This window comes from Platichthys flesus, chromosome 11 (assembly GCF_949316205.1).
Source record: "Platichthys flesus chromosome 11, fPlaFle2.1, whole genome shotgun sequence".
NCBI classification, from domain to species: domain Eukaryota; kingdom Metazoa; phylum Chordata; class Actinopteri; order Pleuronectiformes; family Pleuronectidae; genus Platichthys; species Platichthys flesus.
In genome coordinates, this window is record NC_084955.1 from 17,597,471 (window position 1) to 17,709,186 (window position 111,716).

At 44.0% G+C, this 111,716-nt stretch overlaps 15 protein-coding genes across 19 annotated transcripts in view; 6 read left to right on the top strand and 9 right to left on the bottom strand.

Annotated features, from left to right (window-relative positions):
• LOC133965498 (transmembrane protein 238-like) overlaps nucleotides 1-160 on the top strand; it is a 1,068-nt gene extending 908 nt beyond the window's left edge. The window contains exon 2 of the mRNA XM_062400087.1: nucleotides 1-160. This exon is cut by the window's left edge and continues 402 nt beyond it. The gene's annotated coding sequence lies outside the window, so the exon portion shown is untranslated.
• A 71-nt stretch (nucleotides 161-231) lies between these two features.
• On the bottom strand, nucleotides 232-9,921 carry si:dkey-17m8.1 (C-Jun-amino-terminal kinase-interacting protein 3). Its single transcript, XM_062399908.1, has 28 exons — nucleotides 9,767-9,921; nucleotides 8,650-8,919; nucleotides 8,339-8,533; nucleotides 8,112-8,232; nucleotides 7,776-7,846; nucleotides 7,584-7,648; nucleotides 7,047-7,119; nucleotides 6,777-6,946; nucleotides 6,359-6,612; nucleotides 5,904-5,961; nucleotides 5,535-5,687; nucleotides 5,362-5,404; nucleotides 5,135-5,250; nucleotides 4,937-4,984; nucleotides 4,277-4,417; nucleotides 4,054-4,186; nucleotides 3,757-3,843; nucleotides 3,617-3,664; nucleotides 3,320-3,461; nucleotides 3,126-3,168; nucleotides 2,929-3,009; nucleotides 2,733-2,800; nucleotides 2,412-2,560; nucleotides 2,154-2,325; nucleotides 1,843-1,956; nucleotides 1,651-1,749; nucleotides 1,455-1,544; nucleotides 232-1,332 (listed from the first exon to the last, which is right to left on the bottom strand). The coding sequence occupies exons 2-28, from the start codon at nucleotides 8,746-8,748 to the stop codon at nucleotides 1,214-1,216; spliced, it is 2,952 nt and encodes a 983-aa protein (XP_062255892.1). The 5' UTR covers nucleotides 8,749-8,919; nucleotides 9,767-9,921; the 3' UTR covers nucleotides 232-1,213.
• A 6,601-nt stretch (nucleotides 9,922-16,522) lies between these two features.
• Nucleotides 16,523-20,285, top strand: rcvrn2 (recoverin 2). Its single transcript, XM_062400071.1, has 4 exons — nucleotides 16,523-16,598; nucleotides 16,725-17,272; nucleotides 19,098-19,209; nucleotides 19,731-20,285. The coding sequence occupies exons 2-4, from the start codon at nucleotides 16,892-16,894 to the stop codon at nucleotides 19,817-19,819; spliced, it is 582 nt and encodes a 193-aa protein (XP_062256055.1). The 5' UTR covers nucleotides 16,523-16,598; nucleotides 16,725-16,891; the 3' UTR covers nucleotides 19,820-20,285.
• A 407-nt stretch (nucleotides 20,286-20,692) lies between these two features.
• si:ch211-149k23.9 (germ cell-specific gene 1-like protein) lies at nucleotides 20,693-26,277 on the bottom strand. Its single transcript, XM_062400024.1, has 6 exons — nucleotides 25,144-26,277; nucleotides 22,710-22,892; nucleotides 22,529-22,576; nucleotides 22,109-22,261; nucleotides 21,844-21,955; nucleotides 20,693-21,743 (listed from the first exon to the last, which is right to left on the bottom strand). The coding sequence occupies exons 1-6, from the start codon at nucleotides 25,337-25,339 to the stop codon at nucleotides 21,371-21,373; spliced, it is 1,065 nt and encodes a 354-aa protein (XP_062256008.1). The 5' UTR covers nucleotides 25,340-26,277; the 3' UTR covers nucleotides 20,693-21,370.
• Nucleotides 26,278-28,350: 2,073 nt separating this feature from the next.
• Nucleotides 28,351-30,946, bottom strand: atg12 (ATG12 autophagy related 12 homolog (S. cerevisiae)). The gene is made up of 4 exons (XM_062400079.1): nucleotides 30,805-30,946; nucleotides 29,192-29,328; nucleotides 29,035-29,097; nucleotides 28,351-28,563 (listed from the first exon to the last, which is right to left on the bottom strand). The coding sequence occupies exons 1-4, from the start codon at nucleotides 30,911-30,913 to the stop codon at nucleotides 28,504-28,506; spliced, it is 369 nt and encodes a 122-aa protein (XP_062256063.1). The 5' UTR covers nucleotides 30,914-30,946; the 3' UTR covers nucleotides 28,351-28,503.
• isoc2 (isochorismatase domain containing 2) lies at nucleotides 30,931-33,701 on the top strand. Of its 2 annotated transcripts, XM_062400069.1 has the most exons (7): nucleotides 30,931-31,063; nucleotides 31,211-31,293; nucleotides 31,719-31,843; nucleotides 31,930-32,142; nucleotides 32,878-32,948; nucleotides 33,056-33,173; nucleotides 33,527-33,701. In XM_062400069.1, coding segments are annotated over exons 2-7 (594 nt in total). In that variant the 5' UTR covers nucleotides 30,931-31,063; nucleotides 31,211-31,292; the 3' UTR covers nucleotides 33,593-33,701. The 2 variants fall into 2 exon arrangements, with proteins under 2 accessions (XP_062256053.1, XP_062256054.1); XM_062400070.1 differs by lacking the exons at nucleotides 30,931-31,063; nucleotides 31,211-31,293 and adding an exon at nucleotides 31,091-31,210.
• Nucleotides 33,702-33,952: 251 nt separating this feature from the next.
• Nucleotides 33,953-38,607, top strand: foxj2 (forkhead box J2). 2 transcript variants are annotated; one of them, XM_062399949.1, is made up of 10 exons: nucleotides 33,953-34,174; nucleotides 34,487-34,832; nucleotides 34,969-35,043; nucleotides 35,154-35,249; nucleotides 35,540-35,698; nucleotides 35,798-36,251; nucleotides 36,348-36,497; nucleotides 36,568-36,693; nucleotides 37,201-37,536; nucleotides 37,894-38,607. In XM_062399949.1, exons 2-10 carry the CDS (start codon nucleotides 34,506-34,508, stop codon nucleotides 38,004-38,006), a joined length of 1,836 nt encoding a protein of 611 aa, XP_062255933.1. In that variant the 5' UTR covers nucleotides 33,953-34,174; nucleotides 34,487-34,505; the 3' UTR covers nucleotides 38,007-38,607. The 2 variants fall into 2 exon arrangements, with proteins under 2 accessions (XP_062255933.1, XP_062255934.1); XM_062399950.1 differs by having other exon boundaries at nucleotides 36,592-36,693.
• On the bottom strand, nucleotides 38,434-49,676 carry epn1a (epsin 1a). 3 transcript variants are annotated; one of them, XM_062399938.1, is made up of 13 exons: nucleotides 49,606-49,676; nucleotides 47,151-47,310; nucleotides 46,571-46,673; nucleotides 46,087-46,245; nucleotides 45,256-45,384; nucleotides 44,782-44,902; nucleotides 44,500-44,657; nucleotides 44,281-44,352; nucleotides 42,998-43,081; nucleotides 42,522-42,819; nucleotides 41,721-41,885; nucleotides 41,245-41,487; nucleotides 38,434-40,369 (listed from the first exon to the last, which is right to left on the bottom strand). In XM_062399938.1, the coding sequence occupies exons 3-13, from the start codon at nucleotides 46,637-46,639 to the stop codon at nucleotides 39,903-39,905; spliced, it is 1,965 nt and encodes a 654-aa protein (XP_062255922.1). In that variant the 5' UTR covers nucleotides 46,640-46,673; nucleotides 47,151-47,310; nucleotides 49,606-49,676; the 3' UTR covers nucleotides 38,434-39,902. The 3 variants fall into 3 exon arrangements, with proteins under 3 accessions (XP_062255922.1, XP_062255921.1, XP_062255923.1); XM_062399937.1 differs by lacking the exon at nucleotides 49,606-49,676 and adding an exon at nucleotides 49,357-49,599; XM_062399939.1 differs by lacking the exons at nucleotides 44,281-44,352; nucleotides 49,606-49,676 and adding an exon at nucleotides 49,357-49,599.
• Nucleotides 49,677-56,163: 6,487 nt separating this feature from the next.
• Nucleotides 56,164-61,562, top strand: sbk3 (SH3 domain binding kinase family, member 3). Its single transcript, XM_062400011.1, has 4 exons — nucleotides 56,164-56,440; nucleotides 58,508-58,655; nucleotides 59,162-59,364; nucleotides 60,446-61,562. Exons 1-4 carry the CDS (start codon nucleotides 56,381-56,383, stop codon nucleotides 61,226-61,228), a joined length of 1,194 nt encoding a protein of 397 aa, XP_062255995.1. The 5' UTR covers nucleotides 56,164-56,380; the 3' UTR covers nucleotides 61,229-61,562.
• A 4,607-nt stretch (nucleotides 61,563-66,169) lies between these two features.
• mfap5 (microfibril associated protein 5) lies at nucleotides 66,170-69,335 on the top strand. Its single transcript, XM_062400078.1, has 7 exons — nucleotides 66,170-66,227; nucleotides 67,203-67,292; nucleotides 67,407-67,439; nucleotides 67,584-67,619; nucleotides 67,749-67,836; nucleotides 68,625-68,698; nucleotides 68,792-69,335. Exons 2-7 carry the CDS (start codon nucleotides 67,250-67,252, stop codon nucleotides 68,902-68,904), a joined length of 387 nt encoding a protein of 128 aa, XP_062256062.1. The 5' UTR covers nucleotides 66,170-66,227; nucleotides 67,203-67,249; the 3' UTR covers nucleotides 68,905-69,335.
• A 662-nt stretch (nucleotides 69,336-69,997) lies between these two features.
• LOC133965470 (adaptin ear-binding coat-associated protein 1-like) lies at nucleotides 69,998-75,455 on the bottom strand. Its single transcript, XM_062400046.1, has 7 exons — nucleotides 75,290-75,455; nucleotides 74,137-74,237; nucleotides 73,624-73,728; nucleotides 73,301-73,382; nucleotides 73,069-73,177; nucleotides 72,673-72,817; nucleotides 69,998-71,599 (listed from the first exon to the last, which is right to left on the bottom strand). Exons 1-7 carry the CDS (start codon nucleotides 75,388-75,390, stop codon nucleotides 71,487-71,489), a joined length of 756 nt encoding a protein of 251 aa, XP_062256030.1. The 5' UTR covers nucleotides 75,391-75,455; the 3' UTR covers nucleotides 69,998-71,486.
• Nucleotides 75,456-76,186: 731 nt separating this feature from the next.
• On the bottom strand, nucleotides 76,187-78,206 carry aicda (activation-induced cytidine deaminase). Its single transcript, XM_062400067.1, has 5 exons — nucleotides 78,024-78,206; nucleotides 77,185-77,350; nucleotides 76,771-77,053; nucleotides 76,542-76,657; nucleotides 76,187-76,454 (listed from the first exon to the last, which is right to left on the bottom strand). Exons 1-5 carry the CDS (start codon nucleotides 78,041-78,043, stop codon nucleotides 76,404-76,406), a joined length of 636 nt encoding a protein of 211 aa, XP_062256051.1. The 5' UTR covers nucleotides 78,044-78,206; the 3' UTR covers nucleotides 76,187-76,403.
• A 2,296-nt stretch (nucleotides 78,207-80,502) lies between these two features.
• nat14 (N-acetyltransferase 14 (GCN5-related, putative)) lies at nucleotides 80,503-83,391 on the bottom strand. The gene is made up of 4 exons (XM_062400037.1): nucleotides 83,222-83,391; nucleotides 82,593-82,747; nucleotides 81,984-82,289; nucleotides 80,503-81,879 (listed from the first exon to the last, which is right to left on the bottom strand). The coding sequence occupies exons 2-4, from the start codon at nucleotides 82,671-82,673 to the stop codon at nucleotides 81,418-81,420; spliced, it is 849 nt and encodes a 282-aa protein (XP_062256021.1). The 5' UTR covers nucleotides 82,674-82,747; nucleotides 83,222-83,391; the 3' UTR covers nucleotides 80,503-81,417.
• Nucleotides 83,392-84,397: 1,006 nt separating this feature from the next.
• On the bottom strand, nucleotides 84,398-92,525 carry znf628 (zinc finger protein 628). The gene is made up of 9 exons (XM_062399883.1): nucleotides 92,369-92,525; nucleotides 91,397-91,945; nucleotides 90,354-90,426; nucleotides 89,338-90,264; nucleotides 88,491-88,661; nucleotides 88,057-88,390; nucleotides 87,651-87,805; nucleotides 86,919-87,161; nucleotides 84,398-86,806 (listed from the first exon to the last, which is right to left on the bottom strand). The coding sequence occupies exons 2-9, from the start codon at nucleotides 91,780-91,782 to the stop codon at nucleotides 84,779-84,781; spliced, it is 4,317 nt and encodes a 1,438-aa protein (XP_062255867.1). The 5' UTR covers nucleotides 91,783-91,945; nucleotides 92,369-92,525; the 3' UTR covers nucleotides 84,398-84,778.
• Nucleotides 92,526-93,838: 1,313 nt separating this feature from the next.
• Nucleotides 93,839-99,711, bottom strand: il11a (interleukin 11a). Its single transcript, XM_062400073.1, has 5 exons — nucleotides 99,705-99,711; nucleotides 98,778-98,935; nucleotides 95,912-96,007; nucleotides 95,593-95,754; nucleotides 93,839-95,436 (listed from the first exon to the last, which is right to left on the bottom strand). The coding sequence occupies exons 1-5, from the start codon at nucleotides 99,709-99,711 to the stop codon at nucleotides 95,257-95,259; spliced, it is 603 nt and encodes a 200-aa protein (XP_062256057.1). The 3' UTR covers nucleotides 93,839-95,256.
• Between the last annotated feature and the right edge of the window lie 12,005 nt (nucleotides 99,712-111,716).

The following is a 111,716-nucleotide window of genomic DNA, read 5'->3' on the forward strand; positions in this document are numbered from 1 at the left end:
GTTACTCATCTCATGGAGTTGACGAAGACCCAGAGTGAATCATTGTGTTTTTGTATAGAAAATGTATGTCTTCTTATATACTGTGTGTGGACAAGACTGATATGAATATAACATGCACCACTATAGATTCCAGTGTTTTAAGATTAAAAAGATAAATCAGCACTATGTTTTGTCAATTTCCTATTTGACTAGTTGTGTTGCTGAACCAGATTATGACAACACCACTCAGAATAAAAGTTACACTGACACTGAAGACATTTTAATGATGAAAATAACGTTGCGGCACAACTGAGTCAACTCAAATCTTAATCTCTGTACAAGGAGCTGTCATGAAGACATGTGTGCATAAACCTTTAACTTCACATAAATACCTCAAAGGACACTTGAAATAATTCCCCCTCCCTTATTTTAGAAAAGATAAATGAAATCAAATGAGAATATGAAATAAATTAAGACATCCAAAGCATTTCATGCCATTCAAATAAAATACACAAAGGAAAGAAGTAAAATAGAAAATAAATACATTTTAAGGACAGAAAGTAACACTTTCCATTTAGGGGATGAGATATCAACACATTTATAATGTGCACTTATTTGTAATTACACCACTTGCAATGTGGAAGGGCACAATTTTAGTTCATACATGGATATTGTAAAAAAGTATCACAGATCTCATTGCAGCGTCAACAGATTTAAAAACTGACTGATTGTCTTTAAGGTGAGAGTTGAGAGACACAGACGGTCAGATCACAGTTAAGAACAAACACCTACACAGCAGCTTGAAAAGCAGCCACATGATGAAGTTTAACATAATGATCCACAGACCCTGTGTCACATGGTGGAATAAGGACAAATCTGCAGGTTCTTGGACCAGCAGTACATTTATAAGAGCTGTTTGTCAGTGAGATTGAGTGCAGTGTTAGTACAAAGTTAAAAACGATCTATTGAGAATCAAGCAGCTGAATTACTAATCTATTATACAACACTGATATAAAATCAGATGAAGGCACCATCCATTCATAATCCAGTCACAACATATACACAAAATGAATGAGGTAAACAAAAAGGAAACAGTGTAAATCCTGTATTTTCTTTCTCTTTTTCTGCCACACTGAGATGTTTTTTTCCATTTAGTTCATGAAAGCACCCTTTTCACTGTTGTCTGCTGGTGATTCTATATCTACGTCATATTCATCTTTCCCCTCAATCAATGTCAGAGGGCCGGGCTGGGCACAGAGGGGGTGGTGTTCTGCCAGATGATCATGTGACTGCGGTCCGACCGTTGAGGCGTAGTTTGGGTCGACTCATCCGATGTGTCGCTCGCGTCGTCTCCTGGGGGAGTAGAGGGCTCCGTTAGGACTTTTATGAACTAAGCACTGACTAAAATGGTGGATGAATTACACACATGTAAATAAGTTGAAGCAACAATAGCAATTTCCAGTTCTTCAACTCACCTATTCTGAAGTTGATGTAGCCCTCTCCTCCACTGAGGACAAACTGAGAGGTAGTTACAGTGCTGCTGCCAGGAGAGGTCATCAAACAACCTTTGGGACACAGACACAAGCTGCATTAGTCTCTTAAGGATCTCTCTTAATTAACAGGTCACTGAAGATGTTCACCGTGTTTGAGTAACAGGTATCAACATCTTACCGGGTGCAGCAATGATGAATCTGACAGCTTGTCTGTGTCCATGGTAACACAGCTGGGCCGATGCAATGGAGCAATATGGAATGGAAACAGCTGCCGATGCTGTGAACAGTCATTGAAGCAGGTTATGCTTAAAAGGAGCACCTTCTGACAATACTCAATTCAAGCAACAAATTCAGTCTAAATAGAACTTACTGATGGATAATGGGATGGAGAAAATGGCTCCGCCTCCGGTGCCCACCCACAGACGACCAGAGATGACAGAGAGAGAGGCGATTTGCAGAGGCGAAAGTGTGAGGAAGTGTTGGCCTGCAGAGGGAGACAGAGAGAGTTCAGTTCAGTTTGAGCAACAACTGCTTTGACCTTTTCTAAGTTTGATTACAGATTAATATTATTGACATTCCCATATCATGAGACGGTACAATTTTGAGACATGAGACTATATAGATTCCAAAAGTGAAAGTGAAAATTGCGTATTTTCTAAGTGAAAAAAAATGTATTAGCACCTAATGTTTTAATGGCCAAAGCTGAAAAATCCACTTCCTGCAGCGGCCGTCCAGTGAACCAGTCAAACAGCCTGAGGATTGGATCAAGTCGACATGAGGTCCAAACACCACTCCCACCGGCACACAGGAAACGAACCTGCTGCTCACTGCGCTCAGACACTGAGAATGTTTGCTGTAAAGTGAGATGATGATAGTGTCGGTGAGATCAGAAAACATGAGACAGATACAATGAAGGTACTTCCTCTGTCTGTTTCTTACCTCAACCTTCTTTTGGTCAATGTCAACCACATGGACTCTGTTCCAGTATCCCGCCCACAAGCGGCCATCTTTTGCAAGACAGCAGCGAATAGGCTGCATAGGGTTTGATCCAAGCGGCACCACTGAGTGCGACTGCAGATTCCAGCCACCTGTCAATCACAGTAATCATTATTTCAGAGTAGCAAAGATATTTGGAGTAGCAGAATGTTTTCTAAATTAAATTAAAAGTTTAATGTCATCTTAGAGTTAATCACTTTGGCCTGAATGATGCTATAAGAATAAACATGTTTTGCCTCTAAAGAGAAAACAGGAAACCATTACCTGAGCCATGTGAGAAAAACGCCAAGGACCCGTCAGCTAAACCAGCTACAACTTGACCCTGGGAATAGCTGTGAGAGTGGGTCAAGTATATCTTTATTACTATGACACAAACGTATAACATATAGACAGGAAATAATTAAAAGCTGATCAATAAATACTAATACATTTATAGTTCAATAGAGTGTAAACAACTCACGTAAGTGAATAAACACCCTCTGACAGGAAAACAGACTGCAGACAGTCCCTCCTGCTAACAGAAGCCGAATGAACCAGTATACTGTGAGAGAGAGGGACAATGGGAGAAAGAAGAGGAGGTGAGACAGTTGGTCAAAATGCTTTGCCAACAAGAATTTTTCTTTTTTTGAAGTGAGCTGCTTATTCAGCAGGCGCTACCTTCCTTCCTGAGTTCCAATCCACACAGTTCCTGCGGTGCCACCTGACAAAACAAGACCAGAAAGATAATGTTAAAGAAAAAGTGAAACCAGTAGTGTTGACCAGTAAAATGTGAGCAGGGTATGAGGAGATAATACAAGTACAGAATACATGAGATATGCTGTCTGCAGGCAGCCCATTGTACCAGCACTGACCTATGGGAGGCACGGCACAGATGCAGAGTGCGGGTGCAGTGGGAGGGAGGCTGAACCTATCCAGTACTGTGTTGGAGCGTGCTGGATCAATCACTGTAATATCACTGCTGGAGGCAGGACCAGAAACTACCCATACAGAACACTGGCAGAGAGGGACGCATATGGAGGTTGGAAGGATAAGATGCATGAAATTTGTATCTAGTCAGCGTTAGTTATGGTTTGGATGGTACTGTTCAAGTACATGGTGATTACAGTGTGGCTACAGCTGACGTTTCACCAGGATAATGACAGACTTACCGTGGCCTCGCCGGAGACTTCAGGTGTGACTGAAACAGCACAGTTCAACTGAAAAGAAGAAAGAAGAAGAAGTCAGGAACCATGTTTAATTGTGACGTAAAGTCTCGGGTCAGAATGAATATTGCAAAGGCAAGATTTACCTTAGCAGTGGAGTCTCTCTGGTCCAACAACCTGAGCTGCACTAGAACCGGCACATCTTTAGGCTCTGGGGCAGGTTCATGGGGATCCTAAAATAATGATAGATAATCACAGGATATTGATAGGACTGTGCACATCAACATATGTCTGGGTAAGTTGATTTCTGTGTAGTGTTTGGTGTAGCTTGTTCAATGGAGAACAAGCTTTGGTTAAAAGATGTCAAGTCATAATCAAAACCCTGACAGTTTTTAGCCCCGCCCAGATAGTCACCTTCCTGTAAAGCCACTTGTTTCTATTACCTGATTGTTTGCCAGCGCGGTGCTCCAGCCATGTATCTGCCGTCTTCCCAGAGTTCCCCAAATGTGCGTGCGGATTTCTCTGTAGAGCTCCTTCCTCCTGGCGCGAGGTGAGAGAGCAGCTGGAGAGGCTGACCTAGAGAGAGAGAGAGCTCCGGTTGTTAACCAGCTTTCCTGAGCCGTCCGATATGATTCAAGAGTGACATGGCAAGATATAGTTGCTTACTCAGCCTGAGTGTGAGTGACAGGCGGGAGCTGCAGGGACCTCACAGGAGAGCGAGCGACTGATGGGGAAGCTGGTGAGAGGATTACGGACGCAGGAGGTGGGATTAAGGTTTCCTTTGACAGGCCGAACAAGCGGTTGAACCTATAGTAAAGACACAATTATTGATAGTTTTTATAGATCATAAAACCACTGTCTGACTGCAACATGTTCCCACACTTATTACTTTGTACATTTTTGCTTATCTCAGTCTTTCTGTGTTGCCATTGACAGAGTTTGAATCCGAACTCACTCCCAACCCTCACGTTACCTTGTCCCTGCTTCCACAATTTTTTTTCAGTTATTACTTTGGAGACTGTGCAGACGAACACTCCCTCAGCTTGTGTGAGTGTCTCTTGACTTCAGGTTGCCATTATCAACAAGAGATCACAACAACCTGGTTGATGTCATATCTCTTAATTAGGGTTATTTAATGTTGCACTATCCAAATCACTATATTTCAGTATGTCAGTGCAGCTTTACTGCTGATTTTATCCCCTGACAAAGAGCAGCCCGGCCCAGGATCAGGCCACCGATGTTGTTTTAGGCTGCACTTGCTTTTGTGCATAACAAGGACATGACTCATTAGAATGAAGTGAGATGAGAGATAAAACAAACACTTACCTTCTCCAAACACTTCTGTCCTCTGTTAACCGCTCTCCCTTTGTTGCTCTATTTAAAAAAAAAAAAGAACACACACTAAATGAGATTGGAGTCACAGCTGTGTTGGACTGAGCATCAAACTCTATAGACCTTAAAATGAATAAATTAACAACCGGTCCAAAGATATACGTTTAGATTTTGATTAAGGAGAAAGGCTACCTGATTGTCTGACTATGTCTCACTGCCTCCTGCAGCTCAAACAGACGCTGCTTATACTGGTTCTTCTCCATCACAACACGAGCCATTTCCGAACGAGAGAAGTAACGCGAAGAGGCCTGAGGAGGAAGGTTGATGTTATTTAATGGGGAACATGCATTGGTTGAAACTTCCAAAATGCATTGTTACTGTAAATAAAAGTTTGACAATAACAATGTCTCCTCTCTTACTTCAGGATCCTCAGGTTGACACGATTCCAGTTCTTTACGAAGTCTATAAAAAACAGGGGATATACAGCAAAAAGTCATAGTATTATGACAAGAAAAATATATGCAACCATTTTTTACAAAAAGTCAAAAGAATTAATGAACAATCAGAAGATACCACAAATACATGTCTGCACCTTTTAGTTTCGTCATCCTTCTCCTTCACCCGCCCCTCTAATCGAGAGACTGTTTCCTGCAGAGAGGTGAGTTCCAGTTTCAGAGCTGAACGGTCATCAGTCAGCTCAACTACCCGAGATATCAGAGCTCTGCGGGCAGCGTCTACCAACTCGCTGAAAATATAAGAATCAGATGTTAATATTTTTATGTTATGAAGATAATGACAATCACTTTGGTTATCATTGTAACAGCTAGTCACTGTAACATTTTCTCCATTGGTTGACATGTTTCTACAAGAAGAAGCAGTTTTAAGATTTTGGAAAATCCCCAGAACACCCAGAAGCCACACTGGTTTAAACAGGGTCAGACATATTGAATACAAGACTCACTAAGTGACTTTCAGTTCCTCATACTGAGAAAGAATCTCCTCAAACTGGTCCGCACTGCCTGTATGGAAATAAAAAACATTAGACACAAAGTTAAACACCCTTTACAACACTGAGAGCAATCAACACCAGATCTAAACGTCTTTATTTACTTGGCACTACATGGGATGGTGTAAAACTGTTAAAACAGAAGTCAACTTTTACGAAACATCGACAAAGAAACTTTTTCACGGATGAACTACGGCATTTGACGTTGGCAGAGTATAAATAGTTTTGCATAGTTGCCAAATTATTTTTAGAAACCCATGTCTGTCAACTCCAATGTCTGAAATCACTCACTTTGTGTCTGTGATCTTTTAGTTTGTGCTTCAGTGAATGGGCCTTGATGCTGAGATTTATTTTTGTACCTGCAGCCACACATGGGTTCAGAATATGGAGTCACCCCTTTATGAACTTACCTCTGACACTGGCCCCGCGGTCCACACTCTCCACATAATCCCGACTCAGCTCTGACAGTTCAGAAAACACAGAGTCGTTGTTGCGAAGCTCCCACTCCATACTATCTTCTTCTTCCACCTCCTCCTTATCTTTTCCATGCATGTTCCCCTCTTCTTCTATGTGTTCCTTGTTTCCCTTATCCTCCTCCTCCACCTTCATCTCTTCCTCCAAGCTTGCTTCTGACTCATCTCTTGGTGTCTCCTCATCTTTATGTCTAAATGTGGAACGGTGAATGAATAAAAGAAAAAGAAATGTGAGAAATGAACAGAAAGTTTGCTGAGTGAACTTATTAATCACCTACAACACAGGTTTAGTTAATGTTTACTCCATTGACGTACTTTCCACTTAGAGATTTAATGACACAAATCACTTTATTACCTTGCATCCACAGGGCCGTGAAACTGGGCCAGCTCAGGAGTGGAGCTTATGATGTCATTGATAAACTGATCCGTGGGGGACTTCACTGCAATGTCAATCGCCTTGTCCTCCTTGGCCACGAGGTCCTCCAGACGGGGGGGACCAGAGTGTGAATGTGGTCTTTGAATCATCTGCTCAGGAAAAACAGAACAGCATTTACTACTGATCTGCCAAAATCTTGTTATTTTATTAAAATGGCTTTAAGGTATGGAAAAGTGAGAATCTGTTCACCTTCTCATTAACACTGGATTCTGACAAAACTTGATGGGATGGAGATTCAGCATTCTTGGAACGCAGGTGATTCCTACATGTAACATGGAGGGTTTGACAGAGAAGTCAAGTGAATAAATAGTTTAACTATGTTTTTCTTACATTTTGCACCACTGCTGAATTATACCCTTTTAGCTATCATCATCAACATCTACTAAAAAACAGATATTTTTGTGGACATTTTTTTCAGAAACATTTTTCAAACTAAAGCTGTAAAAGGTAAAATACCTTCCTGGCTAATAAACTAATAATTTCCATAAACGTCTCAAACAAAGCAATATACCTAATAAACTAGCATTTACAAAATGGTCTTAAAGTACCATTTTCAAGTTTTATATGGTACATAGTTTACTAAGAATACCCTGCACACTGTATATGTATCACAATAAAGCTGCAGTCCTGCTGTCATACCTATAACTTACTGCGATGACATTTGCATAGTATTCCTGTGAGAGACATTATGTTCGGTATACAATAAAATAAGTTGGTATGAAAAACCTGAGAGGAGAATCCCGTTCAGAATCCTTTCTCTTTTCCAGAAGTTCCCGACACTGGAGAGCCAACTGAAAAGAGATAACATCAGTGATATGTGAGAAATAGAATAATGGAAAACCAACAGTTGAATACTGTGCAACACCGTGTGAGGATACAAAAGAACACAATGCTGTGGACTTAACAGCAGTGTCTGACCTTGTTATGAGAATGTCTCAGTGAGCTCAGCTCTCTACTTAGATTTCCTTTCTGCTCCTCCAAGGCCACCACTGGAAAAGCACAAAACAAATGTAGCTTTGCATCATTCTCCAGCGATAGCACAGGACACAGTCCACATGTCGGACAAAGTATAATTAAAAACTCTTTGGCTTTTTTTCAGTAAGATTTAAGCTTTATCTAGTCATGATGTTCATATAGGGGGATGAATGAAATTGGTAGGAGAAAAAGACAAAAGGTGAAAAAAAATGATTACCTGTTTGAAATAATGCATATGGATCATAAGTCATTTGTCATAGTTGCTATTCAAATACTCACACTGATCCGCTTGCTGTCTTGCTTTCTTCTCTAGCTCCCTCTCTCGTCGTTCTCTCCCCTTCTCCCTCCCCTTCATGGCTCTCCTCTCCTGCTCGATTTGGTCATCCAGCTCCAGATACCTCTAAAAAAAAAACACAAATAAGTTAACAACCATTTTAAAGTTCAAAAACATGGTGCGAAATCGACTATAAACCAACAACACTTCTAAAATGTCATCTATCCCCCACCTCTTGACTTCCTTTCCTTAGTGCTTTCTCTGCTTGGTATCTCTCTAGCAGCTCCTCTCGCTCAGCTTTCTCCCTCTCCGCCTCCTCCTCCCGGTCTCTCAGCTGGGCTTTACAGCTGGCCAGCCCCTCCAGCACCCACACAAAAATGGGCACCAGCGTCGCCACCACACCTTCGCCATGGGTCTCGATAACCGTCTACGATTGTGCAAAGCAGACAAGTGAGAAAGCAGCTGTGCACTAACACATTTAAACACTGATTTCATTCAGAAAGACATTTTGATGGATAGATCAATGAAGTAGAAAACTCATACCTGTAGTTCTGAATACAGTTTTCCAGCCTCTTCACTGACAATGTCGGGGTCTAGCTCCACCTCCCCTGTCCCACACAGCACTCTGTCAGTGTACTCCATCAGTTTAGTGTATCAAGGCCAAAAGGTATACGATCCTACAACACTTTCACACCGACTAACACAACTGGTTTATCTATATTTCTAACATCATTGCAAACACTCTATGTTCCATTTGGACTTGACAAGGACAGCCTCCTCTTTGACTGTCGCTGTACCGGGACTCGGTTCATCCTGAAAGAGAAAACAAGAACATTCAAAGACGTATAATGATGGAATATTATCTACATTCGTCACAAAATGTCAAGAAACAGTTATTTGCTTTGTCCGATAATCTAATTATTTGTTTATCAACAATTTTCCACAAGATAATCATTAGTTAAACGTGGCTGTGTGGTTTTCTGCTCTTACTGTCTGTGACTAACCTGGTTTGTTTACCAGCAAACACAAATCAAAGCCTCTGCACAGTGAGGATGACATTTCAATGCCACTGGTTGATTTTATGAACAAAGCAGACATTCATGAAATATCAATAACCTGTTGGTGTTGGCTTAGCAACGTTAACATACTGGACAGCTTAGATTAAACCCAGTCACACATTCATGCCTGGATTTATTTCCCTTTAAATCCAACATGTTAAGCCACAGGAAACTTTTTTCCCTCTCGAAATGAAAAGCAGCACAAGAGCCCGGTCACCGGAGGACGTGAATAATCAATCAGCTTTTCATAGACAGAAAACTCTTCGGTATTTAACCTGTAATGACACAGCTGATATTTACGGTGGATATTCTTGCACCTCTGATCGTTGGTTATTATTCAATGCAGATGTGTGCTTGTACATGTGTGCACGCGCGTGTGTGAGTATGTGGATCAGCAGCACAAATAGCACACTCAGAGCCAAACGGTGCAAACACACACAAACACAACAGGCTAATTAGCTTAGCTCGCCTCCTGATAGTGCCACACGGTATGAATAAGTCAGGAGTGACAGCGGACACCTTGACAGACGTCTGGCTCTAACTTCACAAAGTCCAGTCAAGCGGAGGCGTCGCTTCGTTCAGCCGCCGCTTCACGAACTCACCTGAACGACTCTCCAGTGGATACACGTCACTTCTCCTCCTCCAGATGCACAAACTCCGATTATTTTTCCTTCAGGCTCGATTTTCAATTACTCTCAAACGAGTTTTGAAGAAGGAGGCGACGTTTGATTCCGACCAGCGGACACCCCGTCCAGGCAGCTGGCCAATCAGGGAGCCGCTGCCGTCCGCTGTGGCCAATGAGCGACGCGCAGAGGCGGGACCGTGCGAGTTTTTGTTTTCGGAAGGAGAAGAAATTAAGTTTCCTGAAACTTGAACGTTGGCACGTGACGGAGCAGGTCATGTGATCCGAGTCCAGAGATACCTGGGCACATACTCCACATACCTGTCGATCAGCTGGACTCCGGTGCTGTGGGGCCAGTGGTTCACACGGTGTGGAAGTCAACACTTCATGTTTTATACCTGGACTATATTTAGTATTTAATTTAATTTAATTTAATTGTTTATTTTAAAATGAATTATTAGATTATTAACAAAAAAAGTATAATGACAAAAAGCCAATTCAATTGCCTGAATAAATAAATAATAATAACCAGTATTGCTCAACCCTTGAAAGTAACAACTATAAAATACAATTTCTAGGACTGCAAAGTAGCACTGAGTGGGCCCGAGCACAAGCATTTTTAAGAATTTTGCATGCGTTTTGCCTTTTGCAAAATAAATAATGACTGAGGAAATATTGACACATAGAGCTGTTCAGGCTTGGACTCTGATCATGTTCCGGGGGTCTCTCTGGAGCCATTTTGCTACGCCCATTGAAAATTCCTCCAGAATAAGTACATTTTCATTGGGCAAGAATTTGAGCATGTTAAAGCCCTCAAAAAGCCAATAATTTGCCTGAAATAAAAAATCCTTACTATTGCAACAAGGCCTCCCTGTCTGTCAGAACCTGTCAGTGCTCGGGCCCAAATTTTTGTAACTTGTTTTGAAGTCTAGTGATGGTACAGCATCCTCAAACACCTTGGATTGTTTATGTTTCTGTTTTCATACTTCTGCCTACTACTTTCTACTTTATAAATTAAAATATAAATCATTTTTTAAAAACACGTTATTATATTCTAAATGAAAAATTAACACGTTGCTAAAGTTGCAAATATTTGTAATCTAGTGGTATCTTCTGTAAAATGGCAGGAAGAGCAAGTTACAAGTTCTTCAAATTGGTAGCTGTAGGTCTTCAGCACGAGGGTGCACTGGACTCAATGTGCTGTACTTCTGTTCACCTCTGATGAACCGTGTCAGATGAAGATACTGAGGTTTCAAGTGGATTGAAAGGTTAAAGGCAGCAGAGCCAATTGCTTTTCAGAGGCATCTGTTCAGAAGTCATTGTATAAAACTGATTGAGATAAACTCTGTTGAAACAGCTTAGACAGGAGAAGTTACACAGAACGTTAACTGTAAATCACAAGGAGAATGTCACTGGATGAAGTAGTTTGTTTTTCTCCCAGCAGATGGAGATACTCTCACATCTCCAACTCCTGTTTTATTTCTCCCTTTAGGTTGATGTTGATCTAGTCAGTAGCCATTTAACATTCCACCCTGCTCTTCTTCCTTCTTTTCTTACATCATGTGACATGTCCTGCATATTATATTTCATTTCTGAGACAAACAAAGTCACCCCTTAATTACATTTATTGTTATATTGAGTCAGTTTCATGTGCAAAATATGTGGCCCAGTGTTACAATTTTGTCTGATCTTCAATTAATAACCATCAGATGGATGTATATTTACTATCTTTTCATATTGCCTCTGTTTTTAAGATGTTTTTCTCAAGTTACATTAGCAACCTTTGGCTAATGTTTTGCTTATACAACATTTTAGGAAACTATTCATTTACTGTTACTTTTTTACTTTACTATTGTTATACCTTTGTAAACAGTTTTAGAATGCTGACTGAATTCCATTTAGCATTTCACTTTGACACATAACTTACAAGGTCACTTAAATAGAACTAAGGCAAAGTTAATGTTAATAATACGTTAAAAGTTCTGCTGTTAACATGATCACTTTTGTGAATCCTAAGTTATTGCAATTAGAGTAGGACCCCTTTGCCCTAACTTTATTGTTGTTTTAGCTATATTCTTCACAGCTTCAGTAAAAACTTGTATTAAAAAATACCTACACCAGCTTCCCAATAAATGAGAGGGTATGTTTTGCGTCATTTGAGTGAACAAACCGTGTTGCACACTTCTGTATTCTGTCATAGCGTGCAGCATTATAATCTGCATCCTCTTCCCTTTAGTCGAGAATTTCCATCTCTTGTTTCTTTCTCACTCACACAGACTTTTGGACACCACTGTGCATACACAAGTTCCAAAAGTGAAAGTATTTCCACCAAATCCCTGCGTAAAGCAAGAATACATAAAAATAAAAAATCTTGGACAATTTACAGGATTCACAATTTTCCCAAAGTAGAAGAACACAAATATTACTAGCAAGATATAAAGTAAAGTTACTTATCATCTTATCAGAGTGTTACATAATAAAATGTGATTATTATCACTGATGTATTAATTTGTAAGATGTAAAAGCCGGATGATGATGGATATACTGTTAAGTCGTTTATTCCATAACGTGCAACAAATCATACACAACAAATCATTTTTCATAAGATACTCTATATTTTGTGTGTATATTGATCACCAATACGGTCATTGACATATACTTTAGTCAAGAGTACAAACGTTCCCTTAAAATGAAGCAGGAAGTAACATAGATTTGAGGGAATATGTTGTACTTCTTTGTATATAATCTAGATTAAAAGAGTATAGAGCAGGAAATAGAGAGGTATTGATTGTACTGAACACACAGGAATGTTTTTTTCTGTGCAGTAAAACTGTGTGTTATCTGCAGAAAAGTCATTCTCTCAGGAATGTCACTTTATTATACTGTGACTTTTTTAATAACCCTGTCGCTCTCGACAAGCACTTCCTTCCCGTCCTCTCTGTGCGCTCGTGTCATCGCTCGCTCCTTCTTTGTCAGGAGGTCGTACGCCACGATGCTTCCCACCACCACGAAGCTGAAGGCCAGAATCACAAACCCCATTCCCAGCAAGTGAGACGTTCCTTTCCTGGAGTTGCTCAGCTGGTCATACAGGCCCACGGCTACGCAACTGAATCCGATGAGAATTTTCCAAAAACAAAAAGCCAGCATGCAGGAGGCACAGGACAGCTCAGCCCCCCCGGTCACCACTGTGATGCCCGCCACAGACGTGACCCCTCCTGGTAGTGTCAGGGTCTGGGATTGATGGTTGTAGGTCACAGCAGAGTTGATGTCTGATAGAGTTGAGGGATCAAGTGTTTCCATCTTTGTTGTCATGGTTGGTGTTTATTCTTCGGTCCAATACACTACGGCTTCTTCCTCTTTGTGACTCCTACGATGTCACAAGGAGTTGCTTAATGAAATACAGACTCATAATGATGAAAAGTAGATGAAATTGCACTAAGAATTTCTATAATGTATAAAATGGTGGTACAAAACCACTAAATGAACTCTACATACAAAGGCAGGGGAAAGGTTCTTTCTGTAGTCGTTCCTATTGGAAACAGCCAGGGTTGGAGACTAAAGTGTATTCATGACGCTTCATAGAGCTAAATAAATCAAGATCACAAGTTATCAAACATAACTTGTATTTTTGGGCAATACATCTAATGAGTTTGGATGGCATACAAAAGAATAGGACTTGCTCTGTTTACATTAGAAAGTCTGGCTGATAGCTAATTAACTGAAGACAAATCATTTTTAACCCTAGATAAACTAAAATTCTAATTTGACATTAAAACCTTAGGATTTCTTACCTCAGTGTTGAACCAGGAGATGAGGTGTCAGTGGATACTGGGACAAATTGTGGTCGAATGGGATTTTTCTTCTCTGTGGGTGAAAACCTGAAGGTGCTGCTGACGTCCTCTCCAGACAATGGGTGCAGAAGTGAGAGCAGGGCGCCCGACAGTTGCCCCTGTAGTGAATGCGTCACAACTTGAGGCCCTGCAAGATGGTGGACCGAAGTTGTCCAGAGAGTTTTCATTTGTTTGTTCCTTTCTTTCCTTGTGCTCGGTAGGAAGTTCTCGTCTGTCATTAAGTGTCATTATAACCCATTACCAGATATTTATCTTGGAACAACTCCCTTCCTCTTTTCCTCTCTCTTTCAGTCTCAAGATCTGGGTGTTGCTCCACCAGGGCGTTGTTTAGGCTGTGGACGTGCTTTTGTTGGTAAAAACTTTAGCCTGTTAACTGTTCCCATTTTTTATGCCATTGACAGCGAGGTGCGTACAACTGCATCAGTGGTTTAACTTTAAAAACTTCGGGACCTGAGTATAATGAACGTTTTGAAACAAGTGGGAAAGTGAGAGGGCAATTGAACAGATGTGTCACAACCTAGTCAGGGTCGTCACCGCTGGTCCGATGTCCGCTGCATGGCTCCTCCACGACCCGTGTATGTTGAGCTGTATTAATAATGGATGGATGTGTGACTGTGAATGAACGGGTTTAACCTGGTGGGTTGACAGCGTGTGAGGGAGATTTGCAGTATATATGTTGTTGCTTACATTGCACAGGTCAGTGCTGTGGCTCAGGTGGTTAATAGGTGATAACGTTAGGCAGCCAACTGGGATGTTGCCAGCAGGGTGTCACTGGCCTAATTGCAGATATTTATAGACATGTGACTTCTACTATATTGATAAACAAGTAACTGCACAATTTGTAATGTGTATTATATCTAACTGCCTGCTAAATGTATGTATATGAATCCTATTTATTGTCGCAAAGCAGTGACACAGATATCAGAGACATTATTGATATTGCTTGATTAAATCTATGTCGCTTTCAATATGTCACCATTGTGCAACATCCACATTACACAAGCCCTCACCTTCTCAACAAGTAGAAAAACATTTCAAATCCTTGTACTTTCCAGCTCCAGCACTTAGTCCAGCCGAGGGTACAGGTCAGATGTCAGGGATTGTTTTGTGGAGAGCCGGGGGGGTAATTCTATTGGCCGGGGCACTCACAGGATGAAGATGATGATAATTGGCTAAGGGTTGGATTGGGTGGGAGTGGGCGGAGCAAGGGTAATCCAATAGATGGACTCAGCGAGCATATTTATGGAGCCAAGAAAATCCTGCTGCAAAATAAGGCAGAAATGATAATCATAGCAAAGCAATGCTTCTGTCTTTTCTGTTGCTTGATAAACACTCTTTTGTGGAAATAGGTATCACATGAGCTCATCAATTCCCCACTGCCCTCCTCGGTTAGTCTGAAACAACAGTCTGCAGGGACGATCAAGATACTTTCATGCTAATTAATGCACAGACAAAGAAAACAGACTGATGAGGTAAACTGTTTAATCAGAGAATCATGAGGTGAGTCTGATGTGCTGAAAACAGTTATCTCTGATGTAGGGGGATGGCAGCTGACAATAAAATATAATGTCTAAAGGAGTGGGACTGAGGTAGAAGAGTCCTGGTGCACAAGTTTGTACCAGTGAAAATGACAGTGAAATAATCAGTGTGCATGTTTGTGTTGGACACCTGTAGTACATGAGACACAATGTCGTGTAGAGGAGTTAAGTTTAGGAGAGAAAAAAAGAGAAGAGATGAGAAGAGTCTACTGGGACTGGGCTCTAAAACAATATCAATCTCAATGTCAATGTTATTTTATATAACACATTTAAAAAAACACTTGGTTGACCAAAGTGCTTTAAAGGTCGATTGGTACAACCAAAGGACAGTGAAAACGTAATACACTATAGTGCAAGTAATACAAATAGAATACAATTATGAAAGTAAAATAAAAAATTATTAAAATAAAATAAAATATAAGAAATACGATAAGATCAAATCAGTATAATATTTCATCCATAACAATATCAGAAAAATCCAATATATATTTCTATATTGTTCTGTGTGCATTGTGCAATCATCAAGTCTTTCAACTTATAAGACTAATAATTTATCATAATTATCAATGTCGACTGATATGAAAATGTTTATAGCCCCACCCTCTACAGTCAACAATATAACTCAGTGATGATGGAAAAATCCAGACGGTTGACAGAGGGGTCAGTCAAAGGAGGACAAGCTCACGTGGGACAGGAAGGAGGTCATAAACAGAGCAGGCTGCCGGCAATGATGATGATGATGTGAGGGGCATAGGTGGGATTGCAGGTAGAAGTGGGCGGGAGAGGGAGTTAAACAGCCTGGGCAGATGGTAGCCTGGAATTAGATGTCAGTGGTCAACTAAACCCTTTGAAAGGCCACCACTGAAATAGCAGACACACTGCCGAAGTAGCCTAAAGCTAGATTTGAAAAATCCACTTGAGGTTGTGTCCGTAGATTCTTCCTGAGCAAAGTCTGCTAATCTGCTGGTAACTCATTAAACCATCGTGTAAATGTTTCACCATGTGTGCAAATCAAATACTTTCGATTTCACAAAGGTGTGATGAGAAAAGACACAGAAGAGCCTTGAACTGCTTTTAATGATTCACATTGTATATTGAGAAAAGATTATTAAATTCCTGGGGGAAAAAATTCCCAAAAAGTGCAGAAAACTGTGTTTATTTTTAATAAATTACATTAACGATTATATATCTATAAATTACCACAAGCACATCCATATACTGTAGATCATTCCAGGCTTTCAGACCTGCAAAATAAATTAGGATCTTGAGGTTCATTTCAGTCAAATGCTCAGCCACCTTAAATCCGGCATTAACAGAATTAACCCAGTCGTCCACAGTAGGAGTGCGCTGCCCCTGCCCTCCTTATCTCTCACCGTCTTACTGTCAAGTCAGACACTCAGGTCTCCTGCCATCGTCCACACAGGTACCATTTCTTTAGGTTTTGGATCTTCCTGTCCATGTTGCTTGTCCACATACTGAGCAGTTTGAACTATTTCCTGTTTTCTTCAGTTGATTGTTTCCCATTTCTAAATCTTATTTTCTTTCTCAGTTGTTTGCCGACTGCTGTTTGGGCTCAGAAGCAGAAGTCAAGTCAAGGAGAATCTGCTCGGACCGAGGAGACAGTCAGGTGGCACCAGACAGGAAACCTCCTGAAGAGCTTGAGTGGCAAATACTTGCCAGGGAGTTTCACAGAACTGATTTACAAGATCAACTACAATGGGGAATAGCATCAGTAGCGCATTATCAAAGGAGATCCTGGAGGACCTCAAGCTCACCACCAAATTCACCGAACATGAGATCTCCCAGTGGTACGAGAACTTTCAGAAGCAGTGCCCGACCGGCCGCATCACACCGGAGGAGTTCGAGCAGATCTACATCCGCTTCTTCCCCGACAGCGACTCCAAGAGCTACGCCCGGCATGTGTTCCGCTCCTTCGACACCAACGATGACGGCACCTTGGATTTCAAGGAGTACATCATCGCCCTGCACATGACCTCCACTGGGAAGACCACCCGAAAGCTGGAGTGGGCCTTCTCGCTGTTCGACGTGGACAAGAACGGATACATCAACAAGACGGAGGTGACAGAGATCTGCCAGGTGAGAGGGATTCTGCACGAGGTGGTGTTTCAAAAAGAAGTGGCTTGGTTTTTGTTTGACACAAAGCAGTTTACTCATCCACTGTTTCTACATCGTGATTTTTGTATTGTTCATTTTCCCTTTTCTGACAGATCAGCATATCCCATTGTGGATTTTCATTATTCTCTCGGTTTCTATCCGAGACAGCTGCGGATTCACTTGAAAGTGCTCGAAACTGAAAATATATTTTGTTCCGTAATAGTGATTTCGTCATTAAAACAAACTCCATCCAAAGTCTAAGCCAAAGTCGCCAGGGAAGGGTTTAAATTCTAAATCGTCAAATCTCCAGTGGAAGTTAAATCTGATATAGCACAAAAACCTAATGCCATATTTTAAAGCTGCACGGTTCCACTACTGTCTTTATCAGTGTGGATTTGGTTTAACTCTGCGTTTCATCAACTCTGCGTTTTGTCGTGCTTTTGTTGATCGTGCATTATATTCCAAGGTTTTCCTGTTATTTTTCCACGTCCCTTGGAGACCCAGTCCTGATTGCCTGTTCAATTATCCAGTCTATTTGAGCCTCCTGTTAATCTCTGTGATTACAGGTTTAGCACTCAGACAATATAGGCAGTCCCACCCTTAAGCAAGGCTACTGTTAAACTTCAGAGAGTCTCATCATCCCTGAGTCTAATCCATTAGTCTTTTATTCACCAGGCTCTCACTTGTGACCTGTGGAATAATTGCTGGCTATTACTGTTTATACAAACACAATTCAGTTGGAGGGAGGTTTCCTTATTTACTGTTTTAAGACGAATGATATTGAATTGTAAGAGGTTTAGAGGGATCAGTTAAGAATCCAGCTGGCATTGTAATGGGATTTCATTCCTGGCCAACTGGCACCATCTTTACAACCACCGCGCAAAATAGCTGCTTTGCAAAGCCCTGCGAGAAGTTTACAAACTTAGATTGATTTTAACCTGCAAAACACTCCAGAGGCAGAACACACACATCAGCCACATGAAGAGGAACTCGCACATGCACTACAGCACACTTTAGAAATCTGTTAAATAGATGGAAAATTAGGAAATATAAGTGAGAAAGGCAGAAATAGCCACATTTATTACAGTTTTTATATTATACTACATTAGTAGGCCAGACAAGGGTACAAACAGGGTGAGGTGCACTTCATTTGAGGGTCAGCAGCCGTTTCACACTTTGTTCTATTTTCATTACTACCACCTCACAGCCTGGTTGTTTATGCGCTCACAGTTCGCGCTGAACCGCGTGATCCGAGGGCCAAGATGGAGGGAGAGCCCAGAGAGAAAAGAGATGACATCTTGGCCTGTGGCCTGAGTCTTGGCACTAATCCATGTTAATCTAGGTGTCTTAAATGTTGGAGCTAAATTCTTCCTCTCTAAGTGGGACACACACTTAAAGGCCTGAACCTAAAGTGCACAGTCATTTACAATCTGCTGGATTCTAAGTGGCCCACGGCATATTAACCATCTCTGAACAGATGAAACACGGGCCGTGATGCTTCCTGCTGTCGGCTGATTGTAGTGACGCAGACTCAATCGGAGACTACTTGGTCGTATGCAGCCAAATTTCACAGAATATCACAGTTTAGTCGTAAGGAAAGAAATTCTGACTTGTAGCTTTTTCCTGTAAATTGTCACATAGATCAATAAACACAAGGCACTTATCAACTTAATGGAAGCGCCTGGCTTTCTCCCTTGTTCTGCTGGACACGTTTGTTTGATGTGGCCTGTTGGGCTTCCATACATTATTTGTGCGAGAGAAATAATGCAACCTTATGACCCATCTTATCCCTAACCCCCCCTCCCAGGCTATATTTAAGCTGATCCCCAAGGAGGAGCAGAGCCAGCTACCGGAGGATGAGAACACACCCGAGAAGAGAGCCGACAAGCTGTGGGCTTATTTTGAAAAGAAAGACAACGGTACGGGGGGATGGCGGAGGGAGGGGGGGGACCCACACATGGAAACATCATGCACTGCATATACATTATGCCACCACAGTGTGTGACAGGGCCACCGTGTGCTCACCACTTATATTAGAGAGATAAAATCTGTGTAAGCTCCCACTACCTTTCCTCAGCAGCTGTCCCCCTGCAGCGAAGATTACATTTTACAATCTGCTGTTTGGCTTAACAGTAATACAAGTAATAAATCCACCTGCGGGCACATCCCCAGTTACAGCATCACTTGTGTAATGCAAGATTTATAATGTACGTATACCGGCCGTGGACCATGAAACCTTAAGCGACTCCACTGCATTGCATGCTACTGTCTCACACACACACACATACACACACACGCACACAAGCACACACAAGATAAGACCAGATTTCTTAGCTTAGATAAACAGTCGTTATTCAACCTCATGTTTACCCCTCACTCTTTTGCTGTAGATCTACTTCCGACGATAACATCTTCCTGTTCTTTCTTTTGTTCTCCGCAGAGCGACTGGCTGAGGGGGAGTTCATAAAAGGAGTGATTGAAAACGAGAATGCGATGCGTCTCATCCACTATGAACCGCTCAAACAGTAAAAGTCCAAATCCTTCTCCGTCCCCTCGTCTTATTTCTCTTCGTAGGCTCTTTTCCATAATTTTGAAACATTCCTCAAACGAAAAAGCCTCATACATTTCCATCCTCTTCAACCCACTCAACTCCTCTGTGTAAATACTCCCTTCTGCAGTGTTTTGGTTGCAACAAACTTTCCCCGTGCATGATGTGAAACTGTTTTATTAATGTTTGTCAATGTATTTATATTAAATAGAGGCCTATAGAGGAAGAATGATGCCGTAGGGTTTTCGCAAAGTGTACAGACAAGAAAGAGGAATAACTCTGGTGACTATATTAATGCAGACTATATATCTGGGGAAACCAATTGTTAACGAGATATAAGATTGTTAGCTTGTTTCAGCTTTTTTTACAGCGTGTCTCAGTGCAGGTGGTAGCTCACAAGTGTTCTACTCTATTCACTATTCAATAAATTAAAGGTTTTCTCATACATCTGTGGTTGGAAAATCAATTTATTTATCGCTCCCAGAAAACAATGAATTCTTCTTTGACCTAGAAACATGGAATACAAATCGTGATGGTCGACAAAAAAGTCTTAATTTTGCTGTTGTCATCATCCCGAATGTGCAGACCTAGAGACATTCAAAGTCTATGGAGGTACATTTATTTGATTAAAAAAAGAAAAAAGTGTCTCCTGTATCATTTAAAGAGAAACATGCAAAGTAATGTGCACTTGTTTCCCTGAGAGCAGGATGTTCCGGTGGATTGCCGGCGGCGGGCGAGCTGGCCTGCGTTTCTCTCCAACTTCCTTTCTGACCCCCCCGCAACCTGCTCCCCTCCCCCTCCACCCCCCTCCATCCCTTCACATGCCTCCCATCTCCCTTCACTCTGTTCCTCCTCCTCCTCCTCCTCCTCCTCCTCCTCTCCATCCAACTCGGGATTACTGCTCTACACATAATCTTCTGTTCAACATCAGAGAGCAGACTTTTCAAAATCTCTGTAATCTTTCTATCTCTATGGGTCTGTCTTATGGGTCCAACTGCAGAGAGGCTGCGTTTGTCGCAGCTTCTGGTGTCCATGCGACGAATCCAAATGTGCGTATCGGTCCAAAGTTTGTCGTAGAGAGAGAAGACATAATGAGTGTGACACTCAGATTAATGAGAATACAGTATATCGTATGTTTACTGGTAAAGGATAGGCTGCTCTGTCCTGTGTCAATGGAAAAAGAAAAACATCCATCAAGTTTATGTAATTAAATGATCATCGATGAACCATCCTGACATTTTGCATGTTAAAGAATAAAATAAGAAACATTTCTATGCAGGTACATATAAAGAACAGATGCTCTTTCCCACCAGGAGGCACTGACGAATACCCAGAAGATGTGCAGGCTTGCATGTTAGCGTGACTCATACGTCTTTACGTGTTGATTCTTCAAGTCTGGTTTGTTTGTATGTTCACTGAAAGTCAAAGTGGCCGAAAGGAAAAGCATCTGTTTGCACTGATCCCTGCACAGCAACAGTGTTTTCCTTTTTCAGTTTTTCAGCCCCTTTCAGTAGAAGAAAGTAACCGCTTCCCTAACAAGGTGAATCAACTCGGTCCACGACCACGTCCATCTCGTCCATCTCTCTCTCACAGTCTTCGCACCCCTCTGGTCCACAGCCTCCCACCAAAACCAGCGTCGGCACGTCCCCGTTTCCCATTCCAACAACGCCGCCGTTCTGGGCCCAGGCCACGTCGATCATGCCGTCCGGACACTGCAACAGGCCGCTGACCGAGTAGAGGCCGCCCCCTGAGACAACCTCGTCATAGGCTGGAGCGTGAGTGGCGGCTCTCGCCTCATCCAGTCGTAGCCTCTGTTTGCGACGGAGCTCGATGATGGTCTTTGTGTAGGAGTTGAGGGTGACCACGGCCGCCCCCATACAGCAGCTGAAGGACACCCAGGCAAGCCTAGGAACAGAGGATGAATAGAGCAGTGAGGAGAGAGGAGAAACACATACATGGGTACTAATCCAATCAGATCAATTAGCAATACTGGCCAGACACCTACGCAAATGACCAGCCGTAGTCCCAGGACTGAGGCCTCCAGTCTTTGGGGCCCACAATGACAGTCATCTGAAATACTGTGGTGAACATCATGTGGGCAACCATCCCAAGAAGACCTGAATGGGAGGTGAATCCACCAAATAACAGACAGAAGAAAACTGTAGATTACAATAAAATAGATCCAGGATTACTGTAAAAAATATATTTAGGAGGGGCTGATACTGAAATGATAAAATAGTGAGAAATGAAGGGGTTACACTGAGTTTCACCTGACAGCACAGTGCAGATCGCTGCATAGGCATTGATTTTGAGCGAGTGCATCTCTTTATGAGAGCACAAGACCTCCAGCCACATCAGTAAGAAGCCCATCCCCAGCAGGCCGATGTAGGTGAACTCTGAAATGACCGACAGCCAGAGCACACCTGCAGCATGTGCAAACACACACACACACACACACACACACACACACACACACACACACACACACACACACACACACACACACACACACACACACACACACACACACACACACACACACACACACACACACACACACACACACACACACACACACACACACACACACACATCCTCTTATAAATCTTTAATAGTACTGTGGCATAAGAAAAACTATTTAAATACCATATTTACAGGGTGATAAAAGTGCTGACTGAGCCATGACTCACCTTGGGTTTCTCCTGGAGTTAACTCAATAAAGCTGCGACATTTTTCCCCTGCCAAAAACATTCATACATTTAAAGACGGCGATGGAAAACATTCAAACAAATTCAATTAAAGTAATTAAAGCTTTTCTAATATTGTGACCAGCCTCAGGTAAGTGACTGGCCGTCTGCTTCATGGACTCACCGTCGTTGTGCTTCTCACAGCTTTCCCAGAAGCCAGTGTGGAAGTAACGGAAAGCAAACTTGTCTTCACCCGTCTCCCAGATGTAGTGCACTGCGTTGGCCAGCTGCCTCTGCTTGATCTTGGCCAGCTCGTCTCTCCTGGCTGGAGACATTGTGCGGTTGAAGGGATTCTGAGTGGGGCTCTCTGTTGTGACAACAACAAAATCACACAGAGGAACATTTGAAGAAGTTTTTGTAACTGTTTATATTTGTTACAGATGATGCAGTTGGAGGCTTATGACCCAGAATGCACTGGGCCGAGGGCTGGACACCATCTCTTTAGACATACCGCATAAAGACAAACACAGCTAAACCCACACTGATGGGAAATCTAAATTCTCCAAACATCTCCAGTCTTTCCTTAGAATATCGGAGGATACCGCACAAAACCATGCAAACACCAAACAAACACACACATACAAGATATGCATGTGCAGACATGCAGATACACAAACACAGAGTTGTATGCTGCCTTAATCTTAACTTCACAAATACCTAAACAGGTTTGGTGACCTATTTCTTCATCAAAAATTAAATGCCCTCATAAATCAGAACGACAATTAACTGACTTAAAACACACTTCGCATGCAGGATGATAAGGAGACGATGGAGGGAGCAAAACACATCTAATCACACCCTGACCTTAAAAGTAACATGCCTCTGTGTTTTAGAATCACCTGCAGCTCTCCAGGCTGCACAACCACGTGTGTTATCGTAAACCAGGTTTAGAAGATTAACCTTATTCCTCCAATAGCATTGGTGAAGCTAGATTTTTTTAAAGTGCACAAAGTACAAAATGTTTTGATCAACGTTGGTTCCTTTATTCAGAGTAAGCTTAGGGAGCAGGTAGTGTAAACCCCTTAGAAGCCACCCTCACACCCCACAGATTAATGCTAAGCCATAATTAAATTCAGTTCCTCTTTTGGGTAAAAAGAGATTAAAAACATCCAAACCAAGCACAATCAGGTTTTGAGGGGAGAGACGCCTGTCAGTTGATCCAGGCCAGATTAGGTTTTAGGTATTGGTTGTTACGCAAAGATCCTGAATTTAACACTTTGGGATCAAGAGTCAAGGCCAAAATTTTGTTAGAATTAACCACAGGAAGGAGCACATGATATAACGACCCGTGATATACTCACAAATAACTAAACAATCATACACACAACATAATACAGAATACACACAAACTACTGTACACACACACGCACATGCAGGCACACACACATCCAGTCAAACAAACAACCTGCAGCTTGAATTCTACAGAAAATATTTAACTCAGGCACAAACATGTCGGCCCATGACAGCTATGAGGTGTCAACAAGAGTCATGGTTACTCAGTGTTAATGGTGTGTGAACAACTCAATCTACATGAAGCAGTGAGTCACTTCATGTAGATTGAGTTTGTTGATGAACGCAGTGAGTCCACTGACAGCCTGGAAAAAGGAGTGACCCCTTAACTTAAGATATGACGACTTCAATCATAAAAGACACATCTATATTATTCCATTTTCCCCATGCATGTCTGTGCTTGTGTGTTGAGGTGACTATAAATAATTAAAGTTTTTGTGCTTAAAACATCTTCTGGCGACACCACAACAATGAACCTGCTGAAAGTATCTCTCTGAACAAGTGGAAACCTGTTGTTGACTATTTTAATGCCAGGAAAGAAATCACATGACTGCTGACTAAGGTAGAGGATGAATCCACGAAGTGAATGTTGAGAGTAATGTGTGGACGTGTTACTACAGAATTTGGGATGAATCACCAGGAAACGTCCTGGCTCATCATTCATCTAATTTGACTTTAGTTAGGTCCTGAACGCTGTAGCTGTATCCACTTGTTCGGAGCCGACAGGAAGGACATTTTTCCTTTTGGAAAATTCAAATCTCTATGTTGCCGATGCTCCTGTTCACCAGTGGAGAACATAAAGAACCACATTTAATCAAGTAATAAAGAACGGTATTAAAGTATTGTAACTTTGCTTGAGTATTTAAATACTAATACTGCTCTATTACTTCACAAAATGTCCTGAACAGCTACAGTACTGGAGTAACTATGCAGATTTATCAGTTTGGAAAACACGAGAGCAAGTTAAATAGTTAAATGATCTCAATCTCAATCGGATACAACATTCCAGTCCTGCATGCTGATACATTGTCACATTGTGCATATTTCAAAAATAATATACATTGTATAGTATATACTTTTCTATGTAATGGAGTACTTTAACATTCAATGCTACTATCAACTTGTTGAGGTTATAAAATCTATTGAGTGGCAAAATACAAATAGATTTTTGTCACACTTTTCCTTGAAGATTTCGCTCAAAATTAGCACAATAAAGTTGCAGAAAAGTCTTTCTGATGTGCAGAGGTGAGAGTGTGACGGTTGAGTACCTGTGGTGTAAGGCTCGCTGTTGTTCTGACCACAGTTCTTCATTTTGACAGGCGACAGGCAGAGGGGCTTGACCACCTTGTGAGTGCCCTCACACCAGTAGGAGGTGCACAGAGCCAGGATGGACAGGGCCAGAGCCAGAGTGGTCAAGGTCAGGGAGAGCAGGGAGCGGGCGCGACGGGACATCCGCTCCAGCATGGCCACGGGGGGATGGTTTGAGAAAGAGAGAGAGGGTGGGAGGATGGGAGGGTGGCTGGGGTGGGGAGAAAGTAAGGCAAAGAGAGAGAGAGAGAGAGCAGGAGGGGGAGAGGGCACGTGGAGATAAGTCAAACAGGACAGAGGGTATGAAAACAGTCACAGATTGAGCCAGGAGGGAAGGACAGATGCTTTGTGGAGGTTTCAAGAGGTGACGAGCTGCCAGGTTTGAATGGAAAGCAAAGATAAACGTGACATAACAGCACAGAGAGGAGATAACAAAATAAAGCTGACAGAGAGAAACAGTGAACGACTAAGAGAGAGGACAAGGAGGAGGGAGGGGAGGGAGGGGAAGGGGGAGCAGGATAAGATGCTCTGAAGTTGATACACGTGGGGGAGGACAGATGGAAGACAAAAAATGAACATGAGAGGATTTAGGTAGACGAAGGTTCACGGTAGGAGAGAGGAGTGGGATGCAAGGACATGACAGCCGACAGCTTCAATGTGACATCCTGCTATTGATCCCTGGGATGAGCGAGGTGACCAGTGCAGCCGGTGAACTCAACACATGCAGAGCCTTTTGTGTGCATGTGTTTAATCAGTGGGATTGTACCGAATAAGCAGGATGTAATTTAAAAATACGGACGTTTAGGATTAAAAGTTTTGCACCTGAAGTGGAGACAGAGGGCATCCTTTAAACTGATTCATTATCTAATAAGGGAGTGCAATTAAGAGGTTGAATGGAGCACACGAGGACAAACAGCAAGGGGCCCATATGGTGAGATTTAATTTTGTTGAATGTCCGTGCGAGTCATTACACGGACTGAGGTCACATGGGTTCTCCACTTGCCTACAAGGAGGGGGTCATGGAAGAATAAGTAACGTGCCGGGGCTAATGGCTTCCTGCGCCCTGATTTGCACACTCGGGCGTGACCCTGCGACTCATTACCAGCTCCACCGCTGGACCCTGCGCGTGAGACAAGAGAGGGGGGCAAAAACAGGAGATTACTTTTTTTGATGAAATTATGGATTAGCCACAGATCTAAATGAAATTTTTGCAAGTAAATCCCAGATAATCTGCTTTAATCTGTTTGTGTTAGGTGTATTTTAGTGTGAAGTTCACTCCGACCATGTCTATTGTCTCTTTCTCTCATGCAATGTTTCCCTGTCAGCCCACAGCCCCTGAAACAGAGCACACGTGAGGTGAGGTGGAAATTGGTCAAACCACAGATCTACATGAGATTTGACCCACTCATGCTGGTATCTGATATTTAAATATTGTTGACATTTAAAAATAGAAACAATATTTAAAGCCGAACACAGCTTGGGACATCTATAGCATTGCATTTCGAGCGACTATTTAAAAGTCTGTGAATGTTGAAAAAATAAAATCTGTATAATCTGTGCGTTTTCTGTATCAGTTAAGTGTTAACTTGTAAATGATCAGCGGCTAAGACACTTTTTAATTTCTGCATTATGTTCATTCTGAGATCTATGTACTTTAAATATACATTTATTTTATTATTATGACTGCTACTGTAATGCTACGCTCAGCATTAACTGAAAACCTGATAATAACTGCATTGGTAATTATTCATTGCTTCTTCTTCCTGGTTGAAGGCAAAGTAAAAGCAGCTTGTCACTGTCAGTTTACATTACCAATCAATTCCAATCAGATTGCATTGAACATCCACTGTGTCCAGTAGAAGCAAATAGAGCAGCGTGAGGAACAGGATGAAAACTAATCCAGTCAAGATTCTAATGCAATTACCAACATCTGTCAATATTCTAATTTCTCAAGAAAGCTTACATTTTTTTCCAAAATCCGCTGAATTATGTCATAAATGTGAGTTTCTTATATTTTAGGATGAAATAATAAGTTTGTCAGATAGAAAACTGGACCCAGATGTTTTGCGTTATTTAACCTGCATGCTGTTGTCATCTGTCCCAAAGCTCTAACAGGAGCTCAATCTATATAAAACCAATAAGGAAAGCAATATGTACCCGTTTAAAGGCTGTAAGTAGTAATTATTCTTAGCTTATGTGTTGGATAAATGTAAAAATGTCTTTATACAACTCCAGAGCCTGAGCTGACACCTTCATAATACTAGTTATTTATCCAGACGTCACTTCAAAACATAAAGCTTTTCAGAAATGGACCAGAAAAAGCATCAAATCATTTGAAACGCTGGAAGAAGCAACATTTTGTATTTCGTACTTTTTCCTATAAAATAAAATAATATCAAAACAGTTGCTAATTAAATGTCTGCTTCTTTGTTATTAATTTCAAAATTATTAAAAAAAAAAGGGGGTACCTACCAAAGCGTCCCTGGCTTAGTTCAGGTCAAACAAGAAGTAACTACCACAGTAAAACAACACTTTGAATTCCTGCAGTCGTCTGAACCTACCATCCTCGATTAAGAGCCCTTAATCAAAAAGCTCCTTAAGAACTAAATTTCAGATGCTCCATCTTGAACCGATTCCCCCGTGCCACTTTGTTCATCTTTTCCCTTGAGCATCGGTGACCCCTTACCTCTCCGGCCACACTCCCCCTTAAATCCTCCCAGCCAATAGTCGGATGGAGATGCCTGACTGATGGAGCAGAGTGTCTGTCTCCATGCCACTCTACTCTCGTTTCTGTCTTTCTTGGGAATTTATGTCACAAACCCATCCTGAATCATATAATCCCTCTAAGTCCATCTGTTCCTGCAGTGCCCCCTCTCTTCCTGCATCTGTCCCTCTGCAGAGGTGATTCCATATCAACCTCCGGGAAACTTTCATCACAGGTGAAAGTCCCACTCAAACACAACCCTGTCTTTCACCCGATATTTAATTATAACAGTAAAAGGATGGATGAAACGGTGAGCCAGCATCCATATGAGTTGACTTGTGCCTGTGATTTTGCCCTAATCAGCCCCAGCGCTGTGCAAAGCCAAATCCTGTGCCCTAGAGTTTTGTGTGCCAAATGTGACGACAAAAAAAAGAAAAGATGAAGAAAAAACAGGGGACAGAGCTTTGAGTTGTCACAATAATTTATTTACAGTATGTATATACACAAAGCTCGAATGAAAACAAATGGCCAAGAAGCCAAAGTATCAGTGTGCAGGTTTGGAGGATGAATTAGAGAGAGGAGAGGTAAAAAAAAATAAAAAAAGTGGAAAGGGAGTTTAACCCCAGGCTTGAGATTTACAGTAATGTAGAACCAGTTTTCCATCGCTACCAAAACACTGGAAGACAGAGAGAAAGAAGACAAGGTTATTAAATAAAATACGGTAGACATGTCAGAATAGTTCCAACTTTACTTGACTGGCAGACGCTTTTAGATTAACTGTTTGTATAAAAACTCATGTTATTATATTAAGTATTATTTTATACGCTAAAATAGCACAAAAAAAACCCTTTCAGATGTTAACTGTCTTCATAAGTCGGCCTTGAAGAAAATAATTTGAGCCGTCATGTTCTGAGCACAGAGGAATTTTCAAAAGTCCAATTAGAGTTGTGGCCTTTGAGGTCTTTGCTGTTACTTATCAAGACATTAATCAGTGGCCAAGGATTTGTTTGGCATGTGACACATGGAGCTTCCAGTTTATTGCCCCCTCTGCTGGTTACTGTAACAAATGACCCATCGACCACAATGGCCTGGACCTCATTCTAATATTTGATTTTATCCACATGGTAAAGTCATATCATGTACTTACATCAAAAAGGATTCCTACGTCTTGATCCGGTGAGGGTGCAAAAGACTGATTAACATAGATGAACTGGAAAAAAAAAAAGATAGACATGTAAAGACATCTCTGCTCAAGTCATGATGTTTGGACATTAACAAGTTGGTTAGAAAAACATATCTCTTACCAGTTGTTCAGTGGCATCAAGCTTCAGGAAACGAGTGATGAACTGTGACAGGGACTGCACCGTCCTCCCCCGCTCCACTGCCCACTTCTTTGTTTTCATGATAGGAGTGTCTCCCACGGCCTTCAACAGCACATCGACTAGAAAGTGGAGAGAATAAGAGTGAACAAAATTCTTGCAGTCGCCCGGCGCCAGGCAAATCCCGACATGTACTGTTTGGAAAATTCTCGAGAATTTCCTGCGTAATCCATTGATGCACATCTTCCAAAGCACAGTATGAAAAACAAGATAAGACTGCAGGCTTTCTGTAGACAACATAATAGGCCACTATAGAATGAGGTGCCTCTACAAACTGCTAGTGATTTATATAAAAAATAATTTTGTGGATCCCTATTTTTAAACAATTTGTTGTTATAGCCCATATGTCTTCTCCTATTTGATCTCTGTTTTCATTAAATAATTGGATGCTGGATTAATTTTGAAATGCTTACCCCAGAACCTGCATGAAAAGACTTCAGGAGCTCTAAGATTCACTTTTGTCAAAAAATCTGCTCCAATGAGGGGCTAGTGACTGAAAACTTGGATTTCATTTATAACTTAAATACCAGTAGTGCAGATTTCCCTTTTTCAGTGTATAATGTTATGAATCTAAAAGGAAGGTTTGTGAATGACATTCAAATCTTACACGCAAAGCTCTTGGATTTATTGTATTTTATGTTATGAGAAAGATAAAATCATGGGGAATTAATAACCAAACAAAAAGATTCCATCTAAATGTCTCTTCTTCTGCTGTTCAGATCTCATGTTCAAGTTGTAGTTTAGATTCTAAACATTGTACAAGACAACGCAGCTGTAACCCCATTAACAAAAGTGGCTCATGTAGAAAACATGATCAACTAAAGTCATCGTGCATTTGTCATTAACCTAAATGCAAACTTCTAAAAGCTATGGAAAACAGCATAGAATAAGCAGCATAGTGAGATAACTTTAACAAACACTTTCAACAAATAACACAAAATATTATAATGAATGTTTGCATGTATGTTATTGTTTTCTCTTGCTGTAAAAACATCCCTGTTGAAAAATCATTACTGATAGGAGCAGTACAAACTCCCAACAAACCGTATTTCCTCTCAGAGCTACATTTACGTGCGTTTAAACATGTTTATTAAATGTTTAAATGTTACTTGTAAATGTTTAAGACAGGACGAGGAGTCTAAGTGAAGTGTTGCTGAGTATTTACAGCGATTCATGATCAAACTTAAAATAAAACCCAGAACGTGAAATAAGACATTTCACAGTGAACGGACAGTTTTGCAGTTTGCAGCTAACTAAGCCTCATTAACGTATGTACCAGAGAAGGCGTTGCTTTTGGTATTAGCAGTAAATATCGTCAATATTTTTGTCTTCATAAACATTAGCATTGGCGTTAGCCGTGCCCCAAACCGGTAGTGGCACATGTGAAGAAGCTGAATGCTAATTGGCTGTCCGGACACCAAGCAGCCACGCTATTGGCCAAAGGCTCTGTGACTTGTTCCTCACGTCACACAGCCTGAACCGTTTCCTTAGTAAACAACAGTCCTCGTTGATTCGTTCTCATACATATTTTTTCTTACTCTTTTTCTTGTCCTCGCTCGTCGCTGACTCTTCTGCCGGAGGCGGTGGCTCCTCTTTCTGCGGCTCCTCTTTCTGCGGCTCCGTCGGTGACTCCGCAGTATCCGACATCTTTTCGTTAGCACGGCGGTGTTAGCTGGTGGCTCTGGAGGATCTCTGGCCGCTATTGGTTCAGAGAAAAATAAATCTCCAAGACGCGCTTTCCTATTGGTCAATAATTGAGGGCTGGCGTTGGTGCTCTTCCTCTTAGCTACATGCTAGGTTGGTTACTGTTTTGACTTTGGGGTTTGTTGATAATGACGTTTCTATTTAATTCAGGTGTTAGTCTATTTGATTCATCTTGTGATTGAAGGTTCTGCTCAACAGTTTGATGCGTTTGTCATTTGTCTCTTTCCACGAATAAAACAGGTACGTGTCACATGGTAGTACTACTTGACAGTTGAACTTTGGACTCACGTCTCCTCACACTTGCAGCAGTCAGACAGAAAACAGTAAGTCCTCGTTGTGTAGTTCATTACAACTGTTGTCAAGTTTGAGTTAAGCTGTGACACCGTTGGGTTTCATTGATAATGACACAGGGCGACGCCAGGGAGGAAATGTTTCTGCAAAGCAAAACAAACCGGTTTCCTCCTGGGGTTTCATTCAATGCGCCATTGTTAAAAAAAAGAGTTTGTCAGAAGTTCATTGTCATTTTCACCAGTTGGTAAATAATGTTCAAACACAGCGGCTACAGCCACTAATTTGCATCTAGATGTACATATTTATTTCTGTGTAAGTTTAATTCTGTGCTACTTAGATGTTCTGTGGCTGATCAATCTCAACACACACTCTTTGAATCTCTTTATTGATGATGATAAAAATGGCACATCTGCGTGAGTCCTCTGAGGATAACTTTCCTGTGACCCTGCTCTTTCAGTGGCAAACATCGGCAGACTTTCCACCAAGGATGCCGTCCTCTTCCTGTGCGACATGCAAGAGAAGTTCAGACCCAACATCTTCCAGTTCCCCAACATCGTGAGCAACGCAGCCAGACTGCTCCAGGTCGGTTGCACTCCCCGCCGCACGAGTTACAAACCTGTTAGTGACTACGCACAGCACATCTGCTAATCCTCTCCTCCGGTTCACAGGCCAGTCGCCTCCTGGGCATCCCCACCATCCTGACAGAGCAGTACCCTAGAGGTTTGGGTCCCACGGTGCCAGAGCTGGGAGCTGAGGACCTGAAGGCTCATGCTAAGACTGCCTTCACCATGATGATCGATGACGTGGAGATGGAGCTGCAGGCCCTTGGAAATCCCAGACAGGCTATTATTTGTGGAATCGAGGCACACGCCTGTATCGCGGTGAGATCACATGCCCATTTGTGCGGTTTAGAAAGGACACTATTTCCTTGTGTGCATCATAAAAGACAAGTGGAGGCCTTTTTATTTGCAATTTGCGAATATGCACATGTTGACCACAGTGTTCATCTCGTACTCGGTGTGTGCTTTCAATGACGTGAACATCACCAAGCTTCTGTGAAGAACCGTTTCCTCCCACTTAATCTGACATTCATGATTCACTAAGTTAGTGATTTTAAGTGTGTTGCTTACTTGTAAGTGAACTATATGTTGGTTTGAGTCTCCAGTGGTTTTCCTACAGCTCTAAGACAAAGATTAAAAATATCATTGTGTCATCATCGGTTCTTAAATCAATTTGTAACGAAACCATTTTATCAGAAAATGTATTTATTTGATCTCAATTTATTGTTGTTTTCCAGCAACCAGGCTTTTTTCATCCAATGTCCCACAGAACTTAGTGATTACTGAAACCACCTCTTTAGAAAATGTCTAAGATCATTTTGAGTGGATTGTTTTTATGTAATTTAGGCTGCTTAAAGAAACTGTTGCTTTTAAAAAAATGAAAAAAAAACTTGAGTATGAGGGATGTGAGGTTGTGACGGATGATAAGATGATTCAATTTTTTAGTTATCCTATTATCTAGTTAGGTTAGTTTTCAAGCGTATTTGGTCACAGAGCTTCCACAGTTGTAGTTAATGGATGATTAACTACAACTGGTTCGTCTGCTCTTTTCCTCAGTGCACGACCTTTGACATGCTTGAAAGAGGAATGGAGGTTCACATTGTAGCTGATGCCGTCTCATCCAGAAGGTACCTTACAACATCTTCATCACTTACACTGAGTAGGCACTTTAATTCCTGTATGAATTATAGATTGTGTGATGACAGATTTTTGTGTGCCCCCCCCCCCCCTACAGCCAGACAGACCGCTTGTTTGCTCTGTCGAGACTGAAGCAGAGCGGAGCTTACCTCACCACCACGGAGGCTGTTCTGCTGCAGCTGGTCCAAGATGCCAAACACCCCAAATTCAAGGAGGTGCTCACTACTTTGTTGCTCTAATTCAATGCTTTTATTTTGTTAAGATGTGTCGTGAATATATGTGCCAAAGAAAAATAAATCTGGCGTGTCCACAGACTGCTCTCAAAAACAATTGGCTTAATAAATTCTGCAGATAACTAAAACCTTGATCAGTGACACAGTTGAGCAGCAGGTGTCTTTACAAACCAGGGTGCGGTGTGACCCAGGCCAGACTGTGATGCATTTTCCTTTGTGTTTGTAAAGCTGCCATCTTGTCTTCGCTAACATATCCAAACTGGTTTCATGCTGTGCACGCTGCCAGTCTAAATATAGAAAAGTGTCTAATATATTTGTATCAACTCTATTGGCAGATCCAGAAGCTCATGGCTCATCCGTCCCCTGACACCAACCTCCTCGCCTTCGCCAGCACACTGTAGAGAGACCACCACCTGTTCTGCTTCATAAACCCCTTAAACATACACACAGGATGTTACTGCTTCACTCATACTGATGAATGGCTTCAATAAAGGTTAACTGCTACAAAAATGTGTTTTTGTGTTTATGTTTCTGAATCAAACCCCTGTGCCTCGTGTGACAGAACGAGGAGCAAAGCTTTCAGGTTGTTTCTATGTGTTCTCTGATGACTTGACAGGCCCTCGGCTAGAAAAAATGTTTGTGAAAGCTGAAGAGGTGGGACTAGCTCACATAGGCGGGGTCCAAATAGTGAGGTCACGCAGGAGGAGGGGCAAGTTATGTCATTCTGGTAAAGTCAGAGGGAGGGGGGGGAAAGGGAGGGAGAGAAAAAGGAAGCTCTCGGATAAGTTTCTGTATGTATTCCTTCAAAGATACACAAACTTCAACCAGCCGAAGGTATGAATTGAGGCCTTGTGGGGATCGGCGTGATGAAGACAGAGATCTGAAGAGCACGACGGGAACCAGTTTGTCTGCAGTTGTGCACAACTGATGACATCAAACATTAACTCTTCGTAAGGCCTTGGGCCTTGAGTGTCTACAGAGAGGTAAGCAAGTCAATCCTCTTCCTCAGAAAGAAGAGGATTGACTTCTTTCTAGGTGGAATTGGGGCAAACGTGTGTAGACACATTCATACTCAGTCATCGCTTGTGAATAGTGAGATAACAGCAGCACTATGTGTCGTGTGTGTGTGAGCTTCTTGGTTTGTAGCTGACACTGACTGGAAGTACAGGAAAAGAGCGGTTGACAGTGTTACATTACTCGAAGAGGATCCACTACAGCTTTTCTGTTCCCTTCATGAGGGCCCAAGACAAACACAAAGTCATTTTGATCCAGTACGTCCTCTTCTGATCCCCCAGACCCTGGACACAAGAGACAATGTCCTCTGACCTGGGCTCGAGTCTCACTAGCATTGACTGGCTGCCTCAGCTGGGAGTCAGCAGCCTGCGTTCGGGGAAAGAGAGAGGAAGCGGAGGAGGAGAGAGGGACAAAAAGAAAGACAGGGGGCGGGAGAGGGGGGATTTCCTTCCCTCTGTGCAGGACCCTGCCCCTTCTAACTGTAAAGGGAAACCCCCCCACAGCTACGCTACTCTCATCGCCATGGCAATCGCAGCTGCCCCCGAGAGGAAGCTGAGTTTGAATGACATCTACACCTGGATCAGTGACACCTTCCCTTACTACAGCCGAGCAGGCCGGGGGTGGAAGGTAATCTTTACAGTACAGCAACATATTGTTGGTAACTCAAAAAGAAGCATATGTAAAGTTTGGTTACACATTTAGATTAAGGTTTGGTATCAGCAGCTAATGCAGGAGTGACTTATGCGTCTTCCTTTGTCAACAGAACTCCATCCGCCACAATCTGTCTCTGAATAAATGCTTCAGGAAAGTTCCTCGGCCACAGAACGACCCTGGAAAGGTGAATTACCCGTCATGTGCTGAAGAGAGCATGTACATTTATTGGTATTTGCTTCATGTGAGATGAAGATTACTTAAAAGAGTGTAAAACTACTTGTAATGTGTTCGTAGGGTTCCTACTGGACGATGGACGGGCCTGCGGAGGGGAATCAAACGCGGGCACCTAAGCGTCCGTATCCAGAGGAGGAGGAAGAGGAGCAGCAGGATGTACGTAGTCAACACTGACTCAGCTGTGAACCATCATATCTTTCAAATTGACAAACAGCAATGAAGTGTAAAGTAAAGGTCTCTATGAAAACCGCTGACCATATGTCCTTCGTCTGGACAACAGTGCGGTGGAGGCAGATGTCTCAAACCTGTTTTCCTGCCTGGACAGAATTTAGTGCACTTGTTTCTATCTTCTTATTTGAGTGCACAGGCTCTTATAGTTAAGTAAACTTCAAAGAGTTGTATATTGCTACTTTAACTTAGCATTTTCATTCTCTTATGTATTATAGGTTCCTGAAGTACGAGGGACACAAATGGACAGAGGTCCCTCCCCACACCACCCCCGACCGACCTCCCTCTCCAACCACCAGCTTCTAAACATGGAGCCACTGGGAGCCATGGAGCATCAGTCCCCCCGGTCGGCCTCCCTCTCTCCTCCCCCACGCAAGGTGGAGCCACCCCCCTTATTATTTTCCACCACTGACTTCACTAAATGGTTTTGAAATAATCCTCATATCAAAGTGTCGTCCTGTGTTTTGTCTTCACAGCAACCGTCACCTTACATGCCGAGCCCCGTCTCTAGTCCCCCCGTGGCTAGTCCACCTGCGGCCCCCATGTCCTCCATGACTTCTTTTCCACCTCCTTATCCACCTGGCCCCGTCCCCTGTGCGCCACCTCCATCTGCTGCCATCATGTCTTCATCTTCTCAAGCCGCTCCCTCCTTCTCTGTGGCCGCTCTGTCCTATCCTGCCAATCCAGGACCCGTTTCCACTTTCTCCTACGCTCCTCACGTGGCCCCTGGGCCTGTTTGCACCGTGTCTGCTCCCTCTCCCTCTTCAGCATCTGCTGTGCCTTCGTCTGCTGCGGCTCCTGCTGTGGTCTCGTTCAACTCGCCCGCTGACCCCCCGATGCGTTTCACCTTTGACGAGCTGAATTTACCAGACCTGTACGCATCCTTCAAGTCTCTGGTCCGGACGATGCGGGAGAGGGGGGGCTCTCAGTGTGAGTATGACCCGTGTGTTGTGGTGTGGAAATGACACATTGCACACCTACAGACAGTCTGGATGAATAACTTATATATTTCCTTTTTCTCTCCAGCGGATGTTGCTCCCCTGATTTTCCCAAACCATGACACTACCCCCCTCCACACTCCAACTCTGCTGCCAATGTCTCCTCATCCTGCAGCACCTCCATCAGCTCCTCCAGCTGCTCCAGCTGTTCCACTAGCACACCCTCCGTCACAATACAGTGAGTCTCATCAATGCTCGAATTGTGTCAAATCTATAACATGCACACATGTTTTCATTGCTTTTTAAAGTTACCCTCCTGTCTTCCACCTCAGCGGTGCCACCTGATTGGTTCAGCAGCCCAGATTCTCTGAAGGAGAGCTTCCGCATCGCCACCAATCTGGACTGGGCGAACATCGACCTATCGGGTCACCCAGGTCTGTGCTGTTTGGTGGTTTGGGTTTTATCTGGCCGTTAGATCGCCTCTCTGATGATAACTCTCTCTGGTCGACCTTTTATTGGGTTGGATCTCAACTGATAAAACCTAGATAGTTAAAGAGTTATTATTACACTGGCCTTAGTAATAGCTACAAAAACATTGGGCAACACATTTTTCAAGATAACTTTGCAAATAATATGTCTAAAGAGACAATCTGAGGGTTGACGTCAGAAAATTGAGTCATGCATATTTAAAAAATGAGTCTTTTGAGTCATCTCTGCCTACTGCTATTCATCATTTTGGTGAACGGACCCTTTTAAATGTTTATCTTTCACAACTAACCAATCTTGGCCGGACTGGATACTAACAATAAATATGATGATTACTGAGACATTTGCAAATGATAGAAATTTTGAGTAAAGTATGATCTTTTTTTTAACAAAGGGCTTTTGTTCTCTTGAGGATTTGTCCGTCTGTTAACATTTCCCTCATGTTCTGTCTCCAGACCTGCTGGAGAGCATGCGGCAGGCGGAGCTGTGCGACTGGGCCCTGGACCCGACGCTCTTCACCTCCCTATGTGACTCTCTGAACCGCTTCTTCACTCAGAAAGGCATGATCACCTCTGGGAATAACTCCCCACTAGCCCTCGGTGCACCTCACCCATTGCATGTCTCACCCTTCACCACCAATCCGCCTCCAACCCTCGCCAGCCTCACCCACCCGTCACCCCTCCCGTACGCAGTTCCCACTGCCGTCGGAGGTCAGCTGCCCAGGAGGCCTCTGCAAATGCAGGGACAAGGGCTCCAAAGGCCGCAGCTGACCCAGCCCGCAAACACAACTGGTAAGAGCTGGAAACCATTTGCATGATTTGTTACTTTCTTGGAAACTTGATCCAGCAGAACCTGAGTTACACAACTCCTAAATACGCACTTGTTCATGTTTTTGTCTGGCTTCAAGAGTTAGTAGTGACTGTAGTCTGTCCTCCTAGGACTTTTTGCCATATTCGAAAGAAAGAATATTGGTTTGAATATTGGTTCTTCCAAAAGAAAACGACTCTTAATGTACATCTGGACATGTGATTGTGAGATACGCATGAGAAAATGTGACCCTAACCTTTAAGTTGCTGTTGAACACAATGGTGTCACTGTTGTAAACTGTCCCACTTCCTCTAACTTCTCGACCCATGTTTCGGTTTCAGCCGGGATGCAGCCTCACCCTGCATCTCCCCGGCAGCATCCTCCCTTAAAGAATCTACACAGCAACAGTGAGGAGATCCAGGATGACTTTGACTGGGATTCTCTGCTGGGTTGACCATCAGTCAGTGAGCGCAGAAACGAGTCGAACACAACAACTCTACAAAGAGACGTGACTCTTTACAGTTCATTAAACGTTAGGCAGAGGCTGCCTCCCTGGTTTTGCATCTCGAAGCTTCTCTGAGAGCAAGTTTGGGATCATGATGAGTCACATAAGACTGAATGCTGTATTTCAAGGTTAAGATTATTTTTATTAAGTTTTTTCACCTGTATTCCAATTCATATGCTGTAATAAGTTCTGCTTGGCTTATCTCCTGCAGGTAATTATCAGGGTGCTCTTTTCTAACGGACTGTACTTTTATAAACATGTTCACCAAAGAAAATAAAGTGTAAACGTATACTTGTCAACTTACTGTATACTGCAGCAGTAAAATAAAAATCATCTGTATATATGTTATTTACAGAGCAAACATGAAACAAGCCAAAAATGTCCTGTGTTTTTATTTTATTTCATAAATTTCTTTTTTCCATTTACTTTTCAAATGTGAATGTTCACAGTCAACACCACACAAAATTCAACCTTATCCGATAAAAGATATTTTCTTGTTGATATAAAATAACAATAAATGCATCTACCTAAATTAAAATAACAGCATGGAGCATGTCGTCAAGTCCCTGTTTCTTCTTTTCATTGAAATTGTCTTTTTCTTGAGAAGCATCAGCTCTCCCTCCCCCCGAAGGAACGAGGGATGAAACAAGAGCCGCAGTGATCAGACACCTGAGCACCAGGGATCCCATTTGAAATGTGATTGGGAGAAAAATAACAATAAACCAAATGTTTTTGATTAACAGAGGAAAATAATTTTAAGTGTTGGCAGAGAAATATTTGACCCTTATAATACCTCATTTTAGAAATCCCAACATGATATAGTATTAATACAAGTGACAATTTTTAAAAATAAAACAGATGTGAATTTCATTCTTTCTGAGTCACTGAAATAAGATCAGACAGAAAAAAATAGAGACAGATATTGATACATATACACAGAAGCAGGCATCTGCACTATTGCACACTCGCGCACACACACATGTGAGCCTTCATGTCGTCACACGCACACACACATTCAACAAACTTTTTTCTCATCAGATTACAGACGTCAGAGCTCTCTTTAGTTTTCAACAATAATCGGCAAGAAAAAAATAAAATAAGCATTTGATTGAAATGGCATCATCGGGTTTGATTTTCCTTGTTTATTTGTTCCCAAAATTGGAAAAAAATAAAATACATATAACATTAAATTAAAAGTGAACTAGTTGAAAATATTTGACCACATTGTGCCTGAAATGTTAATGCAGTATTTTCAGTCCGTGTCTCAGTCTGGGGCTCATTAAAAATCATCCCTCATGCACTCGCTCCACCTCAGTGATTCAGTGTTTGTTTCTCATTGTAGAGGGAAAAAAGAGAAAGAGGCCGATACAAGAGTTTCTCTGTTCAGTTTGTTAGTGGCTATGTCCCCTCTCCCAGCGTCTCTCTCTCAGTGCAGTGATATTAGAAAAGAGTGATACTACTGAAAAAGCCTCGGGCTCTCACAGACTTACCTTCATCTTAGACAGGACCGAAAACAAAATTAAACACAACATGAAGAACGATACGGAACAGAAAAGGATTAAAACAAAAATAAATATATCTCTCTTTCCCACCCCAAAATAACCCCAAAAATGAAATGAGAATAACTAAATGTGGAAAATTATGCTGAAATGAAATAATGCTTTTGAAGGAAAAGAAACTTGAAATTTGATTTTTTCTTTTTTTTCCTTTCTTTTCTTGAAATATAGAGATGTAGACATTTTTTTCTTTTTGGACACAAATTGTGTTGAAGAGGGATGAATGATGGGGGCAGCAGATACGACAGAGGAGGTTGAAACAGGTGAGCGAATGAGTGGTGACACTTCCTCAAAGAAGAAAAGGGTTGGTGCTGGCTCCCGTCGTTCCTCCACCTCCCACTGATCCTCCTGCCCCCATCAACCCGCCCGTTCCAGTGGGCCCACCCAAAATCAGCTGAGGAGGTCCTGCACCTCCAGGCCCAAACAGACCTGAGCCAGGGTGGCCCATAGGGGAGAGACTGCTGTAGGGCATGCCCATGGGACTGGCCTGCATCATGCCCAGGCCCATTCCTTGAGCCGCCATTCCCATATTCATTGGCCCCATGCCCATTCCGGGTTGCACCATGCCCAGCATGGGGTTGGGAGGCACAGGACTGGTGCGGAGGCCACTCAGGCCAAGTGATGAGGGCTGAGGTGAGATGGAGGTCATGGGCGGGGCCACGCCAAACGGATTGGAGCAGGCAGGTATTGGAGAGACCCCCCGACTGGAGATGGTGCTGCCTGGAGTTACAGCCATGCCAGGAGCAGGAGATGAGCCTGAGGGTCAGAGGTGATGGTTAAACAGAGCGAGAAATGGTCAGATCACTCCTATTTTCACATCTCATAGTTTTGTAGGGTCAAACTCTGCACAGTTACTCCTATTCTACGTTCAACCTTCTTTATATTTTGAGGAAACAGTTGCTGTTACGTCTTTAGGGGGGTGCGACTTGTTTCTGTTCACTCTGATATTCTCAGCTCTGCTTTATGAACTTCATACAAGTCATGGGAAACTCCCCGAGCCAAAACCAGCTGATCACACTGTCAGCAGCCCGGCAGGAGAGATAGAGACTGAACAGTGAACAAAGCAATTTTTCAATTTTGCATGACATCCGTTTACTGTACAGCCATATATATATTCTGGGTATTTACCTTGTCTCATTAGTTCTATGACAGCCTCAGTTTTTCGTTGTACATAGTGGCACAGTTGGTTTAAAAGGCATTTATTATCATCTCTGTCATGGTTGCACTCACATGGACCAAGGAGCCAAATTCTTCCAGGTCCCAACAGGGCTTCCAACACTATTGCTGCATAAATGATGTTGCTTTTGATTTGTGCTCGGACCAACAGAGTTGTTTTTCCAGCCAAACTTTCTACTTTCCAGAGTTATTGAGAGTACGTTATGGTTCCAGACATTTCATTTAATCCTTTTGGACAGCATTTTATTCTAATGGTCTTTTTCTGCCAGCCGCCTTTCATTGACTTTAATAATGAATATGAACAACTTGATGATGGCATCTTAACCTGTATAATTAATGCAGCACTTCAGGGTCTATCTAATCAGGCAAGACACTTTCCAGAAATGATGAGTCTCATTTTTCAGTCGGCAGATTTTGCTCCTCTTCTTACACTCAGTTAATGCGGTATAACTTACCTATGTTCTGGAGGAAAGGATTGTGCGCTGATGAGGAAGAGATGGAGGGAGGTGGCGGCTGTTTGGGTCTGGGTTTAGATGACAGCAGAGAATCGAGATCCACCAGCGATGCGTTGGGGCCGAGGAAGGACTCTGGCGTTTTACGAACAGGAAGGGATGAACCGAGAGATGAGAGGTCGAAGGGCACCGGTGAACCTGTGCTGTCGCAGCCTGTTGCATAGGAGCCTCGTCGCTCTGGGTCTCCTGGGGGGGGGGGAATGAAGTAGAAACAAGTAAGGCACTGAAACAACCTTTGAACTAATTAATCACAACATAAAAACAGCATTACAACACATACTAGAGGAAGATGAAATGTAGGACGAGACAACTGTTCTGTGAGCATACACTTGACAAGTGTGTCGTTTTATGTGTCATATATGAACATGTACCAGTACCTTGGTGTTTGTGAGTCCATGGAGCTTTTAGTGTGAATGTACCTGTGCCATTAGTTTGTTTGGCGTTGCCACTCCAGATGTCGGAGTTGACAAGGTCAGAGACTGGGAGAGGCCCGTCGCTTGCCCAGGGGTCTACTGGCCCCCCTGAGGAGGAAGTGCTGGGAGGCACAGGGGGGCCCCAGGGGTCGGCACTTGGGGGGGTCACAGCTACAGGGGAGGGGAGGAGACGCAGTGGACGGGAGGGTTAACACAACACATTACAGGCACAATCCACAACAAGGAAGGAGCAGGAAGCTGGGCTGGGTTCCAACAGTGATGGTTCTCTCCTTAACCTCTGATACCACTGACTGGACTTATGTGGACAGATGAAGGTAGATTTCAACTGTCTGTCCGCCATATGTTAGTTTATAATATTTATTTTATAAGAAGTTCAGTGGAGGCAAAGGAGAGATAATAAAGAACTACCCCATTCATTAAAAGGGCACAAAGGGGCAAGAGAAGAGAGATCTCTGGTTGAGACACAGCCACAGTCAGTCCTGAGTAGAAACAAGAGGATAAAATCCCTGGTTTAGACACAGAGGGAGAATGGATTTATCATGCTCGCTTTCCTCATAACAAACTGAAAGCATGTGAGTGGATGAGAAGATATGACACCATGGTGGCGTGACAGGAAATGTCACAGGGATGTTATGTATGAAGGAAATGGAATGATGGAGTATAGAGGAGTAAATCTCCAGGTTTTCACCACCTCTGTCATCCACCCAGCGGGACCCGATTCCTATCAGATAATCATACTAACATTTCCACAAACCTTACAGGTCACAGAGGCATTATGTGACGTACCTGAGCTGCCCCAGGGGTCCACGTGGTTAACTCTGTTGGATGTCTCTCCCCAGGGGTCTGTAGGAGGGGCTATGGATGGTGGGGGTCCCTCACCCCATGGGTCAGAACTTGTAGGAGATGTGGGTGACGCTACTCCCCATGGATCTGCGGGTGCTGGACCCCACGCGCCTGAGACAGCAAGGGCAGGAACTGTGTGTGGTGGCGAGGGGCCTGCAGAGCCGACAGGGGCGACAGCAGCAGCAGCAGCACCACCAGCGGCCCCCCAGGGGTCCACTGCACTCAGCTCCATCAGAGCACCCTGAACCAGAATATATATATATTAAGGATGAGAACATGCAGCTGATGTCAAAAACAATGTTTGCTTTTATTGCATCTTGCCATTCTGTACAAACTGTAGGAACATTACAGTTCCACCTTCATGCCACCAGCAGGGGTGGTCACACAGCCGGTTCAACTAAATTACATTTTCCTCGTACCTCCTCTGGCTGCCCTTTCTGCCTCCTGCTCTCTTCGAGGGCCATCTGCAGCCTCAGGTCATCACCTCGGCGCAGTCGCTCCTCCTGCCAATCACACACACAGACGTCAGCCACATGAGACACACAACCTTAGAAAGCACACAACAGGTGCAAATTTAAGATCAATCAAAAATGATTATTTGCAATCAACAGATAATTAACAAAACTCGACTGAGATCAATTCAAAAGAGTGCTTGTATTTGTTTTTGCTGTGTTGAATAGGCAAATTCAGAGCTAGTCTCACAAGGTTACCAATGAAATATTAAAGAACTCCAAAGCATAAACGAAAAGACTGAAGTTCATATAAAGTCTTTAAGCTACGTGAGGTTGTCTAGTCGAGTTATCATCTATTCCATCAGCAGCGAAAAGGGTCAAATAAAAAGGACCAATGGATCAGATTTCATATTATCAATATTAATCAAAACCCCACAACACGATAAGCTCTGATACAGATGTTTCAGATTAACTCGGGAAATGCCAATATAACACCATTGGACGATTACCTCATTACAAGGAAGACTGACTCTCAAAGAGCAACAGTATGATTTTACTGTGAGGAAAATACTTTTCTCTCCAAGAGAACTTAAAGGCTGTACGTTTGATTCCTCTCAACTAACAATAACAACAGCATTACCCTGTTAAGACCCATATGTTATGGACTCTTCGACAGGTGCGGTAGGTGCAGGCGGGTAACCACTTGCAAACAATAGGCACTCAGTAAACACAGCAACAAAGAGAGAGGTGTAGCATGGAAGGTAAAGTGTGCATTTCATATCAGGACTACAGATGAATGCATGCTATCATAGAGGGTGACAGGGAGGAAAGGATCATCAGTGTTAATAAACCACCCAATGTTTAATTCAAGTCAATTTAAGTCAATTATGATAAATATATGCCAATGCCATGCAAATTCAACCAGTTGAGGAAATCAATTTTTCAGGTGCGTACATCTATGAATTTTTAATTAATCTTGACAAGGATTTGAAAAGCACCTACTATTCACACATTGTAGTATAACAAGCAAATTAAAGAATGTGAGATTGTTTCAAACTAAATTATCTCAACAATTCAGTGTAAATGTAAACTACACATTTGTATCTTGAGGAAAATGACACATGACAATTACAAGGATAAATTAATATTCTTGATTGATCAGTAATTGGTATGTGTTTGAGAAATTGAGAGAAACGTTGAAAGTTGCCGACTGGCTGAGCAGTCAGCTGGGCCCACCCTGCGCCCCTGACCTTTTGCTGAATCTCTTTGCTGAGTGTGAGTGCATAGCGCAGCTCTGTGTCCTCCAGATGGTCCGTGTTAGGCTGGGGGAGTTCAGGGGGTTACATGGGGAGAGCAAGTCTAGGTTATTCTTACTGTATAGTGAATAATATCAGTAATATCCCTCTGTGTACATAGCTGCTGCAACAGAGCATAGCTTTGTGTACCTCCAATAGGCTGCTCGGACTCACCTGCTCCGCCTCTTCTTTACTCATCGCCAAAGCCAGCTGGAGCTGCAGATCTTCCTCTCCGGTGCTCTGTGGCCATGCCTGCTCAGGATCTGCCCCCCCAGAGTGGGAACCCACTGACAAACTGCCCCCCAGGCTAGGTGCTGAGGGAGCTGAGGAGGCTAGAGGAGAAATTCACATGCATTAACACAAAGCTTGTCATAAGTCATAGAATACACTGAACTGACGGCCCTGCAGTAATACTGAAACTCTGAGAACGGTGTTAAAACACTGAAGACATCTCACCACTGGAGGTCTGTGCCATCTTCTCTTTGGTTTTGAGGGCGTGGATCCTCTCCTCTCTTAGTCGCTCCTCGTCTTTCAAAAGTGTCACCAGCTGTTTGGCTTTCTCTCGCACATTAACCCCCTGGCAAAACACAGGTATTGCAAACGATAAAATGGCACCAATTACCATTGCTGAAGTCAGATATTACAGAGACACGAAATATTAAAAACTACTGCCGTTAGTTACACTGAACATGTTGGTGCTAGTGTAGTAACCTTGCTATCTTGCCACAGTTTCAGTTATCAACAACCCATAAAAACATTTATACCTTTGTATGTTTGCACAAGAGGTCAGAAACTCATTGTGAAATGTCCTTGAATAAACCACAAGCGCTGTGTTTGACATAGCATATCTGCATTCCACAGAGGTGGACCTTACTCACTAATCACTCCCCGTGTCTGTACGGCTTTGTGGGCATGGGCGTGATTGTGTACCTGGTCTTTGCCGTCTCTGTCTATGAACTGGAAGTCCTTGAGGGTCTGGACTGCGTATATGTTCTCTCTGCACTGTTGGGCAACACGTTCTGAACCAGTCTTGATCAGGTACTCCATAAGAGTCATAGCCTGGTGAAAATATAAATCACAACCAGTGAGCCACTGTAAAAGATCTCTGTATACAGAGGTAGTTGAAATGCAAATATTAAAGCTGTTAACATGTCACATTATTACAGTTTACATCCATTCACATCCAAATAGACAGCAAACAGCTAGTGTAGGACTTGGAGTCACAAAATAACTCAAATGTAAATCATTACAATTATTATATAATCCATACATTTAATAACACAGCAATATGTGGGCTGTGTCTGAAACCACTCTCTTGCTTACTCATCGAATTCTATAAAAACATACTCAATAGTTTTCTCGGTAGAGAGATGTAGATTTTCTCAACACTGCGTCATCACAGTGTTTCAACAACTGTAATTGTTGCATCCATGAATAGAAACGCATTGCACAACGATAACATTGAAAGAACGTAAAGTAAAAGCCATAGAAATACAGCTGTAGGTCACTATGAAACCCCTTCTTCGTTCCAATAACAATTTGGACACAAATAATATGACAATTAATACATTGTATACAGTTTAGTAATTAGAGAATACATTTAGACACATTTTGGTGTCATCATTACACCTCATTAAAGTGCTAACACAAGACTGGAATATTGATACTCATACTGAGCATGTAATGCAATATTAGTACAACATATTGATTATGTGTAAAGAATATGTAGGGTGAGATATTGTCACAACAGGTTTTTTTTACCTTGTACACGTGTCTCCAGTTCTTTCCGTGGTCATTGAGGCGCTTCCACACCATGCTCATAATTTCAGAGAAGGCCACAACATTGTACGTCAGATCAGCAATCTCTGACATCAAAGAGCTGCTGGGGCCCCACGGGTCATTGGACGTCGCCTCTCTAACCTGGACAATAATGCAGCAGGGGACAAACTTGAATTATCTTCCACCCGAAACTCTGTGATAATGTGCTGCACTGTTCTTAGGAGCAATGCAAACTCTATCACGAACACAAGCTTGAGAGAGCCACAATAATGACTGGATAATCTGATTAAATCTGCTCGTACTGCATGGAGGAAGGGGGGGGGGGGGGAATGAGGAGGTCGCTTCAGTGAAATATTAAATTATCAGCAGCTGCATAATTTCATTCATATGGCAGAAACACATGGGCTTCTATCAAGTCGTGAAGTTATGAGCCCTGCGGGTGTAAAAGAGAGAGAAGCCGCTCAACCTTGATTTCAGCCTCTGAATAGTTGTGGACGATGTTCTTTACTTGTCGCCGTAGCGATGAGGTCGACATGGCAACAGTATGACCGCCCGAGTTCTGCTGCAATCTGAAGAGTGAGAAGAAGAGTCGTAACGTACAAGCAGCGCAACACAAAGACCGACAAGCATTGAGTGTGACTGCAGGTATTGGCAGAGGAATTCACACCTGTTACTAAGGATGGGGGGGAAAAAAAACGATTCAGTTACAAATTGCGATTCTTATGAATGACGATTTTAATTTTTTGAAAACATATTTATTGGTTTTATACATTTTTATTTATTTTCTCTATTGATTGCCCGGCTGTCATTAAGTTAATGTTAATTTTTGAAATAAAACTGGTAAAGCTCTAAATCAATTAGATTGTGTTTTATTTGAAGGTATGATTCAACTGTTTTCCATGGTCCAGTATTTAAAAAAAAAAAAAAATCACAAGAAATTGTCATATCGAATCGCAATACCAACAGAATCGCAATACAAATCGTATCGCCACCTAAGTATCGTGATTGTATTGTATCGGGAGGTCCCTGAGGATTCCCATCCCTACCTGTTACACAAGAACGATTCAGAATACGGGTCCCTCCTCTTGGCGTCTCTTTCTTCCCGGTCTTACGCACCACTCATTCACGGAGTGACTTGTCTCAGTTGGTCTGGTTCTTCCCGTGGCAACATTGGATCTCAGGACTACCGGCGTAAGGAGATGAAAACTACGGAGCAAGATTGAGATCAATGTTAAAAATAAATTCATTGTAGTTAGATAACAATAAACAGGCAAGGTGAATAAATCCAAAGTAACCATAATAAAATAAGGACAAGAGAGATATTCAGCTACAGAGATCACATGGTTAGTTGCTGATGCACACATGGTTGAGAGTTACAACATATTATACGCTTTATCTTACTTATCAGAGCCAGGCCTCATTCACCCAGAAAATATTGACCTTTCAATGCTCTTAATGCTATTACATGTAAAGAATCAGGTAGTGTGAACAGACTACTCCGGAACCAACAGGATCCAGGAAAACAACTTGTGTTGTTCCTCATTCTTATAATTTAAAAAAAACTGAATTGGAGCAGTGGGCGTTTAGCCGAATTAAAAACACTTCATCTTTCCATCAGATATGAACAATGACACGAAACAAAACAGTTATTCTAAGCAAAACCTAAGGTTTCAATTCTATTGCCTCTTACAATATAACATATAGCCATCATACCAAGTAGTAATATTAGTTATATCCATACTACAAGGCTGCAAAATCTGGTAGCTTCAGAGATAGAGAATTTATCAAGAGAGGACAACTATGAGTACTGAATTACCAACTGTGAGGGTACACAGACTGACAAAAAGTATATATGAGACATTACTACTGTATAACATGGCCATCTGTCTACAGCACGAATGTACTCCTGTCAGTTATTAACAGTAGTTTACATGTCTAGAGGGTATGTTATCAGCATAAGTAGATTATTGACAAGAGGGTAAGAAACATGTCCTGGTAAAATAACAATAACAATAATGGTTTGTGTAATGCCACAGTGGAATCATGATGAGAATTTCACATGAACGCATCCTGTCTACAGGTGGTGGTGTAAATGCAGAGAATGATTTTGTGGCATGGAACTCGATCCCTCTGAACCATCTATAGTTGCTAACCAGAATCATCCTCTCACTGAAACAAACAAATGTAAATATTAACAACGTCAGTGTATTATAAATAATGTAAACGTTAAAAAACGTGGACACCATTAAGGAGGACACAGCTGCCTGACACAATTAGCTGGCATAGATTTGTAGGCCACCCAAATATGAGAACATGTTGCATAAGTGATAATAAGGCAACCATTGCAAAAGTCAACCCAGGGACTCCTGAAGCTCTGTACCAAAGTTCAGACACGCCATCTAATCTTTGATCAAGGGGACAGAACATGCTGTTTGTATCTCAGGCTCCTCAGTCACTCATGTCTCCTCCATAAGACACCGTGAGGACAAATCAAGCGTCAACCTTTATGTGTAAAAGCTCTGAAACAAGTCAACAGAGGAAAAGACCCAATAACTTTATCTCCTTCCACGAGAGACGGGTTTCATCACATAGATCAGCACAACACAGCCAGACAGGGTCGAGCTCACTGACCTGTCGTGGCCAATGATTAATTGTCAGCAAATCACAGACACACCTACGCCTCTGTTTGTTAGCCTCCCAACTAGATAAGGAGTCGGTGTTAAAACCATGCTAACATATTCTCCCTTTCACGTGCATGCAGCTGACGCTGCACAGCCAAATGAGGAGGGTACCCCCCCACCCGCCCAGCTCACAGACAAACAATCACAGACATCACAACTGCAGCTCTCCCTGTCACACCTCCCTGGTTAGCCAGCTGATCCTGGTGCTAGTTATGCTAACCCCCCCTGCAGCTACTAAGTGCCCCCAACAAAGTGAGTTAACAGTGTTCACGCGAGCACGCCCGGGTCAGGAAGTGCACGTACACAACACTTGTTCGAGGGGATTAAGGAAAGCTTGTTAGCCAACTAACGCTAGCTGTCATTTCATGCGGTTAGCCTCCATTAGCACTTAGCAAGCGACTCTGCCCATTCTAACCTGAGCTAACAGTTGGCTAGCACTTTTGCCACCCGAGTCTGGGTAAAGTTTTCACAGGGGTGCGGAAGAGTGGGGCTGTGTGCGAATGATCGGACGGAGGGGAGACCCGGGGACAGCTGTGAATCCCCCCGTACTGGAGACCAAGGTGGAGGTTACCTGCCAGCGTGACTGATGGAGGAAATCACTTGCTGCTGCTGCTAGTGGAGATTAGCCAGCTAGCAGTTAGCCAGCTAGCTGCTGCCAGTTCGCAGCTGGGAAACAGGTCCGCGACAGCGAACGAGCTGTACCGAGGACGCGTCCTGCTCCGGGTCAGTGCGGAACACACGCGCTCCGACAACCGGCAAAAATGTCCAAAAACTGTGGACGACACTTCGCGATAAACATCCAAATAAAGTGTGTACTGACCCTGCTGTAGCTTGAGTGTACGAGGAGATGGCCGAATTTCCGCTTCCGTTCTCGGCTTCAGGAAAGACCGCACCCCCTGTAGCTTTGTTTCTCTGGGCTGGTTGTAGACACTCATGAATAATGCATTTCGATTTTTAACCGCCAGAAATAAAGCTCTGGATAACAAGTCAGGATAAAATTATTACGGTAAATATTATTGTAATAAAAAATATATCACATTTGTATTTGTATTTATTTACTTTTAATCTAGCTCTGATATTAACGACTTATAATAATTTGACAATGTTTCAGTTCGTTTTCTCATCTGTCATTCAACATTCCTATTTCTGTATTCTCCTTTAATGCTGTTTTACCTTGGAGTCCTCTGATCTGTTTCCTATTACAAACCTTCCATTCTTCAACTTGCTACAATTTACAAAATGCAAAGCACCTACTTATAATCATTATATAATAATACTCATTATTATTATTATGATCATTATTATTATACTGTCATATAGGAGGAAATAATCACATCCCAATACAGGTTCACATATACATGTTTACAGTGTTGTGCAAGTTTACACCTCTCATGAACTAGTTCAAATTTCAGTTCATACAAGTAAACATGAAAAGTTCACGTTCATATTTCACCATTTAAATTCTGAACTAGTTCATAGTTCAGTTCATGTCATAGTTTTAAGCTGGAAAGTGAGAATGAAAGACTTAACTTGTTAAAGAAAACCTTATTCATTATTACTCCTTGCCTTTACTGTCGGAATCTTTATCAGACAGTGTAAAAATCCCTCTCTGCTTTCTCTTGCCATCTGTTTATGAGACCGAGAGCTGTTGTGTATATGGTATGGCCTGCCCCTTAAAGGAAAGTTTGTAGTGTGTGACGTAGTGCATCTGGGTATTGTGGGTAAAGACGCTAAAAGTGTGTGTATAACGAGAAGTGACGGACCACCTGGAGGTGACACCAGTGTTGCTCCTGCTGTATATCCGAGAAATAGAGTGTGGCCGCATTCCAAGTAAAGAAACATCTCCTCCTCCGTATTCACGGAGCGGTCCGGACGGCTGGTTACCGGCCAGACAGCGAGCCAAGATGACCAGTGACAGGGGCGGCTCCTGGTACAGGCGACATAGGAGACTGATTTCTCATGACGTGAAACATGCAATTTAAAACAATACATTAAGTCACACCATCATTCTCTTAACCCCGGGGACGCACCGGAGGTAGAAGCGCTGCGAAAAGAGGTCCGCTTCTTTTCCTCGCTGTGAGGTCCTGAGGCTGCCCCCTGCTGGCTGCTCTAGCTTGGTTTGTGCAGCTTGTGATTAACTAAAGTTGTCCATTAAAGAAAATCTTTAATTTCCTTCAAGGGCAATTTGATGTACAACCAGCAATCAGTGCACGACAAAAATAAACAAATATAAACAATGTAAATAAAACACAATATAAAAACCCTATAGACTAAGTAGCAGGGGAAAATTAGCTTTTAATAAATGAATTGATAAGTCGACCAACAGAAAATTACACGTCAACTATTTAGATATTCTTGAAACATTTCATTCTGCTTTTAATTTCCTGTTGTGATTCTAATAATTATTAATGTTGGTGACATTTCCTTGATAAATGGGTGGAGGTTTTGTTATATCTGCTAAGGAGGTTATGTTTTCATTTCCGATTTGTCAGTCAACAGGTTTATGTAATAAACTACTGGACCAGTAACCACACAACTTGGTAGAAGGAAGCTGCATGGATCAGAGATGAACCTATATGGCTCTGTTGAGCTCTACTGAGTGCCAGTCTGGTGAATGAATCTGGAATCCTCTCTCAAAAAACATTTCCCCAGCCCCATAGGGTTTGTAGTTTGAAGCTAGTGAGGTGTTTTATAAAGATGTGATCGAAAATGTCAGAACAAGTGAATCCACTTTATTTCAGCATAAACAGAAAAAAAAACAGTTCCTCATAGATTGTGGACATCATTAATGTTTATTTGTGTCGACATGACATGATATGCTATCAGTACAGGACTCTTTTGATATATTTTGTTATATTTTTTTGTTGTTTTTTATGGCTTACAATTTTGTCTGCCTGTGTGTGCATCTGTTTACAGTTCAAAAGTTCTTGGGGATGCATGACAGTTTGCGTGTGTATGTTGGGGGGCGCCAATTTTAAATCTCACCTAGGGCGCCAACATTACCAGGGCCGGCCCTCACCAGTGAGCTGAGCTCCCAACTACGGTTCAGAGCTGAGACACTGGCCAGAGAAGAAAACACTTGGAAAACGTTGCTTGATTGGTCTGCATATGTGTGCCATGAGTGATGGGTAATGTAGTGTGAAGTTGAGTTAGTTGGTTTAGGTTAGGCTACATCGCAGACATTTTACGGGCACTGAGCAACGACATGGTGAAAGCATTCGATTTAGACAGCGTGACTCCTGAGGAGAAAGTATTGAAATGTCCAAAGCGTTAGTGAACAGGTAGGGGTGGGGCACGTGACAATTCTAGGCCAATGGCTGTAGGGTTTTGTGGGATGGCAGGCTCTCATTGGCTGATGAGTTGGCATATCATGGGTGAATGAGGAAGGGGAGTGAAGAATACAGTGGTGGAGGATAGGAGTGTCGGAGTTACAAACAAAAAGTGTGATGTGTTCGCTGGACTTTAATAAAGTTACACATAAAGAGAGGTTTCCTGTCGTCTATACGCGAGGACGCTACAATATGAACGTGTTCACCGTTCAAATTCATTATTTGTCTTGAGTTGCGTTCAGTTCATCTTTCTCATAAAGGTGAACATGTTCAATGAACGCGTTCTTTTGCGTTCGTTCATGCACAACACTGCATGTTTATTAATACGTTACACGATGGTCAGTGGCACAATATTTACCTTGTTTACACAGAACAGTGCATGGTTCATGTGAGTGACTTCATCGTCTATTGTAGAGAAACCTTTGAGAAGAGGATGATGATGGAAAATGTTCAATAAAATTCTTTGAGCACATTTGAGCACATTCCCAAAAAGATGGTTTCAATTAGTATAATTGCCTTCATAATTGGTTTTGGTCACATTATGTTGAGACCCACAAGCAATTTGTTTTCCTCCTTTAATTTAAGCCAACGGGACCTTAATGAAAGTCAGAAATCACACACCTAAACCTCAGTGATAAACAAATGTGTCACACTGTGGTTTCTTCCTTTGTGATGCTGTACCTCGCACTGTCCACAGAGAGGCGTCCTTGAAGCATCTTCAGCATGAAGAGAAGCCAGAGGAGCTCTGCTCACAGGGGCCTGTCTGTGGAACCATAAATTAAACACAGTGAGCCCTTCAGATCCGAACAACACAGGAACAGCTGGCATGCATGTGTGTTACACGCTCCCCTTTTATCCATGCTGCTCTTTATCCTTTTATCTTCGCCTTCTCTCCTGGGAGCTGCAGCACTGAAGAAAGTATTGCAGCATGACTCAAGCAAACTATATAACTGTAATGGGCTGTTGCACTGCTTTGGAAACACTAATCTCATGCAGATAAAATGGAGAACAAGGCGATCATAACGAGCATAAAAGCTATTTTGGCAGGTGTTGTTGCATTGTTGTGAGAAACTTCACACAGCATCCCCTCTATGCCCCCTACCCCGAATCTGTCAGAGGGGTTAGTCAAAAAGAAAGGTTATTTTTTGGGACATATGATAACACTACTACTACTACAATTTGTATTAATAATGACAATAACATAATAATAACAATCATCATCATCATCATCATCATTATAATAGCAATAGTCAGTCGCAAGATACACAGGAAAACAGTAAGAAGTAAATGCAATGAGAAGCAATAATGAGCAGCAAATGCAATTAAAACGTATAGGAACAAAAACAAAAAGAGGATTTTAAACAAAAAAGAAAACCAATGCAAATAAGAACAATAAAAGCTTTAAAGCCTGGAAAGATTCAAAGAAGGAAAAAGAAACACCACACATTTGCATTATTTTGCAGTCCCTGACAAATATAGATTGTAGGTTGAAGTTGTAGTCGTTCTTCACACTGAATCCTAGACTCTACGTGGAAGCTGTTGTTAAATGATTAAGAAACCTTGTGAATATTCTCAGTCATCCAGGTCATGGTTACCCAAGAATACTTGGATCAATGGCAAGGGGACTCAGTTGTGGATACTTGAACACGTTACAACTTTCGTCCGCCAGATGATCAACAACCGAGTCCAGTTACCCTTGATTCAACATACAGGAAAATATCAGTTCAACATATCTCACACGCTGTGTGACTATTTTCATTGAATCGTTCTCACAGTTCGTCCAAGGAAACTGAAACTGGATGTGACCTGTGCAGCCCCAGCACTAATACATTTAGCCAATGAAAAAAACACATGAATCTCTATGTGTCTTTTTTTAACAGAGAGAAGAAAGAAGTCTTGTCGTCCCCTCCCAGTTAAAATTGTGTTGGTTTAAAAAATACAGCCGAAGGGAGATGGAACGAGAAAACCATCTGTTGTGTTAGCTGAGACGATTTCCTTTTTTTAGAAGAGAGAACCGCCCAAAAATACAGAAGAGTAACAAATTAGTAAAAACATACATCTTGCAACTGTCAGCAAAGACGTGCTATTTAGAAATGTTTGTGTACATCAGCTTCAGGTTTAACGTCTGCATAGTGTGTACATTTGTACATGTGTTCTTCCTATGTGCAGTATTTGTGAATGAAACTGACTCTCTTTTGGCATCGACTCGCATAAAGTGTTGAAAGTGGTGTTTTGGTGGTGGAGTGGTTGTCACAGCAGGGGCCACAGGATCCTATGGTGCAAGCACAAACATGGAAATACATATTTGTCATTGAAAGCCGCAGCACAGCACTGGCGGTAACCTAAGAGGCGAGCGGCCGTTGTGATAGCACCCAGTGTTTGTGTTACATAACGCACAGCCATCAAAACGGTCGCAACAATAGTCCTGTAGTATGTAGTACCAGGGGAAATCTATCTGAGTGGAGAGAAAGAGGAGAGCGTCAAAGCTGTGGGAGGTGGGAAAGTGGCCTGACCCGCAGCTGGTGATAAGTAGCACACAGAGCTGGCATGCAGACAGCGAAGCACAGAATAAAGCTGTTTGTGAGGCCGGGTTTCAGCTGTTAGCCATGTCCCTGTGCGGCGCGAGGCAATAATATGCACATGGAAAGAGATACAGGGTGATTTCATGAACTAGAGAAAGCAAGAGTAAGATGAGCAGGAAGATAAAAAGGAGACGAAAACCTTCAATGTTCTTTAACGCAGAATGAAGAGACTTAAAAGTGTCATGAGGAAGAAATGGGTTTTAGAACCAGTATTTCCAGTGATGGAGGAAGTACTCAAATTTTTTACAAAAGTTAACGAACAAATAAATAGACGAAAAATACCAAAGTAAAAGTACCACATTATCTTTTCTCCCGGGATGGAAGTAAGTACTTGGTTTTAAATGAACTTAACGTATAACATTTAGCTGTAGAATTTAGCCTTTCTCCGAATGCAACAGGTACTACATTATTTCGGCCAAGTCTCTTCAAGGCCTTTTCTGAATCCATGTCAGTAGTTTCTTCACCAGTGATGCTGCTGCTGCAGGAAACAGGTTCTAATGAACCTGCTCTGATTTGATCTGTGGATCAATCCCCCTCTAATTACTGATTAATTTAAAAACAATAACAAAGAATATGATCATGTTACACAATACATTGGTTGTAAAAAGTAATGGACGAGAAAGCTCCGATATTTGTTGATATATGTGGTGGCTTCAAAGTGAAAAGTACCTGGACATAAATCTACTTCAGTACAGATAGATGAAGAATGCTAAGTACAGTGATAAATCAAATGTACTTTGTTATTTTCAACCCCTGTGAGTTTCGAACCGTATCATCCTGTCCCCGGCACATTGAGACAAGAATGAAGGACACACAGAAAAACAAGAGACAGAGTGATGCTGGATAATATAACGTTTCATGTGGCTCACGTCCCTGTAATCCCAGCAAGATTCAGGGATCACAGATACAGCTTGGGGGGCTATTCCAATCATTCCTGCATACCTGTTGATCAGATGAGGAATCCCTCACCGTGGGGACATTTCACTGAGTAGAGAGAGGGGTTGAGGGTGAGAAAAGAGAGAGAGTGGGAGAGAGAGAAATGGAAAGAGAAGAGGGAGGAGGAGAGGTGTGCGTGGGGGGTGTACGTAGGCAAGTGAGTGACAGCTGAGGAGTGAGGGGGGAGGCAGAGGAGTGAAGGGTTAATGAAGGAGTGGGAGATGGTCAGAGAGGGGAGAGAGGGGAGAGGGGGGGAGTAGATGGAGCACACAGGGAGCGGATGGGGGTGAGGCAGTGGTGGTGGTGTGGAGGGGGTGGTCCGTGGGGGTGAAATACCTTGTAGCTGGTTCACGCGTATTTGCCAGCATAGCACGCAGGCGAGAGGCTGTAAGAGGGAGTTGGCACAAGAGTAGGAAAAGAGAGGGAGAGAAAGAGAGAGAGGGAGAGAGAGGGAGAGAGAGAGAGATAGGGAGAGAGGGAGAGAGGGAGAGAGGGAGAGAGGGAGGGAGAGTTGAGTGTGTGTCTCTTGGGGAGAAGTACACAGTCAATATCCAGGTCTGCAGCAAACATTAATGACCCTCCTCTATAAAGCTGCACTGCTGCTGCACGGACCCTCGGAGCAAAGGCTACACAACATCAACAGGGTTTCTCCGTTATCTTTGAACTCAAGGACACACAGTAGAGCCCCGGCACAACCCGGCCACTAGTGACACTGACAGCAGCCTCCTAGGAGTTAAAGTTTCCTTATATGCTGAAAAGAGACAAAGACAAAGTGACCAGAGATCAACCAGCAGACCAGAAAATGACAGTGAGTATTGTGCAAATCTTAACATGCACCTGCTGCATGACAAGTCATGTTCAAAATGTTCTATAAGTGTCACGTCCTGCTGCAGAAAACAAACACACAGAAGCAACTGATCCAAAACACGCAAATGCAACAATCAGTCCTTAAATATGAATGCTAGTGGGTTTCACATCTACTATTACTATAGTGTTTTTGCAGCTGTACGATGTGATGACATGCAGGAATGGCAAATATGAATTCATGGCTTTTTACTGCATTTCCCTGAGAGTGTCGAGGTTTGACAGACGCCGTGTTGAGAGGATTATCAGCTTGTAAACTTCTAGCACTTCTACCAGACTTCAAATTTGTTAATGAAGTTAGCTGCTCCTTGAAATCTCACATCGCTCCAGCTTCACGCCAAGGTTCAATTGGGTTTAATTAATAATCATCTCATCTGGCAAGGACAGGACAAATATCAGGATACTCCGCGTGCAGCAAATGTTTTAGGTGCGTGTTTTATGATTTATGAGTTAGAGAAACTGAATCAAACCTAAACTGTGACCTATATCAAATCTCCAGCTGCGGGAAATGTGCAAAATGTAATATATGATATTCAAATGGAATCAATGGCAGCTGGAGAATGTAATGATATGATAACCACAAGCCAAGATTTAGATTCAGCATTTTCACTCTGTGCTCTGAGCTAAAACACACAACATATCTCTATTCCATCTCTTATATTTAGTTTCTATTCTAGTGTATCATTATAAGGCACAGCTTAACTGATCCACACAATTCAGTTGTTTCAGCAGCAGGCAGTTCAGAATGAGGGGAATATCAAATCAAAGAGGCAATAGAATAAAAGACACCAAAAGACTATTTACATTATAGACACTTTTCACTGTAGTGGTTAGTATGAAATGTTATAAAGTAAATGATCATTAATGTATCAGATTTTTATCAATGTGCATTCATTTCATGTCTTCAGTTTTAGTTTCAGTTCATCTGCAGATTGTAAAATTACACTTTTGCAGATTAAAATAAAAACGTGAGCGTATTGTTGCACCTGCAGCATCACTTTATTCACCGTGGATGGTGAAGGAGCCGTGTTTCAGATAGAGCCGTCTCGTCAGATCTGTGCCACGCAGGCGCCTCAGACCGGCTGAAACCTGTCGTCTTATTTTTGGCCGCACGTCAGATCCATTGGTTTATCAAGATACAAATCTTAACTGTCATCCATTCAATCACACCTCAGGCGCAGCATCAGTCGAACGATGCACGAAAAAAATGATTTAAAGTAAAAAAAAAAATATTTACCATAGTCCTGTTTATCATCTATTATTTGATAATCGGGAATGATAAGAGGTGTCACAATTGTTTGCAAGAGCCTTACAGAGGTAATCTAATTAAGCTCAGTTATGCAACCGCGTAAGGTCAAAAGTAAAAATATATCATCCTCCTGCAGATTGCTTTAGGTTTTGCGTAAAGCCGCCTGTCTTGACTGTTTACACCCTTCTTAATTTGCCGGGGCATGTGGGGGGGGGGGGGGGGGGGTATACTTCAAAGCTAGTCTACATGGATGTGATTTCGCAAAACAGAGATTGACGTTGTAGAATGAATGACAGCACCAAATGTTCTCATCACACACCTCGGGCGTCGTGTTGAGATCTGAGGTTTGTCCTGTTCATAGGAAAACTGAGATCAGGTGATAACATCACTCAGGATGTTCCACGAATTCCAGCTACATGCAGGTTGAGAAAGACTATTTCATTCTATGTTGGCACAAATTATTGAGTTTTCAGAAGACAATGAGATCCCCCAGAGCCTCATGAGAGTTTGTTGCAGATCACTATTCCAACTAATGAGACAAATGAAATATTTTGTTGAAAGCTTCTCATTAGGCAATGAGCCATGGTGCAGGTTCAGATAACAAGTCAGTAAGTGGAGCCTCGGATTCAGATTCATTCCGTGAAGGTATCGATCATAACGTCAACACGTGTCGCTCGAGCTGTGGATCGTCTTTCTCTTGACGCCACTCAACCAATCATCTTGTGTAGACACTGACTATGAATGTGTGTGTTTGCTCCTCAGAGTGCAGCAGCTCAGGAGCTTGATGAACTTTGCTTCCTGTCGGCCCAGTCCGTTACCAGTCTGAAAGTCTCTGAACACTACAAGGTGGTCAAGCTCCTGGGAGAGGGATCCTATGGAAAGGTCATTTTGGCGGTACACAAAAAGAGAGGTCAGTGCAAGAGTCCAGGTCAAAGGTCGTGACAGGTTAAACTCTTTCTACGTCTGGAGCCGGTGAGCATGTATAGAGGTTTCCTTTCAAACCTCCTGATGATGATTCCTTGATTACGACCCCTCGGCTCACACGGCCTTAATAAGTGAAATTTCAAAACTCCACTTAGCTCATGTTTCTTTCTAAGTGCAGTGTTGTGTTGGCTCAGCGCAGCAGAAATGTGAGGACAGATCGGTCTTTTGATAGTGTTCTCTTAACCTTTTACACTCCTGTGGCTGTAATGAAGGGCTTTAGTACATTCTCCGGGATAGGGTTGCCGCGACTGGGGTATAGCTGTGAAAGAGTCTTTCCCAAAGGGGAAGTTATATTTGCTCACAGTGTCAATGATGGACAACACTCACATTCCTCTGGCGTTGACAGCTTTTAGTTTTCTTTCCTTTCCGTTGACTCAAGCTGATTCGATATTCTGTCACTCACCACATCTTGTTCTTCTTCACTCCTCTCAGGAACTCCTATGGCCCTGAAGTTCTTCCCTCGTCAGTCCACCTCCCTCTACTCTTTCCTGCGTGAATACAACCTGTCGCTCTCCTACTGCACCCATCCTTCTCTGACCCGGGCTCTTGGGATCTTCTTCTCCACGCCGACCTACTACGTGTTTGCTCAGCAGGCTGGACTGTACGGTGACCTCTACAGTGTGATCGTGTCAGAGGTCAGTTAAGCTGCTGCTTTTGTGGTGTGAAATGAAGTGGTTGATTCCCTGAGTGAAGAGGTCATAGAGGATATTTCCTCGAGTTTCAGCGAATGAAAAGATTGAATATGTTACAATGTAGGCTGGGTATGAGCATTGTCTCCTGGGAGTTTGTATTTAAATCCTTCTGCAACTCACATTTTCTGTTTCAGCAAAATGTTCAACGAGAACTTCATTTAGTTTTCCAACAATACCGTCAAAAAAATAATTAAGAGAAAAACTGTGACTTTATTTCAATTACATATATTTTTACATAGATTAAATGTTATTTATTAAATCAAATAGCTTGACTCATAACTTATACATAAAAATGATAGAAAACACTTCATTAATGTGACCATTTACTATGAAGTTATGTAATAAAGTTACATAAAGACAACAACCTCCTGTGGCCTCTAAAGCATGTGACATCTTTTCAAGTGTTACATCACAGCACTGAAATATCGGAAAGTCCAGCTGTTTTTTGGAGAAAGAATCTGTTTACGTCATCATCCTTTAACCAAAAACCACAAATATTCCCTAACGTTGAACACATGTACTTTTAAAAACAAAACGATTCCTTCCCCGAAATGTTCCCTTTGGAAATAAAAAGGCAGCCAAAGACTAAGACATTAGTAACATTGACGGTTTGTAGATTGAAGGACCAGATATGGAGCCCCGGGCGCCTGAGGCTTCGTCTCCCGTTTGTTTCTCATCGACAGAATGTTCATGGAAACTGTAACTGCTGATCCAGTCGTTTTGAGCTTTCGTTTCCGTCAGCAAAAACATGAGACGTGCTTGATAACAGTTTCCAGCTCGGCCCTCTTCTGCGCTTGTGTCCCTGCCAGTAACATAATAGAGCAGTGATAAGAGTAAGGGCACCCCGGTCTCACTGAATGAAGAGGGAGCATGGGAAATAAGCATCACCAACAAGTTCGGTGACGCACAGTTGATTTGTCTTTGTGCCAACGATGAAGTGTCCGAACCAGACTCCACCAAGTTGTACTGAGTGATGAAAAGCACGTTTTCTGTCCTCGGCTGATCCAGACTCTCTCTGTTCTAGCTCGGAGTGGATGAGGAGTGTGTCCAGAGGGTGATGGCCCAGCTGAGCGGTGCTGTCACACACCTCCACTCCCTGGGCTTCGTCCACCGGGACATCAAACCCGAGAACATCTTTCTGTGTGACAGCTCCTGTCGCTGGGTCAAGCTGGGCGACTTCGGCCTGGCCCGGGCCATCGGCACCACGGTCCGAGCTGTCTGGTACGACTCGCCCTTCTGCACTCCGGAGGTGGAGCCAGGTAAAGAGGCCGAGAAGGAGATGGAGAGGCGGCTGAGTGAAGGGACGGAGGATGAGATGGAGGACATTTGGGTAACAGTGGAGCCCTGTATCGACAGCTGGGCCCTCGGCATCCTGGTCTACTGCCTCTTAACCGGCTGCTTCCCCTGGGAGGAGAGCACCCACGATGACCGCGGCTACCGCAGGTACAAGGAGTGGTTTGTCCGTGAGGCGGAAAATAAGGAGATCAGAGACGTCGGGTGGAGGGGCGAGGAGGAAAAAGACAGTTACAGCATCATGGAGAAAAACCAAAGAGACAACCCTCCTCCGTCACAGTTTGGGGGCCTCAGTCCACTTGTGATGACTCTTTTCAAGGAGCTGCTCCACCCCGAGCCCAAACAGCGGGGCAGCCCAGAGGAGATCCTGAGCTACCTGGGAGGGCCGTGGCTGAAGGAGACAGAGAGGAGGGAGAGGAGCAAAGCAGAGGAGGCGGAGAGGGAGGCCAGAAGAATCCGAGAGGCAGGTGGAGTGGAGGAAGAACTGCTGCGGGAGGGAAGAGGGGAGAGATAAACTTTATAAAGACACATGTATAATGGATGTAACTTTTCTTACTTCGAGTATTTCTGTGTGTAAATATGCATTTTACTCCAGTTGAATTTGTACATGGTAAGGTTCTGTATTTTTCATATTTTTATAATTATTTTTTAGTTACAACTTTATTTGTAGTGTATATTCCAGTGTCTGTGTGTGTGAGTGTGTGAGTGTGTGTGTGTGTGTGTGTGTGTGTGTGTATTAGTGTGTGTCTTAATGAGTCTATAAATCATAGATGAAACTCTGAGATGTATTATATTATCTATAGAATCTGTTTGATATTGTTGATCTGAATAAAGTTAAATTAACTTAACATTAGCTTCTTGTGACATTTACACATTTACAAATTAGTTAATAAGTCAAGTTGGTTTTATTCATTGAACACAAAACTATAAAGTTGTTTCATTACACACAAATGTATTGGGGAAACTATGACAATGTAAAAGACTGTTTGTTATTACTCATGGAACAATAGTAGATCTGATACACGGATCAGAAGATAAAGTATTTAAATGTACCAACAAAATGTAGGATTTTTGCTTTTAACTTAATCTAAAATGCACATCTCTGCACAAATCAACAAAAAACACAATAATAATAATAATCAAATAGGAGATAAACACCAGATAAAGTGAAGTAGTGGCTGGAGAGGTCACATCTTAATGAAATACTTTATGTTACATGTTTAATGTTTCATTAGTATGTTAAATCAACACTTATCGAAAAACCTTATCAGTCATATACAAATATTTGTAATTACAAAAACCATGTGCCTCAATTAACGATAAATCTATGGTCTCTAAACCACAAACCAGATAATTAAATCAAAAATCAATTACGTGTAGATAATAACAACTTATAAAACCTTTAATACGAGACCTTGGGAAGCTCTAGCTGTGGAACGAAGGGACATCTTTGACGCAGTGAAGCAACAGGTGCAGCAGAACAGACGAAGCACATCTATAATTGGACTGAACAATACATCGTGTCAGTGATACGGCACCAGCGTGCTCCACTGACACGTCTGCACGATGCAGGGCTCAGGTGTTTTACCTGCAGATACACGGGAGACGTGATCTTCTCCTCCACTTCCTGTCGAACGCTTGCGCAGCTCAACAAACTGCATTGAAACACACAACACTGTGTTTGAACATGAGTGATTGACGTGTTGACAGTGACACAAACCTCACGTGAAATCTACCCTCAGTGCAGTGACCTCAATGCGGTTCAGGGTGTCAGTTGTCCTACATCTGTCTCCGAGGACAATCCCTGTTTGAGAAATCCCCTGCGTTCCCGTGCGCTGGTAAGACCTAATGGCCCACTAGCATCTGGTTGGGACCAGTTCAACCATCATAAATTAATGCAAAAAAAGGCCTAGACAAAAATGAATCCTCAGATTAACTTTCACAGCATGCACAATGTCTAAGTTTCAATTTGGAGGGGATCCCTGTTGGTAGCGAGCTGCTAATGCTCATGTGTGAGCGTGTGTATATGTCAGTGGGGTCTTTGCTAACCCCTTGCTAAGGACCACTCCAGATGGACTTATAAATAGAGCCCAGGTCCATCTATTTACAAACCCTGCACATCATCACCTCTCCCGGACTATCTGCACTCCGCAGGCCTCCGAATGCAAAAGTCAGGCTGCCTTGGCGCCTGCCGCAGTCGGATGGAACACCGTGACCCATCTTACCTCGTCTCTGCTCCCTCTCTTTATCTGTGGCCCTTTGATGATTACTTTTCCCCGTTCTCCGGTCAGGCCACTTGAGCCTGTGCTGTTCCCCTTTCATCTTGTGGTCACATCTGCTTTGTGATGTCTATCTTTCCTCTGAGGTCAACGCCCCCCACAGAGCAGGAATCACCAGTCGCCCTCAGTGTGTTTACATTGAAACATGTCACATCTCCTGTAGTAACGACCACGTGAGGGGCTATTTTCCGGGCAACAGAGGGAACGGGGCTTATGTGACATTCGGGCAGGGAGATAATGGAGGGCCCCCAGCCTGACAACTGGAAACACATGGTGCGGACCACAGACAATAGAGGGCCAACACAAAGTTGCTGGACGAGGTGCAAATCTGCTGAAGGTCCATGAGGACAGAGAGCGGGGGACGATGAAACCAGGAGAAGTGAGGACAGCTATAGATGGGCACTGATCGCCCAAACGCCGCTTTTCAAACTTATCATCGTGGTTTTAGAAACTACTTTCAAATCAACGATGCTTCGGCCTTCGAGCGTTTGCGAGGATTAAAAAACAAACCCTCTGATCGTGCAACTCGAGGAGCTTAGATTTAGATTCGTCAGCAAGATTCAGATTTCATTCTACCAGCATTGATTTGAAACTCACTTTAGCCCCAAAGGTCAAACTTTGTAAGGATCACCCTTTTCTGTCTTTCAAACAGCTTCCAAGTTGAAATCCTATATGATGCCTCATAGTTACCTTTTTATTTATTTCTTCATGACATGACATGATGGAAAGCTTAATCTTCTACAACAGGTATAAAAACCCGACACTCATGCAGCTGGAAAATTATATCAGGTATTAAGCCTGATATCTGGTAAAAGATTTCACAGGTCATGAGAACGATGGCTGCAAACGCAGACTCTGATATGAGAGCTGGATTGATGGCTGACGATGGAGTAAATAAAGAGCTCGTGTGGCCAAATATCTGAAATGCATCCCCAGAGAGGAGCCAAACACTTGGGTCATCTTATAGCCTAATATTTCATCCACACTCTCAATTCTCTCTGTTACATCGCCGCTGGTTAAAGCTCAGCTACTTTAATCGCTTTAACAGGTTCACTGGAAGAACATTGAATTATCACTAGTGCGCAGCAGGAAGCACCGAGGCCCGACCCTGAATCTGGTTTATAAATATGTCATTAGGCAGCATTTTCTGGGATTTGCAAAGTGTTAATGGGAGAGTTGGGTTTAGTGCTGTGTGTGTGTGCGCGAGTGTGTGTGTTGTTTCCCCGCACGGGAAACATGGCGGCGCAGGAAAAATATATCAGCTGGTTGAAATGCGGAGAAGTCGGAGGCGGGAGGAGTGCGCTGGGGTGAGAAGGAGGTCGGAGACAGGTGGAATGCCTCATGCGCTGCCTTCCAACTAATAAACGACTTGAGAGATTATCATGTGTTTACTATCTGGCATGTTTGCCTTTCTGCGTTACGATTCGGCGTCGCTTTCCGTCCGCCCCCAACACCTGCCCCCCCACACTGCTCTTGTTCTCCTTCTCTTTCCCGTCATCTCCCCTTTCCCTCCATGCCACTGCAGCGTGGGCCGAGTGGCAGGTGGACGCCTCCTCTCTTTTGCCTGCATTGCCTCCATCTGTCAAGCTGTCATCGGCCTCGCCCAGTCGACCTTGTTAGAGCCCCCCCGCAGACACTCACTCCGGTGTCCCTGTAGCCCCGATATGTCAAGGGGATGATGAGTGGCTCCCTCTTGAATGGGCCAGGCTCACCATAGAGTGAGAGTTTTGTTGTCTGCGACTTCAGGGGCATGTGTGGCAATATTTATATTAGTCAAGTTCATGGAAGACGATGCAGAGTCAAGTCCCCCCCCCCCAGGGCTTCTATAACAGGCCTAATAAAAAAGGTATTTTCAACAAAAGAGTCTCTGAAACAAGTGTTCGGGATCTGTGAAACTTTCGTCTTTCAAATCAAGACGGATTGGGTACTTGGGATATTTGAAGGGTATTTATGTTAAGTCATCATCAAGGAATTGTGGGTAGTAGATAACAAATACTCAACGGTTTCAAGTTGATTCACTTTGATTCAAATATCTCACTTAAGGGGCCAACCACTAATATGAAATAGTCTAAAATCACTGACACGTGAGGAACACTTCATCTTTTTCAGTGTTTTGACCAATGACCTCAATTACGTGCACTCTCAGAATCCCAATAGACAACACAACGGGTTTTTCCTCCGGCAATAAATTAAACTTCAGTTGCAACTAAGGATGATTTTCTTTATAATGTTTGTTTTTTCCCCTTAAATTGATTAATTTTTAATGGCAAATAATATATTGTGAATAATAGAACAATTAAGACAATCCTCACGTCTTTGCTACTGAAACCTAATAATGATTTGTGCTTAAGTAATTACATAAGGTTTTATCGATAGCTAAAAGTTTTTTTTTTGGGGGGGGGGGGGGGGATTTGACAAAAGCAAGCTACAGTCGCTGTTAAGAATGTAAATCCTTCATGTTCAGGATGTGCAGCACGCGCCTGAGGGAGGTGAAACAAGGTGAAACCCACAACTCTTACTGCAGATCAATCCTGGGCCAATCTATTTTATTAGCACTGGAATGAGTCATACTTGTCCGACTCATTTTAGAGTAACCTGAGAGCAAACCGAAGCCAATCAAGTCAATTTATTAATATTGATTGAATTGATAAATTCTGTCATTTTCTCTGGGTCTGTTGGGGAAACGGATCAGTCTCTGTGTACACTGCCCCACCTGCTGGTTATATTAAGTAGTGCAGAAGTCCAATTTGAGGCCCACTGTTGAGTGGTTGGACATAAAATCAAATTGGGGAGGGTTATAAATTACACACTCACACACTATAATAATATCAGATTTTCTGACCTTTTTTGTGGCTGATGTGGCTGTTATCTTAATAAATGGAACTGAATATTATCTTGACTGAAACATGTTTGCAGAGTCCTCTAAGGTTTAGAATGGATGAAACTTCTTTGTGGATGATGTTTGGCTGTGTTCAGGGGTGAAACACTAACATGCACTGAAACTGGTGGCTAATAAAATGACAGCTCACAAATAAAGATGAATGCGAAGAGAAAAGAAAAATTCATATGAAAAGACATCAGGTTGTTTCAGCAGAAATGGTTAAACGATGATCGGAAGGAGGACTGCGACTGGGAAAGAGGAGGAGGAGGAGGGAGGAAGAGACGGAAGGAGGGGAAAGAGGAGAAGACAAAAGATTCATAAAACTAAACGAGTTGTGGACGACACCACAAGTTGTGAGTACAAGATATATATACTATTTCTTTTTCACCTGATTTTGACTTGAGGGTCTTGTTGTTTTACTGGTAATGATCTGCAGATTAGATGTAAAAATGAAATGCGAGCGTGAACGCACTTCAGTCACTTTTAATTTTATTCTGATGTGATGTGCGGTGGTATGCAGAGTTCAGTCAGTTCAGTGAACAGTGGGACAATATGCCACTCTCACAAACAAAAACCAACAGAGCCAAACCAGGACAATCCAGCATTCATTTTCACTAATTGCAAATGCATGACTCTGGGATTATTGCTGCTGGTGACAAAGCTGTCATGCTTGCACTGGCCGGTGATGACCGTACGCTTGGATTGCAGTAATGTGTTCTATGAAAGGAAAGCTGGAGAAGAATGTGCGACTGTAACAGAGGAGGGGCGGCGGGGCTGCTCAATCAGGGCACACACAAAAAAAAAACACATTCTTTTCGGAGAGCTCACGTCTTGGACTCCAAAGTTACACTGACACATCACAAGAGGAATGATGCAGGGTGGGAGTGGAGAGAGAGAGAGACGGAGAGAGAAAGAGAGAGAGAAAGAGAGAGAGAGAAAGAAAGAGATGAGGAAAAACACATTTCCAGGAGCAGAAAGTCAAATGTTTTTCAAAGTGTCTGATTTGTCGCGAAACTTTTAAATCCAGTCGCTCCATGTAAACCTCTAATTACCCGAATGTACAGTTGAAAATATTATTCCACAGCTACATGACATCAGCCACTCGTCTATACACACGATGACACCTTGTCCCGAAGCACAGCAGCGCTCTCTGTGTGCTTAGCTGGAGCCGAACTGCAGGGAAAACATTACAGTGACCTGGAACGTTGGGAGCATTTATACATGCATGAGGATTTAGAGGAAACATAAACAGCAAAACGAGAGAATATTGAACAGTTCCACTCTGTGAAACCGTCCTGACTCTTTCCCCCTCCTCGCTTTCCCTCCAGCTCGTAAAAAAAAAAAAAATCAGGCGCACCTCTCACCAGTCGAAGGAATGGGCGGCCATCCAGTGGTCCTGCTCCTCTGCAGTTTCCACGGTAACGCCTACCAAACACAGCACACACAAATCATCTTGTTTAATGACGGTTGAGTCGCTGCGTGTTTGTTTTTGTGCTGCGAAACACTCCCCTCATGTGGTTTCTGTTCCGCAGTGCTCACAGCTGTAGCCCGGGCCCAGCAGACTGGTAATGCTCCGCTCCTGCACCAGTGGCACGTTTAGACCGGGGGGGGGGGGGGGGGCGAGTTGTGGTGCATTTGACATGTGTCAGTCTGTGAGTCATCGACGTGGGCCACTGGTAACATGTGTGTTTTCTCTGCTTGTTTTCTAGAGACCCCAGAGGCCCCCCGAGGCGTCCTGCCAGCCAGTGAGTGACCTCGGAGCTGCCTCTCAGGAGGCCCCTCACCAGCTCCCGGCACAAACACTCCAGTGCAGCTTTTTTTGCTTTGGTTTGCGTTGCTAGTTATGATTTTAAACGGATCTCCTGTTTCTGCAGATTGCAGGGAGGAGATGTACCCATGCACCAGGATGTACTCGGTCCACAAGCCCGTCAAGAGATGCATTGGTGGTCTTTGTTTGTACAGGTGATCTGCAAGATTTTCAGTTTACACAAATACAGCATACTCTTATTTAATCAAGGTGTTGCCAGCTGTATTTATAAAGACACAATAAAGACTGTGTTGTCCCACTGGGGTGACACTAACGTACCCGGTACTATTTCTCAGCCCCTTTGCTCAAATGATGTGGGGATAATGCACCAGAATGTGAAAATGCTCCATTGCATACAATTGAAGTCATGTCAAACATTTTTATAGTATAAATGTGTTAATAATACAATGATTGAAAATGCAGAAAAAAATGGACCCTGGTAGAGTTTTATTAATAAGGATGCTATTTTTGCATTAAGGTAAATTGGACTGTTTCTACAAAGAGCTTTCTCAATCTTATCAATCACCTCATTCAGTGTAGAAACAGGCATCAGAGGCAATTTAAGGCTGAGTATCTTGCCAAAAGACACTTGGAGGAGCCAGGGATCGAACCACCGCCCTTCTTATTAGTGGATGACCCTCTCTTTCTCCTGGGACACATGTAACTGATGCATACATACACTATCGGAATGTTACGGTCGAATCTACTCTCTCTGGTCAGTTTAAAAATGTCGTGTTTTATAAGATGATGCGGTTTCTTATACGAGATCACAAGTTGAAAATGTATTACCACTTTGAGTACAGGTGCCTCTCAATTGTAACTGTGAAGAGTACTTGTGTAAAACTACTTTGCGAGGAAAGATCAATCATACAAGTTTACAGTCAGTGTACTTGGCACCAGGTCAGACGTAGAACACTCATGTTCCGTCCTGTTTGTGACGCAGCCTCCCTCGTGTCTACGTCATCAACAAGGAGATCTGCATGAGGACCGTGTGCCAGCAGGACGAGTATCTGAAAGGTGAGACTCCACACGCGTGACGAGCACTGTGGCGTCAGGCGTGCACGACCGTACATTCATGAGCAGTGTCTCCGTGTCTTCTGCACTCCACAGCTGAACTGTGCCGGGAGTTGTCCGGATGGCCCAGACGTGTGGAGAGGTCATCCCATAGGAAACGCTGTCGCAATCGCCGTAGCAACCCCAAAACCTGGGCAAACAAGGCCTGACGGGTCGGGGGATGACGAGGTGACCACCGGGGGGGATGGAGCCCCATGGAGACCCAAACCAGGGGCGTTGTTATAAAAACAGCCCATAACACCATAAATTCACTGCTCAACACCTGTGGGGTCGCTCTCTCTCGTTCTCTCTCTCTCTCTCTCTCTCTCTCTCTCACACACTGAGTCACATCTATGTTTATGTATTAGTCTTTTAATTGTGTGTGAATATTGAAGGTGTGCTCGTTTCATCTGTGTATTGTTGGACACAGATCATGTCTTTCATGGTTTACGACCCATTAAAGGTACTGTAGTTATGGGCCTATAGCAGCACTGAGTCATGGTACAAGGACAGACCCACTGTGTTGAGGAATGTAGGGCACTCGTTGACAATCAAGTATTATGTGCACTGTTGTATCTAATAAAATATAGCTACTACTGTATTTACTAGTTTATTTGTCTAATTACTCGTTCCTATTTAAAAAACTTATTAGAAGTATTGTCCTGCAACTGTATGCATCTGTACACCAGTGGAAGTTCCGTCAACATAATCATTTTTCCAAAGTCACATGAGAAACTGAAATAAGTTTCATCTTTGTGTCCAAGTGACAGCTGGTGAAAATTTGAACAAATACCTTAAAGGCAGACGTGAGATTTTATGTTCAAGAATACAAACACATGTTGTGAAGCCACTGTGACATTGACCTTTGACCAATCAAATCTAATAATTCAATCCATGATTCCCAGGCACTTGAATCAGTGTGTTCATCAGGGGAAACAGGTTTTCTTGGGTCACAGCGACCTTGAACAAACTCTAATCAGGTCACCACTGAAGAAATTCCCTTAAGGTGTTGCTGAAATGTTGCATTCACAAGACCAAACACATGTTTGTAAGGTCAGAGTGACCTTGACCTTTCACGATCAGCGAACCAAATTCTAATCAGATCATCTTTGAGCCTTTTTGCACGTTTCTACCCAATTTGAAGGAATTCCCTGGAGGCGTTCTTGAGATACCGTGTTTCACGGGAGACGGACACACGGACCGACAGACAACCAGCAAACATGCCTCTGGTCTTCAAGGAAACATAAAAACAGCAAACAAAAGTTATGGTCATTAAGTGATACCTTTATGTTTTTCTTTGAATATTCAATTCCATATACATCTCCATACACATATACAGTTTGAATAACAAGTAACGTTTGGAAGAAATGCATATAATCTGAACAGTAAACAAACACTGACAAACACTGTTAGGGTTTCACACTCACACACTCTCTGTGCACGCCTGTCATCATCCATCGTCACACCACTGGCCACTGCACACCTGTCACAACACGTGTGTGTGTGGGTGTGATATCAGTGTTACGTGATCCAATCTCTTGATACACAACAATATCACAACAAAACACGGCATCGAACACCGACTGACTTGGTCCCACGTTGCATTTGTCTGCACCAGAGAAGCATTGATGGCATTAGATCTGAACTCGGGGGCTGAAGTTGAATCTTGTTTGTACAGAGCAACATGCTGCGCGTGAGCATGAAGGAGAATGAAGGAGGTAAAGCCCTTCGGGGCAGCGCTGAAACACAGACCCATTCATTGAGGAGGAAAGAGGTCGTGACACAGATGACTCACCAGTCACAGCTTTAACAGCTGTGCCGAGTGGAGATGACATAACATGGACTAACTCATCTCTGTTGCAGCTTGAGGCAAAGATAAAAGCACTTGATGCCTCCCTTTCCTGTGCTGAGACCCTGCTGCAGCCGACATCTCCACTTCCTCGTCTCTCTGTGCTGATTTTACAGATAAAACCATTCACACAAAACCCATCGCCAGTGAAATGATCAAAAGCTGCGTCTTCTCCAGACAGGCCCACCAGAGAGTGCTAGAGAGCACATCTACTCAGGTTTCCTTCAAGTAAAATCATTTAGTGGTAAACTTCACAATAAGCTAAGTCTATTATTAGATAATTCCCTGCCTTTAATATGGACTATACATTAGTAACTACCGGGACAGGCCGGACTGTCAGTCAGTGCATATAGTCAGTCCCACTGCGGGGGACTTGATGAGAAGCTACACTACAGACAGTTGACGACAATAATGGCAATACTTACAACTACTGACAATATGTACATTTAAAATAAATTATCTCTGTACATAAAATTCATTCATTATTGTATTTTATTAGTATTCATTATCAGATCTTTTTCTGATTATGTCTCCCTTCATCTTGTTTCTATTGTGTATACTTTACCATAGAAATGAGCAAATAAAACACTGTTAGGAAAAAGGGCAAAGGCAGAAATGTAAATGAAACTAGAGAGCGGGACTGAACACACAGACAGAGCGAGGAAACGCGAGCCCCAGCGAGGACGATGGAAGTTGTTTGCAAGGTGACCAATCGTCTAAATGTGCTTTAAGGGCCGGGTGCATCTCAGGCTAAACCAAGGCTTTGAGAAACTGAATGGAAATAAAAAGGGACAGAGGGGTTACCCCCAGATAACGGGGGGGGGGAACGAAGTTGCAAAGACTGCTGCATAAATTTACAGAGCGTTACAGTAAGAGGGAGAAAAGAAAAGAGCGAATATCTCCTCACTTCGGGGATACGGAGTCAAAGTCTCCCCACAAGTCCGCGCTGGATGTGGAGGTCGGGTTGGGTGGAGCCACTGAGTTGGAGTTACTGGAGTCCAGGTCGAGCAAGAAACCTGGTGGTTAGAAAATAAAACAAAACAGGGACATTAATCCTCCTTTGAGATAATTGTTATTCCTATTTGTTTATAAACAAATGCAGTGATTTTAGGTTTAGTAAAGAAATGTCTCTTTTCAAGACCTCATTTCAAGTCAGAAATGTATTTGGAAACAATCCAAAAATATAAAGCCTGTGTAGCTTATATATAACCTCAGTGGCATCTAGCTGGGTTGCTCCTGAATTTAATAAATGTTTTCAATGCTTTGAGCATTGAACCAAAATTCACCTCCTTTCGTTCTCAGATGGCTGCAGGAATCCCTCAGATATGCATCTGCAAAACCTCAGCAAAGAAAACTGAAACACTGTGCACGGCTAGATTCAAGTAGAGATACGACAATTTTCAGTTTTATGTGTACAAGTATCTCCACTACACAGGACCAGAGAGAAACGAGGCAAAAATCGTTTTAAAAGGGAAGTATGGGACTGTGTTTTACAACAGGAGTCTATGTGTCATGGTGTTCCTAACACTGCACTCACCACCTTTGCTGTAAAGACTGTGGCTACTATCGCTCCGTTGGAAACAGCTTTACAACTGAGCTCAACGAGGCCAAGGAAATAAAACATCTCATCAAAGAAACAACTCTTCCTCTGCTTCATATTCACCGTGTAAACAAGCTTTCATTCAATAGGAATTCTGAGGTTCATGCCCCACTGTAAATCACACGGCTGTGCCAGGCTACACCAACCTGCACCTCAAACATGGCAGTAAAACTGTGAGATATTGGGGTAATAACGTTTAACGCTAACCGCTGAGCTAAGACCGGGCTGAGCTACTCCCAGCAGTGCACTCAGGTCGTTTACCAATGGATGTATGAGCCAAAAGCATGATTTGAATTTGACATGATCCTGAAGATGATCTGTGATCTTGTCACACTTTTGTATTATTTGTCACCAGCTCTCAGGAAGCTTTTGGTTTCCTGCCACCCCTGCAAAAGCTCCTTTGGATTCACTATGTCTGAGCACTAGACGGCGTGTGATTGGGTGCGTGACCCCTTCATGTTTCCATTCTCTTGGGATATAATTACTTACCCTCGTCGCTTACGCCTGCAGACTCTTCTGTGTTGTGATTGGTGGATTTCGTAGGGGGCGGCGCCAGCTTTCCCCCGGGTGGAGGCGGAAGGAGCCCGAAGCCGCCTGAACTCTGCGGACGAGCCCTGTCCCTCTTTTTGGATTGCTGAAGAAAGTATAAGAAACACAAGTGTGTGAGAGTGTGTGGGGTTAGCACTGAGGCTAGAATACAACAGATACTAAAATGGTTTTTAAATTCAAATTTAGAACCTTATTATCAATTCATTCTCAACTGTCCATAAGCATGGTTGCATTGGTTAAAGCTTTGGAGGTTCACCCATCAAATGCAACACAGTTTGACAAAGGTATACTTCACGCTAATGTCCAACTATTAGGTTCTTATCAAAATAAAGTCACCCCAATATTGAGAGTAATGGTCTGTCCCTCTTTGAAGCCCAGGTCCAGTTTGGGAGTGGTGTCCGGAGCCGACGCCTGCTTGGTGAATTCATCTTCCTGCTTCACCCACCTGGAGGAAACCAGGGAGAAGCGCAGACATGCAAAAAGATCAAAGATGGAAAGAAGAGTCGACGAAATTCATTCACTGCTGAAGGAGTTGTGATTCATGACACACTGTGGAGCAGCATCGTACTTAAAGTGGTCCTGAAGTGCAACGTTAAAGTCGAAGGCGTCGCCCCGGTCTCCAAATCCGATGCCTATGAATGCGCTGCGGCCTGAAAGGAAGAAGACAAACAAGGGGTTGGAGCAGCATGGCGGAAAAAAACTAGAAGAAACCAATCCCAACAATTTCTCACGACCACATGTCCACTACAATAAACATTTCCCATGATTTGGTACTCGGCAAAACTATAGAGCATCTCTGCCCCTGGACCAAACCACTCAAACACGCTATCGTCTAAAGACTCGAGCAGGTTTACTAAATATTTATGGCTGAGCAACAAACACTTCACCCACCATTGTCGTCTTGGATGCGGAGCACGAAGTAACGACTTGAGTCACTGACTGTTTCCACTGTGAGCCCAGGGAACTCCTCCACTGGTGCCTGGGCAAACAATTCCCCTGGAGAACACACGAAAAGACACACACTTATATTTTATTGATCTATTTTGAGGGAATGGGGATCCTGAAGAAACATTTAACAGCTTAAGATTTAAAATAGGAGCAGAAATGGTGTGTTTTTGGTGGATTCTGCATAAATGGATCACTCTTCCGATATGAGAATCCCATTCAAAATAAGGGGTTAGGCAGGAAAACCAGCATGTCCAGTCACCGATGCTCCAGCAGAGACAGAGAGAGAGAGATAATGGTCCCTCTTGCTTTAAAAGGAATCGCATGCTTGGATGTGGGCTGGGTAACCTTGGAAGAGATGAGTAACAGAGCGAGGGAACGATGGCGACCAGAGGAGACTACACAGTGAAATGATTTACAACAGTGCCAGTAAACAAGGGTCCTGTCTGCGCCTCTCACCAGAGATCTTGTCTTCCAGTTTCACGAAGGCCAGTTTGCCACGGGCCGTCACGCGCATGCGTCCCGTCCAGTCGGGGGCATCCAGCTTCCAATCGGCAGCCCTGGGACACACACGTAAACACACGCATATAAACACCCATACACACACACACACACACACAATGGCGTTCAGGGGGACGGTGTGGTGTTGGTGAGTTGGTGACAGCGGCTTATTTGGATTGAGGTGGACATGGCGAGGTAAGAAAAACAGGAAGCAGGAAGGGGACTTTATGTTTGGCGTGCATGTGTGTGACCGTGTGTGTGCGATTGTTATGATTCGTCCTCACACTGTTCTCTTATCCCTGAGTGAACAAAACGTGACTAACGCGTCAGGCGGGGCCTTCCACCGGGACCTGAGGCCGAAATATTACATCATCGATGTTACCCACTGTACATATGGTCACTGGTTAACCAATCGTGTTTCTGGTCCTGGGGGACTGGGGGGGGCTGTGCTACTGTTTGGTTTGAGTGATGTCCGCTCCCATGCAGCTGCAGGACGGAGCAGCCAATGAGAGGAGGGCAAAACAATCCCAACGCCAAATAAACACATCTCCTGCATCCCGGTCACTTCATCAAAACAAGATGGCAAAAGCACACAGCAGCAAACTAAATAAACACAACAACACTGTTTTTCAAATAATGTCCACCTCTGGGCCCGAGGCCCCATCAAACCCTGCTGAAGTGCCCTCGAGCAATGCAGCTGCAAGGGAATCTCAACCTGCAGCCGATGAGACTCGCCAGTTAAAGAATAAAGGGAGACTCCCAGTGAAATATCTTTGATTGAACACCGTGTCCTCGCTGATGTGCTATGGGACGGAGGCACGTAAACACAGGGACAGTGACGCGGATGCAGCGGATCCTCGGCCCCGGTGCTGCAGGTGCAGGGGCAGGTGCACCCCCCCCATCCCACAGTGACTCGTCTGTCTCCCACCGCGACCTTGTAAACACAGTAAAAAACCTGCAGCTCACGAGCAGCCCGTCGCGTGAGGCTGCGTGATTAGGGGATGAGCTCGGGAGGAAAGTCGCCGGAATGACGGCTGCCCGCTTCCCGGATGCTGGGCGAGGACGCTGCCCCATCAGGCCTCCGCCCTCCCCCCCCGTCCCGCATCCTCACCTGATGGCCCTGTTCGATGCCCTCGGCGGGATCCGGTAGACGTTGACTTCGGGTTTGACACAGAGGACGGACTCGTACTCGCTCTGACCCTCGGTCGCCATCTTGCCTCAGTCGGTGTGTGTGCGGCCGCTGCTGCTGGTGACGACGGGGAGCGGCGCGTCCGTGAGGCGTGAGCGGCCCCGACACCGTAATACTCGATGTGTGCGCGCACATCCAGGCTGTAGATCCAATGATGCGCTTGGTTCAGTGTGTGACATTTAGGTGAAAAGGATCTATTTGCACGAATTGAATCTAAAATAATCATGGTTTTCACTAGTGTGTTAAATCTAAATTGTATAAATTGTTGTCTTACGCCTTAACTGTGTCCTTTTATATCTAAATACTTTGTATTAACATCAGGAGTGGGTCCTCTCTACGGAGGCCGCCAATTTCTTTTTTACAGTAGCCCAGACTGGACAAACTAAACATCTTTTGAGTTTTTATGACAACTGAAGGTTTACACAGGTTCTCTTTCATGTTTGGAAGGGCAGGGTGAGGTGAAGGCAGCCATGGCATGTTTTGGCTATAAATGTTACAAAAGAGGAAATTTGTCATTCGATTTGAGAAAAAACATTCAAATATGACAAATATACATCTGCAACAGTACTTTTTTTGGATTTTCTTTGTCCCCACATGACTCCTTAGGTACGGTGGCCAGGAGAGCTCAACGTACTGCAGATGAAAAAAAACAATTTTATCAATTTCACGACCCATGTGTTGCAAAATGTCACAACACTAGATAAAACAATGAAAATAGTGAAGTGATGGACCTGGCTGTGGTTCAGTGCTGTGTGAAGCTATTGAAGTCTGCTACTCGTCAGTGGTGATGGAACATCAACAGTAACACAAGACAATATATCATTGTAAGTTTTTTTATTTCGCATGACAATAATGCTTCAGAAACTACAAGCAGCAGCTGCCCAATGTTTAAAGCCTTGCCAGAATATGAAATCAGCTTTTTCTCAGTATAAAAACAATCTCAGTTTAGTTGTTGTAGTGATGAACCATGTGTTCTCTCTTTAGACACGACGGTAGACCTGGTCACATGGTAGCAGGAAGTCACGTCCAGGGTGTTTCACAGGCCGAGGAGTTTGAAGGCATCTCTGAAATCTTCTGTTTCAGAGGGCTGAGAAAGAAAATAAGAAACCACATTAGAATTTTGAGTGCATCATTACTCATTTGACCCAAAAATGCAGTGTGGTAAATCCTCCACCTGGAGGATGTGGTGAAGTTTTCTGGTGAGGCGAACCGAGTTTTGGTTCAGCTCGTCCCAGGCCTTGAAGCTGCTCAGCCTACGAGCCACAAAGGTTTGCCAGCAATAGAAGTAGTCTGGAGAGAGAGAGAAAACAAACATGGTCACAGAAAACATCCATAAAGTGAAGGAAAAGTTGCATTTTAAGTGAATTTCTCAGGTTTAATCTGGTTTGTCTTTATTCCTCCACCTTTGTAACTCATGACTGTGATGTTCACTCCAGCTTTGTTCAGCATTCTCAGGCCCTCTCTCTCTTGACTGTCTTCCATGTCACAGAAGTAAAGGCGTGAGACGAAGATCCTGAGGCGTAGGTTGGGCGTCTGGCTGAGTAACTGGGCCAGTCTGGTGGAGCAGTTGGCACAGGGAGACCAGGAGCAGAACCAGGTGATGGAGTAACTGAGCCTCTTCTCTCCAGCAGCTCCACCCCCAAACAGACCAGGGCACAGGACTCCCAGGTAGCGCAGGAACAGCATCTTTGGAGAAAGCGGTGAAGATAATGGGGAGTATAATTAGTCTTTCACCTTGTTTTGTTATTTTCAGCCCCTCCCCGTAACAGGACCACCTTACAGGATATGCTCCACAGATTTTCAGCCACAGTATTTACCTCTACATGGCAGCCACTGCGATTGCGGAGGTGTCCAAAGTCAAAGGTCATGGAGTCTGGGCCCACTCGCCTCTTCACTACGAAGCAGAGGTAGGTTTCATGCCGGCCCCTTGCCCAGCGCATATTCTTGTAATGGAAGATGAACTTTTTCGGGGGCAGAAGCACACTGAGACAAACAGAGACACGGTGCACAGCAGTGCCTGGTGGTTAGTTAGCCCCCTTATTTCTAAGAGTGAAAGAGTTTGTTATATAAACAGATAAAAGAGCTTACTTTATTATATATTTAAAGTTAAATTTGACAAAAATAACAATTATCAATCTTTAGTTAAAGATAAATTAATTTGTACTTAGCAGAGACGTGTCATTTTGTGCCAAGAAACACGGAGACAAATGCAATTAGGGAATCCGTTAAGTTACCCCGTTAACACATTGCTATTCAGATGACTCACACATGAATCTAATTTTAATTCAGTAAGTTAGCACAATAAACGCATGTAAAACCTGTGGTTAACCAGTCGTAAGCGATGGACAGTCAGAGGACGACTCACATTCACTGCTCTCGCTCTCACTTTCACAACTTGGAGTGAAACCGGGACAGTAAATGAATACAGAAACTTTCATTTATTCTTTTAGTACCATAAGTTACTGTGACTTCTTCGACACGTATTTCCACTGTAGATTACCTGATATTAGAATCAAAGGCAAAAGAATTCATAAAAACGTATAACCCTATGTATTTGTATTTTTTAAATAAGTATGCATGTGCAGTCTGTATAAAGATGCATCAAACAAAAAATGCATACGCAACGTATAGATAGAAAGTGCTCATTATAACTCACCTGTCTAACTTTGAGATCATTTTGAAAGACGCGCCTCGCTCAGCCAGTCGTAAATGGAGGTAAATGAAAAATAATGAAAGTGTGTGGGTGTGTGTGTTTGGGGGGGGGGGTGTGTGTGTCTGTCTGTGTGTGTGTGTGTTGTGTGTGTGTGTGTGTGTTTGCGTGCGTGGGTGTGCGTCTGTGTGTTAGTGTGTGTGTGTGTTTGTGTGCGTGTGTGTGTGTGTTTGTGTGTGTGTGAGTGTGCGTGTGTGTGATGGAGGGGTTAAATGGAGGGAACTGAGAACATATACCTCTAAACATAAACATCCTGCACACAAAAGAGCAGCTTCTGGTTGGACAGATAGATTTTTAAAAGTAAGTTGAGGGGCGTGATACAAAAGAGATTGCATCGTCTCGCTGCAAACAATTAAGGCTACAAATGAATTACTCATCTTTCAGTCATTACTTTTAAGGACGCTGTGGTTTTGATGTCCTTTCTTACTTGAATTACCATTCGTTTACATAATTGCCAAAGTGAAACCACTCTTTTGGTAGAAGGCATTAAAGGAATTTTATTGGTTAGAAACGTTGCACAACACAGATTTTGCACAACAATCGGAGTGACCACACGTTAGAGGGGCGTTTGACGTGATTTGTAACCTTTGGAGTTTTTCACAGACGTCACCAAACTGGCTGAAACTTTCCAAACACTTGAGTCTCATCCAGTCACCAGTCCCTGTAGTTTCCCCACATCATGAAGAAAGAACTCCCAGGTCTTCTGCTTACATTGATGTAGAGGGATCAGCTCTGTACCTTCCTGCCTATTCACCCTCCTCACCTATCAAGCTCCCCACTTCACCCGGGCCTCAGGGTCTGGTGGAGCCATGGGCGTTCCCAGACCTCGGAGGCCCTGACACCTACTTTGTCCTCTGATCTGGGTTTTCCCAAACTGTGTCAGGCGGGGAGTGGAACTGTCATCGACCTCCCTCGCCTTACGTGTCTGCTCGGCTGTCCGGCCAGCTGACCGACCACAGTGTGTGGATAAATCTCACTCATAAGCCTTTGAACCAACAGACGCTGTCATCCGCCCTCGCCAAACGAGGATGTCTATTATTTTTCTCTCGTCTTTTCTTCTCTCTGTCTGTTTTAGCTCTGGCCCAGTCTACTCACTCCGTGGTGCTGCATGCAGGCACTCTGCTTTCCCATGACTCCCCTCACCCTCTCATGCACTCTGTGGTTTGGGGAATTCACCGTTTCCCAGGGTGGCTGTTTTTGGAGCTCATCTGTGCGTGTATGTGCTACATGTGCGTTAGCCATCTGTACGAGCAGGCCATTAACACAGTCTATATGTTGTTCATCATCTGGAACAAATTAATTTGATTTAGCCTATGATTGTGTGTGTGTGTCTGTATGCCCAGAACAACCTCACATCATATTGCATTACTCTGACAGTGCACTAAGCATAATGTCTCTGCACATTTGATCTTGTGTGCATGTCTTTTCCCGACTTCAAGAGGCTGATCAGATGCCAAACTATATGAAACCACTTCCCACCCAACTCTCCGGGTTTGACCACGGCTGACCAAGGTCATCTCCCAGTCACACATGGACACTCACGTGCACTAGCAGCCCTGTTGTGCACTGTGCGTGTGTGGTGCAGCTCGGTAGGGCCAGACATGGCTGTGCATTTAACCCGTAGTCAGGGGCACAAACCGGGTGTAGGAAATGCCAAGTCATACTTTCCGAAACCCACCCGCCCACACCCTGCACACACGCGCACACACACACACACACACAGTCATAACGTGCAGACACACAAGACCACAGTCACAAACAGACTTTCTTTCCAGTGTGTGAACTCACATCTGTTTCCTGACAACAATAATAGCTCCAGATCGGGCGGGTCGAGGCCCAGCTAACAGGTGTCTGCTCATGAAGAAACAACCTGGTGATGACCAAGAAGTGTCACAAGTAAAAATACAGCTTTTACAAGTCGAAAACGGCCTGACCACACACTTAGTTGTGCATGTAACAACACTGATGTGTTACAGCTCAGCGTTTTCATCCAAGTTAATTAGAGGACAGTGATTTTCCACTACAGCTTTGCACGATCAGGAGTTACAGCAGTAAAGTGGAAGCTCCTGTGTGTCTTCACATCAGGTGAGATATGCCTCCATTCCCACACATTTTAACAGTGTACAAACATCCTGTGGTGTTGATCTGCGAAACGTTGATGCTACACTGACACCGGCTGAGGTTTTTGCAGCTGGGTAGATTTGTAATGCAAGCTCGAGGGCTGCTAACCATATCAAGGTTAGCCTCAGACTCGGGCTGTGTGCATTTCCCCACCACTTAGATACATAAAGTGCCATTCACCTGCAAACCACACACGTTCCTGAGTCAGAATACCCCTGCACAGCTTTTAAGTGCCGTGCAAATGAGTTTGGAAACACTAATAGCAGAGTGGATTTAGGTAGGTTTGATTTTGTAAAACACAAAACACATTTAATTTTATTTTATTTAATCTATTATGTTAATCAGTCAGTTTACAATCCATCAGAAGAGCCCGAAATGACTCCCTAAGATTGTTTACTCTGTGTGAAACACGTCCAACCATAAAGTTTACAGTGATATAAAAAACACATTCATGAGAGAACCTTCAAATGTCTCTTATTTTGACAAATAATAAGAAAAATTCTAATTCAAACCCAATCAGTTATTCAAATATTTCAGCAGTGAAATATTTTCTCAATGGCTGGCTCAGAAACTGTGATGATCCGCATGAATGAATGCAGAATCTGAAAATCTCAGTCACTGATATTCCTGGTAATAAAATAATGATAAAATATAACAAAGAGAATCTCAATGAAAGAGATGAAGAGCTGTTTTTGCAGAGTCATACACTGTACATGAGCGGAGAGCAGCGGCAGCCATAGACAGACTCTGCAGGTTCTTAAAAACCACACACACACTTCCTTTACAGTTACAGTGCATCCTCCTACACATCTGTCAGGTTTCACACACAAAGAAACAGCTGCAATTCTGCTCGCCCCCGCAAACCCATTTACCGTGAGTTTGACGATAAAACATTTTCTCCGCCGACATTTCAAATAAATACTTCACTTCATGATGGAGAACAGCAGACCTGAGGCATCATGCTGTCATCTTAGAATTCTTATATAATAATTTGTTTTGTTAAAATGGACAAATTTTGTTTTTGATGATGAAAACTAAAAAAGGTCAAATATAGTTTAAACAAACACACAAATAGGAACAGCAACACAAACATTAAATAAATACGGGCATAAATAACACAGATACTCCATAAATTATTAACTTAAACAAAATTCCACACATGACACTGCAGAGATCCACAGCTTGCCCCCATGGCCTCTCTTTTCACTTCATGAGTCAATCACAGGTCTTTGTAAAACACCTTCGTGAGGGGGTATCCCATAAAGCCTCTCTCCGGCTTCTCCAGCTTCATCTCCTCCTCGTCTTCCTCATCAGCCCCCTGCCCGAGCTGGTGATAACCCAGTTTCTTGAAGAACACCTCCCCCAGCTGAGAGGGGTAGGGGACATGTGCATAGACTCTGTGCGCCCCGGCCGCCCTCTCTCTCTGCTCCAGACTGTGGACAAGCATCCGGCCCAGGCCCTCCTTGCGGTACCAGCAGCCTGTCACCACCCTGCAGATCCTCCTGATGCCCGGTCGCGTCTCACTCTCCCGGAAGATGCAGCCCAGGATCTCCCCATCGCAGTCCGCCACCCAGACCTGTCCTGCTGCCTTCTCCCGCTCTGGGGTGATCTTCTCTGTTGACACCTCCTTGTCCTTTTCCTTTTCCTTGTCCTTGTCTTTGGTACCGATTCTGGATCTTGGCTGAAGAAAAGACATTTTATTATAAGGCTGCAACAAATGCTCACAACAACTAACCATGACCTTAAACATTAAAAAAAACATCTCCGGCTAACCAGCACACTCACCTTTTTTGTCAGTGTTGTTTTGCCGCTGGTTCTACAATAGGGATTCTGCAGCGTCTCGTCCTGCACCCCGCGGTAGCTGCTGCCCACGTAGTCCCAGGAGGGGCGGCTGCTGCCCAGAACCCCTGTGGACCGTGGCATGCTGATTTTGAGAAAGATAATTAGCAGGAAGACGGGAATAGCCAGGGCCAGGATGAAGGAGTGGACGATGCAGCGCAGGATTGAGGAGAAAATGGCCAAGATGAAGAGGCAGAGCGGACGAGTGAGGACGTGGAGGATGAGGCGGTTCTCTGTGCCCTCGCAGCCCTCCTGGAAAGACAAATGGACGCAAGTTAAAAAGGGAAATACATAAAAACTTCAAACAGCTTCCACCAGTTTTATGGCTCCCCTGGAAAACATTTCCGTTGTCGTTCTCTTAATTTGTGTGACTTTTTGCAGTGCATGTGTCTTCAAGGTGATGAAGTTGTTTTCTTAATTTGCAAGTGTTTTTTCTATCTGCCTGTGTTTTGTTAAATTGAGCTCTTTCAGCCACCGTATAAAAAAAGGACAAACGTTAATTTCCAATCAATTCAGGTGAAATGACCGTGTCCCAAAAGCATGATCTGCACGAACCTTGATGAGGGCCTTGATCGTCTCAATGTCGTCCTCCTTCATCCTCCTCATCGTCATCTTATCCAGCTCCAGCCTCACCATGTTGAGACCGGCCTGTGGTCCTCTACACACAGTGAGGTGCAAACGTCAACATCCACACCGTGTGCACAGGGAACCTACAATCACAGGAGAACAGTGAATGGACGAGAGGATGCCATTGTTTATAATCATACGTATAAAAAACAGCTCTGGGATGTTGGATACTAAAAAATCCTGCAGATAAAGTGACGCTGTGAAGCCAGTGTTTCTACAACATTGGCAAATTTTACTATGCAATGCAGTAGACTCCACATCCAGTGAGTCAGTGGTAGGGAGTCAGTGGTAGTGTGCAGAGGCATCACACCCACACCGGCCACTAGACAACACAGACAGATGGGGATTATGGAGGATTTGTTGCATGCATGTGTCGCTCCGCTTATGTGTTTGCACAATGCACAACACTGGATTTTCCCCCTTCACGATCACAAGAGCTAAAGTCGAAGGCTAACGACCTGGTTGCGATCCTTGTAAGGTGATCCCGACCCGCTGCGACCCCCTGACACACGTGCACCCCTCGTTTCTACGCTGAAAACGCCCCTGGCCCCTCTCACCTCCTGCGTTAACCCAGCTGACAATGCGCTGGGAGATGGTGAATCCAAACTGTGCCAGTCGGTGTGTCGGTGGTTGTGTCCGTGCAGCTCCAGCACGTTTCGGTGAAATGACCACAGAGTCGTTTCTTGCGTAGAAAGAGGGATTCTGTAAACAAAGGTACTCAGATTTGTGGTCACGTTACACATCTTCAGTGTGTCGATCTACGCCATTTGCGTACGTACAATCCGTACGGCGGAAACCCCAAGTGAATCGCCAACAGCGCTCCAACTACGGTGGATTATGATGGTACTACACACACACAAATAGATAATACTTTATATATATGCCTGATTTTTGTTGGATTATGAATTATTTCGAAATAAAACTTATGGATCTCAATATTCATCTGAATCAGTGAAAGATATGTCAAACTAATTTATGCCTATACTTTATGATTGTATCTCTTCTCAGTGGTGGTAGTTGCATATTTAGGTTTGTTACCATATAACAGCTGGAAACACACGACGCCCCCCCCCCCCCCCCCCCGCTATGAAATTACTTTAAATCAACTAGATCCAGACCTGTACCAACATTTTCACTCATCCATCCCAACCACCTCAACATGACAGATTTTTTTCCCCGTCTAGACCCATGAATTATTTCTCAAGACACTGACAGATCTGGATACACATCAAAATCCTCAATATTCACTTTGATATCCTGTGGAATGAATTTGGTTTATCTTGTCTTATCTGTTAAAACAGTTAATGTTTTGCTGCATTTCCATTATCTCAGCTTGTCAGTGAAGGTAGTGGCAGTGAGAAAAGAGTACCCCCCCCCCCCATCATGAAGATATTTTAAATCCACTAGATCAAGATTTACATTTGGTCCTGCATCAAGATGTACCACTGATCAACTCCATTTGGTCCTGCATCAAGATGTACCACTGATCAACTCCAACCTCCTAACTATGAGGTTTTATCATCAGAATGCAGGAATTATTCTCCGTGAAATCAAAGTAATGAAAAAAGAACCAAACCAAAATGTGACAAGTTTTTCCGCCCCGAGCTATTTCCCATCCTTCCACCAAGTTTCTGTGTAATCCTGCAAAATAACAAACAGATGGAAACATAACCTCCTTAGCGTAAGTAATAAACTAAAACCAATACCTGAAAAAAAGGCTCATGACAAAGAGGTAAGACAAAACAAATTTATTCATAATTACTTAGTATTAGTTATTAAGGTTGAGAAGAAAAGGCCATTTACAACATGTATTCACAAAGTTACCGACTTAATAAACAAACTGCCAAAGACGGTATCATTCAAACTAATATTTGGGGGGAATATTCTGAGGACCATGAACAGCCTATTTGAATGTATAACATTTCTAATATTTGGCACCATGGTATAACAACAGAGTACTCATCTCATTGCATGTTCTCCTCTCAGTTCCATGAGAACTCAAACTGACTAAAGTGCTAACACGCTGAGCTCACAAACAAGCCAGGCATTTATTAACGCACCCATGCACGCACGCACACACACACTCACACATTCACACAACATGCAAACTGGTTTTAGTCAGAGAACTGCATCTCTTCAGAACTAGGTATAGGTCCATTTCTCATTGCGTCATCGGCGGGTGTCTGTCCTTCTGTGCTGGCTGCAGAGTTGTGTTCCTTCATAGAATTGTCATTTGCCTCATCAGTCGCAGCCTCATATTTGACCTCACAGCTTTGTGAGACGTCCCCGTCCCGTCCTCTCTCGATTCTCCCTTCCCTCAAGCTACTGGTGCTGACCTCTATGATGACAATTTCCTCCCCATTTTCCAGCTGGAATATACCTTCCATGGCTCCTCCATCCTCAGTAACCCTACCGCTTGAATCATTGACACCGGCCCCATCCTCCCCCATCATGCCCCCTTCACCCTCGATCAGGGCTATCATCTGCATACCCTCCTCACTTTCCTGCTCCATTTTGGTCTCACCCCCGAGTTCAAACACCATGTCCTGCCCGTCGAGGGGCACCAGACCTTGGGTTTGTGAGCAGGAAAGCTGCAGGCTGTTTTCTTGCCCTTGGCTGTAAGTGCCACTGGAACCACTGTCCTGTGCCTCGGTGTGAAAGTGAAGGACATAAGACTCTCCCTGGCTGCTCCCCTCTCCTGTGTGTCTCGTACCCTCCTTTTCTTCACCCCAGTTGTGCAGAAGTGACATCATCCCTCCCTTATCCTCCCCCTTTTCTTCATCACCTTGCCCATCCGTCTTAAACTGAAGCACAAGAGACTTTCCCTCTCCACCCATTCCCCCATCGACTGCCTCAGTTGATGCGTCCCCTTCAAACTGTAACACGTAAGACTCCCCACCCTCCTCAATGGTCAGCCCCTCCTTTGCCTGTTCTTCATTATCAAAACACAGCACAAACTGCTTCCCTGTCACGGTCTGCCTTGTCCTCATTTGCCCAACAGTGGTATGAGGTTTCTGGTCCAGCATGGCTGGGATGGGAGTAGAAACTGATGCTGTGGCTAATGGGGTGGCTGGTGTAACCACAGTAACAGCTGATGGGGGCCCTGAGGTGTGGACTACAGAGGTGGAGGATGGAAATGTTGAGATTGTAGTGCAAGGTGTTGACAAGGAAACAGTGGCGACAGACGATGAAGTCTCTGTACTAGTGTTGGCAGCTGATGTCTGTGTGAAACTTTGTGTCACGTTACAGTTTGTTGCTGACAAAGCTCCACCTGTAGTTTGACTGACAGGAGCCGTTTCAGTCTTCTGAAGAATAACTTTTGGTTTGCGTCCCCGTCTGCTCCGTGCTGTCCGTGTGCTTTTCCCTAATATGGGCTTAGTGAGTAGGGAGTTCGTGGACAGGGTGTGCGTTGGCGTGGCAACAGGAGTGTTTGCATTGTTATTGTTGTTGGTGATTATGATCCTGGTCTGCTGCTGTTGCTGCGATACAGTTGGATAATGGGGTATCGGAGTCTGTGTTTGGTTTAGGACGGGCTGGAGTGCTTGGATTGTCTGGAGTACAGGCAGAGTCTGAGGCTCCGGAGCTGGTGGAGGGTTGTTTGTTGTGGGAACAAGAATCAAGCTGGACTGGCTGCCATTATTGGAGGGACACTGCAGGAGGAGGAAGTTTTGGGTCTGGGACGGAGGTGGTGGCAGAGGAGGAGGGGGTGGAGGTGCAGGGGATGACAGAGGAATGAGCTGCAGGCCACTGACTGTCTGAATCATGAAGTAGTGCTGGGAGGTGTTGGGGGGAATATTAAGTGCTGGCTGGGACACAATCAAGCTGCTATTGTTTCCTGAGGCTTCCAGGGTGATGGGGTTGAGCAACGTTGTGGTGGTGGTTACTCCTCCGACACTGGCATTCACAGCCACACCGTCCTGACCTCCACCACCAGGGCAGGGCAGGGGAACGGTGCTGCCATGGGTGCGGATGTGCCTCTGCAAGTAGGAGTGCATGACAAACTCTTTGGAGCAGTACGGGCATTTGAAGTCCTTGCGTGAGGAGTGTGTGCGAAGGTGCAGCTGAAGGTTGGAGGAGTGTGTAAAGCTTTTATTGCAGTGTGTGCACTGGAAGGGTCTCTCCCCGGAATGGGTGCGTTCATGCTGTTCTCAGAGAAATAACAACAAGAGAAAAAGGAAGAGATATTAAAGGAACAGTTTGTAAGATAAGACAAATCTCTTCCATACAAACAGAACCTTTAGAGGCTGCACTGACCTGTTTGAGGTTTGATGTTTGGGAGAAGGACTTTGAGCAGATGGAGCAGATATGAGGCCGCAGTCCAGTGTGCATCTGACTGTGTCGACGCAGACAGCTGGTGTTCTTGAAGGACTTGCCGCACTCCTTACACACATATGGCCTCTCACCAGTGTGCTGCCGCAAATGGTACTGGTAGTGAGAGCTCCATTTGAAAGTGAGAGGGCAGTGAGGGCACTGGAACGCCCGCACACCGGTGTGGACCTGGGTAAAGTGCAAAGGACATTTGTTTTTTGTTTTATATTTGGAATTATGTACAAATATTTCAGTGTTCACAAGGAAAGACAAACTTTAAATAATTACTAGGTTACTTTAACATTTGTTGATATGAATGATTTTGTGTATGTGTGTTTTCTAATGAGCCCAATTCTCAAAGAATGCTTTGAAACAGAAAAACCCTTCAGTTCAGTTTCTTCCAATAGGAACTAAATGCAGCCCATGAGTGGCAGCCAGCAAGGGGACATTAAAATACGGCCACAAGAGTGCTGTAATTGCGGAGTTTCTTTTTTATTGCTGTTTGGATTTGTCTTTTGTAGACTTCATTCATCTGCAGGGGTGTGTACTATACTCAAGAGCCACAACCCCAGTAAAATGGAGAAACATGGAGTTTCACTATGACTAAATCATGAAGGTCAGCTCCCAAATCATGGATCTCTCACTTGGAGCTTAAGCTTGTGTGAGACTGAGTCTTACCCTCTGATGGATTGAAAGCAGTGACGACCTTTTGAAGCTCTTTCCGCACTCAGTGCAGCGGTAGGGCCTTTCCCCAGTGTGATCCCTCATGTGGTACTTTAGCCCAGATGAACCTTTGAAGGCTTTTCCGCACTCTGAACAGCGGTAAGGCCTCTCTGAATGACCGTGTGGGAACAGTGACACATTTGTGAAAACCAGTGTAGTAATTATCACAGTAAAAAGCAACCTCTTACATGTTAACCTATCTTAAGGACAAAGACAGATCAACTTCCCTGGTGACCAGAAATGTTTCATGCACTCTGATTCTGAATTTAGCGTGGATGGTCTATCATTGATAGATTTACCAGTACAGATGGAAAGTATTAAAATGCAGATTGTGTCTGTTCTGTTATCAAAATGCCTTTACCTCCAGCAGGAGTGTTCTTGCTGACTCCTGTCTTTTTGGTGGCTTTGGCTGGTTTAGCTGGCTGTTCTTCATGCTCCTCACCGACGGTAATGATGTCCACGTGGATCTCCCTCGGGCCCTCCTGGTGCTTGTCAGCTTGGCTGGGAGAGGAAGGCAGAGGGATGGACAGGGAAAGGGATGCAGGGCACACAATCTCCGCTTCTGCCTCGGCCAGGAGACGCTGCTCGGGGGTGTGCGAGTGCTGGTGGGTGAGGAGTGAGGAGAGAAGGGGAAAGGAGCGGTCGCAGGCGGAGCAGCTGAACTGCGAGCGGGACTGTGATGAAAGTGCGTGCATCTGGACAAACAAAAAGGGCGCACAGAAGATAGAGGTTATTGCGAGGACGGTTAATCTGCACAACAGCGATAGTGGTGGAGTAATTACAAGTCCTTCTCACCAGTGAAACGTGTCTATTGAGGCCTCCAGTGGTCTTGAAGGTCTTATTGCAGTAGCCACATGACAGCCCTGCCCATGTGGTTCTGTCCTCTGGCTGAACGGTCTCAGAGCTCTGAGTCACCTCGGTGAAGGTCTGCAGCAGGTCAAACTGGGCCTGGGTGGTGCCCACATTCTGACAAGCCAAAGGAAGTAAAACCTATCAGACACATTTCGGCAGTTTAAACTCACTCATTGAAGAGAACAGATCTTTACCCACACCGAGGAAGTTATGTTTTCCCACAGAAATGCTTGTTTGTTTGCTAGATGGTTCGCTGAATTATGCAAAGAATATTGAACCGATTCTCCCCAGGGGTGCGGAGTGACCCAAGAAAGAACCCTTTATATTACGTCAGCCTTGGCGGAGCTATGCATTCTCCAAGCCCCCCCTCTACTTTTATATGAATTAAGATATATTATATAGAACTCTGTGTGTATTGTCACTCTGTTCCAATTAACACTTCGGCCAAATACTTGATAGCCTGATTTTATGTTTATGATGGCTGATAATAGGTCAATCAACTTTGAATTTGTCAATGTGTTTTGATCTCATCCACAGCTGTTGCCATGTTTCTGTCTGTATTTTCACGAATAAAGCTTGGAGGCTAAATTCATGACAAATACATAAGCAAGATAAACCGCCATCAATGGGCCCGACACAGAAGTCTGAAACCAGGCAACATTAAACTCCCGGTGGGCTGATCCCCTGTCTAGATATACTGTAAGCCATTTCATTGTTTCCCTTTTATTAAAAGTTAAATTGTCTTATTTTTCTCTTCTTGCATTCATCCATTTGATCCCACTTCACTTACTGTATTGCTGTTATCTGTGACCTCTGTCAGTCCAAGCAGCACCTCTGTTGCGTGTCCATTTTCCACCACTGTGGTAGTCTCCACCACCTCCTCAAAGTCAGCCAGCAGGTGTCCAGCTCCAACAAGCCCATCCCCAACCTCCATCCCTCCCCCAGGCCCACCCTCTCCACAGTGCTCCTCTGGAGCCATGTGGATGACTTGATGCTCTTCCAGGTCCGTTTGTGTCCCAAAGTTGTGGTGGCAGCTCCCACAGCTGTAAATCAGGACACTGGCCCCGGTGTCAGTGCTCAGGTGAACCTCTGTCCCAATAGCCCTGGATGAACAGATCTCCTCCCCAGAGGAGGTCAGGGTGAGCTGACGGAGCAGAGTTGGATTCTGGCTGGATGAGGTGGTTGACAGGAACACTTCTTCCATCCCCACCCCCACCCCATCCGTTCCTTCCTGGCTCACAAACCCCACCATGTCCGTCAACATGGATGACGTCATTTCCTCCGTCCCTACCACCACCTCCATATTTGCCTTCCTTGCATCCTCTCCTCTCTTTCCCTCCTTCCCTCCTGCGTTGAGGTGTGCGTGAGAGTTCTTGTGCAGAGCTAGGTTCGATGAATGTGTGAAGCTGCGTCCGCACTCACCACAGACGTACGGCTTCTCGCCTGTGTGTATCCTCATGTGCTGCCTTAGGTTGGTGGACTGGGTGAAGGATTTGTTACACACTGAGCAGGTGTAAGGCTTGAGACCAAGATGGACATTCTTGTGACGCCGCAGACTGCTTGAGTTCTTGAAGGCCTTGGGGCAAGTGTCACAGGGATATGGGCATTCTCCAGTGTGCTGGCGCAGGTGATACTGGTAGTGAGAACTCCACTTAAAAGTCAGTGGGCAATAGGGGCACAAGAAGGTACGAACTCCAGTGTGGACACTCTGATGGACCTGGAGAAAGACAGAGACAGAGATGTTAAATCTCTCTCCAAAGTGAAGTCTTTCCTTGCGTGTAACATGAATTAAGTTTGTCGGTTCACCTGGAGCAGAGAGGAGCGTTTGAAGGCTTTACCACAGTCCTGACATTTGTAAGGCTTCTCCCCTGAGTGAGACCTGCAGAACAAAAATAACAATTTAAGAGGACAGTACTATTGATTATGTACAATTATTAAATGTGTGACACATAATGAAGATACAAATAAATGGCAGTAATTTCTACTGCAATATACTTTTATACAGTAGCTGCAAATAGGTATGTAATATGGATTTTTGATATTAATCTTCTACCCTGAGTTTCCTGTTAAACTGAAATTGGACAGATTACGAGCAAGGCTGAGGCTCACATTCGACTTCTGCTTTGCCAATGCTCCATCCCCATCCCTTTCACTTCACTTAAGTTTGAGAACCATTAAAATTTTCGATAAATCTGTTAATGGAAACAACCAGGCTACACACTATATAGTATCACTCTTATACGCTATTTATAGATCATGAACACTCTCCTCAATGTTCAATCACTGACCACCCTGATATCTTGACATTACATCCTTTATCATTGTTGAGTATTTAGAGGATTTGTTGAAAGATAAGTATCTGTATCTTAAGCCTTTAGTCAAATAATGGCTACTTAAAAGATTCCACACACACTATATCTTATATATCTGTATCTGTTAATGTGTGTTAAAAAATGCTCCATCGATGAGGTAGCTCCCATCCAGAAAATTGTTTCTAATATAAACAATTTTTTTCATTACACAAATACTGCAATAGCAAGTTGCAGTATTGCCGATCAGACAGATATTGGTGGATCATGATGATGGATTGTTGATCATGGTGGCATGTGGTGGTTCCTGATAATAAGACACTTACTCCATTATGTTACAAACTGTTTCTTCTAATAAATATTGTAAACTGTTATTTCGATGTGTTCCGTTTACCGCAGTGTCTATTACACTTCAATCCGTCCCCTCATATGTGGCTCTCTGAGGACTTTTCATAAGCCCTATGAGACTAATTGTGATTTGTGAATATGGGCTATACAAATTAAATTTGTATTGATTGATTGAGTATTGTGAAGCTATACCGTTGGTGGTAGAGCAGAGCGGAGGAGCCCTTGAAGGCCTTGGGACAGAGGTTACAACGGTAGGGTCTCTCATTGTTGTGGCTCCGCTGGTGGTGAGTCAGCCTGGACGACCACCTGAAGCTCTTGCCACAGTCCAGACACTGAAAGGGATGCTCCGACTGCTTGGGCTGCAGGGCTGTGCCCGACACAGACGACGTCACCATGTCCAGGACCACCTCTTCTCCGCCCTCCATGACCTCCTTGTCCCCCTCCTGGATCTCATCTCTCTCCTGCTCGTCCTCGCCCTCCTCTCCTGAGCCAAGCAGGGACGGGAAGGGAGAGAGCGAGGCGGCGGACTGAGGCGGCAGCAGTTCTGATGGGACCACTAAGGCCACAGAGTCAGCCATGAGGGTGTTCCAGAGAAAGAGTGGCGTGGGATCACTTGTGGTGTGCTGTCATGGCATCTCCTCCTTCCACTTGTCCTGCTTTCATGTTTTCCTCTGGGTGTTTCGATTAACTCCTTCCCTGGACACAGCAGCTGTCATCCCAAGTAGGCAGCTCAGGGGAGGTCTGACATGGAGAGAGATGGAAACAAACACAAGAACTTGGTGACTCCTCGTGACCGTGTCCCCTTTAAATTCCTCCCCCCCACCACCACCTCCATCATACACCATGAATCCCCTCCCTCCCTCCCTCCCTACCTCCCTCCCTGCTGTCTCTCCTCTGGCTGTCAGTCTCTTTCTGCCCGTCCCCGCAGTGCAGTGCTTGCTAGCAACAAAAACACAGAGGCTAAAGCTAAGCTACACATTAAGCTCCCACACATCCAAGTGTTTACAGTTAGCTGTGCGAGCTACAAAGCAACAACCCCAAATAGGACATTTAACAGCGTGAACACAACCGGTCCCCGGCCTGTGTATAAAAGCTAATGTAGCCGCCGTCGATGCGGAATGTCGTGTGGGATCGTGCATGGGTTCGGACCGCGGCTCCGCTCACCTCGTGTCTCCAGCTCGTCCAGAAGCGACATTGTTGATGTTCTGGAGACGAGCTGGTTCCGCAGTGCTGATCCACACAACCTTAACAATAAACACGGCGCAGACTAACAGCAGCTCTCCGCCCGATGCCGCCTCCTAAGAACGGGGACGCCGATTGGCCGCACGCTCTATTAGATGCGACGCACCCATTGGTCTGCAGCTTCCAGAGACAGATTGACGTTTTTACAATGAATTTCCAAAAATATTTTCACCCCACGAAATTAACGCAAAGCGATTTAGATGATCTGTAAACACTTTGGGAGCCTCAGGAATAATTTGTAAGACGAGATCATTTTGGGTATTGTCCATTAAACGATGAGTCCATCGCACAGACTTCTGGGTAACGTAGTGTCTGCCTGTTAGTTCCACCTATCAAAGTTTATACATGTGGTGATGGAAGTACTGAAACTTTACATCATTTATGGTAAAAGTACAAATGAATAGACGAAATTGTATTTTTTCTACTCGAGTAAAAGTGAATAATTACATGCGTTTAAATATACTTTAAATATTAAGAGTAAAAGAACTTGCTGACTGAAAATTCCAGAACCACATCATTATTGCAGGTATGGTAACCAGTAAACCACCTCCCCCCCCAGCATCTTTTATTATTGATTAATTAAAAAAAATTAAAACAGTATGAACATGTAGCTGAGGCTATGTAAAGCTGTAGTAAAGTTAAATACAGATATTGCCATATGTAGTGGAGTAAAAGAGGACCTGAAAATAAATCTACATCAGTAAAGAGACATGAAAAATGTACTTAAGTGCAGTAACAAGGTAAACTACTACTTCTATGTTTTCAGCTTACTTTTACTTCATAGAATCCAAAGCACTTAGCCTCTGTGCAGGAAGTGCGCAGTTCACTTCTGCGCATGAGATAAATATATATATTTTTTTTTAATTATCTATAAAAAATAATAACGTTAAATAACAAAATAACGTAATGAAAAGTAAATTTTAACCACTTTCAAATTTTCTGACAATTTTGGTAAGAATTTAAGCACGTTAAAGCCCTCAAAAGCTAATTCATTTGCCTCACTGTCGGTTAGTGCCTGTCAGTGCTCTGGCCCTAATTACTGTATATTACTGTCAATACCAGTAATTATTGTTCCCTTCATCTCTGCCAGACATTTTATTTTGTAATTAATATTTAATCATTGACACACCTCTTTTTGCACCTCTGTCTCACAGAGTTCCCTTACTTGTGACTTTCTCTTTTTTTCCACTGCTTAAAGTTTTTGGGGTAGTTTTTGCTCTATCTTTTCGAGGATTAAGGGCAGAAGATGTCGCACCTTATTAAGCCCTATGAGGCCAATTGTGAATCCCATTTTGATTGATTGAAGTGAATATGATATAATTTGGAGCATCCCACCACTAGTTTATGATGCAGGTTATGTGGAGCATGCAGCTCAAAAGAAACATTCAGATCCATTGTGCACATTCTTTAGAATTTATTTCACCAAGGCACATATTTCACATTGAGGCCAATCAGTGTGTGGAAGACGCAACTTGATGTTACAACAATAATTTAAACATGATGGTATAATAATAGTAAATAAGAATCGAAAACTGTATAAAAGTACAAAAGACAGGAGTCTTGCTCCGCTGCAGCACAAAATAAATAGTTCCACCAAGATACTTAAATAAATAGTCAATACTGTTACAAATACTAGAAAGGGAATTAACAAAAAATTATAGTGATAAAATTGGTAAAGCAGACTACATTATATTGTAGAAAACAACATAATACACAAAGCACTGTATACAACAATTTACATTCTTGTAAATGTATGTACACCTGTACAGAACGTAGTGTTACAATACATAGTATTTTAAGGCTTTGGGTGTTAAAGTAAAGAAAACTAACAAACAAACTTTTCTACCCAAAAAAATCACATGTTCAAAATCAGCCATCTCTCTCATCCAAGAGGCTAATCCTAACAAGTTTGTGCAAAGAATCTAATCAGGTCCATCAGTGCTCAGCAACAGGGCACATTCATACAACTTTACCACAATGTGAAATATGCCTCCTGATGCAGAACGGGGAAAAAAGGCCTAAAAACTCTGCCTGTGGTAGAAGTATTGACTTCTTTTTGACTACCATCCTGACAATAACAAATTAAAATAATTTCACATGCCACCAATTGGTTCGTTAATACATGATACGTTAAACATTGTTAGAAAATGACATTTCTATCATCTAAACTGTTTATTTTAAGGGCACTGTAAGTGATTAGATTGTGAAAACTTTGGCTATGCAAAACTCTTTGCTACACCTACTGCAAGAAGTATTGGCTGAAGAAATGCAATTAAATTAAGTTAAGTTAAAACAAAGGATGATCAGAGCTACAGGTTCAGGAAGTGCTACTGTGTTTGTCTTGAGGATCAGTGAGACACACTACAAAAAAGGAAAGATGACAAAAGTTGCGGGCAAATAAATTCACGTTGATACAGAAATAGAGAAGAGAGTGACACATTACGACGTCAAATAAATAGAATTAAATAAATTACCGACAGTCAATAAATAAATAAATACATAAATAACATGGTCATGAACAAGGCCTTTAGTAGAATGTTTGGGGAATGGTGAAGTGATCATCATGGTTAAACCGGCTGTTTGCTTTAACGGGGGAATCTCGATGGTCGTAAATGGCTGCAGTGTAGCGCATCCTCATTGGCTCTGGTAGAAAGACACATTCTTCAACACTCATGTCACTGGTTGATGTTCTGGCCTCTTGAGGGACGCTGTTGACTGCAGTGCACACTGACATGGTCCTTATTCCCCTTTTGGCTGAGGCAGGACTCCATGTATCCTCATGGCTCTGCAGCCAAGCAGTTCTCGGATCATCATTGGACTGCAGTCGCTTTGGGCTTGAGGCTGACGAACGCTCTGTATGCCCAATCACAGAAGAGCTTGAAGTGTTGGAGGAGCTCGTGGCTGGACTGCAGTACATCGAACTGATAGGGGAGGTGAGGGGGGAGGGAGGGGATCGCCGGAGTCAGCCTCGGTGCTTCAACTCTCAGCATCTGTGGACAAGAAGACAGGCATGATTAATTTATCGCAGGGGAATTTAAAAGCGAGAGCAAGCTCCTCCAAACTTTCTTTAACATTGCGTCATAGGGCATGTTTTTAAATGTTTGTTTCAAAGGATTGTTCAGGAGAAAGGAAACCGAGCTCTTTACCTGGCGGTGCAGCAGGTTGATGAGAGATTTCATTTCTCTGATCATCTCCACCAGCTTGGGCACAGCAGGGTGATGGTGCTTCTTCGAAACCTTGTTCAGCCACTCAAAGTGGTGCTCGTACAGCTTCAGGTCAGCGTGCAGCTGAGAGAGTGTGGGCTTCAGCTGGAAACAACACAGACATACTTTAGAGACTTAACAAGGGTGTGGCAAGATGTTTGGAGAGAAACAGACCAGCGGCTCTTCCTTCACACACAAGCACACACACACACACACACATACACACACACACACACACACACACACATTATCGGGGCATTACCTCAAGACTGTTGAGGTCATTGGCTGATCTGTTGCTCATTTCTGGCAGAGACCTGAACCTGTGGGGCTCCACTTCTGAGTCAAACGCATGCTCCCTCTGAAAGAGAAAACGAGACACAGAGCAGCTCATTAGTAATTTGCAGCAGCGCAGTTTAACTCATCCTGAGACAAGTCACGGCAGCATGAGGAAACTATTAGTGTGGCACCTCGGTTGGATTGGATCGGACTGTTTTCGGTGCTTAGAGACAGTAGCTTTCACTGCCGGGAGTGTGGTGGATCGGGTCACGGTGAGTTCACCCACATTCAGCCTCCCCAAATGTCAACAATAAGAGAAAATGACCTGAACCCACAGGATGTTTTCTACAGGGAGCGAGGATAACAACATATGCTGTGACTAAGAATGCTCCAAAGTGGGACAGACAACACAGGACTGTAGGGAAACTCCAGGGTCACAGCTATAAAAAGATGGAATGACGCAGTGCTGCTGCCCAGATTGAGCTGTGCCGTAAACTACGTCCAGGCAGTAGGAGTAGGCCCCATCGTGGCCAGCAGGGGGGGATGAAGAACCTGAGAGTCCAGGGCTATGTAACTCTACTTCACTAAGGCAGTTAGGCTCATCGGTCGTACAATTTGGCTTTAAAGATGTTTGCCGGATTCACTAATGAGTGGAGATAAACAGAGATGCCGATGACCGATGGGCCTGCGTCATTTCCAACCAGCAGGGGAACATAACAACATCAGGATGGTGACGATGCGGAGAAATGCTTTGTATAAACAGGTTGTGTGTGCTTGATGCTTCCTAAACCTGTTGTGCTGTTTTTCCTTGCTCCACGGTTGTTTGTGCTGATGTTTTCAGAGATGAATTTGTTGTTTTGTCTCTCATGTCGCTCCATCAGCCTTTCATAAGAGCTCACTTATGTTTGTGGTCAAATGTTTTGTCTCTGTTGCCTTTGTCCTCTTCCATCCCTTGCTTCTTCTTCTCTGCTCCCCCCTCTCGCTCTCTCCCTCTCTCACACCAGGTGCACAAGCACATGCAACATCACATGCACGAGTGCACGCATGCACACACATACACCACCGGCTTGTCATCTCTCTGATCTCTTCATCTCTTGTGGTTTCTGCTCCATCTTTCTCAGCCTTTAATTCTCCCTCTTATCCTCCCTTTTCTTGCTCTCTCCATCGCAGATTATGACCTCACCTGACAGAAGTCAGCATCCAGCTTCTTTCTTCCTGAATGCAAATACTGTAATGTGATAAATCTATTTTTTTTTGTGTGTGATTTTTATCAAGTCACTTTGCTGTGGTGACCGAAAGCAAAACACTAAACACTGCACCTACACAACCGTGGCTATTTACAGGCCGAGTGTGCACACACACTCGGCCACAAAAATGCATACACACAAACGTATGGAGACACATTTGCACTCATACAGTATGCATGCAAATACACACAGACTCACTCACACAGATACACAGGCGCTTCGGAAAACTTATATAGACCCATGTGTAAACACAAACGCACTTTTCTTCCTTTAAAGCATCAGTTTCGAAGCTTTTTGCAGGGACTTTCCATGGATTCCCATCCTATTTATCTTTCCAAACTCTGTCCTCCTTTTAGTGAAATTCCACACAATAAGGAAAAATGAACCTTCCACATTACTGAACACTGTCTGCTTCTGTCCCCAGCACCCTTAGATCATATCTGGACCCCAGATTAGGTGACTGCTACCCAACGAGTTGCGGCATTGTTATAAAACACTTTCTGAACAGTATCTTCTTGTTAAAACTAGAGAGAGTATGCGGCTATATTTAATTTGATTTAATCCCCTGAACAAGTGAGATAAAACATTTGCATATTGCAAGAATAGAATCCGGATCAGTCATGTGTAGCCAGAGATCCGGAGATATTATCCTGCTTTTTCTTTCACCTGTTAAAACAGTGTTGATATACAATCACCAGCTGGAGCCAAATCTTGGCTGAGTTCTCAAATCTGATTTTCCTATACCCACTCGCCTGTCAACAAATTAAGATTTCAATCCCGAATTGTCGGCACGGTACATTCAAGTGATTCACATTTCACCGGAAAAGACACTTCTTCAACACTCCCGACACTTCCGCAGTCTACCAACAGAACACAAACATGTTTCTATGTAAACAGGCATGTCACACAGTCTGCTGTCACTTTGAAGATTACATGCTCAGAAGTTCAGCCTTAGTTGATTATGTATACATTCATGTAATTGTAGGTTAGTATTCATTTCAGATATTGAACTGATTCCTAGAACCCTGTTTTAACCATGTCATGTCTTAACCATCACTTTAAATTGGTGTTAATTCTACTTAATTCCGTGAGTCTTGATTGGCCAATCTTCATGCTACAGCTGTCAGTCAGGTGACCGAACAGACCGGGAGGTTGCTGAGTCAGACCCCCCCCCCCCCCCCCCCCCCCTTGGAGTTCAGTGTGGATTAAAAGTGAGATCACTCGGTCAAAATCAGCCCTGGGGCTTTTGCTGCCCTGATCCAAGCATGCAGACGGACTCCTGCCAGTGTGTCATTAATGGAAGCAGCTTTAGTCGGACTGAAGTCCTGAGCAAACCTGGTGTAACTCAGCAAAAAAGAGTTTCCACTACATTGCATGAAGCAAAGTTAGTAGTTTGGGGGTTAACTAAGATGCAAAGTAGCATCCCCACCAAAATCCAATTAGGGAGAGATCTGTCATGGCAGGCTTTGGTGCAATGACCAGCATCCTCTCCCGCCCTCACACTAACAATTCAATTAGCACAGAATGGCCTGTGGGCCTCATCAGTGTCTCCACCAATCGAATGCTGAGGCTGGTTATCATTAGGGCAGCATCATCTTCACTTACCAGCAGTTCCTGGGTGAGCTTCATCAGGTTTTTGGTCTGATTGGACAGCTTATCCATGTCAGTGGGCCGCCGATGTGGGGCTGGAAAGGCAGACGTAAACACTGGCAGCTGAGCCAATAGCAGCGAGAAGAGGAGGGATGAGGAGGAGTCGAGCAGCACTGTAGGAGCAGAGCAAAAAGGAAGCAATTAGTGGAAAGACGCTGTCATCTCGCCATGATGATAATGACCTCAGGCCACGGCTGTCAGTTCTAGGGGGAAGATATTGCACCATAATATAAACAATAGCTCCAGACTTGGCAGAGGAGTCCTGAAGAGCTTCAGTGTCAGAGTCATGTTTTCACAGGCTGAACGCAAATCATTAAATCATTAAAAGCCGGGCCCCGACACTGAATATCACCATCGCGCCTTCACCATAAGCAACGCGATGAATGCAGCGGATTGTCACACCTGCAACTGGATAGGTGTGCGCGAGTTGGTGGTATAAATTATATAGACCAGGCCGAGTCGACTCTCAACAGTAAGCTCATTCATTCTGCCCCCTTTCAAGTTCAAGTACAAGGTAAAGTATTAAAAGGGAACCACAGCGGTGTTGAAATGATGAATGCTCGGTAATTACAGGTGAACCACAAGAATCGCAGCCAAAATAACACAGCAGGAGCATCCGAGCGCCCTGTGCCCGTGCAACTTCAACAGCTCGTGGGGAATAAAGCTGCTGGTGCTGCTGGTGCTACAAGGATCATCAGCATTATCAGTAAAGTCCTCACTTGTTTAGAAATTAATAAAAGATAAGTACTTGACCAGGGAAAATAGTATAGCTTCCACATAAAAGTTACATAAATATCATAAACTACAATTTATTGTATACATCATATTAAATACATACCTGGAGACATTTGAGAATAAAATTATATTAAAAAAAACACTTACATTTCATATTGGTCTCCAATGGTTTTGAAAACCAGCAGACAGACGTGGATAAATAAATAAATAGAAATACAATAAATAAATTGAGCTCCGGATGTTGTCACGTGCTCCGGTTTCTACTTCTTCTTCGTCTTCCTCTTCTTCTTCTTCTTCTTCAGACAGTTGTCAGGACAGAATGAATGAGAGGGAGAGAGAGCACAGTGATGGCTGGAGCTCCGACCGGAGAGAGAGAGAGAGAGAAAGTGTCAAAGTCAAACTTTCTGTCTTTAAAAAGCAGAGTTTGGAGATGAGCCCCTGTGGTCTTTATGGAGGAGGCTGAGAGACGCTGACAGGCAGCGTGGAGAGAGAGGGAGAGAGAGAGGCAACAGGAGTGCAGAGGAGAGAGAGAGAGGATGCGAGTGTGGTAAGTCCAATATTTTGCGCGCAGTGAAGTGTTTAGGCTTGTTTAAAACTTCCTTTATAAAGACGTCGGGCCTATGACACATCGGCAGTGACTCACTTCATTCATAAAAACACACACACACACACACGCACACACACGCGCGCGCTCTCCTCTCCTCTCTCTCTCGCTCTCTCTCCCTTTCCCTCTCTCTCCTCCCCTCCCTGCTGCCTGTCTAAAAAAATGTTCCGTTGTTTTCTATTTTTTTTCTTCTTTCCTTTCCTCTATCACTTTCTCCGGTCCCTATCTCCAGCACTTCCTCCGTCGCATCCCGCTACCTGCGCCAATCAGCCCCATCTATACCTCCCTTTTTGTTATCTCTCCATCTCCAAATCTCTTCCCCTCTCTCTCCCTCTCTCTCTCTCTCTCTCTCTGTGTGTCTATCTGTCCCTGCAGACGTTTTAAAAAGCCCATTGTTTTCATGTGTATCAGCACATCTCCTGAAACCATGTATCTTTCAGGGCTCTACTTCTACCTGGCCTGTCTCTTTTTTTGTGTTGCTCTTCTTTTCGAAGTTGAGATGTCACTGCAAAACAATTTGTTGTTCAATTTTTTATTTTTCCGATTTCTTTCTACACATCATGGCTCATACGCGCCGCAAACACCTTTTCTCTCCCATATTTCTCTCACCCCTCGCTCTCTTTTTCTTTCAGAGCCCCTCCTGAGACAGCAGCCTGTTATTTCCACTGCCCCCCCCAACCTTCTCTCTCTCTCTCTCTCTCTCCCTTTTTTTTCTTCACTCCTTCTCTCCCTCTACAGGGTGAAGGAAAGAGTGAGGAGTGAGAGACGGATAGGAGCAGGGGAGAGGTGTTGTCCAGACCAGAAGGGGCCTCTGAAAGTGTTGCATAGAAACAGCGAGCGGAGACACACACACACACACATACTGTACACACACTTATATACTTGTACACACAAACACACACCGACTTTGTACACCACAGGACATTTACTTACAGACACACACTGCGCGGTTGGAGTGGGTATAGGTGATGGGGTCAAAACATTAGACACACACATACAAAACACTGTAAGTCAATGGATGTACACACACACACAAGCACGCATGCACACGCACACACGCACACACACACGCGCAATCACACTGGGTTGGGAAGAAAAACTTGATGCTCCAACAAACCAAAACACACACAGAAACACACACAGGATACATGCAAAACTGCACACACACACTGACTGTAGCAGGATTTGTCACACTCTCTGTGTTTCTCTCTCTCCCACACACACACACTCACACACACACTCACACTTACACACATGGCACCGTGGAAGCAATCAGTCAGGTGCAGTAAAGCATGGCCTACTGTTGCGAAGGGCAAAAATGAGTTTCAAGTCGTCACAGTGGGACAGTTAGATCATCATACTGTATACATAGTCTCAAACACGCAGGCACACAAACACGCACGCACACACACACACACACACACACACACACAAAGGGAGAGAGAAAGAGAGAGACCAGGGAAAAGGAAGAAAGCGCTTTGGAGTCTGAGTGTGAGATTAGGGGACCCTCATTCACAGACACACACTCATGGTGTGGTTAGAAAATAATTAGTGGTGGGCCCTGTATATGCGCACACTCATACGCATATACACACACAGAGTTGCCAGTCCAGCGGTGGGCCTACACAGACAAACAAACACCCTCCAAATGATGCAGGCCCGGTGGCAGCGAGTGGGTGGCAGCGTTGTTGTGGTGGAAGAGGGTCATGCTCTGTTTTCTGGGTTCAACGGTAGAGAAGAAAAGCAAAGGACAGGAGGTGAGCCGGAGAAGAAGGAGGAGAGGAAATAGATGATTGTGGTTGGACGTATAGGGAGATATTGACACACTCGCTCTTTTTTAATTTCCCACATCAAAGGGCCGTTTGAAGACACAGCTGGGGAGAGAAGAAAAGAAAGAGTGAAGTTAGTCACTCTCCCTCATTCCCTCTCTGGGCCGCCTCTCATGATGGGGGGCTCCTGGGTGGTTCTGAGGCACACAGCCTGTGCTACAGGCCGTCCGCCACCGCTGATCACTCACACACTTACGACCCGGGTTGGGTGTGTGTGTGTGCTGGAGTGTGTGTGCACTTGCGTAGATGTCTGTGTGCAAAGTAGAAGAAGTTATGTATCTTTGTTTAGACTTTTGTTTTTGTGTGTTTGAGAGGGAGCACACATTGGCACATGCCTGTTGGAAAAGGGGGAATCCAGGGTTTGTGTAAATGGGTGTGCATACAGTATATGTGTGTAATTATGGGTATGTGGTGGTATAAGTGCGGTGTCTGCGTAACGTGCATGAGCATCAGTGTTTGTGTGTGCGCCCGTCTGTGTGTGTGTTTGTGTGTGGCCTTCATATGCTTCCCATTACATCACCAATCTAGGAGGAGAAACAGAGTGAGACACTCAGACGACGACCTCAAAGACATCAGAGAGGAAGGGGAACCTGTGACAGGGCCTGCCAGCCGGGCCTCGCTGCCAGACAAACTTTACTCACACAAGCTTCACTCAATTCACTCATGCTTTACACTGGGTTTCCTGTGTGCGCCATGGCATGTATTCACACATTATTACGTAGCCTTCAAATCATTTGAATGCCTCACACACTCCTCGCTCACCTTGTGCCGGGCCGTTAATCCGCACAATCGCCCGATTCATTCACCATTAGCCAAAGTCACTTTAAAAAACGTTTGAGTATTAGCTTAATACTCTTCATGGTTTATTTGACCGACAGGGAAGTGATTGAGCAAGAATGGTGTTTTTTATGTTGGGGATTTTTGTCCGGTGTTTCCTGCAGTGTGATTAAGGTTGCGGCTCGATCATGAAAACAAATACCAAATCAGCCCGTTCTGATCTTGTTGGTTTTCCCATAAATGTTTATTGCTCTGGGTTCATTTCCATGTCCAGGTGGATGATAAAGCAGTCATGTGGATTTTAGGGTTACGTCTCATGTTCTGCTTACCTCAGAGTGTCGTATGTAAACAGTGTGCGTGTTGGCCGTGACGCAACACCGCTGCGATGGTAAAAGGGATTATGGGACAAGTAGTTGTAATGAATTCATCATTTCTATGTTGACTCCTCATTTCCTCCAGGGAATTCCAGCAGGTCCCAAGTAAACAAACGAGGAGATTACGCTCAATGGGAAAATCAAAGGTTCCGACCAATTACTGTTAATATTTACTCTTCTATAAAACAACACTTTCAAGTTTCCCCATGCCCTCCTCCTCCCCTCCTCTTCCTCTGTACTTTGTCATTCTGTCTCCCATTCATTCTCTCCCCTCTCCTGCCAAGTGCGTGACTCTGGTGGGGTATGCTATCTGTGGGGTTGTCATGGTAACTTAACCCCAACTCTCTGCCCACCGCCGGCGTAGCCTCATCCCTCTTTTCCCCTCAGCCCCCCCCCCATACTTCAACCTACGTCAGAGAGTGAGTCCGTTAATAGTTCAGTGGGGGGGGGAATGGAGAAATACTGACACAGGAGGGGGGCGGCAGTCATTGGACAATAAAGTGACGTTTCTGACTTTCCCTTCCTCAGTGTCAGAGATCACTGTTAATCCGCCTTTGTCCTCTTTAAATGGATTTATGACAACAGACCCTCCTCTTGACCCGCCCCCCCCATCCTCTTCATCTAAATCTCCGCTCCCACCAGAGACTCTTTATTTGAGAAAACTCCCAATGGACGTGGTTTGCAAATTATGCGTGTCAATTGCTCGCTTCCTTTTCCATGGAAGCGGCCCACTTCAGACAGATATGGCTGTTGTGCATCTGTTGCTTTTCATTTTTTATTGGACCATTAAAGGGGGACATTAACCAGCATCATTATTGCAGGTTTCCTCCACTGGCTCGGCTCACAGAGCCATGCAAAGGGCAGGATGCAGGGATGAAAGGGAGAGCGCGAGGCTCTCCCAGCAGAGACGAGGGGAGCAAAACGTTTGAATCAGCTCTCTATTAAACACACATTTTTACGAGGCTTATTTTGTTTGGAGGCCAGGGTCCACAGTATGGGAGAAAATGTAGTGTATGTGTGTGCGTGCGTGTTTGCATGTGTGTAACAGTGACTGCGAGTCCCAGAAGCACCTCCCCTCTCTGACTCGGCGTGGCTCACCTGCTCACGTTCCCCTCGACACTCTCACTGCGTCCAAGCAGCTTTGTGTCTGCCAGCGAGGAAATCTCTGAATGAACTTGTTGAAGCAATAGTTCACAGACAGTGTGTGAGAAGGAGAAGAGGAAAGGGGGGAGGGATGGGGGGGGGGGTGTTCAGGGGGAAGCAGGCTACCCACGCAAAAGGAACTTTTTACTGTGCAAACACACTTTCCATCTACCCATGCTTGCTCCCTGCGTCTCAGACTGGTGTTAATGCAGTGGAGAGCCCGGGCCTGTCTCAGAGCTCCCTCCCGCTCCTCTCTCCGCCATTCTCAGTCGCCCGAAACATTCTTTCCTCCCCTGTCATTGCGTGTCCTGTCTGCATCCCTCTCTCCCTCTCCTCTCCTCATCCTCCTCTCAAAGTGCTTCCCCTTGCTCTTTCACGCACTCCCTCACCCGCTCGCTCGCTTCCACCTCACACCCCTGTCTCATGCTGGTCTCTCTCTCTCTGTTTCCTCTGCCGCTGTCTGCTGTGCAGAGGGTTCAATGAAATATAAACAGTACAATGGTCATCAGAGCATGTTCTAATCGAACATTATGTACAAAGTGTGAACCACTTTTATCACCTGGCTGCAACATCTCTGCTCCACTGACCCTCTATAAAAAACTTCTGTTAAAAAAAAAGAATAAAAAGAGGGAGGGTGAAGTGCAGAACCTATATTTGGTGCATTCCTCAGCATGCAGAATAGTTCCCCCGGAGACATTACTTGCGCATTGTCGTTCTTTCTTTGTCCGTCTCACACCATTTTTTGTGGTGAGTTACTACGTGTGTGTCTGAGTGATGCACACTGTATTAGATCTGACCACTACTCTCCGTGCGTCTGCGTCAGCCACACACTGAGTCCGTTGTCATGTTATTCTACGGAAGCTGAGAGATGCTGACAAACAGTCAGGGGAAACGGGAAGGAGTGTGTGTGAGTGAGTGAGTGAGTGTGTGTAAGGGGGCCTGGAGACACGACGGGAAAGAGTGAGGGGAGCGGGAAGACAAAAGGAAGAGGACTGGTGTGACGTCGCAGCTTGCCCTACAGAGTGACTTTGTCAACGTGACGTGACCTCAGTCACATGGAGGGGGGGGGGGGGGGGGGGGGCGATGCCCTTTTGCAGACGGATGGACACACATACACACAAACAAACTCACACAAACACACATATGCTTACGTCTGTGAGACCGTTCCCCCCCAGTATTTAAAACAATTTATAACCCACTAGCCCCTTTAACCTGACAAGGCCTGGCTCTTTCTTTGAATGCTGACGCACTTCAGGCCCCTTCATTCCGGACTATTCATTATATTAACGCTCATTACACGCTGACAATCATAAATCAACCTCCCACAACAATGATAGCAGATAACACAACTTATAACACAGCACACAGCCAGCTGTAATGATTCTACTGTCGTTGCTTCAACCACTTCCTTTGCGTCAGCAGCGAGTGTGTAAATTTCATCATAAATAAGAGCAAACACTGGAAAGGAAATTTCATATCCGCACGTTGTCACTGTTTATGTTTTGAAGACGCGTGCTGACGGGGGATCAGGGAGCTCAGCGCAACAGTCGGGAAGCACAGTGTATTAGAAAATGTTTGGAAATCAAAAAAGACTTCTCTCCACATTCAGTAGGCTGTGCTTTGACCGCACAGGGGGGGAGGTGGACCTCAAGTTCACTGAAATGTCAGCTTTGGTTTGAAGTCACTTTGACTTAAAGCGGTGCAAACACGGCACAGAAGATACACTGTCTCGCTTTTTTAGAATCAAGTTTCTGCTGCTGTCATCGTAGTGCAGTTTGTTCTTTTTGCACTCTCATGCAGAAAGAAAACATTTACAGTAAATGTTTACATAAACAGAATTATCTGTCCCTCATACTTCTGGGACTCCTTATCTCTGGAATAGTGAAGGTAAGATATGGAAGTTGTGTTGTTGCATTCTTCTCAACCGCCATTATCATTATCTCCAAGTCTGATGGGCATCATTGTTGTTCATCTGCACGATCCGTCACAGCCCCATGGTCTCTTCAGTTTTATTTTTTTGACCTTTGTTCATTGTGGGAACTCACAAAAGCTTTGGTTGAACAACCACCTTCATCATTGGAAGTCTGTGACTCAGAGGAATGATATGGAAGTTATTTTAATCTCTCTATTCTTGTCCCCAATGTTTATGAGCACTCTGACCCGCTGATGTTCCCAATTAGCCATAAATTGCTCTGTTGGGAGGTATTTAAATGCTTACATGTCATCTTCAATCAATAACAGTCTGTGAGTCAAGGACTTCTAAATGAAAGCTATCCAGAATTTCTCTATTTTTGGCACTGAGTTCACACGCCTAACCATTACGCCCCTACCGCCACTGTCTCTTTATGTCTCCTCCCTTCCCTCCCTGGCTCCTCGTCGTCTTTCTTTTCATCAATCACATTGTCCATCATCATCACCGGGGTCACCAGTGGATGAATGAATGGTGTCGTTGGCCTCTGCGTCTGCCTTGTATTACAGACGCCCTCACATCTGGCTGGACCCCTGGTAGTGCCAGGAAGCATGCCAGGAATGCACGGTATGGCCCAGTGAGCGATAAGAAGGAAATTCCCCGCAGGCGGCTGGACTAAAAGCCAAGAAACAACAGGCAAATGGACAATCACCAGGGAGAAATGAAAGGGATGACGACAAAGAGTGGGATGGAGAGGGATGGGACAGGATGCCTGGACAGACGCAGGTCTAGGTTGGACATTAAGACAATAAACACTGGCAGTGGCTGTCCTAGGGAGCTGAGGGTGACGACAAGGATGGAGAGGTGACACATGATGAAAAGAAAGGAATGGGAAGGATTGGGATGGGACGACTGGATAGAGATAGGCGAGAGGGTCAGGGAGAAAAGAGCTAATGTCCTGCGATAAAGGTGGGATGAGGAAAAAACTAAGTGATGCCATGGAAGAGAGTGACCGAAGCAAAGATAGCAACTGCGAAGACGTAAAACAGACTATCAGTCATATAAAGGGTGTTGGTCGAGAGCAAGGGACAAGTGTGGGACAGGAAGAGAGCACAGCGATAGGGGCTTGCCACAGGAAAGGTTAACCCCTGGTAATCAGCCCCTGATTCGGTGACAGTGAGTGGGAAGAGGACAACAGGGACACACCTCTCAAGCAGATTTCTGAATGGTGTGTCCCCAGGTTTGGCACCGATTAATGAATCACAGGTCCGGCTTTTTCGACAGTGTCTAACACGGTGACATCTGCAGAGGCTTTCAAGTTCAGTTGGATCAGCGAACACAACTTGGCCAAAACCCTGATCCAGATTAGCTTCCCTACTACAGACTTACATCACGTTACATGAGTGGCCACTAACAGGTCTACATCCCCTCTTCTCTGGCTGCGGATGCTGGTTTTCAGGGAGGCCAGAGCTGTTTTGAGCTGCTAAATTGCACCAGTGGGGATTGGATTACCTACCGCCAGGGTAGTCCCCCCCCCCCCCCCCCTTCTAGGTTGCCTGTTTCTCTTGGATTACATCAGAGTGTAGGCTCCTTCATCTGTGAGTAAGCACATACCTCACAGTCACGGGGGAGGTCAGAAACATGTCTAATGTGTTAGAACAGAAAGGGGATAATGGGATATATGAACGAGGGCAGGAAGTATAAACAGTGTTTGCTGTGCATGGTCTTGTATTCATCTGCAACAGAAAGATAAGAGATACAGAGGCCGGTTGAGCCCGGTGATCTAGTTTCTGTTTATTCGTTCCTATCTGGCCCGGACCCAGTCTTTTCTGAGTTCAGATCATAAATAACGAACAACCTGGAAGGAAACGAAACATTATCCATATAACTCCCCAGGGTGTCTTATCTTGTATGACAATGATTCATTCCTGTAATATGACAGTGTAGACTTCAGCCAATTACAATAACAAAATGGAGATAGATAAACAATATTCCCCGCCACAATCTGGGCTTCTTTCTCTCAAAAGCCACGTACTAATTAATCTTCAAAGTAAAAAGCATTCTTGCATGACAAAGCGAGTCTTGTAAGTCGCCACGCAGATCGAATCGGAGCACTCTGCCGGGTCAGATCAACATTGTAAAGCTTTAAAGAGATACAGTAAGTGCAGAACAATCTGATGAGGGGCAATATACGAGACCCCATTTGTACTTTACGGTGTGGTTCTACAGAACCAATTGAGGTCAGGATCTGATCCAGGGAACATGAACCAAACAACCTCTCACTTGTGTGTTAAGGTCAAAACCTCACATAATTATTCAGGGTGCTCTCACACTCGACCGGACAGACCCTAGAAGATGCTGAAGGTGCCACATTAATAAGTGCCAACACTTTTTTGGATGGTGTGAACTTTTGGACGAGCTACAGGAAGTTGAGGAGAGATGAGAAAGGACACCCGCCTGTAAACCAATCAATGTCAAGTCTGTGGAGACGCGGCACACGTAGGTGCTGACGACAGGATGTAGGTGAGCAGAGAGAAAGTTCTGCTGTGCACTCGCAAAACTGCAGTGAAACCAAAACTAACCGGATCAAATACGCACAATGGAAAAAAAAACATCAACCCTGTTTCGAATCCTTTATCCGGACTTTCAGGTGTGAAAACGCCCTTTGTGCGGTTCCCTGGCTTTTTGACCCACGTGAAACAGCTGACACAAGGCAGAAAAAGGTGGGTGTGTGAGTTCTGAAGCAAGCCAGTGAAAACGCAGAGGCAGACATGAAGGAGAGAAAACTTTCTTCTAGGTAACTCCATTAAAAAAGAACCCCTGGGAAGTTTGGACGACTGACAGCTGAGGTGGAGCCTGGGGCACCCGGGCAGGAGGGAGAGTGTTTTTATGTGTTTATGTGTGTGTTTCCCTTCACTAATGGGTCTTATGTACTGTATTTAGCAGCAGGGTCCTCTCTCAGATCGTCATTGAGAGTGACGGGGGGGGGGTTCACTCAGGGTATAGGAACAGGCCTCTGGGATAACCTGTGGAACACCCCCGTTATCCTTGAGGGAGCAATGCCTTTGAGGTGCTGTCCCCCGCCACCCTTCACCTTCAATGTGCCGAATCAGTGGAAGGCAGAAACTCAGAGAGTATCCCTGACACTAATATGGAAAAAAGCCTGTTTGGAGCGAATATAAGGGCAAATATTATTCTTCCTGAGCGTAACCACGGCGAGCACCTCTGACCTGGCAGTGAAAGTGCTGAAACAAAAAGCCCAAAGACTTTTTCTGCTCCATCAAAGGAGAGCTACATAAAATAAACACGGCCATCAGATTACCACGCTGAACACGGGCCGCGTTAGCCTGAGCTGGCCGCCCTGCCGCCCAACCCCATTGCTCTATGGGAGTTAAGTGTGGGGTCTGCTCAGTCAACACCATGACGCAAAATGGAACAAGCCTCTGACAGAAGCCCCAGGCTGATGGAATAAGGCCCCTACCCACAGGCCCGCAGGCCCCCCGGCCCGAGAGAAACGTACTGAGCAAGAACGAGAAAGCGAGAGAGACAGGAAAACAGGAGAAAAGAGAAGGAAAGGAAAAAGGAAAGGTGGATGAGGACATTTTGTCAAAGAGGACCACCAGCCCCATGTTGGTGGCACTGGTCATGTCCTGAATTGAGGGCACCCACATAAACGCACAGTGCTGCTCGGCATTAGCAGGACAGACAGCCGCCAGTGGAGAGGGAGCCGGGGCAGGGCAGGGCAGGGCAAGGCAGGGTACAGCGGTTGGTGGTGGTGGTTGTAGCTGCCAGTGAGACTGTGAGGCTTAGCTGGCTGGTCCACTAACACTGGACACCCTCAGCCCAGAGGATCTGACCTCACAGGGGTTCTTTATATCCCCGCGTGCGCCTGTGTGCATTTGTGTGTAGGGGCATGCACGTGTGCACCAAAAAAAGAGAGGGAACGGTTTGTTTGTTTATGTGTGTATTTCGCATTTCGGTGACGTAACTGGGGGGAAAACAGATCTGTCCCTTGAGGAAGACCAACGTTTTTCTCTTGGCCTTTTAGTCACCTCACTGAGGCCCTGCTGTCCATTTCATCCCTGAGTCTCCCCATCTCCAGGCTCGGCCACAGTCTGCCGTCTGTCTGCATCTCACTGATTTCCCTCCCGGCACCTCTGACCTTCTCTCCAGTTGTCTCAAACCTCACACAGATTCCTACACCCCCAGTCTGACTTTTTGTCTGTGACCTAACAGAGAATCCCTTGCTCCCTTGTTTCCTCCTTGGCCTGAACACAGGCTTTAGCCTGGAGCCACACAGAGTTGTTCCCTCTGACACGGTTCCGGCGTAGAGTCTCGTGCTCTCTGATGACTGTGTCTCATACGGCCAGGTTATTACATATTTTCAGTCTGGGAACCAAAATGAGAAATCTGTCTTTGTTTCTACTGAGTCACAGTCATATTACTAATATTACTGCTTTTGCACATGGGTGATCTGGATAAATACAATTCATGTCCCAGCTGGTACAGGAAAACAGATTCTGCATATATCTGGTGCGATGACTACGTTGCACTTAACCCTCACACTTTCCTCTACAACTTCCCGATAAAACGTGTCTCACAGCCTCCATCAGTGGCCACACAGTCATCGTACTCTGTCCTTTCCCCTTACGTATGTGTTGAAAAACCTCCTTTATAAGATGACGCAGGGCTCAGGTAAAGTGTTACCAGATCACAAATAGATACTGGGGCAGCGCCAGGCTGTAGCTGTTAGTGCTAAGTGTGAGAGCCACGGGCCTTTTTTCTGGTTCCTGAAAATGGCTCCTGTGTGCAGCAACAATGAGCGCAATCACTGTGGTCCACTGGGCCTCACACCGGCAGCATTGCATTACCACGCTCTGCCTCCCTACTGTTCCCCTTTTCTTTTCATCCTCCTCTCTTTTCTCCTCTGACTCAGCTGTTTTGTAGGAAACTCCGTCTCTTTGAAGAAGGGAAGAATCTTTCATTACTCGACAGCAGGGAGAGAGAAGGAGATGATAGGGAGAGAATAACTGGCCCATTGTCCTCGGCCTCCTTCCTCCGTCCACCAGTGATAATTGTGTCGGGCTAATTACAGAGAGCCGCTACAACAGGTGTGGGACTCTGCACCTGGGTACAGAAGTCTATTTGGTGTGTGTGGGTGTGTGTGCGTGTGTGCGTGCGTGTGTCTGTGTGAGACAGAGAAACGTGTTAGTTGTTTGTGTGTGTGTGTATGACTACGCAATGCCGGGTGAAAGTGTGTGTGACATTCGGTCTGTGTCAGTGATTGAGATCACAGAAAACCATGTGTGTGTCATGCGATTACTAAATCTTACATGTTACTTAATAGCGCTCAGACATTGGTGACCCTATTGTATCGCACACTACTGTAATGTCACACAATCGGCCCGGACCTATGCCAGTCTGAGCCCCATCTGTGTTTAATTATAAAGCTACAGGCTACATCTGTATCACATTACGGGAAAGTTGAAATTAGCACACAAACACAGTCTCACTCTCACTCAT

Bases quoted from the DNA above. Each gene is read 5' to 3' on its own strand.
- isoc2 (XM_062400069.1), top strand. The intron at 31,844-31,929 runs GTCGGTTGCACT...TCCGGTTCACAG, and splicing joins ACGCAGCCAGACTGCTCCAG to GCCAGTCGCCTCCTGGGCAT. The intron at 33,174-33,526 runs GTGCTCACTACT...CTCTATTGGCAG, and splicing joins AACACCCCAAATTCAAGGAG to ATCCAGAAGCTCATGGCTCA.
- il11a (XM_062400073.1), bottom strand. The intron at 96,008-98,777 runs GTAAGTGAAGAT...TTTCTCTTTCAG, and splicing joins AGCTCACCCAGGAACTGCTG to AGGGAGCATGCGTTTGACTC. The intron at 95,437-95,592 runs GTAAAGAGCTCG...TCTTGTCCACAG, and splicing joins TCAACCTGCTGCACCGCCAG to ATGCTGAGAGTTGAAGCACC.
- atg12 (XM_062400079.1), bottom strand. From the start codon at position 30,913: ATGTCGGATACTGCGGAGTCACCGACGGAGCCGCAGAAAGAGGAGCCG. The intron at 29,098-29,191 runs GTAAGAGATATG...TTTTTTTTCCAG, and splicing joins TTGATGCCACTGAACAACTG to TTCATCTATGTTAATCAGTC. The intron at 28,564-29,034 runs GTAAGTACATGA...TCTGTCTTCCAG, and splicing joins ACGTAGGAATCCTTTTTGAT to TGTTTTGGTAGCGATGGAAA.
- aicda (XM_062400067.1), bottom strand. From the start codon at position 78,043: ATGATCTCAAAGTTAGACAG. The intron at 77,351-78,023 runs GTGAGTTATAAT...TGTTTGTCTCAG, and splicing joins ATGATCTCAAAGTTAGACAG to TGTGCTTCTGCCCCCGAAAA. The intron at 77,054-77,184 runs GTAAATACTGTG...CTTTCTCCAAAG, and splicing joins GCAGTGGCTGCCATGTAGAG to ATGCTGTTCCTGCGCTACCT.
- epn1a (XM_062399938.1), bottom strand. From the start codon at position 46,639: ATGTCGACCTCATCGCTACGGCGACAAGTAAAGAACATCGTCCACAAC. The intron at 46,246-46,570 runs GTTGAGCGGCTT...ATTATTGTCCAG, and splicing joins ATTCAGAGGCTGAAATCAAG to GTTAGAGAGGCGACGTCCAA. The intron at 42,820-42,997 runs GTACGAGGAAAA...ATTCTGGTTCAG, and splicing joins AGAAAGGGCAGCCAGAGGAG to GGTGCTCTGATGGAGCTGAG.
- si:ch211-149k23.9 (XM_062400024.1), bottom strand. From the start codon at position 25,339: ATGCTGGAGCGGATGTCCCGTCGCGCCCGCTCCCTGCTCTCCCTGACC. The intron at 22,262-22,528 runs GTGAGTCATGGC...CACATGCTGCAG, and splicing joins AACTCCAGGAGAAACCCAAG to GTGTGCTCTGGCTGTCGGTC. The intron at 21,956-22,108 runs GTGAAACTCAGT...CCTCCCATTCAG, and splicing joins GATCTGCACTGTGCTGTCAG to GTCTTCTTGGGATGGTTGCC.
- si:dkey-17m8.1 (XM_062399908.1), bottom strand. From the start codon at position 8,748: ATGGAGTACACTGACAGAGTGCTGTGTGGGACAGGGGAGGTGGAGCTA. The intron at 7,649-7,775 runs GTCAGACACTGC...ATCTCTTTTCAG, and splicing joins TGAGACATTCTCATAACAAG to TTGGCTCTCCAGTGTCGGGA. The intron at 2,561-2,732 runs GTAATGGTTTCC...TGTGATTGACAG, and splicing joins GTTTTTCTCACATGGCTCAG to GTGGCTGGAATCTGCAGTCG.
- sbk3 (XM_062400011.1), top strand. From the start codon at position 56,381: ATGCTGAAAAGAGACAAAGACAAAGTGACCAGAGATCAACCAGCAGAC. The intron at 58,656-59,161 runs GTCAGTGCAAGA...CACTCCTCTCAG, and splicing joins GGCGGTACACAAAAAGAGAG to GAACTCCTATGGCCCTGAAG. The intron at 59,365-60,445 runs GTCAGTTAAGCT...TCTCTGTTCTAG, and splicing joins ACAGTGTGATCGTGTCAGAG to CTCGGAGTGGATGAGGAGTG.
- znf628 (XM_062399883.1), bottom strand. From the start codon at position 91,782: ATGGCTGACTCTGTGGCCTTAGTGGTCCCATCAGAACTGCTGCCGCCT. The intron at 88,662-89,337 runs GTAAGTGAAGTG...TTGGCTTGTCAG, and splicing joins TCACAGATAACAGCAATACA to AATGTGGGCACCACCCAGGC. The intron at 86,807-86,918 runs GTCAGTGCAGCC...CTCTGAGAACAG, and splicing joins AAACATCAAACCTCAAACAG to CATGAACGCACCCATTCCGG.
- mfap5 (XM_062400078.1), top strand. From the start codon at position 67,250: ATGGGCGGCCATCCAGTGGTCCTGCTCCTCTGCAGTTTCCACG. The intron at 67,440-67,583 runs GTAATGCTCCGC...CTTGTTTTCTAG, and splicing joins AGCCCGGGCCCAGCAGACTG to AGACCCCAGAGGCCCCCCGA. The intron at 67,837-68,624 runs GTGATCTGCAAG...TTTGTGACGCAG, and splicing joins GGTGGTCTTTGTTTGTACAG to CCTCCCTCGTGTCTACGTCA.
- nat14 (XM_062400037.1), bottom strand. From the start codon at position 82,673: ATGGTGAGGCTGGAGCTGGATAAGATGACGATGAGGAGGATGAAGGAG. The intron at 82,290-82,592 runs GTTCGTGCAGAT...TTGTCTTTCCAG, and splicing joins CGATCAAGGCCCTCATCAAG to GAGGGCTGCGAGGGCACAGA. The intron at 81,880-81,983 runs GTGAGTGTGCTG...TCTTTTCTTCAG, and splicing joins AAACAACACTGACAAAAAAG to CCAAGATCCAGAATCGGTAC.
- foxj2 (XM_062399949.1), top strand. From the start codon at position 34,506: ATGTCCTCTGACCTGGGCTCGAGTCTCACTAGCATTGACTGGCTGCCT. The intron at 34,833-34,968 runs GTAATCTTTACA...CTTTGTCAACAG, and splicing joins GAGCAGGCCGGGGGTGGAAG to AACTCCATCCGCCACAATCT. The intron at 35,699-35,797 runs GTGGAGCCACCC...TTGTCTTCACAG, and splicing joins TCTCTCCTCCCCCACGCAAG to CAACCGTCACCTTACATGCC.
- rcvrn2 (XM_062400071.1), top strand. From the start codon at position 16,892: ATGGGGAATAGCATCAGTAGCGCATTATCAAAGGAGATCCTGGAGGAC. The intron at 17,273-19,097 runs GTGAGAGGGATT...CCCCCCTCCCAG, and splicing joins AGGTGACAGAGATCTGCCAG to GCTATATTTAAGCTGATCCC. The intron at 19,210-19,730 runs GTACGGGGGGAT...TGTTCTCCGCAG, and splicing joins TTTTGAAAAGAAAGACAACG to AGCGACTGGCTGAGGGGGAG.
- LOC133965470 (XM_062400046.1), bottom strand. From the start codon at position 75,390: ATGGCGACCGAGGGTCAGAGCGAGTACGAGTCCGTCCTCTGTGTCAAA. The intron at 72,818-73,068 runs GTGACTTTATTT...TACTTTCTTCAG, and splicing joins CCATTACTCTCAATATTGGG to CAATCCAAAAAGAGGGACAG. The intron at 71,600-72,672 runs GTAAGTAATTAT...TCTAACCACCAG, and splicing joins TGCAGGCGTAAGCGACGAGG to GTTTCTTGCTCGACCTGGAC.